This window comes from Brachyhypopomus gauderio, chromosome 15 (genome assembly GCF_052324685.1).
Source record: "Brachyhypopomus gauderio isolate BG-103 chromosome 15, BGAUD_0.2, whole genome shotgun sequence".
NCBI classification, from domain to species: domain Eukaryota; kingdom Metazoa; phylum Chordata; class Actinopteri; order Gymnotiformes; family Hypopomidae; genus Brachyhypopomus; species Brachyhypopomus gauderio.
In genome coordinates, this window is record NC_135225.1 from 6,077,787 (window position 1) to 6,186,061 (window position 108,275).

General features: G+C 40.4%; 8 protein-coding genes across 20 annotated transcripts; 6 read left to right on the top strand and 2 right to left on the bottom strand.

Moving 5' to 3' along the window:
- Window positions 1-10,586: 10,586 nt before the first annotated feature.
- cdhr1a (cadherin-related family member 1a) lies at window positions 10,587-51,979 on the top strand. 4 transcript variants are annotated; one of them, XM_076975053.1, is made up of 21 exons: window positions 10,587-10,780; window positions 26,554-26,673; window positions 29,681-29,786; window positions 35,292-35,354; window positions 37,290-37,437; window positions 38,685-38,780; window positions 39,115-39,260; window positions 39,336-39,386; window positions 39,479-39,568; window positions 39,977-40,063; window positions 40,535-40,654; window positions 41,323-41,466; window positions 41,789-41,867; window positions 42,070-42,170; window positions 42,469-42,672; window positions 44,299-44,451; window positions 44,948-45,112; window positions 46,022-46,089; window positions 46,600-46,828; window positions 46,914-47,168; window positions 48,595-51,979. In XM_076975053.1, exons 5-21 carry the CDS (start codon window positions 37,359-37,361, stop codon window positions 49,129-49,131), a joined length of 2,604 nt encoding a protein of 867 aa, XP_076831168.1. In that variant the 5' UTR covers window positions 10,587-10,780; window positions 26,554-26,673; window positions 29,681-29,786; window positions 35,292-35,354; window positions 37,290-37,358; the 3' UTR covers window positions 49,132-51,979. The 4 variants fall into 4 exon arrangements, with proteins under 4 accessions (XP_076831168.1, XP_076831171.1, XP_076831169.1 ...); XM_076975056.1 differs by having other exon boundaries at window positions 47,431-48,732; XM_076975054.1 differs by lacking the exon at window positions 37,290-37,437 and having other exon boundaries at window positions 38,685-38,784.
- chst3a (carbohydrate (chondroitin 6) sulfotransferase 3a) lies at window positions 23,133-34,402 on the bottom strand. 3 transcript variants are annotated; one of them, XM_076975057.1, is made up of 3 exons: window positions 34,320-34,402; window positions 25,344-25,546; window positions 23,133-25,148 (listed from the first exon to the last, which is right to left on the bottom strand). In XM_076975057.1, the coding sequence occupies exons 2-3, from the start codon at window positions 25,421-25,423 to the stop codon at window positions 23,957-23,959; spliced, it is 1,272 nt and encodes a 423-aa protein (XP_076831172.1). In that variant the 5' UTR covers window positions 25,424-25,546; window positions 34,320-34,402; the 3' UTR covers window positions 23,133-23,956. The 3 variants fall into 3 exon arrangements, with proteins under 3 accessions (XP_076831172.1, XP_076831173.1, XP_076831174.1); XM_076975058.1 differs by lacking the exon at window positions 34,320-34,402 and adding an exon at window positions 28,405-28,749; XM_076975059.1 differs by lacking the exon at window positions 34,320-34,402 and adding an exon at window positions 28,339-28,749.
- Window positions 51,980-54,915: 2,936 nt separating the features above from the next.
- LOC143477092 (uncharacterized) lies at window positions 54,916-60,591 on the bottom strand. Of its 3 annotated transcripts, none has more exons than XM_076975592.1 (8): window positions 60,502-60,591; window positions 58,541-58,659; window positions 58,404-58,440; window positions 57,810-58,075; window positions 57,399-57,612; window positions 55,501-57,258; window positions 55,283-55,346; window positions 54,916-55,088 (listed from the first exon to the last, which is right to left on the bottom strand). In XM_076975592.1, exons 1-8 carry the CDS (start codon window positions 60,544-60,546, stop codon window positions 54,955-54,957), a joined length of 2,637 nt encoding a protein of 878 aa, XP_076831707.1. In that variant the 5' UTR covers window positions 60,547-60,591; the 3' UTR covers window positions 54,916-54,954. The 3 variants fall into 3 exon arrangements, with proteins under 3 accessions (XP_076831707.1, XP_076831708.1, XP_076831709.1); XM_076975593.1 differs by lacking the exon at window positions 60,502-60,591 and adding an exon at window positions 60,149-60,485; XM_076975594.1 differs by lacking the exon at window positions 60,502-60,591 and adding an exon at window positions 58,974-59,272 and having other exon boundaries at window positions 54,917-55,088.
- A 6,069-nt stretch (window positions 60,592-66,660) lies between these two features.
- Window positions 66,661-75,623, top strand: rgra (retinal G protein coupled receptor a). 2 transcript variants are annotated; one of them, XM_076975323.1, is made up of 8 exons: window positions 66,661-67,208; window positions 67,384-67,540; window positions 70,508-70,629; window positions 70,949-71,102; window positions 71,470-71,587; window positions 72,933-73,046; window positions 73,152-73,308; window positions 74,665-75,623. In XM_076975323.1, the coding sequence occupies exons 1-7, from the start codon at window positions 67,133-67,135 to the stop codon at window positions 73,293-73,295; spliced, it is 885 nt and encodes a 294-aa protein (XP_076831438.1). In that variant the 5' UTR covers window positions 66,661-67,132; the 3' UTR covers window positions 73,296-73,308; window positions 74,665-75,623. The 2 variants fall into 2 exon arrangements, with proteins under 2 accessions (XP_076831438.1, XP_076831439.1); XM_076975324.1 differs by having other exon boundaries at window positions 70,577-70,629.
- Window positions 75,624-78,878: 3,255 nt separating this feature from the next.
- slc18a3a (solute carrier family 18 member 3a) lies at window positions 78,879-81,606 on the top strand. Its single transcript, XM_076974881.1, has one exon. The coding sequence runs from the start codon at window positions 79,355-79,357 to the stop codon at window positions 80,894-80,896; it is 1,542 nt and encodes a 513-aa protein (XP_076830996.1). The 5' UTR covers window positions 78,879-79,354; the 3' UTR covers window positions 80,897-81,606.
- A 414-nt stretch (window positions 81,607-82,020) lies between these two features.
- Window positions 82,021-92,580, top strand: chata (choline O-acetyltransferase a). Of its 3 annotated transcripts, XM_076975469.1 has the most exons (15): window positions 82,021-82,467; window positions 82,832-82,938; window positions 83,412-83,603; window positions 84,160-84,278; window positions 86,057-86,110; window positions 86,252-86,432; window positions 86,881-87,058; window positions 87,281-87,450; window positions 87,531-87,631; window positions 88,247-88,375; window positions 88,485-88,607; window positions 88,692-88,833; window positions 88,978-89,040; window positions 89,157-89,294; window positions 91,326-92,577. In XM_076975469.1, the coding sequence occupies exons 1-15, from the start codon at window positions 82,224-82,226 to the stop codon at window positions 91,605-91,607; spliced, it is 2,223 nt and encodes a 740-aa protein (XP_076831584.1). In that variant the 5' UTR covers window positions 82,021-82,223; the 3' UTR covers window positions 91,608-92,577. The 3 variants fall into 3 exon arrangements, with proteins under 3 accessions (XP_076831584.1, XP_076831582.1, XP_076831583.1); XM_076975467.1 differs by having other exon boundaries at window positions 88,485-88,833; window positions 91,326-92,580; XM_076975468.1 differs by having other exon boundaries at window positions 82,835-82,938; window positions 88,485-88,833; window positions 91,326-92,579.
- Window positions 92,581-93,418: 838 nt separating this feature from the next.
- Window positions 93,419-95,446, top strand: c15h10orf53 (chromosome 15 C10orf53 homolog). Of its 2 annotated transcripts, none has more exons than XM_076975332.1 (3): window positions 93,419-93,718; window positions 93,898-94,017; window positions 94,972-95,446. In XM_076975332.1, exons 1-3 carry the CDS (start codon window positions 93,625-93,627, stop codon window positions 95,049-95,051), a joined length of 294 nt encoding a protein of 97 aa, XP_076831447.1. In that variant the 5' UTR covers window positions 93,419-93,624; the 3' UTR covers window positions 95,052-95,446. The 2 variants fall into 2 exon arrangements, with proteins under 2 accessions (XP_076831447.1, XP_076831446.1); XM_076975331.1 differs by lacking the exon at window positions 94,972-95,446 and adding an exon at window positions 94,150-94,950.
- Window positions 95,447-96,436: 990 nt separating this feature from the next.
- On the top strand, window positions 96,437-107,342 carry LOC143476920 (UPF0728 protein C10orf53 homolog). Of its 2 annotated transcripts, none has more exons than XM_076975333.1 (3): window positions 96,437-97,657; window positions 97,837-97,956; window positions 98,089-98,889. In XM_076975333.1, exons 1-3 carry the CDS (start codon window positions 97,564-97,566, stop codon window positions 98,175-98,177), a joined length of 303 nt encoding a protein of 100 aa, XP_076831448.1. In that variant the 5' UTR covers window positions 96,437-97,563; the 3' UTR covers window positions 98,178-98,889. The 2 variants fall into 2 exon arrangements, with proteins under 2 accessions (XP_076831448.1, XP_076831449.1); XM_076975334.1 differs by lacking the exon at window positions 98,089-98,889 and adding an exon at window positions 103,696-107,342 and having other exon boundaries at window positions 97,403-97,657.
- The last annotated feature ends 933 nt before the right edge of the window (window positions 107,343-108,275 follow it).

Here is a 108,275-nt window from a genome sequence, read left to right on the forward strand (position 1 = left end):
CACGCTCCAGAGTCCATGCTGTCCTTAAAGACTTAAAAGCATTTCACACTAGGATTACAATTTTACCATTATTCAGAGTGACCTATCACTAAGTTGCAGTTCCATGCTAACTCTAGCCAAACCATTCGATTCTTTCTTTTAAATGAACTCATTCTGTATCAACATTGTTCCTGCTCTCCTTGATGGAAATAAAATTGTAGTAATTGTTCTCAAAGTTTCCAAAAACTTACCGCATGCAAATAGTTACTATATCTAAATAGCATAAAATAATATTTTTTTGAAAATAAAAGTACAAAATATAAATGCACCTCTTTGTTGACTGTTCTTAGAAACAATGGATTATTTTAAAACCTGTAAAAGAATTTCGTTTTTAGATTGATTGCAGTATTAAATCTGCAGAATATTTGCTTTTAACATTATGATCTGCTTATTCTGTTTTGGTGTTCACATTAATCTTATGTGAAAAAGAAGCTGACCCAAAGCAGCTTACAGGACACACACATGGAGCTAACCAGATGGCTTGCAATGCATCTGACATCAGGGAGAAAAAAAATTAATATACAAAAAACTCTACCCAAACATATTTTGTGTTCACCAGCCTTCCATGGAAAAGATTTAGGCTGCTGGCGCTGCAGGGTGTAAGTGCGTTTGACTGACCATGCCCACTGCCAGGAGCCCTGTGCCATGTAAAACAGCGCACTCAGGTGGTCTGGGCAGGTAGACGGGCTCGTCTGCCAAGCTGTGACCATTTAGCTGCCGATAACGCAGGTAATTGCATTTCTGGAAGAGCAGGAGCAGATGAAACATGGCGCACACAGATACCACTAGCACATCGGCCCCTTCTGTCGGAAAATTTCATTTCTTTCCATGAGGAAGCCATGAATCCAAATCCGTTCCCCCTGCGCGTTTATCAAGCCTGGCCCACCAAGTGGGGAGATGGAGGCCATTCACTCAGCTGAGACTCACCACTTTAATCCAATTTGCAGCCTCCCCCAGCAAGAGATAATTACAAGTCTTAAACCAGTTAGGAAAAGAGTTGAGGGAGAGGAAAAGAGAGCCCTGCTCTCCCAAACTGCTCTCGGCTCTGCAAAAGATCGACAGAGGGAGGATTTCTGCTAGGAGGACTCGTGAAAAGGCATTGTTAAAAACTAAGAAAGTGTGCATCTAATGAGGCAAAGTGAATTCCACTGCAAATGGAAGCCTGTAAGGAGTGATGGAATACATCCTTGGCTATGTCAACCCGCCAATGTTCACTGTAGGCAAGGAAGAGTGTGAGCTCAGCGTTTTGGTCAGCTACAAGAACGAGCTCAGTGCATCTGGCTTAAGAAGTTAAGGAGAAAACTGAATAAGGAAGTCATGATTCCTAGTTATTATTCTAGCTCCATACCACACCTACAATTCCCCATGCCCCCTGCCACCTGCATTCAAACTTGAACTTTAAGTATAAAGAGTACAACAGGCAGGTTTCAATATTTTTGTACTGTAGTAAAACATGTAGAGATAGTCAAAATAGTGAAGTTCACAAGGTTTCCAGAGAAACACACACACACACACACACACACACACACACACACACACACACACACACATATATATATATATATATATATATATATATATATATATATATATATATATATATATATATATATAATACAAACATTTCCATAATTTAATGGTGAATTAGAACAATATCAAAACATCCCCACTCCTACTCTCCCACTCAAATGTCATGCACCTAGTATTTTAAATATAAATGTATAACATTAGATCTAGAAAAATATATATTGTGGTGAGACTAAATTCACAGGTTCCTCTTGTGTGAAAGAATGTACCATGATGAAAAGGCTATTAAACCTTCAGGAAATGTTTCGCTCCCAATCCAGTTTCTATGAGTGATATTAAGCGTGTTGTGTCAGCTTTCCTCTGGCATATCCCACACCTACTTTGTCAGATTCTTCCAGTTTATGTGTTCATGCCATTAGCTCTCTCTGATAAAACGTATCTCTCTATATATATTCAATTTTCAATGAGCTGTATCACACTAGCATCTCGAAAATGTCTTTGTACTGTGCGTCATCGATTTTCAAAAAGATGTTATAACAAAGAAAGGGCAGATATTGATTTTCTTCCCGTTGGATGTAATGTAACATTTAGCCTTTGTAAACAGTATTAACCTGGCATCACTGGGCTTTGCAGGGGAAGTGACACTTGGACCATCACATTAATAACTATTCCGACAAAGTGTCATTGTGTGATCCTGAGGTCATGAATTGTCATTATTCTTCGCAGTCAACAATCAGGATTGGGACTGTGTGTTGGTTTATGTATCTCTGTGTGCATGTGTGTGCGTGTGTATGCAACAGAAATTGATAGAGTGGGTTCAGTATATCTAGGTCATTTCCATTATGTCATATATTGCAGTCCGATCAGCTCATAATCAAAAATTGTCCCTTGAATGCTTTCATTGATTTTTCAGACTCATCCTTGCATAAAGCCACATTCAACACTGTGGAAAAGGGCTAGCTTTGTGATACTACAGTGGTTTAGCTCAAAACTGGTTTCTGATTGGTCAGCACATTTTCACATAATGAGTGTGTTACATCTCAAGATTCTGCTTTACTGCCATATTACCGAACTCACTGATGAGACTTCCCATTCACTTCCTATTGCGGTCAGAATAAACATACAAATCAGATTTTGATTTATATGACAGCCTGAACTTTTGGGTCCTGACCGCGGTTGAATGTCTACAGCACTGCAGCTTTTGCAGAGTAAAAAGTTCGTTTTCCACTTCTTGAAGAGGCAGAGCATCCTGTACTTTGGCTCATACCACACGAACGCACCGAACTGTTTGAAGACGGACCTGTCTGCTGCACTTTGCATCTCGTGCGCTCGACTTTGAAGTCGGAGCTGAGGAAAGGGCTTAAGTTGTGCTGAAGAATGTGAGGAAATCGTAATGAGGCGCTCCCTCGGGGAGCGGAAGCGACCGCGAGGCCTAATTAATGGAAGGAGAGACACTCCTAAAGTCTCCCATTCAGTGGCACACAATGGCCGTCTCTCTGAAGCAGAACCTGCAGCCCGAATATTCAAGAAATGAATGAAAAACAGGCGCAAAACGGCACAGCCCCGGCCGTCCCCGGCCCCCGGGCCCCCGCGCCCGCAGCACCCCGCATCTCATTGTGTGGCGGTCTAGAGTGTCTCCTCCAATACTCCGAGGGAGTCCCATTCAGGGTGACCTGCTTCACAAGACCATGCTGCGGCGTTTTGTAAATATGACCTTGGACAATGTGTACAAAGGGAAGGCTCGAAGCCAACAAGTATCCAATTTAGCCCGTCAAGAACGTGAACTTCTCGAGTCTCCTTCTGCGACAGAGAGGAGGCGCTGGGTGAAGGCCCGGCGGAGTGGTGGTTTGGGGCGGGGCTCTGCGCTCACGCAGAGCACAAGTCAAGTCGTGGAGGGTTTCAGATGGAAGTGTGGACACACCTGCCACTGATTAGCCCTGTTAAGGGGTTTAGTGCTGACCTCTCCTCTTCAGAGTTCCCCTCACCCCTAATCTGTTCATTAACCACCAGCAAAGAAAGGCTGAGAGCTTTGAAGCAGTTGGACCAATGTGAGAGTGGGCAAGGGCTAGTGTTACACAGTATGTCTGTGCACACGTGTGTGTGTGTGTGTGTGCGTGTGTGTGAGTGAGTGTGTGTATGAGTGAGTGTGTGTGCGAGAGAGAGAGAGAGAGAGAGAGAGAGAGAGAGAGAGAGAGAGAGAGAGAGAGAGAGAGAGAGAAGATGGGAGGGGGGGATTGCAAGGCTAATTTTAGGTGGGGATTCATTGCTATGATTCCTGGTGGAGTTAAGCCCTGTCAATATTTCTCTTTTGTTGACATGTGCTCTTGTAGAGAGCAAAGTCTTGGGCACATTACTTTTACATTGCATTACCATTGATGCTGTGTGGTTGATGCATTGTACTTTGGCAACCCAACAGATGGGGGAAGGTTTTCATTCCCTCTCACAAAACAGGGGCAAAGCGGTGCTGCTGTATTTCACAGACAAGAACAAAATCTAGCTGCAACATCCTTAAATACAATGTTCTGTTGCAGAGTGTGTAGAAGGATGTGTTAATCCAAAAGTGTCCTATATTTATCATGTCCTATATTTATCATGTCATGATTATTTATGTTGTATTTATAGCATATGCATTTATGTATGATATTGTCCTCAAACAATTCCTATATGTGAGTGACAGGGCACAATATTGGTTTTATTACATTAGTACATTGCGCAGAGCTTTTGTGAGTTTTTTCTTTTATGATTCTTGAAACTCGAGTGGCAGATAGTTAAGAATTAGATTCTCAATAAGCACATAAGCAGTCTTTTGATCAGCCCAGGCAAGATGATGGGAAGTGGGGTGGTAGTGGTTGTTGAGGGGAGGGGGTGTGGCATGTAAAGTCAATTAGTTGTGTGTTTATTAGTTTGTGACAGGCATGAGGGCATGTAGATTAATTCATGACCCCAAGAAGGATTGGACAAGAATCACTGCCAAACATGTCTGTCAGAGCAGAAAAGTAAAGGTATTATTATTATGGCAACAATTTTTGCTCAATTAATTATGTATATTAATGAAGTTATGCTTAATTGCATGTAAATGACATTAAACACCTTTTTTTCTTCACTCAGTTAAATGGACACTCATATGTAAATAATTGAAACATCCATGATTAAGTGTACTAACATTCTGAGTGTAGGATTTATTAATGTTCTCCTGCAGAGGTGCAATTACTGAGCACAGTGTGTGCACCTGTGTTAATGAAATTGGAACCTACTGTGTATCAAGACTTCATCCTCCAAAGGTTTCACTCTGGTGGGCCAAGCCACCTGAATGGACCCTATTCATGTCACAAAATAGTTGACTATTTATTTGTTTATGTATTTATTTATGTATTTGTAGGTTAAATGAAGGCACTCTAGGGAGTGAAATTATAGTTCATAACATGACTGTTGTGGACTGTGATCTAAATCAGACTGAATAAATAATCCAATTAACAAAACTACAATAACTACTTACTGTTTTCTAATCATTGTTATGCATTTATGCATTGTTATGCATTCATATAATTCACATATGAAAAATAGTGGATTGTATTAACAAAATCATTTTGTGGTGTTATCTTTCATTATGATGTATTACAGTTAGATTGAAACTGTATGGCAAATATCATTTCTTGAAGGTAAAATGTTTTGAATCCTATAGTCGATATTCCTGCCCAACACTCCTCAGATCCATAGATCTTTTTCATTTAGATCCTCCTCATTCTGACACTCCAGTAAACATCTGCTATTCCATTTGCCCACCTTCCTCAGTAACCTCTGTCTAGTATAGTTAAGTGAATGCACAACGGAGGGTAATGATCTTCTACTAATGTGTGCTATTACCACCATACTCACAGTGATAGATTAGAACAGATTCAGATACCTTGTATATTTTCTCAAGGCCCTTGTTTTCAGGTGCAGTTTCATTGTTGTTTCTGCAGAAATCTTAGCTTCTTTCTTTGTTTTACGTATTTATTTTTGAACAGTTCTGGACAGAGAGCACTTTGGTGTCGTGTTTATAATGCACCCTTTCAGGAACACATTATGATTTTTTTTTAAAGAAACATGCACCTAGCCAGTGCTGTTGCCCCACTGGTGTTAAATAGTTGATCGAGATAATTGCCCTCTACCCTTGGCTGCCAGTGGGTTATCTGTGTGTGACTCTTGCAGGTTATAGATCAGCTTCTTACATGCAGATCAGACCCAAATCAATACTGCTTATCATCCTGACCCGAGTTCAATACTCCCTGAATCAATAGCTTAGAATTAACCATCATTAACTTCTGTTGGCCCAGTTAATGGAGACACCACATCCACATTTATAAACTGCTTGGCATTGGCTTCTTGTCTTGCAGCATGAGAGTGCTGTGTTCTGTCCTGTCTGCACTAGGTTCATTTAGCTCGGTCTTGAAAAGCGTATGCACCTAGGGTTCTAAGCAGTTCTAAGCACAAAATTTAGGTTTAGGTATCTATCACCGTGCCTTCCACTGTCATCTTGGGAATTTGCTTGAGTGAATAAGTGGCCAATATTCTGGGCTGTGTGAGCGTGTTTTCATGGTTAATGTTCAAACCACAAGCATTTAATTTACACTGGCAAGAAGGAGCTGTCTTGAAAATATTGTTTTTGTTAGGAGATCATTGACTAAAGGGAACACACTGCATTCCATTTGCTGGATGTAAATCATTTTCTGAGGTTATGACCTGCTTATAAGCCTGTAAATGGTTTGACCTTAGTATGTGCTTTGCTTTTTTGTAGCTAAATATCATATATACCATAAGGTTTTCATTGCTAAAATGATTTCAGTAAAATGTTGTTTCTATAAAGTACACAAAAATGCTTCGTCACAGATTTTTACATTTCAGACTAGGAAACAGAAGACATCTGAAGCCATGGATGACACTGCTCACTGCTCTTGCATCTAGTCAAGACACTTGTTGAACAGGTGCATGATTGCTCTTCTTTAGCCATTAGGCTTGCCTTCAGGTGCACAGGTCTCAGATCAGTCTAAAGTGAGGTCTGAACTGACTTCCAGGGTAGGCAAGCAGCCCACTGTAGAGGGTTCTGTGCAGGCTTCAACTGAGCAGCACAAACTGTTTTCTCAACAAAGGGATTGACTTGAACAAATGTCATAAGCCTTTAATGAGAGAGCTGATCTCACTAAAACCTACTTCTATTCACTGGCCCTCTGGCCATTGGAGTCACTGAATCTAAAGGGGGGCTCTCTCTCTTAGAAACCCACTGCACCCAGACAACATGACAATGCAGGTCAATTAATTGGTTAAAAAAGTGGGAATCCAATTAATGTGTATCAAGCTGGCATTTTTGCATGATGATGGCTCATTAGTGGGGGAGTTTTGCTGGATTATCCCCTCCTCATTAAAATGCTGTCTCACTCAGTAGGGTTTTAGGCAGTAGGGAGGGGATCCTTTATGCAACAGGTCTGAAACAAAAACTCTGTGTTATCCTCAATTAATGGATTTAATGGTGTTGAATTTTTAAATGGCTTGGGCAGATGCTTTTTGAGTCCCCGGGTTCGCCTCACCACAGTAGGCCAGCCAAGGCCTGGCTATTCACATCTTCAAGCAGCGCTGAGTGGATCTTCTCCATCGGTTTGAGTCAAGAGGAGAAGTTGATTTTATGAGCATCTCTAAGCAGGTGTTGCGTCTACAATATGTCTTTCTAATAAATACATGGGGAGAGTTACACAGCGAGATGAGTCAGGTCTTGGGTACTTATTTCTTAGACTATATGTCTTATATTAAAAATATATACTGTATATATATCAAAATTTGTATTTGCAATTCTGTCCTTATTGAATAGTTTCTTACGATAAACAACAAACCTTTGTAGATCATGATGTCTTTCATTTTTTTAACCCTATTTTTAATTTCTGATCATTTAATTTGAAGATGATTTGAAGAGACTGAATAATTTCTAATGTTATGTGAAGATGTCGCAGTACAAATACAGACACACGCTGGGGAAAACTGCAGTCAGTTTTTGTTGTTCACTGGCGTTTACCCTGCTTCTGTTTCTGAGCCCAAGATTGATATCCCTGTCATACTCGTGTAGAATAACTTCACTTTAATCTTGTTTGGGGCAAAATTCCAAGTGGAGTGTGTCTAGTTGCTTCCGAGATTACTTCATCTTTCTCTGTGCACCCACTTCCTCCTGTGTCCTCTGGCATTCGATGTCCCATTACCCTTCACAAGCAACAACTTTCTGCTGTTTGTTCAGTGCTTTCCACGGGGGCCAAGACAGAGCCATCATGGCTGCATGTAGTGATGGCTCCTTTTCCCACAACACCACAGTCTTTTATACACTCTGCTGGCCAGTGGCTTACACAGTGCAGAAGTAGAGTGATTCATTAATGTTTCTTGCTTGTATGAGTTTTTTTTTTTTCCCTTTTCCACATTCTCCTTTTCTCCTGCCCTGCGCAAAGCCAAAATATACGTTTATATTTGTTATCAAGGTTTTGCAGACACACAACTGAAAATGCTCAGGTATAAACATAAATATGTTTATTATGGTTAAAGTAATGTGGGAGGCTAAAGATTGAAATTATGTCACACTGGGAAATAAGGGTCCGTGTGCACATGACTTCTGGTCAGCCAGGAGTTTGTTTTGCAAAAATTACCTTCTTACACTTGTAGAAATGTAGTAGAAATTAGAATTAGCTTTTCAAGATTTTAGCCAGTAAACTTTAATATAGTATGTTGATTACTCACTCATGCATCAAGACTTTGCTTTCTAACATAATTTCCTATGCTTGTATTTCAGTTTTGTTTAATTAGTCTGAATTTTTAATATTTTTTTTCCTATCAAGCTTCAGAAACAATCAGGGCTTGAATTAAATTGCTATCAATGTTTTATAATTGAAGTTAGTAATTATAGCCTTAAAACATTAAAAAGTGGCTTTGTGTGTTTGATAGCTGCCCCGAACTCAACACAAAGTACAAAACAGTGTCTGTATTTTACAGAGGTGTCAAAGTTTAGATTAATTCAGCCCCGAGTCATGGTGAATGTTAATTGTTGCTGAATAATGATGAAGTGAAAAAATAATTAGGAATATGTTAATTACAATGTGCATTTCAAAGTTTTTCCTATAATCCAACATTTTAGGTTAAATGTTTAAACTCATTATTCCATTACTTTGTCCTCACTAGATTTGGAATTACTTGAAGCTTTTATTTGTCTTGATATATGTTATGTGGTGACTGGAATGTTATACCACAATAGAGGACATTAGCAATATTAGGCCATGAAAAAAAGGAAAAAGTGTAAGGAATTTTGTCATGCGATTCTATGGAGGTATACAGTTATAGTTTTGTCATGTGGTCCTATGGAGATGTATAGTTATAGTTTTGTCATGTGGTCCTATGGAGATGTATAGTTATAGTTTTGTCATGCAGCTCTATGGAGGCATATAGTTATATGCATTCTTCTAGCTTCTAGCTTTTAGCTTATTTGCGCTTTTTCTTAGTTTTTTTAGGCACTACATTTTCAGTTAGGTGGACAGCCCACATCTATTAGTCATCGATCCTGTCTCATTATTTAAATAAATCCCACTTCAACGATTTTTATTATAATTGACAAATTGATATATTAGATATTACATTCAGTCTGGAGGGGAGCTTACTTTTATGAACAGTTGAAATTTTTTTTATTTAAACCATTACATTTTTATCCTCCTAGAAATGTGTGTGTGTGTGTGTGTGTGTGTGTGTGTGTGTGTGTGTGTGTGTGTGTGTGTGTGTGTGTGTGTGTGTGTGTGTGTGTGTGCGAATGCATGCACACAACAGGTATGTGCTTGTGTGCATGTGCGCATATATGTGTGTATGTGCTTGTAAACACTTCCTATCCTAGCTTGCACTGTGTTACATTGTGCTATTTGCAAATGTGGTGTGTTTTTCATTCAGGTTCTAATAATCTATTCTGTTCAGTCAGGCGCATACGTTGACAAATGCTTCCAGCACTAGGTATTTACCTAGTGGATGGTAATGGATGGTAAAAAGTTTAGAAATCCCTACTGCATTAGTATCGAGTATACTGGCAAAGCTATCAAGGGTGACTTTTTCTCACTGACAAACACACTGCTTTCCTGACTATGAATCGCTAAGGAAGACGAAGAAGACTCAGTGATCCAACAGTGCTACCTGGGCTCGGTAATGTGTCCCAGTCGAAGTTGATTCTTTTCTTATTGCTCCTCTAGGCTTCTGAATTCTTGCAGACCACTAAAAAAAAACAACCGCACAATTCTGGTTTTAATTCACAATTCTGGTGTGAGTCCATAGTTCACAATTCATGAATTCACAATTCATAGTCTTTGAAACTGGTGTAACTTTCACTCTCGTCTCTTTTGACAGTGAAATGTGTATTGTAAGCTTCTGGCTATTCTTTATGTTTTGGCCAGGAAACCACTTGCTTTTGTGACCCTCCAGTTTGCTTGGCATAATGATAGACTTGTAGTTTTAATAGGCTTTATCCCTGAAGCCGAGAGGTTTAACCCAGCCCCTGAGGACTGCATCCGGGATCAATTAGAGTTCAGGGCAGAAATAATGTCTCCAGGGCATGTGAATATGGAGTGGCTCTTTCAGTCACCAACACTATCATTTAAACAGCTCCTGCTAGAATAGGAGCCTTTCCATAAAGTTAATATATAAACATTGGCATAATTTACTCACATGGTTTCGCAGTATTACAACACATTCAAACGCCTCAACTTCCATTTTGATCTATTGCTAAATGTAACATTGACTGGGTGAACTCCCTTTCTTTCGTATGTGGAAACACAACGTGGAGCATGCAGGGTGCTGGGGAGTTTGATTTGCAGCAGATTCTGACCCTAACAATGAACAGATTTAATCTGACGCAGAGGCTGCAGTCCCAGTAAAGCAGGGTGCTTGTGCAGGACCAGTCAGTGAGTTTACCCACTCATGCCATCTGTTAAGAGGCTGCTCCAAAGTTCAGCTTGGATTCACAAGCCCCAGGAGTTCTACCAGCCTGCCGACTGCTCTTGACCGCTGGATCGTGATGTGTGTGCGTGCGTGCACACTTTGAGTGTGTGTGTGTGGGTGTGGGTGTGTGTGTGTTGTATGTGAGTGTGGGTGCATTTCTGATCCAAATAGCCTACCGACTCCTGACTCCCACAAACATACAGGCAGGTAGGACACTTACAGTCTACGAAGTAGGGTAAGCATACTAAAACCCCCTATCCTAATCTAGAATATCCTAATCTAGAGCATATCCTAATCTAGAATATCTCTGAAATTCGCATACTAACTTACTGCAAAAAGAAGCTTAGAGAGGATCCAGTTGTGCTGGTCCCTTTGAATTAAGAAGGGTGTAGGAAAAGTGGTTTTTCCAGTAAATATTTACAAGTTAGTGTTGTATTGCTTTTTTCTTGCACAAATGAGCCACTTTTTAAGCTCTGTCCTTGAAGCATTTGTGTTTGCCATTGTATATTTGGCATTTTGTGCTCTTTCTCTCTCTCTCTGTCTCCCTCTCTCTCTCTTTCTCTCTTCCCCCCTCATTCACTGATTTATAGCGCCGCCACCTTGGTCAGACTGGCTAATGAAATCTGTGACAGTGCATTAACGAGGCCGTTTGTTTCTGCTCAAGTTCAGTTCTTCTCCTCTTCTCACTCTCGTGCCTCAGCCACCACTGTTTGCATATTATTTTTCTCCCTCTCACTTCACTGTTCCCCTGTAAGACTCTTATTTATGCAGCATTTAATATTCAACAGTCTTCCTAAAGATGTAGGCTTCTATAAGTTTTACAGTCTTGGAGAATTGCAATTGAACAAGATATAATCTATGACATTTTATGTTTTATGTTTTGGAACACCTTCAAAAACAGTGATACACTGAACAAAATATATTGCAGCTCACATCTTGGCCAAAAGATTTTAGTGGTATGGAGGCTCATAGTTGTCTATAAAGCCTTATTTTTACATTTGTGTGTGTGTGTGTGTGTGTGTGTGTGTGTGTATACGCAAATAAGTGAAATACGTTTTTTTTTCTCCTTTTAAACTATTGCCTTTGAGGTTTGTGGTCTGATAGTGTTTGAGTTATGGACCTATCCTGGAAAGATGAATAAATTATGATGACATTAAACCTTAAGTCTTAAGCTTAAATTAAGATTTTTGACACTTGAATTCAGGAGTGCATTTTGACGAATCCTTCATAAAACACAGAAACTGAGGCTAACATTTTATATCAGATTCTTTTCTCTTACTTCAAGAGGTATTTGGGTTAATCAATAACAAAAAGGAACGTTCTGAAGAAGTGATAGTGTACAATCCAGCAAATTATTATAAAGTCAGAAACTAGTGTTGCCTGTACATACTTTATTAGTGAAATCCTTTAGGGCAGTGTGATTGAATTTCTGACCTTTATGTGAAATGAGCATTGTGTGTCTTTCAATTTTTGTTCTGACATTTTTTTATATTGCTGTGTAGACAAAGGTCGCAGCCTAAGTCCAGTGGTATACGGTGTATAAGTGAAGGTTGGAGTACAGCGTAAAACCACTGGGAGGGCTGTACTAATTACTCCAGTGAACGCCATGTACCCAGAAATCAGTTACAACAGTGTAGAAGGAGTGAGATATTCTTCATTATGGTGTGGCTTCTGATTTTTCATGTGGAATTTGACAATTCTGACACTCCATGCTAATTTTAATCATTCGTATCATTACAACCTTGCAAATTTTCTGTTTTTTCCTACCATTTATACCATTGACAATTGTAAATATTTGCTGTATGTAAATTGGTCTAAATTAGCACCATAACTCTTTGTCTTTGTGGTGATTAGAATGTCAGTGAAAGCCTCTTGTGGAAAAGGGAGTAGCAGTATGGTGAGAGTGTTAGGCGGGAGTGTCCCACGTGCAGGCTGGGAAAGTTCGGGGAAAAACCTGGCCAGGCCCGCCAATCAATTGCAAAGTTCACATTAAAAAGTGCTGACAGCAGTGGGAGAGAGAGTTCCCACTTTCATCTAGCGAGAGACCTCCAGCTAACCTTCACGTCACACTTTTTCCTCTCAAGACCTCCTCACTTTATTAAATTGTGTTGCATCCTGCATTGGAATTTGAGGCACTGCCCGCTTTGTCACTTATCGCAAAACTTCTGACTCATTCCATTTTTCATATGAAAACAATTCACATGATAGCCTTGAACTGCAGCGCTTCTCTGGGCCTTTGTACTGGGCCCACACAACGCCATATCTGCCCCCCTCACTTAATCCAGTTTGCTGAAAGAATGGGAAAGTCTCGGTTTTGTGTTTAGAATACTTCTGGTGTGTGTGTGTGTGTGTGTGTGTGTGTGTGTGTGTGTGTGTGTGTGAGAGAGAGAGAGAGAGATAGAGAGAGAGAGAGAGAGAGAGAGAGAGAGAGAGAGTGCACGCAAATATGGGCATCACATAAGTGAATGCAATGTTTTTGATGGTATTGTGTTTAAATTGTTTTAAATATAGACCTGCTGATATACGTTTCTTGCTTATTTTTACATACACATCAGTAAAAATCAATAGTAGTCAATAGTAGTAGCAACAGTAGTAATCAATACAGTGTTTCTCTCTTTTGAAGTTTAAAGATTTTGAAATAATTACAACTCCTGAAGGTTGGTGATCTAAAATCATAAAACATTAACAAAACATTAAACAACTCGTAGGCTGAAGCAAATGCTTAAAAAAAACGAAACAAAAAAAGTCATAGTCCATTGTGCATAGTTATATTGATGATTTGATGCTTTTAATGACATACACCTGCTAGAGAATTCTCTAGCACACCCAGAGAAGACCCTTTCACACCAAGAGAATATCCTATCACACCCAGAGAAGGTCCTATCACACCCAGAGAAGGTCCTATCACACCCAGAAAAGACCCTATCACACCCAGTGAATATCCTATCACACTCAGTGAATATCCTATCACACCCAGAGAAGGTCCTATCACACCCAGAGAATACCCTATCACATCCAGAGAATACCCTATCACACCCAGAGAAGACCCTATCACACCCAGAGAATATCCTATCACACTCAGAAAAGACCCTATCACACCCAGAGAAGACCCTATCACACCCCGAGAATACCCTATTACACCCAAAGAATACCCTAGCACACCCAGAGAATACCCTATCACACCCAGAGAAGACCCTATCACACCCAGGTTTCTCCATAGACTGTAATAATGCCTTCAGCACAGAGCTATCCTCAGCGTTCTAAACGATGTGGCATTAACCATGCCCAAAACATGCACTGAACTTCAGCCTTGGGTACTAATCGCTAGTGTTACTATGATCTACTGTATAGAGGGGCCTTGTGAATCATCAGCAGGTTATGTGTGGAATGTGAATGGGGGCTGAGTGTGGCACAGGGAGGCTGAGAGACAGACATCGTTGTGCGGTGTTCTGCTGCCCCTTAGGGGTGTGTAGAGGATAGAGGAGTGGAGCTCGCACAACAGTCTCAGTCCAGCCCAGAGTCTTGCCACGCAGTAGAGAGGCTACCCTTCCATGCTAACATCAAACAGTGTTCCTGAATTTGGAACTGGATACCTCATAAAATGTGTTCAGTACTTTTACACAAAATGATTTTATATTGTTTCTCAGTACTTTGCCCTACACATGCGTGCTGATCTGTATTCCTGTATATGGCACGTTTGTGCACTCATCAGGAATTATGGAGGAGAGGAGACAAGGGCCACACAGTGAGGACAAGTGAGAGGCACTTATAGGCGCAATAATTTTCTACTAGTGATGGTCTGTTAGTCTATTATATTCTCACTCTTTGTCTCTGACATTAATTTATGTCATAGGAAAGATTTAGTCATTGTAGTGAATGATTTATCGCAAGAAATGTTCTAGAACTGCCATCAGGTCTAAATCTGAAGGGCTAAACCTCCTAAATCATATTTCATAGGAGTGGAACTCTTTCAAACTATAGTAAATTAAAATAATTATTCTCTAATAACCATAGGTTCTGTGGAGTAAGTGTTTTATTATCGGTTTTATATATATTTTTTCCTACATCTGATATTATTAAAGATTAGAAACATGACAAGAACAGCTGATTAGAAATATTGGATATTTGTGTGTGTGTGTGTGTGTGTGTGTGTGTGTGTGTGTGTGTGTGTGTGTGTGTGTGTGTGTTATTTTAATTTGGAAATCTTTTCCAGATATACTGAATTTGTAGAGATCAACATATCAATGGGCCTTGTAGTCTTTGAGGATTCTGCTGAGAAAGGCTCAAGTTAACTATCAATCTCAATGCAGATTTCCACATTAGTCCTATGTTTCCCTTCGACGGGGCAGAGGTCCAGAGCACTTAACCTGTCGTCCGTCCCCGCTGAGCGGCCACTTCCGTCTCCTTGGCCGTAAAATATACTCTCTTTTATTTCATTTTTAGCCAAGCCCGACTAATGCCTGTCAGCGATGCACAAAGGAAGGAAGTGGGATATTGAGTTGCCTGATTTTTAACTGCGTGCTCTGTTTATTTGCTGTGTCACAGACTGAGAGATTACACTGTTTATAAGCAGCAAAGCTGGAATCTGGTTAGGTGTCTCCTCGGGGCTAAAGCACCAGGTAGGGAAGCCATGATGCACTGTTGACACTGGCATTAAGAATGAAAGTTCAAACTGGCAACTATTCACTGGGAGCACTGCCATCAATCACAGAGTGAAACGTAGACACCTACAGTCAAGGTGCAGGGCTGTTTGTGGTATAGCTGACATAGAAACCTATCCTCTTCCCAGGAGAACTAGAATGCAGTGTACAATATTTGTTTCCATAACAATCCACCCTCAGTGTTTTTATTGACCATGAGAGGATCTGGTTTCTGGAATGCTTTTATGAATCAGTTTAGGAATAGATATTCAAGATTATAGCAATAATATAGCAATAATATATAGTTATCATGAGAGAGTGATTAAAGTAAAGAATTAAGCTTTTTATCTTTCTTTTTGTTATAGAAATTGGCAAACCATTCAAGCGTTCATTTTCATGTCACGTTATAAAAATGCACAATGATAACAGTATGTAGATATATTTAACATCACTCCCTTCTTTATCTGCGATTGCCGCATCATCATGAGAGGAAAGGAGAACAGAAGCTCCGCTCTGCTGTCAGTGACCTGGGATTGATCACCATGCAATACATGCTGCTGACTACATAGAAACCGAAGCTGAACAAATTCGCTTGAGAGACTAAGAAACACCTCTGGTTTCGTCTTTCTGAACGAAAACGCAGATATTTCAGAGGCAGAACTGGGCTCCATTTTTTATAGAGACAGAGTCAGGAGGGGTCTTCATCTGGGCCGCTCCCCTGAATAACCCGAGGCAATGTAAACAGTAGAAGTGCTGAGATATGTGGCCTTTCTCTCAGGCTAGGTCGTGCCGAGGTCCCACTGTCTTACTGATGGGAATAGATGGGCGTTTCTGCTTATGCTGGTTACTGAGTATCTGGGAAAAATGTGTGTGCATGTGTGGTGTGTAAAAGGTAAAACTAAAGCCCCAAGGTCATAGAAACTGCCTATTTTGGGAAAGAAATTTGTACAGGGCAACTATTGCCCTACTCATAATGTCTGTTCTATCTTTGTAAGTGCATGGAAATCAAACCTTTTTATGAACATGACATGTATTGCTTTAAGAAAAGAAAACTAATTAGAAGCTTTTATTTTGTATAAAGAGATTTCGTTTGAAATCATGCCAGTGCATTTCCCCCTTAATTAAAACAGTCACGAGTTTCCCTGAGCTGGATGCTAAAGCCTATGACACTGGTAAATGGACTTGGCAGGGTGTCCAGACACTTTCTAATGTGTCATAGAACTTTCTGACTTGCACACTGACATTGACTGTGCCAGGGATAAAAGGGAATTAAGCTTCTAATATTCCCATTATCAATCTCCCATGAGTGCTAATCACTATATGTCAATGTACAACATAATTAGGGAGGAATTTGAGCTTGAAAATAAGTCTGTTCATGAGCTGCCGTGTTGAAGAGGATCACGCAATGCAGTCTGTCAACTCTCCCAATACTGCAGTAATATTCTACTGCCAAGAACACGGAGGGGTGACCTGGTGTATGATTTGCCTAAAAAACCCCTGAATTGTAGATTTTCTGAACTGAAAATTATATATTGCGAACATTCAGCCAACCACCCAGTAGTGGATGGAGCCTTTTTTCTGTAAAAGTCCTCAGACTCACACCTTGGAGAGTTGGTACACATTATAATGCACAGGACGAGAGCTGACGTGTCTAAGAAGGGTTAATAACCTTCGACTTTCCAGACCATTTCGTTTACTCGCCTGTTCAAGGAAAGAACTCCACCTCTTACTCCAGATTCTGCTGAATTATATATGAGCCAATGGTTGAATGATTAAAAATGCAATGGTTTTCTTCCTAAGCTAATAGACGTGCTCTCAGAGTGACCATGGTGGGATTCCCTCTAACATTCACACAAGAGAAAAAAACATTGTTATGATATCTGTTACAGACACCATGAATATTGCAGGAGCAGAACAACTAGTTGAGAACTGACCAATCATAGTTCAGGAACCTGAGATGGCACTCCCAATCAAATGACTGACAGGTCAGCATATACAGGCCATTTACGGATAGTATGACACTTTGGCCATTTACAAATAAAATGTGTATTATTTATAGGCGCAATGTGGTGATCTGACTGGCCTATGCAACTGAGTAATTCCAGTGATATATTCTGATGCTGTTCAAATATAGCATAAACTAATATCTAGTCCATGTGTCTCTCCACTTTATTCTACTCGAAAAAATCAGTATTGCCATTGCTTTAGATCCTCATATTGTATCTACGCACACAATTTTGAAATCAAACCAGGACAGCCTTCATCGGAATCAGCGGATCATATTTCACTGCCTTATAAATGTTGAATGACTTACTGGGTCATGTAAGCCCTGGCTGTGTAAAAGGTGTTGACACCTTTTACACACCCAAAAGTGATACAAACTGTTTGATGATGTGTGTCTGACCTAATCCAGTTAACTGGCACTCTTCCCTCGAGACTCATCTTCCTCACAGCTCACACCTATCAAACTTTCATTACAGCAGTCTTCATCACTAATCCTGATCATCTGCCTTGAATGGGCTCAACAAGACACGTATTGCAGTATTAATTCCAAAGAGTAGTAATGAATAGTTTTGCTTGTCAGTCGTGTATTACTTTCTATAGGGCGTTTGGTTATCAGAGTAAGTTAGATAAGGTAAGGGAAGACATTTTTCTCCTGGTTCACAGACAGCCATTAGCTTTCATTTCTCATTACCACGTTGCTTTCAATCTCCTTAGGATTTAATTACATTTGAATATTTTGCTTTCTCGTTTATACTGTGCTCACTTTGATCACACTTAGTTTACGACAGTATACGTTAATAAGTTCTCTGGACGTTGTTTCATTTTTGTAATCTTTACGTGACTTCAAAGGTCACATGATATATGAATGTGGAGCTATTTGTGTTCTGGTACAGCACGTCATGGCCTGTGTTTACAATACTCACAAAAAGTTAGGGATATTTAGCTTTCAGGTGAAATTTCAGGATGAACCTAAAATGCACTCTAACCATTACAGGTGAACTTAATGTGACCTTCTCTAAACCTTTGAATGCACATGTTCAACTGCTCAATGTTTCAGTACCTTTTACACAACTTGCTGTTCTCTAACAAGAAGCTTAACAGCAACATTCACAACAGGTGTTTGATACATGAATCGACTGATACATTTTTTATGTCACGTTGTAAAAATACAAAATAATAACAGTAAGCTTTAAGTATGTTGATATATTTAACATGACTCCTTTCTTTATCTGCGATTGCATGAGAGGAAAGACGAACAGAAGCTCCGCTCTGCAGTCAGTGACCTGGGATTGATCACCGTGAAATACATGCTGCTGACTACATAGAAACTGATGCTGAGAGAGAGAGGTCTCACTCAAAAGCGTTTACATCACAGTGGTCAGCGTGCTAGTCGACCTGCAAGGAGAACTGACCACACCACCAGACACAGGCGTCATCGTCTTACAGGGGCCAGGGAGCATTAGCGCTGGACAAGGGTCCAGTGGACCTCACTGCTGTTCAGCAGAATTATGATTGCCAATGATGCTGGAGACATCCAGATGAGTCTTTGGTGTTGGTGTTTTAGTGTGGGCAGGTGTGTCTAGTCAATACAGAACTGCCCTACACTTTGTGAATGGTACACACTACTAGAATAACATCATGAATCTAGTGCGTCTGCATGAACAACACAGGCCTAATTTCATCTTCATGGATGACAGTGCACCAGCTCAACGAGGTTGCATCATTAGGGAACAGCTTCTGGAGACTGGGGTACCTCAAATGGAGCGGCCTGCACCTTCTCCACACCTGGATCCCATAGAATAACTGGGGAACGTCCTTCAAGAGTGGGACGCCAGGACTCAGCAGACAAGTCAACTTGTGAACAACGTGAGACGTCATTGTCAAGCTGTAATTGAAGGTCATGACAAGGGCACACAACAAGTTATTGAAACATTAACATTTTTTGCTGGAGTATACCCACCACTGCTGGCTTTTGTTTCAATAGATTGTTTGAGATGAGGAAATCACCACTGCATGATTCTACTTAAACGCCCTACTTTCATGATATCAGTAGGGTGAACTTTTGACATTTTCCATTAATGTCACCCGAAAGCTAAACATCCCTACCTTTTTGTGAGTAGTGTGTGTGTCTTTGTGCCCCCGTGGTAGGGGCGATCTCCCAGTCCCAACAACAGCTGCTGGGCTTCAGTACAATGGAGGGCGCAGGCCCGTGTAAGCGATAGGGTCCGTGCGGAGCACCTCCTCGTTCCGCCGCGACCAGATGTACGGCCTCTCACGTTACAGCGCGGTCCGGGCGGGGAGGTGCCGTGGCGTACGGAGCAGGTAGATGACGGTCGCTCCGCTGTTCCCATGCAGGACCACAATGGAGCGGACCTGCCGTATTCCTGCCCGGCCTCCTCCGTTACTTCACTCATTTTAATTAAAAATCCACTGCTATGGATTCGGCTGTCAATCAGAGTCTGCGCAAGAACATTGTGAAAGAGCTGAACGCACATAGCTCGCCCGCTACGACCGCACCGTCGTATAGCGTCGTCAAATGATCTATTTAAACTCTTCCTTTTATTCCGAGGATGATTTCTGCTAAAAAAATCTTTAAATAAATATCCAAATGCCCATTATTTAATAATCACTCCTTCAGTTTTATTTGTTTTGTTTCATTTGGATTTTGTTGTTTTTGTTTAACAGGTTGCAAATATATATCTTGGGGGCAATATGATTCTGAATGTGTATGCTGCAATATTTAATACTAAAGGCTCTCTGAACACAGACCTTAAAAAAAATACAGACTTCTGTACTTCTAATTCTGTCCCAACCTTTGCGCGGGACTGATTTGAAGCCTGGTTGACCTCTCAGTGCTTGGTTGGTTATCTGTGTTTGAAATATTCATGATGGTCTCCCCTGTGTGTGTCCTGTAGTAGGAGTGTTCGGAGGTGGAGCAAAGCAGCTTGGGGAAAGTGCTGAGCTGTGATGTGACTGGACGGCCAGTGCCTCCCATCAACACCCACACGGCCAAGTTACTTCCACTCATCACCTAACTGACCGCTTAGCCGTACAAGTTTTCATCCCACCCCAGCCAACCTTGTACCGCCATCCGTCTTTTAACACAGTCAGCCATATAAAAGAAATGCCTTAAAAATCACCAAAGCCAGGAATTATCTCCAAGGCCTTAAAACATCTGTGTTTGTGCTAGTTCCTTATTCCATGATGGCAATGCTAGCTGATTTGTATCAATGGATTTTGATTGTTTGTGGTAATGATAATAAGGACAGGATCACCGAGAGACACTCTGTGAGACTTTTGTCACCCCTTGTACACAATTCAAAGCAGCAGTGCAAGTAATTTATGTATCAGTGAGCTGAAATGTAAGGGGCAGTGTTTGAGCAGGGCTACATGTTGGCTGACATACAGGAACACTCCCATGCAGCCGGGGTGCTCTTCCCCACATGAGCTGCAGATAGAAGCACTGGAGCCTTTCCTTTGATACAAAGTCACTCTTCAGAGATCACACACAAGTACTTGTTTGCAGACAGCTTTGGCCATAGCCATCTGGGTCATTACTGGGAAGAAATAACACATTCAAGAAAAGGAGATATGAAAACAAGGCCAAAACAGTTGCAGTTTTGTGATTTTTTTTCATTATTGATTTGTCAGATTTGGCTCCAATTCTTGCAAATAACTATGGTCAACAGTTTAAACAGCTTTTCACTGGGTGCAGTTCTTATACTGTAGTGCATAGAGGTTAAGAATTAGAGTGGAGCAAGCATCAGAACCAGAGAAGGACATGAGCCCTGCCTGTCTGCCATTCTGTCTCCCATCAGTAGGCTACAAGGGAAGTGACCGTGTTAGTACAAACACAAACACGAGGATTTCAGACCAAATGTACGCCATTACCCTTATTTGTAAAAACACTGATATGCATCTTAAACAGTAAGATTTTGAGATATTTCTATGGATCATATGCTGATATATTCTAAACTTTAAATTAATGGAACGAATGGAATGAAAGCAATGAGTTTTAATGAGTTTGTTCAGAGGATACAGGCAGAACAACACTGCCCTCTACTGGTAGAGGGAATATATTTGTCAATCATTTTCTTGAGCATTCATACACACAAACACACATTCACTCCCTCATATATATATATATATATACATACACATACATACACACACATACATACACACACATATACATACATACATACATACATACATATACACACACACACACCTCCCGAGTGTCTGTTTTACACTGCTTGCAGTTTTCTCTAGAAAGAGAGAGGTAAGAAGGGTTAATAAATTGTGCTAAGGCTGAGAGAGAACGCTCTGCTCAGCCCTCTTGATGAATGCAATTCTCCCTCCCTGTGGACAGCTCTGTCACAGTACTGCAGTTAAGCATCAGAGTGCTGCCAGCTCATACCAAAATATTAGTATTACTAATAAACTCTTGTATTACACGTTCGCTCACAGACACAAACTGTTCTCTCAACATTTCACTTCTCCCCCCCTTTTTTAACCTAAAGATGGTCATTGAATTACTTATGAAAAATACATTTACATGAGATCCTTTCAGTATGTCTGAGTTCTAAATGTTTGGAGTGTGCAGGGATCTCTTCTTCCTAGTCGGGGGGGGGGGGGGGGGGGGGGTGTTGCAGCTGGCTGGCTGCACTGCCGAGCTGTGAACAGGCAGGTCTGTGTGCAGTGAGGAAGAGGAAGAGGTCTGTATGAAAGGGCTGTTGAGCAGCCGTGTGTGCCTCAGTGTGGTCAGCTTGGAGTGGGTGCAGCTTGTCCTGCAAGCACAGGTTGCACACATGTACACACACACACACACACGGAGTCCTGTTTCCTGCCCACCGGCACAGCACAGCCTTATGAGACTGTGCATTTACAAACAGCAGAAAGTGTAAAATAACAGGTCATAGATTTCTGATTTTCATATGAAAATCTCCAGTGAAAATATAAAAAGCAACTTTTGTTAAATATTTCCAGCAAAGCTGCATCACACTTAAACCGTGTTAGAAGGTGTGGTTGGTTTTGTGGAAACTTCCATGGAGGGATTCATTGTTGATAAAAAAAAAAAAAAAAAAAACACCTGTGTTACACATTATGGGTGTACTCGGGGTAAAACATTATTACTGTTATTCCAGAGGACACATTTTGCATGTGACTTGCATGCAAACAATGTAATCTAATGTAATATAAACTACTTTAAAGCTTCATCTCAAAAGCAGAGGTATTTGAGTATTGGGTAATTTGTTATTTGTGAATTAGGTAGAACAACCCCAGGATACAGATTTGGTATATCTGAACCAACGTGAACAGATCTGCCAGAGCAACCAGCACTTGTGTGTTCGAAAGAGAACCAAACAGATGATCTAAACTGTGGATAACACAAAAATAAAACATTTAAATATTTAGATTTAGCCACAATCAGGAATTAGCGGCATCAATTTAGCTGAAAGGACCAAAATGTTTGCCTTTTAAAGTTCACATGTAGAAATATTTCACCCAGTTCTGAGCTTGACAAACATGCTAAATAAACAACACTGGGAGCCTGTTTTTGTGGTCCTACATCATTTACCATTAGTAACTGTGGTGAGAGTTCAAATGGGATAACCTGCCTCCTCCTTCCACACTTACCTAGGGTTTAGGTGGTATAGGTATCAAAACATTTGTATTGTTAAAAACATGGCATTTCACAAATTAAAACATTTAGTTTCTCATTACCTGAACCACTGGGATTGGGCTCTTAAATTAAAGGAAGGAGGGTTTAATGTATTTGTATTGTCCACTGTCATTTGACCTAGCATCTTAAACTTAAAGCTATGAAACCATAATTTCTCTTTGTCCTTACCTTTACTGTGCCAGAACAGATGAGGAGCTCAGTTTTGGTAAGCAGTATTTCCTCAGCTTTTGTGCCCAAGTAATTTTCCTGTCACCATGTAGCAGTCAACACCAGACATTTAATGCTTTTATTACTGTAATGGCATTATTATTTTTAAATGATATTTTCAATTATCTTTTTAAATATCACACACATTTCTTGTCAGTTCCACTTATGAAACTTTTGTATACAGAATCTGATGACATGAAAAACATTACATTCCATTATTGTGCCTGGTTCAGTCTTGGCATTTTGGAAAATAATGCCTCCATTGTATTTATAGAGTGCTACATACTTTCAGATTTCTTCATGCTAGCTGTTTCTACAAACTACTTCCTTTTCCAAGGAAAGGCATGATAATCAACATGAACAATATAAAAAAAGTGCTTAACAGCCATTTTATAATAAGCATAGGGGAGGGGAAAGAGGAAAAAAACTTCATAAACATTTGTAAAAATACATGAGGACATGAAGCACCAACCCTTCAGTGACTGGCTAAGTGTCTAAACACAGCTTAGACAAAAAATGGCTCTGTGTATGTAAAGACTAAATGCAGCAACCCCATTAATACCTCACAAAAACACACACACACACAAACCTACCTACATCCAGCACACACACACTGGAATAAATATAATCCCTTTTCAAATACAAGCAGCAAATACAATGAATCATTCGTTATTTTAATCCATGATTAATGAGTCCAACCCAACGGAGAGCACTTTGTTAAAGCCAAGCAAACCGAGAACTGAAGACATCAGTAACTTCTGTTTCAGTGTCATGTCGATTCAAAATATACTTACTGCTCTTTTTAAATTATGTTATTACATAGAATTTTTCAGTTTCAGTAAACAAGCAACATACAAGGGTTTCAAACTAGGATCTATGATAAATTAAATTGTTTTTCTTCAAGCAAAGCAACAGACTTGTTAACTAGTGTCTGTTCACTGTCAACAAATCTATACCCAAAGAGTTCCATAGTTGGTCCACAGACTTCTTGTACAACTTGGGCTAATTTGAAGGGCATTTTAAACCGCCACATCTGCACTTGCTCTGACGAGTTTTTCTGTGTGGAGTACACTCCACTGGCAACCTGTGATGCATGTGTGTTTTTAAGGATCCACTCCCTTGCATGTGACGTGAAGGGGATTCCAGTAAACCTGTACATCTCTGCTGCTTTCTGCATAGGGTACCTGGCAATGTCCTCATAGCGCACTAGCATATATTTGTTTTCCAGCCAGTCTGGCCTGCTCAAACCCAGCTCGGCAGACTCGCGGATTTGATTGCAGTTCCCTTGGAGCCGTTTCACCTCTTCGTCCTCTACGGGCACCTCTCCGTTTGCCGCCCAGCTTTTCCAAGTTTGGTACTGACTGGAGAAGGCCTCCATCCGTGAAGCCAGTATGGCACGGGGGTCTCTCACCAGCTGTATGACCCTGATATCCAGCCTGGCGTCCTCAACTAGCGAGCGAAGTGTCTCCAGCTGGGTAACCCTGACCGTTTTAATGGCCCTGTACTCCTTGGCCCGACAGGAATCCGAGGCCAAGGTCAGGTTGAGGGGTCCACACTGGCGTGCCTTGCAGTGGTGCTTCTCGTACACGTTGCTCACCACAGGCGAGCACACCTGCTCCTCACACAGGGCCGCGCTGGAATCTCTGCGGAACAGAGCCTGGGTGACGTGAGCGTCGGGTGGCGGGTTGATGAAGCGCTCCAGCAGAGAGAAGTCACACAGGAAGAGGCTTAGTAGCACATCCCTGTAGGCCCAGGATGAGATGGTGGCATTGGGGGTGGCCATATCCTCAGAGAGCATCCTCTCCACGTGCCACAGCGGCTCAAAGAGGTAGAACATGTCTGATCCCAGCTGGTTGAAGAACTCTCCAACGAAGGAGGAGCCGGTGCGCGTGGCAGCCAGCAGTAGGACGTGCCTACGACCTCCCTGCTCAGCCTCAAAGAACTGTGTGGTGTTCTCCATGTCCATCTCACTGCCATCCTCCATGACAAGAGCACTGGACCCATTGTACAGTGATAGAGCATCTGGATGCTGTAACGTCTGTCTGAGCAAGAGCTTGTCAGACACCCTGAAAGTGCCGAACAAAAGTCAAGATTACAAGGTTGCAGGAAACCGAATTCGTAGAACTTTACAATATGCCGAGTACAACACTAATATTTCAGTAAGGTAAATGTATGCTCAATATTCGTAACTGCAAAAATGATTGCATTCACAAAACCTCAATCTAAAATTCAAATTTGTGTGAATGGGTCAAAGAGCTCACCTTGATATAATTTTGTTTTCCTTTTCAATGATGACTAGCGCCACAAGGCAGATAATGAGAGCAGCATATTTATTCTTCATTCTTGAATTGGATTCTGTCTGGAAATCCCTCCACAGCCAGTAAGTATAGCTACTCACCGTCCCCAAACCTATGATTCGGACTCAAACTGCACCTCTTACGTCTGGACATGAGACAAAGTTCACCTACAGAAAGGAGATGGCAAAGTATTTTTTTTTTATTAAACCTAGGTTATGTAATTATGGAACATTTCGGAATATAAAAAGGACATTAAATGCACCAAATCATCTAACTGGCCAATGATCTGAGGTAAATTGGACAGCTCACAGTACAGAGAGCCAGTAGACGGAAACAACCTCAGCTTTGTTCATTTATGCTCAATAAAGAGCGACCACCATCACCTGCCCTCTCACAGCAGACAGGAGTGGAAATTCACTCCCAGACAAAGTCTCACTCTTGTTTAAAGACTGAGGATATTCAGCAGATACCAGAAACCTACCCATGACCTCAAAATGAAGCATTCCCATACAAGTTCTTGCGATGGACAATGCTTACTGCCTTTAGTTGGTGTACAAGAATGTGTTGCAAGTCTTGATGGAAACTTTCGATAAATGCGACAACACTGAATCCTGCTTATAGTTTAGCCATTCGCACTTTTTTGAAAGAGTAAAACCTGGTTCTATGTCTACTCCTTATATTAAGCCCTCTCCCTCAACGCACTGAAGCACATACTGAATCTGTTTATTTTATATTGTTTGCCCAAGCCAAGACTCTGGCATAGTTTCGGAAACACTGAAGCACCTTTCAGCAAAGTCTCAAGACTTCCAAATGCTTATTTGCTCTTTCAAGGCCCATGTGTTCAGCCTTCATGTCCCATAAATAGTTCCATAGATGGTCCACAAACATCTTGGGGTATCCAAAGTTGTGCAAGACATTAATGCAGCACAATTTCATTTGGACATTCATCCACCATTAGAGGGTAATATTTTAAGAGATGTATTTAATTGGTGCAATAAATCAGTGGTTTTATTTATAAGACAACCCATCGAGCATTGCTAACATTCTTTAGAGAAGTGTTTGTAAACAGGCATCCTTGTGTTCAACAAATGTGACTATTATAAACTGCACAAGAAAGTCATATATTGAACTAAATGTTTTGGATTTCTATCTATATTTGTATTTATTTTTACAGGTGCAAATAAAATACAGCGAAACAAAAATGCTCTGGACTGTGAGTGCAGAAGCAGCTCGTGTATAGCAAACGGAGCTGGATTAAATGGGTCTGGACGTCATTACAAACCTGGAACTCAAGGTATGTTTATGAAAAAGTTAAATTATAGCTTAAGGAGAAGTATACAGTATATGATCCTTGTATATGTATATTTTCTAAACTCAAACCTACAAATCTGTATGATAAAATGTAAGGAGAATCTTTCCACTATTTGGGTCCATCAAGTAAATTATCTGCACAAAGCATATCTTTTAGGGAAAGACAATTTCAGCCCGTCAGTGAATGATAGTTTGCACTGTAAGTAAATATAAACCAATTATGTGAGCTTATTATGCCATAGCCATCAAGCTGTCAACAGCAGCGGCTGAGCTGAGGTCTTTACATATTCAAAAGCCACCGGAGCGTTTGACAAATCGGATGATCTGCTGAGGCAGAAACGGGCATCCCTCCGTTTATCATCCCCATACAAATTACATTAATGGCTGCTCTCAGTCTGAAGGTGGCATCACGTGTAGAACGGGAAACATGGCAATTCAGATATTTACATAACCATGCTTCATTATTACTGGATAAAAATAAATAGTCATCTGACAACTATGCATCATCTGAAAGTGTAACACAAACCACCCAACATGAGATTTTTTAAAATCGATTGATTGATTGTGAACTGGTCAAAGGGTAACAGTCTTCATTCAAAAATTAGGATACCAGTCAACATGGTGCACCCACATGGACATATCTTGGCAGGGCTGTTTTGTTTGCTTCACTGAAATAAATTGTGCCATTTTATGTCGAGGAACACGATGCATGAGGAGGCTAAAGCCGGGGTGGCCGAGGTGCGAGCTGTGCGAGTCTAGCCAGCGTGTTGAGGCCCTGTGTTTTTGTCTTGTTTCATTACTGAGCGCTTTGCGGTTCAGCAGTGCGTGATGGTGCCTCTTGGGAGACAGGCGCTGTTTAGTGGGAGTTCTCCAGTGAGATAAATCCACTATCACCAGTGACAGGCTCACTGGTGCCGCCTGGCCTCACTTGGTGCAGCTGTGGCAGAGGAGGGCTGGGGTGGGTGTGGGATAGTGAGGGACAAACACTAGCGTTATGGTTTATATTATATACACAAATATAGGATCAGGGACCACCACATATTGGCTGCCTTAATATTTTGCCCAGCGTTTGATGTAATGAGCTGGTAATGTTTGAGCTTCATCAGCCATTAGTTTTGTGAATATCAATTCAGTCATTTGTAAACGTACACAAGCCACCAAATGTGGAGAAATTAAAATGTTCTTAAGTGACAGTCTCTAGAATCAACATTTTCGGAAATAAATGGTAGTGGTCTAAAATAGTTTATGTCTATTCTACCTATGGAATAACTCGTTATACCTGGCTAGAATACAAAATAGCAAGTTTAAGAAACCTAAATAGGATCATTCCCAGTACTGAAGCAACAATTGCTCAGAGTAATTTTCCTCTACGGGGACATGAGCGTTTGGGACGTGGACGGACCAGATGCAGCAAACCAGACCGTGTCAAAATGCTTTTTGGTTCCTTGACAATTTTAGTGCAATCACTACTCCACAAGTAAAGATCCTTTGACAGTCACTAGTAGCTTAGTGACTACCAGTCATCTATAAACACACCTAAACGTTTCCTCTACAGAGACACGATCACAAACGTTGAAAGACGCGTGATAATTACATGAGCATGAAAGTGCAGCTAACTTGAACAAGACTTTTGTACATAGTGACTCACTGAAACATTCGAAGAGGCCAATTGTGGTGTGGTCCATTTTGCCACAGTATTGAAGACGTAGACTACCTTTCTCCTCAAAGACGGTGCGTAGTCAACGTCCCACATGGTCCCGGGAAACCCAAACGGGCCGTGAAGGACGAGCGAGTGGACATGGATGTCCTCACACAAACCAACAACCTACTAGGACGTTTATCCAAATTAACTGAAAACGAAACTTTGTCAAGAGTTTTAAAATACGATATGGTATCCAAACAACGTTTAAAAAAGACGAAACAATGGATACGTACGAAAACTAACTTATACGGAAAAGTAGTCCGTCTTTGAACGGTTCAGGGATTAGATTTTTCTTCTGCTCCGTCGAACAGCCTGTTTCTTGGACTCAAAGTTAGTGGTACCCCGAGAACGGTCACGTGGGGAAAAGCCCCTTGTGGTTAAGCTCACAAGTACGGTTTTGTTTTCAGGGGTCAGTGACTGCGTTCACACTGCCTGCGTCCCTACAGCAGGTCCAGGTCCGATTTTCGGACCAACTAAATGTCTTTAGGCGGTTAACAATATCTTTAGGTGTGACCTATAGCGGACAACTTATCCGCATGCGCAAAACAACGCTTCACCTGGCACGCCAAGCCCTAGTTATACAATCAAAATAGAGTTAACAGCAAATGTAATTCTTAATGTTAATGCTTTATTAATCTGAAGTAGAAGGAGGTGGAGAGGGCTAAGATTTTTAAAGGTTGGGTCTGTGAATGGAGGAGAGGAATATCTGGAAATTGTCACCAATATTCAGTCTTGGCATGTGCTTTTGCATACTTTGAATACTACAGACAGTCCAAATGACTCCAAATTATCCATCTCCATTGACTGACTGTCTTTCCACAAAGAACATGGTTACACATGGAAAAAAAAAAAATGTTTCGGGCCACTTTTACCTGCTGTGTGAACATAATCATAGATTAGTGCAGTTTGAGAAATGGGTTGTATGAAGAGCACGTGTGAAAAGTCACCATAGCAGTGTAGGCTGGCGGGGAGCACAAGCAGTGGGGACAGACTGTTGTACGAGAGAGGGAGACAGTTGTATTGAGAAATTGACCTGGAGTTCAGTCTCATTACTTTTTAACATGAGAAAATTGCACTTCGTTTCTGGATTTCTGATGGGCAGGTTTCTAGCTGTTCAAGAAGTGGGTTTCTAATGGATTTGTACTAATAGATCTGGGTGTCAGTCATAGCAGTGACAGCCAAGATTAAAGTGATGCAAGATATGTCCCAACTGAAGCATATATACAAAGAATAGGAACCAATCCTTGGGAAATCCCTTGAATGACATCATTGATCTTTGTCATTTCAGATCTTTGGAAGGGACAGGACCCACACTGGAAAGGCGTGAAGAGATCCAGAGTTCTCAGGAAGGGCAGGACTACAATCTTTAGTTAAAGCAACAGGCAGATGATCAAGTGAGTAGGCTGTAGATGAAGACTCCATTAGGACAACAATGATGAAAATGAGGAAGATGAAGAGCAAATGACCACCTGGACAGTGAAAAGTTGGAAAGAGTAAAGGCGCAAAAGCAACACTGGGTTCTAGTGAGCTGTTGGCATTTGCCATTTTACATTCCAACAACCACACAGATGCCCACTATGGTGCCATCGGGGGTTTAAAAAGCTTGGTGACTAGAATAAAAAAGGTGGAGGAAAGCTGTATTAGCACAGCCAGCGAGTCTGGACAAATAGGTTAATTTAGCAGTGTGAAAGACATCTGTATGTGATGCTTATATGCTCAAAGTCTGCCCAGCTCTTTTGTATACCAGGGGAGAGGGAATTAAAAGACCAACTGCTTGGATTTCAAAAACATCAAGAGACTCGAAGTAACACTGAGCTGATTAGCTTGCTCATTAGGACAGGAGGGAGCGGAATCGACTGGAAAGACAGTAGAAATCGAATGATTAAGAATAAGGAGGGATCGAATGAGTTACAGAAAATATTGTGTGTTTGATTGGAAAGGCAAACAATAGCCAGGGGAACTGAACAAGATAAGCCTGTGATGGGAGAGTGGAAAGAGCAGAGGACCGGGATTAGAGGGGGAAGAGCAGAGGACCGGGATTAGAGGGGGAAGAGCAGAGGACCGGGATTAGAGGGGGAAGAGCAGAGGACCGGGATTAGAGGGGGAAGAGCAGAGGACCGGGATTAGAGGGGGAAGAGCAGAGGACCGGGATTAGAGGGGAAGAGCAGGCGAGTCAGGGGGATAAAAATCAATATGTCGTATGAAGGGGAGTCAAAAAGTGAAAGTAGTCACTTGTGAGATTACAGTTGAGAATTTATATGAATACTGGTCACCAAGTAGCAACAAGCAGGGAGAAATTGAACAAGCATGAAGTTCATATAATTCAGAGAGAAACTGCACTAGGTTTTGGTGAGCTGTTGCGTCTAGTGGTGTACAGGGGCGATTTTAGGATCTGGTCTTTAGGGGTGCCCAGCCCCCAGTGCTCACAGAGGCACAATACCAAAGTATTGCGCAGGTGCAGAGCAAGGTTTTTGCATAATATATTTAAAAAATGTGTTGAGCCAGGGGGTGCTGAGCAACTTCACGGTGGTGCTCTAGCACCACTAAAAATACCCTAGCCTCGCCCCTGGTGGTGTAGTTACAGACCTAGGTATTGTTGCGCTTTGATCCTCTCCCACCTTAGCGCAGCATGTTCGTTGATGCAAAAGAAAACAATCACCAGTCTTGTCTTTAACCTTTTATTAAAAGCAAATTAAAAAATAGAGCGCTCGAGAGAATACACACAAGCCTCACTACCCTACTCTGCTTTGTGTGCAGGTCTCTGAAACAGACACTTTTCCACCTGTCCTATATAGTATGATCTGGGTATAAGCCCCCACCTTTGCTACTCTGCGATGGAATCTCCCTATGTCTGAAAACTTCTGCCCGTTTCTCTAAATCGGGGATGGGCAACTTCCATGATAAAAAGGGCCAAAATTTTTTCAGCACCATTATTGGAGGGCCACATGACCACGCACTTCAAATAATTGGATATGAAAGACACTACAAATTATTCTCAATAGGAACACATTTTAAATGAATTCAGATCTGTATGTTTATTGCACCAACATGCATCTATTGTCTGCATATAAATGCATTAACATGTCCTTAATAAGCAACAAAGACAAAACATTTGCTTAATAAAAAGGAATTTGAACTTCTTCATATCAAAGAACTGTAACGCGTAGCGCGCTGCGGAGCGAGGAAGCGGACACAAACGTTGAGAAGAGCGAGATTTAATAAGGGGAATTCCATAGGCGAAGTCGTTTGTACAGGTCAAAACGGGAGAGCCGTCCAAGTGGTTAACAGGACAGGCAGGAGTCGTAACAGGAGAGCCATTCACAACGGAGAAACACAACGGAGACGGAAAATACCAGAACAGCGATGACAATCCACAAAACCGAACAAACCACAAATAACCGACAACGGGCGAAACACACAGATACAAGTACACAGGACTAAACTAGACACAACTGAACACAATGACGACACGGGCTTGACAGACAGAGGGAAGGTGGCGAGTGTAAAATGAAGACAAATTTAGGGCGTACTCACACTAGGCTCTGTGATCCGGGCCCGGGCACGGTTGCCTGCCGAAGCACGGTTCGTTTGGCTAGTGTGAGCGCTCCAACCGTGCCCGGGCCCGGATCAGTTAACCGTGCTCGGGCCCGCTTTGAAGAGGTGGGCCAGGGCACGATTCATGTGGACTCGGGCACGGTTCGCTTCTAGTGTGAGCGCTATCCGTGCCCGGGCCCGCTTGGTGCCTCGTGTGATTGGTTCATTTCGCTGGAACTCAAACATGACATCAGTGATGCGACGCTCACGTTAAACAGTCAGAGCGGCAAAGCGATTAGCAGACAATCGTTGTGTTAAATTATCGATAAATCTGTGCTTGCACCGTGTTTCTGCACTCCCAAAACGACTCCAAAAATACAATAAAAAGAGAATCGTGAACTCTATAGTGTTGTGCGAGCGCGCTTTTTTCCAAATAAAGCGGCGTTGTGATGACGTAAGCGTGCTCGGGCCGGGTTGCTGAAGCGAGTGTGAGTGCAGGCCAGCGGGGGAGTGGGGAGGGGGGATAACCGGGCCCCGGCACGGAACGAGCAAACCGTGCCTAGTGTGAGTACGCCCTTAAGTATTATATCGCGATCGATTCTTAGTGTTGACTTGTAACTCCCGCGGTAGCCCAAAAAACCGCACCCCGCGACCCCCGAATTTTTACCCGCGGCTGGACTTTCAAAACAAGCCCAATTTGGCGTGAAAACCGCGAACCTGGCAACTATGCAGCTAGGAGAGGGGGGCGTAGCCCTACGTGACAAGAACGTATTAAATTATTATTGATCTATTTGCGGGCCGCACTGAGTGAGGACGAGGGCCGTATGCGGGCCGCCAGTTGCCCATCCCTGCTCTAAATAGATTGCATGTCATTACATGCCACTCTGCCCCCAGTCACGGACGTAATTTTGGGGGGGGGGGGACGGGGGGGGACGGGGGGGACATGTCCCCCCCACTTTTTCAAAAGCCGGCTTTGGTCCCCCCCAGTTTTTACGGTTAAAACCAAATATTTAAATAGCGACGAATCTATGTCCCCCCCCCACTTTTGAAATCAAAATTACGTCCATGCCCCCAGTGCACTTGATCTGACCTTTTACTGTTTTGCACTTGCTTTCTGCCTCCATCTCGCAGATGCTGACAACCTGTTTTCAACTTAAAACATAACTACTGTAACCAAACACAAATTCCTTGTATGTGTGAGCATACTTGGCCAATAAAGCTCGATTCTGATATTCTTTGAACTTGCACAGATATTAACATTCTGCGGAACATCCTGTTTGTCTTTTGCAGAGTGCACACAAATATGATGCTTAACTCTTGTAATGCCCCCCAAAATGAATATGCATATACTTTTGTAGCTTAATGCACCCAAGTTTACTGGTAAGGAAAATATATTGTTGCTAATATTACTGCTAAGCAAAAACTCATTATCTCAACAGTATTCAGAAGATGTGACGTGTGAGTTTTGCAACATTATCTTATTATCTAACAATGCAATACTAGTAGTAGCCTACTAAATGCTGAATTCAAGATACAGTAAGGGCGTACTCACACTAGGCTCTGTGATCCGGGCCCGGGCACGGTTGCCTGCCGAAGCACGGTTCGTTTGGCTAGTGTGAGCGCTCCAACCGTGCTCGGGCCCGCTTTGAAGAGGTGGGCCAGGGCACGATTCATGTGGACTCAGGCACGGTTCGCTTCTAGTGTGAGCGCTATCCGTGCCCAGGCCCGCTTGGTGCCTCGTCTGATTGGTTCATTTTGCTGGAACTCAAACATGACGTCAGTGATGCGACGCTCACATTAAACAGTCATAGCGGCAAAGCGATTAACAGACAATCGTTGTGTTAAATTATCGATAATTCTGTGCTTGCACCGTGTTTCTGCACTCCCAAAACGACTCCAAAAATACAATAAAAAAAGAATCGTGAACTCCATAGTGTTGTGCGAGTGCGCTTTTTTCCAAATAAAGTCACGTTGTGGTGACGTAAGCGTGCTCGGGCCGGGTTGATGAAGCCAGTGTGAGTGCAGGCCAGAGGGGGAGTGGGGAGGGGGGATAACCGGGCCCCAGCACGGAACGAGCAAACCGTGCCTAGTGTGAGTACGCCCTAACATTTAAACTTCTATATGGATATGTAATGTAAGACGTGAGCCAATTTATTAAAATGCCAATGACAAACAATATGTAAAACTCTTAGAAACGCATAATACCGTTTTTCCCCCTTAATCTCTACACCTATACATGCCTTTTCCCCTTGAGAACTTGCAATACTGTAAAGAAGTTGCGTTTTATTTATGATTACAATGAACCTTTTCGAGAACGCACAATGGAAATTAAAGAAGTACTAATAGATAGGAAATGGCCTGAGATCTCCGAGGACGTGTGAGATAATTCTTACCAGGCGAGTTGAGGAAGGATGTCCAGGCGAGTTTCGTTTAAATTGAACAGCGTTTATTTAACCATTGAACGCATAACACAAACACAGCTTGAAATCAACGTTTAACAGCATACACGTGTGACATATAACACACACGAGACAAGGAACAGGTGAAACGAGTAATGTTTACACACAGATGCAGAGAGAGAGAGAGAGAGAGAGAGAGAGAGAGAGAAGCGCTCAAGCACCAAACCCAAACCACGCCCCCCAGAGCTAACATACTCACCAGCCAATCAGAAGCGCTTAATGTCTATGCTAAACGATTAGGGATAGAAATGTGCATCTTTTCTATTACGTTAAATACAGTTATCTCAATGCAAGTTGTAGTTGGCTTATCTAGTTAGCTGTCCTAGCACGAACGACTTGCTTCACAGTGCATTAGAAATGTTGGAGTATTTGTAAATTGTTTCATATATCTGTGTTGCAAGAAATTTGGGCATTTGTTTGAGCTCATTGTGCTCATGGTTTACGTTAAGACATGTTGTTCTAATGTAGACAGTGCTAAGATAAGCAGACAGGCTATGAAAAAGCATATTTTCATCAAAGGTATATTGCCTATAGGTATATTGCCTATAGTGTGGTGTGCTATCTTTAGTCCACAATCATCACCTATCTCCATAAGTGTGTCGTCCTGAGCTTATCTTTGTGTGTCAATTCTTCTTCAGGACCAATCTTGTCTTAAGAAAATATCTTAAAACTTACTAACAAATCAAACTTTGTAGACAAGCATGTTTAATGTAATTTAAACATTTTCAAATTTGCAAAATAACCAAATCAAAGTAACTAATACATCAGAAGGAAGTTTGTTAAAGGTTCCATATAGTTGTTCCCGAGCTCTGTAAATGCTTTGTACCAATAGTAACCACTTTTACTGTATTACATTAAATATATACCATTTTAGTATGCTTAATTATCTTTTCTTAATATTTTTAGGAATATCTGTTCATCACGATGTCCCACAGACTTCTCTCCAATTGTAACAAACTGGAACATAAGGTGGTTCTTATTACGCCGTGCTTATGATGTTTACTCTTAAGGCATAGGTGCAAATGCAAAGTACAACTGTTTCTTGCTGCAGCAGACCTTGACGGGTCACCAACCAAGACCTTCATGGGCTGGGCTGGATTAGGAGTTAGGCCAGGCATAAAATGGACAGATTCTTCATGAGCAGACTGAAGCATTCTTCTTCTTCTTCTTCTTCTTCTTCTTCTTGGAACCAAGGCACTGAATGTGTGCATTAATTGTATTGATGGTTGTTTTATTACAAAGTACTGTTGCTCATCTTGTGTGTTATGGGAAATTTTGATGTAGACAAAAGTCCACACATTTGCCAAAAGGTTTTACAAACTTTTTTTTTTTTTTTTTTTACAAAAAAAAGGGCTTTTTAGTTTTCTGTGTGGTAAACTGCAACCCTTGGACAGTTAATTTTCTTAGAGTATATATATATATATATATATATATATATATATATATATCAATGTGGTACTTCATATCAATGTGGTACTTGTACATACAGATGATATCAATATGGTACTCGTACATACAGGAGTTATCAATGTGGTATTCATACATACAGGAGTTGTCAATATGCTTGCGGTTGTGTAGCCCTCACTCTAGAGTTCTGTCATGTCTGAGTATTTTGTGCCACACCACTGCACTGACCCTTATAAAAATCCTACATACTAACTGAGCTTCAATCCTCCCCCTTCTAAACGATCTGTCTGACCGTGGACTGATGGAGGACCAATCTTTGGAAAAGCCTTTGTAACTCCTGCCAGTCGTACAAGCTTTAAAACTTTTCATCTGATGTCCTCTAAAATCACCTGAACACAATTCATTTTGTGAATATCATGTAAGAAACATACATCACAATGCAGGAACTCACAACGCAGATTTGATGTAACTGAAACACCTAGTTCTTATTATGCGCTTTATAAGATTTTAGAATTTCGTGTACTTTTCCTTTAACAAATACCACAGAGTACCACATGAGGGCACTGCTGCACAGATTTGAAGAAGAAAGATGTTGACGATAACCTTCAACATTTATTTAAGTCTGAACTGTCTAACTTTCCTGGAACTGTCAGGAAAAATCCCGAGTACATCTCCGAAACTAATGTAAAATAGATGACATAAAAGGGTTATGTGTAAATTAAACCAGTGACCCAGATTTTTTTCTAACACAGAATCCCACTGCATCTGAGTTTTATGTCCAAACAGAATGGATATAACTTTACATATGACTCAACTCTGAGATTTTAACTGAAATAATGCATATTATAGAATTATGTATTTATTCATTTATTTATAAAGTATTTTATACCATTACTGGAAAGTTAAAATATAAATGTGGTTCTTCCCCATGTTAAAGGAAAATTGCACAGTTCAAAACAAATCGTTTGTTATATGGTTTTATGACTCATTTGAAATATTGTAAATACACATTATTATTCTATACATGTGCTGGTGTAATGCAAAAACAAACGAACACCTTGTAGGAACACCTTCCTCTCTTATTAAGACCTCATGCTCCCTCAAGCCATATACAGACATAACTTAAAACGTGAGTATATGTAGGATAATCTTCATATTCAGTTTATTCATTCATACATTCATAGTAAAATATTCTCAATAATCAACTATTTCAAAAAGACTCACAGACATAATTACAGTTTCTTTGCAATGTCCCATAATAGGTCATGATCAATTCAGTAATTTCTTCCAAAAATTTCTGAATTTGACTTATCCTTATTTAGTCAGTGCTTACATAGACTGTGGAGAAAGTGTGAAAACTGAATTTGATTGCTCGTAGGAAGGTCGGTGGAAAATCACCACAGTATTATTAACACAGTGAGCTCTGAATTGTATCTGATGGCCTCTGTTGTCCTGGATATAAGTGGTGAGTTTTCCCTGGTTTATTTGTCCTTGTAGATTCGCCCTGAGCACTGAGATGATGAAGGATTACACCGTTAATCTGCTTGTCTGCCATCTGCCTGCTCCATGCAAATTAAACGTGAAAGCAAGGCCACAAATAAGACACAAATAAGAGCCACAAATGTTGAATGCGGTACATTGGCAGGTGTGCTTGTTCTCATATGCATTCTTACTCTTACTACATTGCATTCAGATTCCATTGAAAACTAAATGAGTACTGCTCTGAGCACATGGCGCATATATGGATGAATTGTGTATTATGTATAAAAGGTTGATTCCCGAGAGATGAGAACTTCAGAAAAGTACACCGATATCAGAAGAAACAACATGACTTTATATTAATTTTAAAAATGTACATTTCTAGGATACACAGGCCAATAATAATGTTTAAGCAATCAAAGAAAAATATAGGACACAGATATTATACAGGTATATAAAAAAGGGATTTGATCAGATCTGTAAGAAACTTTGGAGTATATGAGTCCTAATATGTCCATGAACAAGGGAGTGTGATGATGAAGGGGGGATGACTGGAGAAGGTTAAAAATGGTGCAGAGGAACCTCTGAAGGAACCTCAGAAAAAAAAACTGTGTAAATAATCAGATTTCACAATACCCCCTCAGTAGCTCCTGTGGTGGATACTAGAGAACTTGTTGATAGAGGAGGTAGAGAAAGAGAGTATATGGGTTCCCAAGCTAAGACGTTTCATTGGATTTAGGCTCTTACCATCTGCTAAGTCCCTTCAGAGGTTAACCAGCACCTTCAGGGGAGCAGCATTTTCCACCTAAACCTTCTCATGCACCTTTTGTAGGATGAATGTTGACAAACAGATGCTTCTTTCACCTATTTTTTTGTTAGTGAATTTCAGCTTTGGTAAGTTTTTAAGATAATCTCAATTTGAAATAGCCTATTCATTGCACACCTAAGCTGTTACTTGTGTGTTTTAAAAAAGTGTTTTTTTTTTTAAGAAAAGAAAATGTTTGTCAACTACTGTGGTCTGTTTTTATTATTTATACTTTTAGCAATTGTTCTTTTCCTAAATTTGCATTGTCTGTGTACCTACTCAGAAACCCAAAACTCAAAGTGAACACACATGAATTCTGGTACATATCAAAAGGCAAAAGCATCCAAATGTCTTAGCAGAAATATTAAACCAGTGGTTATTTCTGTTTCCATGATGTAATGGTAGAAGTAATCCCAGACAAGTGAACAGATAGTCCAGAGACCTAAACATTGTAGACTACCAAGATTCAGTTATTCTTATAAACAACAAGTAAACTTTGTTGTTATAAATTGTACCAAATATAATGGACACACATTTTATAAAGATATATTATAATTTGGAATTTATAGAGAACATAATAAGGGGATAACATTATCTCTAATTCACAGCACTGAGTGATTACGCACCATATTTCTATGACAATGGGCCCCACAGTAACAGTGGAAATCTGGCATTGTTCAGTCTTTCAGAAGATACTCCAAAGGGTAGGTGAGCTACTTTATTACAATGCTAACATTTTTAGATATGTTTTCCATTAGCTACTTTTCTCCCTCAATAAAGCATTTCATCAGTTGAACAAAAATCTGTGTGTAAAAAGACATTTGGTTATTAAATGATTAAAACTTAGTCTTTATAAATTGGTCAATGGCTGACATTAAACAGTATTAGCATAACTGCTTTATAGTAAAATGGTCTCTGATCTTTATTGCTGTTTTGTTACAATACTGAACACCTTCATTGTCAGACTAATATATTGCTTGAACATTGTGTTGCCAATAAGATTTCACGATTCAATGAAAATTGTTTCTCCTACTACAGGAACACAGATATACGTTCTCAATGGAACAGATCCAGAGGGCCAACCAGTAAGATATGGTCTAGCCTTTGATCCAGGATCTAAAGCATATTTTCATGTTGATCCCAAATCCGGGGTAGTGACTCTGATGGAGGAACTTGACAGAGAGGTAAACTTCCAAACCACACGAATGATTTCTCCACAAAGACACAGATCATTCTGATAATTCCATTGTCCGTTGCAGGGGCAGGATGTGATTGAGGTCCTGGTCAGTATTTCAGATGGCCTTAATCAAGTGAGCGGGCTAACAGCTATGCTAAAACATTTGCAGCTGTTAAGTGAATGGTGTATTTTTTAAAATAAATATTGCTGTTTAATTTGTTTAAGGTAGTTGAAAAGGTGAGGGTGTTTGTGATGGACGCCAATGACGAGCACCCTCAGTTCAAGAACATGCCTGCCATAGTGGATGTGCCCGAGGTGAGTGCCATCACAGTACAGTACTAGTACTATTAGTACCAGTAATAATGTGAAATTCAGTACTTGAGTGAAAGTAGAGATACCCAACTGCTACTAATTTTAATTGAAAAGACTTGTCAGGAGTCTGCAGTTGCAGTAGATTGTCCACTGGGGAAAATGAAACAATATAATATGCTTTGAAAGTGTTATCAAAGGAAAGGAGGAAACATTCTTTACAGAAATATTCTCATTTTATGTATGTATGTAATGTATCGGGGTAACCTGTAGCTAGGATTTATGATTATAGAGACAATGCCTGCTGTTGTTAACTAGCTAGCCATTGTTCTCTCTCTCTCTCTCTCTCTCTCTCTGTGTGTGTGTGTGTGTGTGTGTGTGTGTGTGTGTGTGTGTGTGTGTGTGTAATAACAGAACACACCTTCTGGGAGCAGTATCTACAAAGTACACGCTGTGGATAGAGACACAGGCTCAGGGGGATCTGTCAGCTACTTCCTGAAAGTAAGAGCTCATCTCTCCAAACCAACAACCCCTACATCCTCCCATCAACGTGTGGTCGATCTAAGTGCATGAGGGACTCAGACACTTTTTGACACTTTTTTTTGCATACATCTTTAGAATGGAATAGAATAGCCTTGTGCAAATTGAGGATAATAAGGTTAATCTGGCAGCAGCGAATGTTCTAGAAGTATATTTCATGTGATTCAGTATGTTTTGGAGTTACGCTGCTTGGGATTAAATTCCAGTGACGTGTGTGAAGTACTTGGAGATCTAGCAGAGACGCTCTGGCCAGCAGTGATGCTACGAGGATGCGAGTGGCAGGGCAACTGACCTGGACACATGAACTTTGACCTGACCTTTTGTATGAAACAGTCCCAGAAACAGTTCCAGAAATCCCAGTTATAGGAAAATTACGTACAATATGATTTACATTAGTGTATGTTTCAGGATGGCCTTTTCTCTTATATCTAGAGCAGCGACCCACACAACAAGTTTGCTGTTGACCGCCACAGTGGAGTTCTGCGGATCAAAGCAGGTGAAGCTCTCGACTATGAGAGATCCAGGACCCATTTTATCACTGTGGTGGCTAAGGTGAAGGACACATTCCACTGTCACATAATAGCACAATTAAGGGTCAACATTTCAAATGTTTCCCCATTAGTCCAGTCAGCTCTTGTGCTCATGTTGAGATTTTTCTTCACTGAAGTTATTTTCTCTACACACCAGTGACCGTAATGCAGGGTTGCCAACTCTCACGCATTGAGCATAAGACACACACATTTGACGCTCTCACGCTCTCACGCCACACTTCCGATATCTCACGCTGAAAAAACAAATCTAGTTTATTTACCTCTGATCCACATCTGATTCAATGAGTTACTAGTTCGCTCTGGCGCCAACCACCGGCGATCGATAGATCGCGATATAATACTTAATTTATCGCCACCTCCTTCAGGTTCAAATCTCACTCCAAGCGATATTCAAAAGTTGGCAACCCTGGTAATGGTGCCTACACAGAATAAGCAAATAGGGTTTTTAATAAGGGGTTTTTTAAATGATGAATAGACTTGTTGTTTGTCTTTATGATATTAATTAGCTCATTGGAGATGATGATTGTGCTTTTTTTCAGTTCCTTGGTTCGTCATGTGTAATTAAAGCTGAATTATTTTACTTTTTTAATATATTTGTCTGTCTGCATGTGACTGCATAACAAACTTGGAAGGGTTGTAATGGCTAGTGACTCTTTGTATTTTTTTAAGGATGGAGGTGGAAATTATAATGGAAGGGAAAAGGTGATGTCATCTTCTGCTACCTTGACAATCAATGTGCTTGACAACCAGGACTCCCCTCCTTCCTTTGTTGGTACACCTTACTTTGGCTACGTCTACGAAGTTTCATCCCCTGTGAGTCTTTCAAAGTTCCTGTGTGGTTTCTTGAGGAAAACGGAGATTATATCTCTGATATCAGTCAAAAATGAATGATGCATGTGAAAAGGCATCCTAACTAAAAGTTTAGGTCCCTTAACCTTTGTTTTATGAGAACTAGCTTTGGTTTTGTTTTTAATATAACATTTAATTCAGGTTATGACTATGAAGCCCTTCATGAGATGTGTCAAATCTGTCAGATGTGTCATATGTTAAAAACAAGTGTAAAACTTGCTTACTTCATTAAATATGTCTACTTCATTTCTTCATTGTACATACTACTTATATTTCCCTGTTTCAGGGATCAGAAATATTCTCTGTTTTGGCCAAAGATGGAGATGAAGAAAATCCTAATCAAATAGTTTATTCTTTTGAAAGTGGTATGTATGTTTCCATAAACATCGACTTAGTGGGAGCTAGTATTATGATATTCTTATGATATTATGATTTTGTTTGCATTTGCAATATTTCCAATCATGTAATATTTTCACAGCATGTTTTCATTGACATGGAGATGGTTCTGTTCAGATGTACTTCTTTACTATTGCGTAAGACATTTGTGTCTGTGTTGGGCCTGCGTAGGAGCCGATGGTGTATTTGACATCAACAGAACAAGCGGCAGCATTACCCTGATTACCTCTCCAGCCCATCTGAGACGGGAAATATTTAACATCAAAATCAAGGTCAGATTTTATGCATAAGAAGGCTTGTCCCACCTTCAAATGAACTCTGTATTAATGATATAATAGATTATTTGTAATTAAGGGAATTCATTAGGTGATTTGCATGATCGAAGGTGGCAAGTTCTAAGCCATCTAAAATGCACAATAAGCATATTATTGAACAATTACCATGCTATGAATTTAACCTTTTTATATATTGAATCATTTATATTTATTACTGTCATTGTTTACATGTTTATCTGGTATTGCCTAATCTTGTAGTTGACTGCACTGCACTAAGTTCTTAAACTATTATCAGGCTTCAGAGGTGAATTCAGGAGGAAACCTCACAGAATGTGCCATCACCACCGTCACCATTCGAGTAATGGATGTGAACAACCACCCCCCTGCCTTTTATGGACAGGGTGGCCCACAGAACACGTTTGAGCTAACAATATATGAGCATCCTCCAGAGGGTGAGATTTTGAGGGGTCTGAAGATCACCGTCAACGACTCCGACCAGGTGAGCTCCACATCCGGTATCCTCCAGAAAAGGTCTGATGACTGAGATTTATTCTAAAAGCAAATTTGAATAAGTTTATATAGGTGCTAAAATGTACTGAATATACCAAGTCAGTGTTTGATGGATTTCCATAACAGTAAACTGACCTGTAGAAGTCAGTGTTCATAAGCTGAATAGGTTAAAAAAGAATAGCATACCACTGAGGGCACGAGGCGATTAGAGGGCGTACACAAACGCTGAGGGTATGGGGTGATTAGAGGGTGGACACAAACGCTGAGGGTATGGGGTCATTAGAGGGTGGACGCAAACGCTGAGGGCACGGGGCGATTAGAGGGTGGACACAAACACTGAGGGTATGGGGTGATTAGAGGGCAGACACAAACACTGAGGGCACGGAGCAATTAGAGGGCGGACACAAACACTGAGGGCACGGGGCGATTAGAGGGCGGACACAAACGCTGAGGGCACGGGGCGATTAGAGGGCAGACACAAACACTGAGGGCGCGGAGCGATTAGAGGGCGGACACAAACACTGAGGGCATGGGGTGATTAGAGGGCGGACACAAACACTGAGGGCATGGGGCGATTAGAGGGCGGACACAAACACTGAGGGCATGGGGTGATTAGAGGGCAGACACAAACACTGAGGGCACGGGGCGATTAGAGGGCGGACACAAACGCTGAGGGCACGGGGCGATTAGAGGGCGGACACAAACACTGAGGGCATGGGGTGATTAGAGGGCGGACACAAACGTTGAGGGCACGGGGCGATTAGAGGGCGGACACAAACACTGAGGGTATGGGGCGATTAGAGGGCGGACACAAACACTGAGGGTATGGGGCGTTTAGAGGGCAGACACAAACGCTGAGAAGAGCGTGATTTATTAGACACAAATCCAGAATCATACTGGGCCATACAGTCCAAGGCCATAAAGCCAGATTATCCAGAGAGACACATGATAATAACAAACAAGGATACACACAAGGAGAAAAGTAACTCGAGAAATTAGGACAAACACTTACTACATTGACACAAACACTTACTACATTGACTACAAGGCTGTGGCAACAAACAGAGACTAGCAAAGACTAACTAAAATCACAGGGTATGCACATATTAACAAGGGAATTAATCATGCGCATATGAAACCAATAATGAAGGGCGAGGTTACAAATAATGAGGCCTGACAACTGTTAGGACAACAACATCACATGGAACACCAAAACAAGAACATGACTGACAGGCGAGGGGCGGGACCAGACGTGACCTATAACTCTTAACTTCATGCATCATTTGTATTATTATATTATTACTTTTTTGTAACAATTCTTGTTTTTTTTGTAGAATATGTTAGCCCAGACAAGCCCAATGTGGTGGTGTTCTAACATTTACATTTATTATATAATACAGTGTGTTTCTTGAACACTTGCTCCTGTGAAATTGGACAATTCATTATACTATACAAGTGAACACTGTGAATGGAGTATTAATTAAGAACTCAAGACCATCTACGTAAACATAGTACTTCATGCTCATGTTACTGATATGTTCCTGTGTAGAACAGAGATAGCTTTGAGGTATATAGGCTACATTACAAGAGTGTCAACACATTTTTTTTTTCGCAGGGTACAAATGCAAAGTTCAGTCTGAAGCTGGTGGGTCCGGGCCACATGTTGCATGTGGTCCCCGAGACCGTGCTTAATGAAGCCCAAGTCACCATACTAGTAGAGGATTCTGCTGCACTTGACTATGAGAGAGCTCCGTTTTTGACATTTAAGGTGATCTCACAGAGCTTTTTTTTTTTTTTTATAGTTTTTGTAAGTAAAGGATCCAATAGAAAGTAAAGTATAGCACAAACATAAATGAATAAAGGGTTTTCACTTTACAATTACTGTCTGCTGCTGTTTTAGTCCAGTACTGTAAAATGTTACAGACATTTATGTACAGAGACTATGCACTTTGTATGGGCCTGATACATGCTTTTTATGCCTGGGAAAGGTGTTATGAAAGTTGTTTTAGAAACAACAGAAGTTATAGTGAAAATGTTAGTTTCTTTAATTTGATGTTTATTGCTTTTTACAATCTAAACCCAGAAATGTATTGTTATGTGTTATTTACATGAATATATATTACAAAATTTACCTTTTAAGTCCTTATACTAATTTATAGATACCGGTATTTCTGTTCATATTTGTGCAGCAGCTTTGTGTGAATTAGTGCCTGATGAAGAGTCTAATGTGTAAAGGGATTATAGGAATCATCTTGCCTTTCCAGCTTCTTGCAGAAGAGATTGACACTCCGGAGAAATTTAGTGCCACTGCAGACATAGTGATACATTTGCTTGACACCAACGATAACGCTCCAAAGTTCACCTCTGACTTTTACATCGCACGAGTCCCAGAGAATTCACCTGGTGGCTCCAATGTTGTGTCGGTGACAGTGAGTACAACCTCCACTCCTCTTTATAGACAATAACAATAGTACGGACTCTAGTATGGTAATGTAAAACAATTATGTTCATATGCTGTATTTTAAAAGGGCTGCAGCATTAATTCGATCGAATTTTGGAGGATAAAGTAGTGCTGTTAGTGAAGTGGTGTTAGCTGTGTAGTTTATCACTTTCATCCTGTTGTGTAATAGCAAAACCCCTCATTTAGTTTTTGCTTAACACGTCAGCTCTTTCTGCCAGTCTCATCAATGTTATCAACCACTTTAAAGTGGTGATGTAAAACTGTTCCAATAAACCTCTCTCTCAAAGTAATAGGCACATGAAACTCAAACCCCTAAAAGACAGCTGCATTGTAAGACACAGCTTAACCTTACTTATATTCTACTGCATTCTAAATACATTCTACAAAATTCATTCTCAAATTTGAAAAACTGTGGCAAAATGTTATACAGTTATTGCAGCACTCTTACACCAACTTGTATTGATCAACACTATTGATCAAGTGTTGGTAGTCTTGTCTGTGCTGCATGGTAACACCTGTCTCTGTATTTATCAGTAGAGAAAGAGAGAGACAGGCAGACAGACAGACACTAGACTGTGTGGGTTGTCTATTCCTTATCCACTCCAATCATCTGAACTGCCAGCACCAGACGTTGATCGCAGACTCACTGTAGAACCATGACAAGAGTGCAGAAATTAAGTGCAGTTTGATAAGCTAACGTTCCATGGCATTCTGCTGTCCTTTCTAGCCGTCACACGTAATAGTGCTTATTGAGGTCATGTAGAATGCTGTTCGTACAGCTTTTGCAATATTGCAATATTACCTAATTAATATCGTTATAATTTATTGTTGTTATTACCTAACAAGTCGCATGACATTTTTCTGGTTGTCTCTGCAGGCTATGGATCCAGACTCCGGTCTGTGGGGTGTAGTCAAATACTCCATCTTTGGCTCAGGATCAGACATGTGAGTACAATTATTTTTATTGCCCATGTTGTCCACTCCAGTTGTCTCATTACAATCCCATTTTGAAGCACACTTTTTTGAAACACATTTTTAGTCCTAACATAAGGGCTTTAGATAACAGCTCTAACTATATAGAATCATATTAGGTATCCTTTGCTTTATTATTTTATTACATTTTAGGATAAAATTAATTGAAATTAATAATTGAAACATGCTTGAGGCATTTCAGATCCTGACAATCGTCTTTCAGTGTTTAACTGAAAACTGTAGTAAAGATATGCTAAGCCTCCTGTAGGAATCTCTTCATAACCCATCTGATTTTTAGCATGAAATCAGGAAGCAGAATGAAAGTTTAGGGAAATTGACAAGTAGTCTACTTGTATTGTGATATCTTACTTTAAAATATTTTTGCCTTTGTGTTTATTGTTTTCAGAAAATGTCTGGCACACAAAGCTTTGTTCTGAACGCTTTGTGATTTACACTGTCCCTCTTTCCTGTGCACTTTTGCAGGTTTGTCATCCATTTGGACTCCGGTTTCATCTACACTCAGTCTTGGGCTCGGTTAGATGCTGAGGTGAAAGCCAAGTACAACTTCTATGTAAAAGCTGAAGACACAGAAGGAAAATACAGCCTGGCTGAAGTTTTTGTCACTGTTTTGGACCTCAACGACCATCCACCAGAATTCGATGAGAATTATTTAGAGAAGACAATGATCCTTGGTGCAACTGTAAAAATAGAGGTCAGAGAGGTTTTGTTTGCTGTCTTAAGATTTTTAGACTTGCGAATTGTCTTAATATTTTGTTCAATCATTTCCTGTTGTTCAGGCCATAGATGAAGATGCAGAGGAACCCAACAATGTTATTGAGTACTCCATCACGAAAGCAGAACCAGACAATATCTTTGACATAAATGCAAACACGGGAGAGATCAAACTTAAGTCTTACGTCACATCTATGGACATAGTGCAGAACATCACCAATCAGAAAGACTGCACATGGTCTTTGGTGGTGCAGGCCAGAGACAGGGGCTACCCACCTTTCTCTACCACTACCATTGTGAAGATTGGCATCACAGAAACGGTAGGTTTAAGTAATAAACCTTGTTAATAGGTGTGTACAATATTTACTGCTCTTTAACAGGAAAAAGGATGTATTTGATGTATTTGAAGTTTTCTGTCATCATTTGCTTGTGGTTGGCAAACCATTAACCCAAATCATGTTCATGCATGTTCACTGCATTTTGACCTGTAACGCCCTACTAGTGAATAATGCATTATTCACATAATTTTATGACACTTTCTTAAGATTTTAAATTTAATTTGTTAATGTATTGTCCTTGCAGATCAAAGTCAGAATGATCTCATACTTCCTGAGCCTAAGAGCTCAACCCTGGACTGTTTTCTTTATATGCGTTAGCACGGTCATCCTCCCCATCTCATTCACTGTTTTCATATCCACCATTATTTACTGGAGCTCTGTTCAAAGGGCACGGGTCCACCCACGGGGCAAGATCAGAAAGATTATTAGGAAGCCTTGACCATCACAAACCCCTCCATCTCTGTGCAGTTTCAACTGACCCTGACATCATCTCCAGTGCTGAACTTTTATTTGTTCATTTGTTTAATTTATTTCACACAAGTATTAGTCTGTAAAAGAGTACAGGAAAAAGAGCACAGTGGCATTGCTTATATTTGAAGTTGTGGAAAAAAATATGCTAACTATATGTATATTTATTTCTATGTTCCTAAGTGTTGGCTAAGAGTCGGCTAAGTATCTATTACATAGACATGAAGTTTTATGTTTTGTAGGCTACATGGTCTCAAATTTGGGAATCTTTTCAACCCTTCTGATCTTGTCCTATGATGAATCACACTCGGCTAATCAAAATTTAAATAATATAATCTGTTATAATGAAATTATTTAAATTCAATAACTAAAATCATATTTTTTCATATATATAGCTATTGCTTAATATGTATGGGCAGTATTAAAAAAATAATATGTATGGGCAGTCATGGCTTGGTGGTAGGGAACTGGTCTTGTGACCGGAGGGTCGTGGGTTCGATTCCCAGACCTGAGGCCATGACTGAGGTGCCCTTGAGCAAGGCACCTAACCCCAACTGCTCCCCGGGCGCTGGGCTAGGGCTGCCCACCGCTCTGGGCATGTGTGATCCACAGCACCCTAGTAATCACTGGTGTGTGTGTGTGTGTTAACTGCACAGATGGGTTAAACGCGGAGGACAAATTTTGATTACGGTGTAAAAAATCACAATTGGCAAAAATATGGCACATTTACTAAATTGCCAGTCTGCATATAGTTATTTCATTAGGTTAATTTCCATTTGTGAGAAACTCCTTTCCAATGAATGGTATTTTAGTTTACTGCTGCATGTGTGTAATAATATTGATCACACACATTATTCCTTAACAGCACAAACTTTGAGTTGCCCTACTGTATAGACCCACACAGTCCCATGGACTGATTGATCTCTGTGCTCTTTTACAGACTCAGCATGTGGGACCTTTGGCATTCTTTTTTATGCAAAGTAGAGAAAACCCTTTCCAAATGTTAGGCTTCATTGTTAGTGTCATTGTACTCATGGTTGTCGTGACGGCCTTGATCTCCATGGCCATTTTCATACGAACCAAGAAATCCAACAAGGTTTCGCCTTCACGACGCATCATAAGAAAGAGACGTCGGCAGCGGAACTTTCAGAATCCCTTTAAACAGGAGAACAGTGGAGAAAAAAATCGTGTTGCAAAAGAACCCGAAGTCTCAACGGCACAGAATGTCAACTGTAACAATAACAGTGTTGGATCTCTTTGGTCCTGCATAGCAGCACCCAGAGCTCCAGTTCCCCCTCCACCACCTGTCTTCTCCAAGCCAGCGGGGGCACCGAGGCTGGCACCTACTGTTCCAACAACCATGCTCTCTAAACCAAAGAGGAAAGGCTGCAGAAGCCAAGAGACTCGCCTCAACACAGCACTGGTTTCAGAGCTCAAACTAAGGCTGGAACAGAAGAAGCTGACAAACAGATATTAGTGCTTTGAATATACAGTATGTGTACCATTTGGAAGAGCTCACCTGTATACTGACATTAATGTAATACAGATGTAAATATAAATAGTGTTCATTCTGGTCTTAATCTAATCATGTTCCACCTGAGTAATTGTGTATGAGTATTAGGCCAAGACCCCAGTCAGCAGGACTGGACTTCTGTTTCAATGGCAGCATGCAAGCTGTCCACTCCATGATTTGTAATGCCTTTAAAGTACAGAACCATTAGGTATATTAATAATATTAATATTCCCATATTTCTCATTTTGCTTAAATGTACAGAATGAACATACAAAATTACAGGGTAGAAATATCAATCTTGTAAAAATGATGGACGATTCTTCACAATGCCAAATTATTTATGGTGACTTGCTTTAATATAGTTAATAGGATTAATTCTTAATTGTAATTGATTTTAATGTTTTGTTTGTTTATATATTGACAATATATATTTGCAAATATTCTACATGAACAGTCTGACATGATCAGAATTGATGTATTGATTTTGCCACGAAGATTAGTTTTGTTTATAAATATAGTTTTTGTGACGGGTAGGGTGAGCAACTAAAAAGGAAGCGATCACGCCAAGTCTCAGGGAAAGAGGATGGTTTAATAGAAAGTGCGCAAATCAAAAACCCGTGACATAGTTCCAATTGAAGGAAATAATAATCAGCAGTCAACTGGTACAAAGACAAGACATATATAGACGAACAAACGACCCTCAGGTGAGACGGATCACGGGTCCGGCCCACCTGAGGGACGAACATCACGTGACCAAAACAGGACCGCTGCCGCTGTAAACGGGGGCGACCGGCAGGCCCCAACAACGTGACAGTTTTCAGGAATGTGTTTGTAGATCTCAGTGTTATTGGGTCAATATCCATTTATACATAATAATAATAATAATAACATTTTATTTGTAAAGCACCTTTCTGGACACCCAAGGACACTGTACACTCAGGAAAAATAAAATACAATATAAATACAAATAAATATGCATAAAAATAGAATAACGCTACAATTTTCAAATCTCACCCATAAGCCACTTTAAAAAGATGAGTTTTAAGACCAAAACTTTTTAAGTTAATAAAATTAAATACTGATTTTATTAACTTTCTTTATATAAAAAAGTTGCCTGCTTTTTCATATGTTCTTCAAAATACATTTGTCTTCAAAATAAAACATGCATTGAAGGTAGGAGAGGTTGTTGAAGAATTTATCATATTTGGCCCCTTCACTGTTGTGTGTAGCTAACATCTGCAACAGTATTAGCATAGTATTATAGCGGTTAGAATGCTGGGTTAGAGTCTCAGGCACAGCCCTTTCATGGTTTTACTCTTATTTAACAAATTGCTATCAGTTTGTAGAGTTCAATAATATTCCATCCAAACGTACAATAGTTAAATATGGGGTCCCGCAAGGCTCCATTTTAGGATCACTATTATTTACATTATATATGCTACCATTGGGCACAGTTATAAACAAACATGGTGTCAATTTTCACTGCAGATGACACTCAACTACATATCAGCCAAACCTGATGACAAACTCAGTTTAGGAAAAATTGAGGCCTGTGTAAGAGATATTAAATGCTGGATGTCTCTAAACTTCCTCCAACTTAATGAGGACAAAACAGAAGTTCTCCTCCTAGGCCCTAAGGCCTCAAGACAGAAAATTCAAGATCTAATGCTTAATCTTGCAGACTACCCCATTACACCTGGCACTAGAGGTCTGCACTCCCGCGGTAATCCCGCAGGTCCCGCGGGACCCGACAGAATATCTTGCGGCGCGGGACAGAATTTAATTGTTATTGGCGGGAGCGGGAGTTGAATTAGTCCAGGCGATGCGGGAGCGGGACCACATATACATGTAGAAAAATCCCGCAAATTAATAGTCTAGAAAATTATAATAATAACAACGCAATGATTTCTATGCATAAGGAACAGGACGAAAACAACTAATCATTCAGTAAGTAAGCAATAAACTAATTCAAAATATTGGCTAAGCAACTGATCACGTGAACATGAAGTGTACGTCATTTTGTCATTTTGATACAGAAATGGCAGAGACTGTAGACCAGGGGTCGGCAACCTTTGAGACATGGAGTGCCAAGTTTAACATGTCCAGTCAATGAGTGTGCCACTATGGCGGCGAGTTTAAATTGTTGACCGAGGAGGGGGGGAGGTGTAAATCGACACAAAAAGTATTATATCCAAATTTAAACGCCTCCGCCGTTCGCGCGAGGTGTGCGTGCGGAGTCGCGCGCTACGGTCACTCGCGAAAGTATAATCCATTAATATAATAATTTATATTAAAATATATATTTTTGCTGATGCTGGTCCAGCGTGTCGCGTGACGGTGACGCCTCGGTGTGCCAATGGTGGCACGCGTGCCATAGGTTGCCAACCCCTGCTGTAGACGGTCAACCAGTTTCAGCTGTGGAAAATTCTATTAAAACAGGCGAATACACCACAATTAAGTCAACTACAGGAAAGTCTGATGTATGGAAGTCATATTCCATTGTAATTAATGGAGATGGAAATCGGCTTGTTGTGATACATGTCAGAAAGTGTTGGTGTACGTCACCTAACGGGATGTGTTTGGACTGTGATAAGAAATGGGACAGCGCGATCCATCGCTATATTGCTGTTTTAATAAATACATAAGAAAATTTCAAGTACTAAATCTAATTAATTCAATTCATATTAGGATTGCGGGCGGGGGCGACAGAAATGTGTATGTGGTGGGCGGGTGCGGGATTAAAACAAGCGATTTTTTGGCCGGTGCGGGCGGGAGCGGGATTAAAACAAGCAGGTGCGGGCGGGAGCGGGATTAAAACAAGCGATTTTTTGGCGGGAGCGGGCGGGAGCAGGTCTAAAACAAGCGGGAGCGGGATTAAAAAAGCATTCCCGCGCAGACCTCTACCTGGCACAGTAGCCAAAAACCTAGGCGTCATACTCGACTCCGAGTCGATAAATACATAGATAATACTACTAGGATAGCTTTTCTACATCTCCGCAACATTGCCAAGTTAAGAAATGCATTATCACAGGATGATGCAGAAAAATTGATGCACGCCTTTGTTAGCTCCAGATTAGATTACTGTAACTCAGTACTGTCAGGATGTTCAAATAGGAATCTAAATAAAATTCAAATAGTTCAAAATGCCGCAGCCAGAGTTCTGACCAGAACTAGAACATTTCAGCATATCAGACCAGTCCTATCAGCCCTGCATTGGCTCCCAGTTAAATTCCGTATTGACTTTAAAATTCTATTATTAACATATAAAGCACTGCACGGGCTTGTTCCTGAATACCTCCAGGAACTTATTTCCTATTATGAACCCCCACATCCACTAAGATCACAGGGTGCTGGTCTTTTATAAGTTCCACAAATTAATAAGGTAACAGCAGGGGGAAGAGCCTTTTCTTATAAGGCCCCCCAGCTTTGGAACAACCTTCCAAAATGTGTACGGGACTCTGACACAGTCACAATCTTTAAGTCTAGGTTGAAAACCCACCTATTTGGTTTAGCGTTTGATAATTAACATCCCCCCTTAGATAAAGGTACAGATCCAGGGGTTCATAGACAAAGGGTTTTATGGTAGAACGGGGGCGCTTGTGCTGTCGTCCTGTCACTGCTCGTGGTCACTCAAGTTTGTTGACAGTGCAGTGGATGGATGCCATTGTCTCAGAATGCCCCCAAGCCTATGTTACCTTCTGGTTCTGCCTTTTTTAGCTAGGCTGTAATAGTTTAACTTAATGCCGGAGTTGCTGCCACACTCCAGAAATGTGTTTAATTTCACCTGTCCTGTATATGTCCTCATACAGAGCTAATTTTCCCTGTTTTATTTTCTCCACATGGCTGCCCGCCTGCTCGAGAAAAATGAGATGAGGAGAGACAAGCGATCCATCCAGTGCCAGCCACCTACTGCCTGACCGGATAAGCCTACACCATGATGGACATTATTACATCTTTTCCTTTTCTTTATTTCTTTCTGTCTAAATTGTTGTTGTTGTCATGGTGACCGGTGTCGGCCAGAGGAGGATGGGTTCCCCCCCTGAGTCTTGGTTCCTCTCAAGGTTTCTTCCTCATGCAAAAAACTAGGGAGTTTTTCCTTGCCACTGTCGCCCTTGGCTTGCTCACTGGGGGCTAGGACTCAGCACTTGTAAAGCTGCTTTGTGACAACAACTGTTGTAAAAAGCGCTATATAAATAAAATTTGATTGATTGATTAACACTTGTAAAGCTGCTTTGTAACAACAACTGTTGTAAGAAGCGCTATATAAATCAAATTTAATTGATTGATATTATCTCTAACTCCTATTATCTCTAACTACACAGAAGACTTCAGTCTTACAGAAAAACATCTTCAATATGGTCATAGTTAATTACTAAGCAGTGCAAGCAGTACTTTTGACACTTTTGACTGTGCTATAATGTCTGCAAGGACATGTGTAACGGAGCTCTCGTCCGTTCCATGTTTCACAGTTGGAGAATGAACCACGAGACAACCTCAGTTTTAAAGACTTTTTTTATTGAAACCCACAGGACTGCAGTTGGACTCAGAACTCTGAAACACAATAAACTGCTGGGATTATCTTGCACTATTCAGGGTGGCCAACTGATGGTGTAGATTATTACAATCATTCCATGCATTTTTGACTGTGTATAGTGTGTTTTGAAAAATGGTTCGGCTTACCTGTTTGTCCTAGTATGCTGGCAACCTCTGGTAGGTCAAAGGACCTGAGCCCAGGGGTTTGTGGGTTTTTGTAGTTGGGTAGGAGGTTGTGTTGCAAGTGGACCATGCCATTTTGGATGTTTGAGCCGGGGGGGAGAGAGGACCTGCTTTGAGGGTTCTAGTTCTAAAAGGTCATTCCAACATGAATGTTTTATTATAAAATGATTTATATTCATATTCAGCTATTGCGTATATAATAAAATGTTTGATTTAACATAAAATAAAAGAAGGTAATTATAACCTGTGCATTTTAAACCTCCCCTGCGGGCGTGCCGGTCAGTGGTGGAACCCAAGACTAAATGTTTGTTAAGGGCAGAACTCTGAGGAGAGAGAGGGGAGAGCTGACTGGAAAGGCAGACGAGTGAGAGCCTGGTTGCTATGTCTTGATGGAGTTGATTAGTGTATGTTAACTTGTTTTTTTTGTTTTGTCTTTGATTTTGTTTGGTGCATTCTTTATGACTGTTTGTGGAATCCAAGGCACTCTACACGGTGGACTAAATAAATCTGGTATGGTGGAACTTCCGGTTCTGTTTTTCAGTTTTTTTTCAAACGCCGTTCGGCTATCCTACAACATGATTAACATGAATCACACATGAATATAATCAATATTTCCTTCACACTTCCGTTTTCTCAGGACAAATTAGCACTGCAAAGCCCACCAAACATTCTTTGACAAACTCCCCATCAGAGCATGTCTGTTTCTTGCAGTGTTGTGGGATCACATAGCTGCTTCTGACTGCTGCAGCTCTGTAAAAAAATCTTGATGCCTTTGCAATTTCGCTGGCAAATCTTCAGATGCCCGTGCCACTCTGCATCTGCCAAGTTCTTGTATTTGTCTCTGTGTTTACTCTCGTAATGGACATTCAAATTGTAATAATTAAACACCACAGCTAACTACTTCCTTTGTCTGTTATACAGCCTGTTGCTGGGGTTTATGACCATATTCTGGTTTATTCTGTTTATTCTTGGTTTCGTAATGTCTTGTGATGCCCTTGGCGTCACAAAAAAGCAGTCTGTTCATTATTATAATTAATTTTTTTATTGAGGAACACATTTTCTACAAAGCACCTAAGTAGATGTTTTCCCTAATTTTCTGCACATCTTGGAGAAAGCTGCTAGTCTGGTAGAGAATGACTTCCTCCTGAGCTTAGGGATGGACGTATCACAGGACAGTGGTGCTACAGCACTGGGAGACGGGAGACCTGCAAAAGAGGAACATTGTGCAGAAGAACAATGATGTTGTGTGTAATGAAATAAAGGTTTAATCTTTCATGCTGCACAACTGAAATAAAGAACAATGATGACTAAACCATGGAAGACTACTAAACCATGTACCCCTCATTTATTTATGCACAATACTGTAAAACGTTCACCATAGAAATACTAAAACACGTACCATCTGGCATATGTTTGTCCGCCATCTGTTCCTCGGAGTGCACACACGCTTTGTTTTTCTGTTTCTTTACAAAGAGGAGACAATTTGATTAGTCATTCAAAATATGATTCTGACAGCAACATAAATGTACAGTTGAAAATCAATCAGAAGAGCAGAGTCTAAAACTAATGGTGTGACTGGGAAGAAATGGAAGACATTAAAAAAAATAAAACAGATACCTTGAATATGAGCTTGAGGAACCTTGGAAACCTGAACCGGCGACGAGGTTTCTTCTCCAGCCCCACGTCCACTTGCAGATCAGAGCTTGTGTGGTCCTGCTCTGTCTGAGAAGTGGTGACGCCAGTGAGATCACCCATCACAATGTGGCCAATCATTGCTGACAGCTCAGAGAAGCATCGCTGTACTGACTGCAGCTCTTCCAAGTCAGCCTCCATCACAGAGGCGCTCCCAGAAGAACGAGGCTCAAATTCGAGAAGTTTCTCTGTAGCTGTATTGACAAAGCTTCTCACGATGGCCTCTTTGGAAAGGTGAGGAATCGACGTCACTGAGCTCCCTGTGCAGCTTATTTGTGCCTTCAAATATTCCAGAGCAGCAATATTGTCCTTCATCTGGTTCCCCACTATGGGGATGAGCTGCTGGGAGGACTGCCTGAGGGCTTCTATGGAGAGGAACCTGTCCAGCGCTTTCCAGGAACACTCCACATTTTGCTCATGGGCTGCACCACGGATCACGTCTTGAGCAATTATTTCAAAACTGTCTGTACTTATTAGGTCACTGAGGGCTTCTAAATGCATGGCAGATGGTGTTAAGATCTGCTTTATGTAAAGAAGCTCCACCTCTTTGGACAGAGTTGTTAGAAATTGCATTGCCATCAGCCCTCTGTAACGGCATGATATCAATTTCGTTACACATTCAATAATGCACTTTATGAGGTTTTTTGAGCTGAGCTGTAGTTTGTAGGTCTGATTCGCACTGTATTGGGCTGCAATATCTGCATCAGACCTCATGAGGAGGTTTGTAAGAAGACCTTCCTTAAGTTTGCCCTGGGTGGACCTCAGGACCTTTTCTGACACCAGGCGCACTTGAGATGCGTACAGTGCTGGGTCAGTGGAAGGATGACGTATCTTTAAAAACAAATCCTCCTCAAAAGCGCATCTGAAAGTGAAGGTTAGTGTATTTACGATTGATAATGCTGATGCAAATGCATTACTCTTGAGGGAAGCATCAGACACTTGAGATGAGCTCAACGCTGTACATTTGAAGCTCGAGTCCGGGGTTTTGATGCCCTGTGATGCTTTGGTGAGCTCTGAGGTCTCACTCATAATGACATTCATGACCCTCATGGCAGCCTCAAACCGGAAAGTCTCACAGGACATTTCGAAGAGCCCGTGTGTTTTCACCTTATCAGTGTCTGTGCCCCTGTGGTGAGCCTCATTTGTGCTGCTAAAAAGGATGCTCTCCAAGACCCTTTCACAGCGAGGTCTTGGCTTGCTGTTCTTTAGCAGCTTCTGTTCAAGCAGGGATGATGTTTTGCCTCCAATTTTTGTAGCAAAGGACTGGTACCCTGGCCGTCTCACTGGTTTTGGTGAGGTGACTCTCACAGGCACTGGAGCTGCAGAGGTGATGTGCTGAGACACAGCCTGTAGGAAGTGCCACAGGGGTCTGCCTGAGACGTCTCCAGCAACATCACCTGATGTTTCCTCACTGGAGATCCTCAACATGTCCTCAACAGTTGCTCCTACTGTTGCCGTTGTGACAGAAGGCAGCAACTCATCCAGCTCATCATGGATGTCAGTAAGAAAACCTCGCCTGTCACTTAACCAGCTAGTGAACTTGCAGAAGTCCAGAAGATCCTCCATGCTGGTCATAACGGTGAGCATCAGATATTGGGCAAGGTCCTGAATGGATCTTCCAGGCAGTCTAAACCTTTCGGAGGTGTCAGCAGCATAATAAGGATCCGGAAGAGACAAGTTGATCTAGAGTAACAACATGTGTGAGTAGTAAACAAGATTGTAGTCACTGATCACTGGATTTATAAACGCAACAAATATGGAGGAAAATATGAACAATAACAGTAAAAATAGAATCAATTAAATAAAATGTTTTGGTCCTTCACCTGCTTTAGGACGTCCCGCACAATAGCAGACATGAACCTGACGGTTGCTTTCACGCTGAGGTACTGTTTTATCTCAGGTGGCAACATATTTAGAATGACCCTCGTGACCTCTTCATAGATCAGGCTGAAGATCTTGTCCTCCAAGATGCCAAACATGGTCCTGAGAGGCTCTGGCAGAGGTGTTGTGCTGCTTCCTGCGGCTACATCAAACCTGCTGAAATGAACGTTTCCCCATAAACTACACAATACATACAGACATCACCAGCTGGATTATAAATCAAGCTAAAACTGTTCAACTAACTGCTTATGGATTTGAGTCAATGCCTCTACATTTAACGGAATTAATAACTCAGCATGTTAATACTGCAGATGAATACCCATCACCAACCTTCAGACTGAGTACTGACTTACCTGCTCGAGGAAGCTGAGATTAACAGAAGAGAGAGACGACTACGTCTGCTCTCCTCAACATGTCCCTGGCTGCAGGTTACCTGAGAGGGAGAATCATCCATCTCTCCACGCTCCACCTCACGGGAGCTGCTGGAGATGGAGACTCCATCTGTGTACCTCTCCACTAACGGGCCTGTCTCAAGAGCTGGAAGAACCACCTCCTTCACGGCTACTTTGATCCATGCTGATATTTTTTCCAGCACTTCATTGTAATCTTCCATCCTCATCTAGTTTAGGTTAAAGTGTAAAAAGGTCATCAGGATCCTTAATTATTAAAAGTTTAATTATTTAAAATTATTACTTAATGACTGAAACATGATTTTTTAAAACTTAAGCTGATTATTTGTTTAACAAGTAAGACGCCAATGCAAAAAAACATGTTATACTGTTATAAAGCTCTGAACACATGGCCAAAGGCTTGTGGTGCCATGGTAACTCAGGGTAGAAACCCTGATTTTGCTGTCAAGAACCAAAAGTCTAGAGGTCCCTGTAGTTAAAACGGTACACAGCTCTCTAAACTACACTGAATGAACGGACAAACAGACTCGTACTCACATTGCTTGGCAGTATGTTCCTCAGCACTTGCCACTGTCTGAAAAAGATTTTTAAAGTGTTAAATTGTCACCCAGTTGAATATTCCAGCACATGTGTGTAAAGGTTGAGTAGGTGATGTGTGGAGAGTGAGAACTTACTCTTCAGTTACAACTGCAGCATCAGTCTCAGGGGTGGATGAGACTCCACTTCTCCCACATGGAGGCGTGTTGAGATCCTCCATCACTGCTTTATTAGTCTGAGGCCCAGCTTTATTAATCTGAGGAGAATATGAAGAACTTTCAATCACTCATTAGCAGTTTTACAATTCTCAGAATCCCGCATAAGGGGCGCTAAAACAAACTGTAAAACATTTTGGGGAGTCACATATTTAGGCATATTTTGAAAGCAGTCCCGGTTATAGACGGCATTAACAGGGGTGTGTCCATCGTATTTGGACTGCGCTGAATAAGTAAAAATCAGATAATTAGCAATATGTTAATTGTCGTGTTGTGGGTCAATTACTTTCGAGACAGCTTGGGTAGCTTTTCGAACGAGCCCAACTTTATCACAACTCGAGTTTAACCCACCCACCATTGTTGCCAACTCCTCAGTAAGGAAAGTCGCTATTGGTTGTCATAAAAGTCGCTAGAAGTCGCTAAATGACGTCATCACATAATTTGCATAATACATGTTTTTGAAGCTGTAAATGAATAACGTTGGGAGAGAAAAAAGCGAGTAAAAAACACCCTAAATATGTTAGAACTACAAATTAACAACATCTGTTGCCTTTGAAATAGGCAGTCACTTCTCAAAAGAACTACATGACTTTAATGCTTTGTATTAATTATTTTTACGTAAATTATGTTTTTTTTTTTTGCTGTGTTGTTAAATGTTAGTACAACAGTAGCAATTAGCAGGAATGAATGAGACTGTGTGAGTTAAATGCAGTGATTTCTTTTCGTGAGACATTTATATTTATTTAAAGCATTTATATTTACATCCCGCTCTGTAAATACGGGGCGGGGCGTCAGCGGCAGCTTTGGGCATGCGCAGTTCATTTGCAGTGTGGACGTGGAGCGGTGAGGGTGTGCTCGGAGTATGAGACTGCACGGAGTGTTGTGGGGCGGTGCTCACGGCAGCACCCGCCCCAGAGGACCGCAACTAAAGAGCGTGTGTGTTCAGAGAGTCGCTAGATTTGTCGCTAGTCGCTTTTTTACCACAAAAGGTCTCTAGTCTAGAGGGTCTGAAAAGTCGCTAAGTTGGCAACACTGCGCCCCACACACCTTGCGCCAGGTCATCCTCTCTGGTGGGAAGGGTGTGTAATACACTTAATACCACATTAATGAGATATAGGCCTACATTTGTAAAACCACGCGTGTTATACAGGCCTTTCTCAGCTATGTTAAAGTTACGTTACGCTCCAGACGCACGCTGTGTAATGAAGGAAGGACCCTCGTGTCCCCCCCGCGTCAGAAGAAGTTGAAGCGAAACTACAAGCGGAACTTGGCGAAGCCCCGCGACGCCCCCCGCTTGCACGTACAAACATACAGACTCCCTTGTGGCACACCTGTCAAGTTTTTTATTTAAAAATATGGGGACATTTCCGCTGGTTGCTGCGAGCATTCCCACCAGACCAACCAAGGTCCAGGACCCCTTATATTTTACACGAAGTCTTCACTTTTTTGGTAGGAGCGCCTTCTCTCTCGTTACATTCATCCGTCTCTGATTTGATTTTCGGGTTTGTTGTTCCCGCTGTCAGCACTAACCTCGCGAGAACTGACACTCGGGCCACTGCAGGTTGACATTCCCGCGAGGCTAGCGACTTAATTCATTTTGGAGAGGCACTTGAATACTAAAAATTATTATAATACGGGAAATTTACGGGAAAATATTAATACGGGAGGACGACTGGGGAGAGGGATAAAATACGGTAGTTTCACGGCCAAAACGCGAGACTTGACAGGATCGGTCGATCGCGAAGGAATGTGGGTAGATCGCATGACATTAAAAAGTAGTTGATGAATGACAGGCTATCGTCCATCTGCACTGACGGTTGTATATATACACCGCCCCGGTAACAATTTACGTATGGAACCAGCTCAAAGAAACATGAACTTACCCTCATCATTAGTTTCTTCATGGTCACTTGGAATAGTCGCTCCATAATGTGTAACGCAGAAACGCAATAACCCTAACCGGTAGTTATGACGCTGTCTGTAGTTATGGTGACGCCGGCTGCGGCGGCTTCCTTTTATACGTTTGCCTGCGTCATAGATCGTGACGTCATCGTGACGTAGTTATATAAAAAGCCAGCGACTACTTTCAATAATGTCATTCTGAAAACTGCTAATTGGCTTCAAGATCAAATCCCATTGGGCTGGCAAATGTCAATCATTCTACTTTTATTTACACCAATTCCTTCTCCATGAAAAAATGTGCCAGGTTTGGGCATGAAACTCCCAGGGTGAGAAAGATATGCACTCCAGCCCTGGACATTTATCAGACACACTCAAGTGCTGGAAATGTATCAGATCCCCTCTGGCCATGGATATGTATCAGACCCCCTCTGACCCAGGAACTATATCAGACCGACTCTAGCCCTGGACATGTATCAGACCCACTCCGGCCCTGGACATGTATCAGACCCACTCCGGCCCTGGACATGTATCAGACCCACTCCGGCTCTGGAAATGTATCAGACCCACTCTGGCCCTGGAAATGTATCAGACCCACTCCGGCCCTGGAAATGTATCAGACCCACTCCGGCCCTGGACATGTATCAGACCCACTCCGGCCCTGGACATGTATCAGACCCACTCTGGCCCTGGAAATGTATCAGACCCACTCTGGCCCACACAACAAGGTCGTAAATGTCTCCCACCTCCTTGTTCCCACATACCTCACTTCCTCAGGAAGAGCACAGCAACAGCAATTCATTCAAACTAAAAGTATTTTTGCATTTTCTGTGCTCAATTGAATGTATTTAGCAGGAACATACCTACCTGTAAACATAGATGCACCCTGTTTACATTACATGAGCGTACTCAGTTAAAAACCTCCACAAACCTCATGTATCCAGGTACATGTAGTCCCACACGCACTGCACAAGTGTGTATGAGTCAGCCTGGCATATACTAATAACAGACCATTACCTGCTCTTAACTTGGTGATATAAAGTACCAAAGACTAATAGGAGAGGTCATTACCTGTTCATGATTTGGTTATTTCTGTCTCAAGTACTCTAATTTGCTATTTTTCCTTCATCTGCTGGATCAGTTGTCGTTCCTTCTCTCTGAATCTCTCCTCTGTGGTTGTGAGCATTTCTATATCCTGATTATTTTTTGTCATGTAATTTTCTCACTCAGTTGATGATTTATTTCATGATTTCCAAAGTTCTTCCTGTGTGCCTCTTCCATGAATTGGTATCTATTGTCTTTAACCATTTTTTTTTTTTTTTTTTTTTTTTTTTTTTGGCCCACCTCCACCCCCCCATCTTTGGAGGACAACTTTGTTTTTATGTACAGATTTAAATGGCAATTATAACAATTCTGTATAATATATAGTGTAGTGATAACAATATATAGTGATAACAGTATGCAAAGTGATAATTATTGGGGTTAGGTGGACCAAGAAAAGAGGGGGAGAGAAATAATAAAAAGGGAAAAGACAGAGGTAGGAGAAAAAAGGAGAAGAAAAAGAAAAGAAGAAAAAAAAAAAATAATAATAATAATAATAATAATAATAATAAAAAAATTAATAATAATAAAATAATAATAATAATAATATTAATAAAATAAAACACGCAACCAGCTCAAATGACCACTGCAAAGAAGTACAGAAAGTAAACCAAATACATATAGTGCAGATGAGTGCGATGTATGGGTGTGTGTGAGTGTGTGTTTATGTGCAACCTAGAAGTGCAACATAGGATAGATGTATGGAATGTACTTACCAGCAAGGGTGGGTAGCTGCGACAGCATTCCCCCAGAGGCCAGAGGCGGGCGGAGAGAGACCCGGGAACCCCACCCGCCCACGGCCCCCCACAGAGCGGTGGAGTACCAGAGTGACCAGTCTCCAGTGACCAGTCTTTAACCATTATGTCAATCTTATCAAAGAGATTCAAGATATTTGCAAACATTTTCTGTCCTATAGACTTGTCATATCATAGCTCTTTCACTGAAGTAGTCTCAGTAGTAGTAGTCTGTTTATATGCTCCTGTGTAAAGTTCTTAGCTAGTAGCACCAATAAAAACACTTGAGGTCCAGGATCAGACAGACACACTCTCTGAGTCAGTTCCTCTTGAGCCGGGATGGGCAGGTAATTTTCCCAAGGTGCGATATGAGAAACCGGAACGATTTTAGAGGGCCATACTAATATATGTAATTCGGTTTGGCACAATACATATATAACGCAGTATTCAATCTCATAAAAAAGATACACTAAAGGAAACATTACATGATACGACAAAATGTGGAGGACAGAATTATATCATTATTTAATGAACGGACAAATGATTGTTTAATTTAGAAAGTACTTTTTTTCATTTAACAATGAAAAACTTTTTGAGTGCATAGCTTCCAGTTTTTCGTTACCCTACATGTAAAGATCCGTAACTGGGCTGTATCATCACAGCTCCACATATGTAGATCAGTAACTGGGCTGTATCACCAAAACTCCACATATATAGATCAGTAACTACACTGTATCATCACAGCTCCTCATATATAGGTCAGTAACTGGGCTGTATCATCACAGCTCCACATATGTAGATCAGTAACTGGGCTGTATCATCACAGCTCCACATATGTAGATCAGTAACTGGGCTGTATCATCACAGCTCCACATATATAGATCAGTAACTGGGCTGTATCATCACAGTTCCACATATGTAGATCAGTAACTGGGCTGTATCATCACAGCTCCACATATGTAGATCAGTAACTGGGCTGTATCATCACAGCTCCACATATATAGATCAGTAACTGGGCTGTATCATCACAGCTCCACATATATAGATCAGTAACTGTGCTGTATCACCACAGCTCCACATATATAGATCAGTAACTGGGCTGTACCATCACAGCTCCACATATGTAGATCAGTAACTGGGCTGTATCATCACAGCTCCACATATGTAGATCAGTAACTGGGCTGTATCACCACAGCTCTCATCTGGGGTCAAGACAAAATGACCCGCTTTGTTTTGCAGCTGATGTCCAAATTCCCCTCAATCCGTCTCAAATCTGTTCACCTGGAGAGAGACACATTTGTAAACGCTTCCTTTTTCTCAGGACAAATTAGTCCTGCAAAGCCCAACGAACATTCTTTGACAAACATTCTGGAGATCCTGGCGATCCAAGGTAGGACTATTGGAAAGCAACAACAAGATATAATGGAGATGAGAAATTTGATGCAAGTGATGTCCAGTTGTCTGCAGAGCCTTTCTACACAGACGAGGCCTCTTCCCCATCAGTGGCGGAGGAGAAAGTTCACATCGCCCCACCAGAAGCCTACGGAGGAGATCCGGACACATGTGAGGGCTTCCTGGTACAGTGCGGACTGTACTTTAAGTTACCACTCACAGTTGAGTGAACAAGCGAGGGTTGCATACGTGATTTCACGTTTAACCAGCAAGGCACTAGAATGGGGAGCACCGCTGCTTAGAAGTGAGTCACCACACCTGTCGACCTACGACTCACTCCTGGTCAAGCCGCACAACATTAACCACAGACTCTGATTCTGGTATGTTTTGAGTTTCATTAATGAACTAAAGGACGTATTCCACCATCCGAGGCAAGGAAAGGCATTCGGACAGAGCTTACTGAGGATGCATTGGGGCACCCGCCCTGTAGCTGAGTATGTTCTGGACTTCAGGACTCTGGCGGCCAGCACCGGATGGAATGATGAAGCGCTGGTAGACGTCTTCTTGGCCGGCCTTAAACCGAGCTGGCCTGCCAGCAGGAAGGACACTTTTAATCATGTGGTTCGGTTGGCGGTCACGTATGACCGTTTGCTACAAGAGAGAGGGAACCGCGCGCTGCCCTGCCCCGTTTCCAACGCTCCTGTGTCACCGACCCCCAAGGAGAACACCGGAACCGACGCTGATTGGGAAGACGACCACAGCCAGGGGGACCGGGCGGTGGCAGAGCTCGGGTTAGTAACTCCTTGACTGGGAATTTGCTCACCATTCATGCATCGGTGTCTTACAAGGGCTGCTCTGTGGGGGGTTTTGCTCTAGTTGACTCAGGGGCATCGGGCAACATGATGGAGCTGAGCAGGGCTGGACTGGTAATCTGGCATAACGGTCATTTGCCCAGTGGGCCGACAGTCCTCAGGGGCCGATGGTTTTTTTTTCTAAGAGACCGGCCCACAATTTAGAGGGGGCGGCACATTGCCCCATCTTCAATATAGACAGTGGACTGAACCAATCAGGATAGGACGAAAGTGGCCCCACCCTTTCTCTGCATGGTCTGCTGTAACTCCCGCTACATTCAGTGTTGAGCGCGTTGTTAAACGAGAGGCAGGAGAGACAGAAGCGGCAGAAAGGGGGAACGGAGAAGTTACGTGTTTAGATATTTAGGCTAAAGGTGTGTTGAAAGGCTGCATAAAAGTTTGACTTTGTAGCAACTATGCTGTGGTTAAACATGTTTTAAAAAGCAATCAAACAAGTAAAATTATAGATTTTAAAACTTATAAATGATAAATAAAAGCTTTGTAATTTAAGCATGACTACAGTAAGTGTAAAAATATATAAAAGTAATATTAGCAAAAGATATGCCCACAATGAATAAGAGTAAAACGGTGTCAAATGCTTTTAAGACATGTTTGCATTGCATGAATTCATAAAGCAGCTTTGCTTGTAGCCAGATACAAATATATGTTATAGCTGTTTAAAGGAGGGAGCACCTTTAACCTGAAGAAATAGAATTGAGCTGTTTTATCAGAGATATTCAGAAAATACACATTAGAGATGATTTCAATAAAATCATAAAAGTGATTGTGATATAATAATGCTAAGTTTGAGTCCAATGACTTTAACCCGTAATTTTTATATAATTACTGTGTATGTATTTATGTATGTAATTTATGTATGTTAACCCCACATACATAAATTACAAGTCGCGTGTGCTCCACTAATTATGAGGGGCCGGTCTAAACCAAAAATGCCAGGGACAATTTTTTGTCCCAGTCCAGCCCTGTTGGCGGCCAATAATCCTCTTGTTAGTTCACTGGTTGTTTCTTGGACCACTGCATACTGGGAACATCCAATATGGCCTGCCATTTTGGAGATACTCTGATCCAGTCACAATTTGGTCTTAGTCAAAACTGTTCAGATTCTTGTGCTTGTGCTTCTTGTGCCAATTTGTACTCATCCAACATATTAACTTCAAGAACTGACTGTTCCTTTGTTGCCTAATATGTCCCACCCCTTAACAGGTGTCATTGTAACGAAAAAATTAATTAGTTGTTTAAAATAAGTTATTCACGCCATCTGTCCTTGATGTAAATGATTATTCTCTGCATTTTGACCTCCTATTTCTAGCGACAGTTGTGTAGACCCTTCAAGGAGATATTCTCTCATTTTCTAGAGTAGCACCCCATAATGGCCAATTGTTTTGAAACTTTACAGATTCGCAGAGAATTTTTAAGAATCCATACCGTTTATAAATCATCATGATTGGTCAATTAAATCTGTCAAATGGTTAGGTTTTGCGGTTAATCTTTCATTTTATGGTATATTTATGGTGGCTCAATGATGCAAAGTTTCAAATTTGAGGATACTAAGATATATTTTTCTAGTGTATACAGGGCCTGCTATTGACTAAATTCGCCAAACTCAATACACAATCTACAATACACTATAGTAATCATATATTTAAAAGAGCTGTGAAATTGAATTAAAATTTAATGAAGCATTACTGAAGTATGCGAAATGAACTTCACAAAGGGTTAATCTGCATATGTCGGTCAAAATTTTGATCATTATTAAGGTTCAGACTTTTGTGAATATTTTGATACCAAGATTGTGGCGACAGGGTGAAAAACTAGGACTAGTTGGCAAAAGTAGTTTTCGCATATTATGCAAATTGGCGAGAAATCGAAGAGCTTAATGTAACATCTGACCTCTGTTTGATTTGAGCTAAATAATGCATTGGAAATGCAATCCTGTTTCTAAGGTTTATGGTGTGGGAAAAAAATCACAAAAAGGTTAAATGCTGAGTTATAGCGCCACCATTAGGTCAATGAAAGACCCTTTACTTGGCTGAGTCATTTCACATCTGCTGCAACTTGTTGCGGTCTTTGCAGCACGTTTCGGTTTAGCTGAGAAAAATAATGAGAAGAGGACAAAAATCCGAGCGATTACAAAAGGATTTCAAGTTTGAAGCCTAAGAAAGCAAGCCAATTGGATACAAAGGGATGTTTGTGTAACTGAATGAGCCCTTTACTGACGAATTATGCAATGCCTATTAGTGGGGTAATGGTTTTATGTTCATTAAGAAATTCTTTCGCGGATTGGGTCATGAAAAGGGATTTACATAATGACATCTGGTGAGACTGCCCTTTAAAACAGGGTCTTCTGATCACATCCAGGGTCTGGTAAAACTGCCCTTTAAAACAGGGTCTTCTGATCACATCCAGGGTCTGGTGAGACTGCCCTTTAAAACAGGGTCTTCTGATCACATCCAGGGTCTGGTGAGACCGTAGTGTCACTGTGAGGTCTGCGATTCTGTGTAAAACTAAATCAAATCATGAGTTCTTATCCGCTACCAGAAGGATTCTCTGAGTTCGAGGTGTTTGCACTCGGATCTTGTCTGCTCGTGGAGGGTAAGAAACAATGTTAATGAATAATTAATTTGGTTTAAATGACGGCTATGACGATACATCTTAACTGAATGAGGACTGTATGTATTCAGTCAAATGTGTAACTGTTCGGATTTACACACAGTAAAATCCTCAGACTGCGCTATAAATATCTAAATATATATGTTGTCTTCCAAAGGTCTCCTTGGATTCCTCCTGAATGCTGTCACCGCTGTTGCGTTCCTTAAAATACGGGAATCGCGGACTCCGAGTAACTTCCTTGTGTTCTGTTTGGCATTAGCAGATATGGGGATTTCTACGAATTCCACTGTGGCCGCATTCTCGAGCTTTCTGAGGTGGGATTTTATTGACAAACGTCTAAAGGCGTAGAGACATTTAAAGGAAATAACGTGTATCTGTTCTCACGCGTTCAAGAGAGCGCGGTTGGTATGACATCCCCTTGGGTCCATATAAATATTTATATGGCCCCACTCCTTCGTCTACATAAACGTCTGCTTTAGCGTTTGAATGAATGAGGAGTCGCTGTCAAACTAGCCTAAATAATAGGCCTTATATAAAACAATGTCGCCTCCACTCCTCGGTTTACTTAAGCGTCACGTTAGCGTGAGCCAAACGTCATGGTAAAGCGTGAATAAGGACAAGACATAAACAATACACGTCATGTTAAAGCGTGAATAAGGACAAGACATAAACAATACACGTCATGTTAAAGCGTGAATAAGGACAAGACATAAACAATACACGCCATGGTAAAGCGTGAATAAGGACAAGACATAAACAATACACGTCATGGTAAAGCGTGAATAAGGACAAGACATAAACAATACACGTCAGTACTCAGGCGTGGCCTCCGTGACGTCCGCCCCTAGTGCACTTGTAAGAATGCACTTTGGAGCAAGTAATTTTGTTTAAAGTGCATGTATCTGTTTTCTTAGTTTTCGTTTGATTTTGTACACTGAATTTATTAAAATTTATAGAGTCCTTAGTTAATCAATACATTTTTCCATGTCCATTAAACTGAATCTTACTCGCGCGCTAATCTGGAACATAAGTTTCCACATAGTTAGTTGTGATTTGCATCCCAATCAAACTTAGTCCTCCGCATGTACCCATCTATGCAGTGAGCACACACACACACACACACACACACACACACACACACTAGTGATCACACTAGTGAGCGGTCGTACTACTGTCATATTAATAACTTTTTTCACAAATCAAACTTCTGTCAACATTAAGGATTCCATGCAGTGCAGACATCCTCCAAGTTTGCAGACAGAGCGAACACGTCTGTAGATGTACCAGACGGCAGGTCCATTTGGCTCTGCACTACACAGTGCTGCATATGGACTGTTCTCACACTTATCCCAATATCCTGTTGGTAGGCCACAGTTTAGCTTTTAATAATAGCATCCCCATAGAATAAATCAAAAAGAGGATAAAACACACAGCACTTGCACATTTGCATGGTGCCAAAAGATTTATTTTGTTTGTCCTTGTATCTGATAGTGACTAAAGTACTTGTCTATCTTCTGGCTTACATATAAATCTGATTAGTCGGCAAAGTAATATACAGTTGTGATCAAATTTATTCAACCCCCACTGAAATAAAGTGTTTTGGCCAGTTTGACATTGATTTTGATCATTTCAGTCATCTTATTTACAATTATATCAAAGAGGCACTTATAAATTAGACAAACATAACATAATATTTATGATGGAATAACCACAAATGTCTTTACTGTGCTCACATCATTATCAGTTTTATTCAACCCCCTATTGGGTTTATTTTTTAGTACTTAGTACAACATCCTTTTCCAGTTATGACAGCTTTCAAGCGTGAAGCATAGCTTGAAACAAGTGTCTTGCAGCGACCTATGGGTATCTTAGCCCATTCTTCATGGGCAAAAGCCTCCAGTTCAGTCACATTCTTAGGCTTGCGCACTGCAACTGCCTTCTTTAGGTCCCACCAGAGGTTCTCAATTGGATTTAAGTCTGGTGATTGCGATGGCCACTCTAGAATGTTCCAGCCTTTCCATGTTCAACCATGCTCTAGTGGACTTGGATGTGTGCTTCGGATCATTGTCCTGTTGGAAGGTCCAACGTCTCCCAAGCCGCAGGTTTGTGACTGACTCCATCACATTTTCCTCCAAGATCTCCTGGTACTGAAGGGAATTCATGGTACCCTGCACACGTTGAAGCTTTCCTGTACCATTAGAAGCAAAACAGCCCCAAAGCATAATTGACCCCCCGCCATGCTTCACAGTAGGCAAGGTGTTCTTTTGTTCATAAGCCTGGTTCTTCCTTCTCCAAACATAGCGCTGGTCCATTGTCCCAAACAGTTCTAATTTAGTTTCATCTGACCACAGTACACTGTTCCAAAACCTTTGTGGCTTGTCCACATGACTTTTGGCATACTGCAGTCGACTTTTCTTGTTCTTTGGAGTCAGCAAGGGGGTGCGTCTGGGCGTTCTGGCATGGAGGTCTTCGTTATGCAGTGCGCGCCTTATTGTCTGAGCTGAAACTTCAGTGCCCACATCTGACAGGTCTTTTTTCAGTTCCTTAGCAGTCACGCGGGGATTTTTCTCCACATTACGCTTCAGGTAGCGCACAGCAGTCGCGGTCAGGATCTTCTTTCTGCCACGACCAGGTAACGTTTCCACTGTGCCCTTTAACTTGAACTTGCGAATGATACTTCCGATAGTGTCTCTTGGAATATTTAACAACTTCGCAATCTTTTTATATCCATTGCCATTCTTGTGAAGAGCAATAACCTCTTCTCTTGTCTTCTGGGACCATTCTCTTGCCTTCACCATGCTTGGAAACACACCAGTAGATGTCTAGAAGGAGCTGAGTATCACAGTCCTTTTAAATCTGCCTAATTGGTGCTTATCATGCTTGATTGCTGCTCGTTGACATCCACAGATGTTTTCAATACCTGATGGAAAACACTGGAATGAACCTCTGTTCTTAGGAGTGGTAGTCGTAAAGGGGTTGAATAATTGTGTCAATGAAGAAATCACAAAAAGGCCATTTAATACTTTATGACAAAAAAAATTGATGCTATCTTAGTTGCATTTAGTTCTTTAACAAGTCCTTGTAAGATTTCATTATGAACACAATTACAAATGTGCACTGAATTCCATAAAACCCTTCGCAGCATTGGGGGTTGAATAAATTTGATCACAACTGTATGTTATTGCTGTGTTTGTGTTTTATACTTTATAACAAACCTATAAATTTTTTTTTTAATGTGTGACTCGAACTAACCATCATATGTGGAACAACTAACCTCACAGATACTGGCCCTATGGTTCAGAAGGGTGCCAAACTCACGGCTTTCATGGATTCCTATCTGCCCTTTCCAGCATCCACTTCATTGCAGCCATTGCTTGGGACAGATACCACCAATACTGCACCAGTAAGGCCAAAAGATAGTAATTATGTGCCAAAGATAGTAATTATGTGCATTGTCACAACACTCAATTTCAGTTTAATTGACTTAAATGGCTGTTATTTAACAGGCTTTTATCCATCCACTAAACAGATGCTTTTAAACCATGGCCCGTTATTCCACATACGTTTTTCACAAGTTTCAAGGCAATGTACAATCACCTACCACAGACCTTCAGATATTGTATTGTAATTTTAACCAATGTTTCTACTTGCTAAAAACCTAGAAGTGCTAATGCTGCATAAATAATAAAAAAGACACATTTTTGTTGTTTTTCCTTATTAAGGGACAAAATTGCAGTGGACTCGTGTCATCACACTGGCTGTCTTTATCTGGTTCTTTGCTGCCTTCTGGGCAGCTATGCCTCTGATTGGCTGGGGAGAGTATGACTATGAGCCACTAAGAACCTGCTGTACTCTGGACATAAGCAAAGGAGACAGGTACATTACAGGTCACAGACTGGTTGCTAAAATGTATAATTTTTTTTCCTTTTATCCTAGAGATTTCTTCTATTGCTGGCATAAAACGACACAGTGTACAATTTTTGTGTTGAACATGTAATCTTATATGCATATAAGTGCATTATTATTATTATTATTATTATTATTATTATTAGTAGTAGTAGTAGTAGTAGTAGTAGTAGTAGTAGTAGTAGTGCCATTAGTAATTGAGTAATTTTATTTTAATCTTAAAATACATTTAAATTTATTTTGATTTTCCATCATATCATAAATTAAGATCCTAAAAAAATCACAAAATAAAGATGAATGCTAAATCCAATAAGATGATCTTATCCCTTTCAATTAGGAACTATGTTTCCTATGTGATCCCAATGGCCATCTGTAACATGGGCATTCAAGTGCTTGTTGTATTCTCTTCCTACCAATCCATTGGTAAGAAATTCAAGAAGACGGGCCAGGAAAGAGTAAGCTATTTTCTCTTTTGTGTAGTATAAGCATTTGTTATATGAACGTGGCATCATGATGGCCTAGTGTTGTGTAATCAAATTACTCATGGTTCTTGTGGAGATCTGAAAGACCTTTATGCCTGGAAGCACAAAGGCATCTTACTAGAGTAAATCTATTATATAACTCTTAACACAATCACATGCACACAGTTTTTGCTGGCTAACAAATAATCTGTCTCACCCTTCCAGTGGAGGTAATATTTGTTTTCCTCACACTTGTGACTTCTACCAGAAGCTTTGGTGTTATTGCTGTTCCTAGGAACACACAATTTTCACTACCTCTACACATTTTGCTACAGTTTATATATGAATGACAAGAAGTCTGATCACCAATGACATTTCTGGTTTTCACTGCTAGTGAAAATCAGGAGGCTGGTGTGCAGCTATCTGGCCCTTCTGAGCATTCTGTTGCATCATTATTAGTAAAACATCACTGTGCGTGTATACGTAGCCAGCAGACATCACCGGGCAACTACAAGTGACAAAGAGACGGTTGCCAGGTGATGTAACTAACTGAAAGGGCTTTTTCAAGGCTAGTTTTCAAGTCTCACAATAATGCAGGATGTTGGCCTTCAAGTCTCACAATAATGTAGGATGTTGGTCTTCAAGTCTCACAATAATGCAGCAATGTTGGCCAATATCCTTTACAAATCTCAGCATCAAATGTTATGTATGTAGATTCTGTAAGATGAACTATGAGATGTGTGCCTGGCAACCTCTAGACTGCAGCTTGAATTCTTCTTGTGTTTTAAGTACTGAATTTAGAGGACAACTGTTTGAAACCCAAACAATAATTAATGTCACATGTATTAAAGCATTTTTTATATATAAATGTTTCGTACAAAATGTTAGGCTATTTAGTACCTTTTACATTTGACATGTTTTGTTTATTATTTTGAGCATGGTCGGTTCGTAAAGAAATAACCCTCCACTACAGCATAGTTTTTGAGGATGAATCTTTAGATATATTTCCCGTCTCCATAGTTCTTCCTATTTTTCTTCATCCCTGCTCTTATGCCCCGTGTCCTAGACAGGGATGTAACAGTGACCATTTCACATATCAGCATCATATCAAATGGACATCAAATGACATCATATGACAAGGACATCACATGATATCATATGACTAGGACATCAAATTATATCATATCACTAGGACATCACATGACATCATATCACTAGGACATCAAGTGATATCTTATGACTAGGACATCACATGACATCATATGAATAGGACATAATATGACATGACATGCAGATGAACCCCATGACTAAACGGATGATGCATGTTTTCTATACACAGTTCAACTGTACCACTCCCTTGAAGACTCTGCTGCTCTGCTGGGGCCCTTATGGGATCTTAGCCTTGTATGCCACTGTGAAAAATGCCAGCCTTTTATCTCCTAAACTTAGAATGGTAAGAATAATACCAAGCTTCAGTTCATTTATTATAATTTATTTTGTTTGTATTTCCAAAGAGCATGTCGTTTTTTATTATGCGTTTTTTTTTTTGTCTTTGCAGATTGCTCCCATTATGGCTAAGACTTCTCCCATCTTCAATGTCTTTGTTTATGCTCTTGGAAATGAGAATTACAGAGGAGGAATCTGGCAACTTCTTACTGGCCAAAAGACTGATGCTCAAGCCATTGAGGACAAGTCCAAATAAGCCAAATATACAGGTAACCGTATTTAATATTATGCTCATTTCTGTGCAGCGTGACACATGCACAAAGAATATTATATTGTAGATCCATGTCTGGCATAATTTAAAAACAAGTCATTTCGGTGGGCATGGGGGGAAAGTAAACATAAACAAACGTATACAATTACAACACATATACAATTCAACATTTAAAATACATGTGTAGAATGAATTTGGACTCATGACCTTAACATCATCGTTCCTGGAAGAGAAGCTTCTAGAGATTCCCCACTCACACCACATCAGTGCTCATTAATTAACCATCAGAACAGGAGCTTTACTTAAGTATGACTGAACAATTAACCTGCTACATATGACAGAACTGCTTATGAAAGCATCACATCATAATGCAGGGAATATTAAGGTACAAGTGAAAATAATGATTCTAACTTGATTAAACATGCAATATTTATAAATATTGCTAGCATACTCTCAAAATGAAGTAGACGAGTGACATTTAGAAGCCCCGAAACAACAATTCTTCATGATCCATTTCCTCAAGACACAGTAGAATGAAAAATGGCTTCCCACATGCTTGTCTTCCTCTAGCCACATCTCCCACAGGCCGTGTCCTGAACCACTGAAACATGGAAATATTTATCCAAGAAAATTCACTACATGCTTAGTTCCTTCACATGAAAATCAAAATCTAAGTAGTAAATTATTATATCTTTTGAATCCAAAATGCTTACATATGGCAACATTTTAGTGGCAATGAAAATATGCATGTAAAATATCATATACTTGGAACTAAATGGAACTAAAGGTAAATTATTAGAATGTAGTCAGAAAACCGGCATTGCACACATTCCTTTTATAAAAATAATGATCCTGTTCATCAGGGGTGGGACACATTTTCAGCCCGGGAGTTTCATGTCCAAATCCGGCCCAAAATTATTTTTCCCTCCCAATCGGCCCAAACTAGAGACTGACATGAGCCGGCCCATCGGGAATCCTCCCGAATCTCCCGATTAGCCACTCCGGCTCTGCTGTTCATATAAGAAAGTAATTCACACTGAATCAATTTATTCTAAACCACATGCTCATCCATTTAGTCTTATCATATGAGATCTTTATAATGCAAAAAGGTTAGAAAAATTATGTAGCATTTGTCTAGGAAAGGATTTGTTCCGGTGATGCTAGGGCCATGTGGTTTTGTTTATGTTCCTGTTTGAGATTAGTCTCCACTCCTGCTTATATGGGCTTTTTATTTATGGTCTTGTCTACCCCTAATTAATTGTTTGTATACACCCTTCATTTTCCTGTCTGTATATGTGACACTACTAGAGTATCTAACCATGTCTTGTTTCCTTCCTTGTATCCCCTATGTTAGTTTTATGCCCTGTCCCCATGTCCTCTGGTTATATGTGTCTCCCAGCTTTATGACCCTGGACTGGAAGAACAACAACAACAATGAAAACTGAATTGCCCTAAATATTCGCTGCTCTAATGTTTGTGTTCTGTCTCAGCACATTCCTTTATACACATCCTCAAGGGATATAAATCTAAGCACTAGCAAATAGATGGAGTTTTGTGGTAAAAGGCCATTTGTGGCAGAATTTATATCTATTCATTTTTTCTGTGAATAAAAAAAAAACTCATGTCACAACATCTGGGATTGTTATCAATAGTATAAATACCAAACACTGTACATGAGAACTGTATTGTATTGATGAAATATTTCAATAAGCCTATATGGACACAAATTATGCCATTTATGTAATCCTAAACTAAAACTGTATTGTTATTTACAAAACAATATGTGCACGTGACATCTGTGTGACACCATTGTGTGTGATATAATGTCTGTATTATGTGTGATATGTTCGATTGTGGGTGTGATATAATCTGTATTATGTGTGAAATGTTTTGATTGTGTGTGTGAGATATAATGTCTGTAGTAATGTGTGTAGCTGCATTGCTTTCTAAATCAAGTTTTTCTATGATTTTAACTTTTTTTTTACATTTTTATTAATAACGGTAATAGGCATCTCTGTCACTACTCAGTTGCTGTTTACCAGGCCTTCTCAGAGAACATGTTTTTCCAAATATTGCCTGAACTTTGGCAGGGAAGCAGTTTATTCTAACCAAAATAAGCTCAATCATTGCTCCTCTAAAATTGGTTATCAAGCTGATTAACAGAAACCTTTTATTTGAAGAGTTTAGTAATGTTTCATAACTGTACATACAGTATAAGTGCATTTACAGTATATTGATTAGAGCACAATGGTTATATGGATATTCAAGTATTTCATGAGGGTTAATGCACAGTAAACTTTGTTATAATCTGAATGTGAGGTAACACTCTTCAGTCAAAATGGGTGGTATAAAGAAATAACAGACTGTTATTAAAATCTTTTGTGTGATTTTAATGACTAGAACGTATAAATTGACTATAACTATATATCACCTACTAATGAAATGAAATGTGCCATATTTGTCAATTGTGATTTTTCAACGCAATCGAAATTTGTCCTCCACATTTACTCATCTGTGCAATTAGAACACACACACAAACACACACACTAGTGATTACTAGGGGGCTGTGGTGCACACATGCCCAGAGCTTTGAGCAGCCCTAGCCTGGCGCCCAGGGAGCAGTTGGGGTTAGGTGCCTTGCTCAAGGGCACCTCAGTCATGGCCTCAGGCCTGGGAATCGAACCCACGACCCTCCGGTCACAAGACCAGTTCCCTACCACAGGACCATGACTGCCCCATATACAGCTTTAAATCACCTGTTAAGAGTCCTCCAATTCATGTTTATGATGTAACCACTCTTTTTCTAAGATGAGTTCAAAGCAGGGGGAGGGGTATCAGATCTTTATATGGCAAATCTTCATTGACCCAGATGTTCATGCAAAATATAATGATCTGTCTTTTGAAAGAACATGATCAAGAGATTTTCTTGTAAAAGCTCCCAGATTATAGAATATTTACAAATGACAAATTTGACATTTTCCCAATTTCCTTTATCACCTTTTTTCATCACTAAAGCTTATAAACTTTACAATAATTTAGTGCCAGAAATGTACTGTTCTCTCTAGATAACAGTGTCCAATAAGGTTAGGTTAAATGGGGACAGCGAATGGTGCTGTAGTCCTTCACACACACTTCAGTGGCATTGACATCACAGAAAATAGTCTGTAACATCACAGAGCATTAAATTAATCTTGCTCAAACTGACTTCCAATAGATCACCGTGAACACCAAGAATCCTTGTAAAGTATAACCCTGCGATCTACTAGGTCATCGTGTGGTTTTAAGATCAAAACAGACAAATGCTTTGGGGGCTTTTTGGTAGGAATGATGAACAGATAAGAAAGAACAAGGTCAGAAATGCCAGCTAGTTACACATATCATTCTCTCACAGAAGCCCTGGTATCTCCTATAGCCTGTCGCTTTTGGACATTTGTCTGAATATATCACACAGTCTAGCTGGTCCTGACCAGACAGTGACTGCAGCAGCAACGTTTGACTGAGGAGTCAGCAGACACTGCACTAAAGCCTCTGCTCCCCTCAGATCCCAGATCAGGGGGAACAGCCACACTATCATTCCTTTTGGGATTTGAACATAGAGCTCCCCAGAAATGCAAAACTTGTTTTGATAGCAGGATCATTTAGACATTGGTATTTAAACATTTGAACTTTAAAAAGCATTTCCACTTTGTCAAGAGTCATGTGACTTTTGGTCAAAATTAACAAAATAAGGTTTATGCAAATGGCCTCAATGCATGGACACTCTGTGTTCTTTGCCTTATGCTTCACCAAATTCCTCTTGGATATATATATATGTAATATTAATGTATTAATATGTTATTCTGATTGGTACACTTGTGTTAAACTATAATAAACTTACAAGTGTTTATGAATGTTAGGTATTTGTGAGTTATAATTTCAAACAGGGGAACTTTTTTACAATATATAAAAAAGGGATGTTTACAATATATATCTGAGTTTCTCTAAGAACCAGCTTTAATTGTAATGGCAAGAGTACATTTAACCTAATGCTTTTGAAATTAGCTTACTTACTTTTTTTAATGGTGTCCTTATTTTATCTTTGAGTTAAAATAACTTTAAGGGATTACTTCTGTTGAGTTTACACTTTGTCACCAAATATATGTAACTGTACCTTTTAAATCCGTGAAGCTAAATGATGCAGTACTTGGAATAAACCTCTAGATGCCACTATTGCTCTTCTAAAAAGGAAAAAAAAAATTCTGTTGGAAGCGAACCATTTTTGCAGGACATGGCGCCAGTGATCGGTACACCGAGATGCGCTTTCAAACATCATGTTCAGCATTCGGGTTTATATCATTTACATTTTTAATCACGATTAAAAGATTAAAATAGTTTTGAATTAAACCCAGATCTGCTATGTCCTTGTCGTTGAAGTCTTCTAAAATTAAATAGGTGTTAAAGATCAGGCTCAAAACGTAAAGGTGCCGTTGTGATATTATATTGCACCCTTGATATCGCTAAGTAATTCAAATGGCTCGCTAGACTAGCTAAGATATTCTGTGGGTATAAAATCCAATGGGGGGAAGTTTTGCTTTTTGATCTTTTAGACGGTGTCTGGGCACTACGAAAATGTGCGGTAAACTATATGGAAGCAGGGAGCTGTCCGCTTCTTTGTGGTACTGAAGTTCAGCTGTAGTGGTTGATTACTGGTTACTTACGTTTAACATTTGCGAACCTCAGAAACACTGTCACAATCGCTCTCTGTAGTCCTACGCTAAGCATAATAATAAAAAATGTTTAAATACGTTTATTTGTGTAATCGTATATAATTGAAACTCGTTTTACATGTATTGTGTTTTAAGGGGTTTACTTAAGTGAAACATTGGCTCCACAGTTGCATGCAAAATATTTTTTCTTTGAATTTTAAATAACACCTCAGCCTTTCAAAATAGTTTTACTTCTCCATATACAAATAAACGCATGGTCTAATAATCGCAGTTATATGAACAGTTAAAGATCACAGAAACCTCCATTACCTAAATCTCAAAAAGACCCGTAGGCACTCTGGTTAAAGTAAGGTTCATGTTGCCTGTCCGAAGATGTTTTGCTGTAGCAACGTCAAATCGTCTTTATACGTCAAGGAAAAACATCACAGTAGCTCTTAAAATAACAAAGATGTGTTCAAAACAAGAGAAACATTAGAGTATTTTTGTATAATCAGTAATGATTATTATTTCGCAAAAGCTGTGCGTGTTTCATTTGCTCATATTCTTTAATTTTAGAACAGAGTACTCATCACTTATGACTCCAGAAACCCCAGAGGATGTTATAAAAGTTAAACATACGAATATGTAGGCTATGTCATATCTTTAATAGATTTGCTTACAATGTCAAATCATCAAACTTTGGCTCTTGATGTAAATAAGAATGTTCCTGAAGTATCGTGAAGGAACTGTGCCTAAGCGTTTATAAGAAAATGTATCAAAGAAGATTGCTTTTGGTGCTATAGCGTTAAATTATCTTAATAAATCCGGTATGTAGGGGAACCACTTGGGGGCAAGCAAGCATTGCGTCACATTCCTGGAAAAAAGGAAGAGCGTTTTCAGTGGAATCAACATGCGAGTGTTTCCCCCCCATAACCGTGGAAACAGTGCCGAGTTTGCTCAACTGAGATGCTGGTATGCTTTGCATCCTTTCAGGTAAATTAATTTATCAAAGTGAGAGTTCTTACTCTCTAAAAGACAACTTTTGGAGAATGAGTATATGAGTTTCTACCCTGAGCGATTTTCTGTTTGTTTGTTTGTTTTTTCACGTAAATTACGGTGTATGTTGCAATGAAACTATTTTAGCTGACGACAAAAAACGGACAACTCAGGAGAGTGAAAAAGCAAGTGTGATGAAGGACGGCAGCACGCGCAGCAAGAAAAAGTTGTTCATCTGAGGCTTGATTGTCCAGTGCGTCAATAGGAGAAGAGCCAATGTACCACGGAGCTCCACTTTCTGGAATAGCACATCATAGAAAACAATCTTACCGCTTTGCGTGAAACAAGAAAAGTTTGTGAAGCATGGCTACGGAGGAATCAACGGGCATGGCGCGGTCTGCCGCGGTGAAACTATCCGAGATGGGCGAAAGAACTAAACAATTAGGCAATGTTATCCAGGACCCTGAACGACAAAGAAGGATCGTTCTAGTGATTGTATGTGTGGCACTTTTTTTAGATAATATGCTTTACATGGTGATCGTACCAATTGTACCAGATTATTTAGCCCGTCTAGAGAGAGAATCAGAGCACTCCCGCGAGGTGATGCATGCAAATTCCTCAATGAACTGTACGCAAAACCAGTTTGAAACGGAAAACTTTGATTTGCAGATCGGTGTTCTTTTTGCCTCCAAAGCCATTTTGCAACTTATTGTAAATCCTCTGACTGGAACCTTTATAGACCGTGTCGGTTACGACATCCCTCTTTTAATCGGACTTTCTATTATGTTCGTTTCCACTTCTATTTTTGCCTTTGCTGAAAACTACGCAACTCTGTTTGCGGCACGCAGTCTGCAGGGTCTTGGGTCAGCCTTCGCAGACACTGCTGGGATCGCTATGATAGCAGACAGGTTCTCGGAGGAGACGGAGCGAAGTCGAGCCTTGGGCATCGCCTTGGCTTTCATCTCCTTCGGGAGCTTGGCGGCGCCCCCCTTCGGCGGGGTGCTATACGAGTTTGCGGGGAAGCGCGTCCCCTTCATCGCCCTCGCCTGTGTGTGTTTAGCTGATGGAATTCTATGTTTGACTATTCTCAAACCATTTTCCAGCAAGACTAGAGAAAATATGCCAGTTGGTACCCCAATCTACAAACTAATGATTGATCCCTACATAGCAGTGGTGGCAGGGGCTTTGACAACGTGCAATATACCCCTCGCTTTTCTGGAACCCACTATTGCAAACTGGATGGAGGAGACCATGGACGCGTCCCAGTGGCAGATCGGACTAACCTGGCTGCCAGCTTTTTTCCCTCATGTTTTAGGCGTCTACATGACGGTGAAACTGGCAGCACAGTACCCACATTTACAGTGGTTCTATGGGGCTCTTGGCATGGTTATAATCGGTGCCAGCTCCTGCACTGTGCCAGCATGTAAAAACTTCGAGCAGTTAATTATCCCTCTATGTGGCATTTGTTTCGGTATTGCACTAGTGGACACGGCTTTGTTACCCACGCTTGCGTTTCTAGTCGACGTGCGCCATGTGTCTGTGTATGGTAGCGTATACGCGATTGCGGACATATCCTACTGTGTGGCTTACGCACTGGGTCCCATTGTGGCCGGTAAAATAGTGCATGACCTCGGTTTTGTGCAACTCAACCTGGGAATGGGCCTCGCCAACGTGATCTACGCACCGGCGTTACTTCTACTGCGGAACGTGTGCCTGATGAAGCCGTCTCATTCCGAGAGGAACATGCTGCTGGAGGATGGAGCTACAGGTCTCTACGACACCATCAGGATGGAGGAGCGCCAAGGCAAGGGCGAACCACGCAGCGCCGCTGCAAACCGTGTGCCTGTTGACGAGCACGGCAAATCATACTCTGAATATGAAACATTTCAATCTGAATGCATATAAAAAATGACCCGCGTTGTTTAACGTTGGGCCGGTTTCCCGGACGCATATTAAGTATTAAGGGTGAATAAGATCTCGCATCAGTGGAACCCCGGTGATGACACGAGATTATCTATCCCAGAAGAGCCTTAACCTGTGTGTGGAAAACCATCCTGTAATGTTGTAGCTCAATCACATGATCGCAATCCTTTCAAAGCGGTGCAAACTGAACAACCGACAAAACGTACTAAATACACTGGATAACTCCATAACTATATACACTACTTCTCACAGTATTATGACTAAATTACTCAACGTTTTTAAGAGGTTTGCCGGTAAACAATGCTTGCTGTAAGAAATCATTTCAAGAGCCTAAGTGTATGGATTTTCCCTTAATTTACCCTTTATGAAAAACGTCTGTAATGTATAATAATTAAAATGCATTCAGGGATATAAATAGCCTACAGTGTAAGTGCACATGTGAAAATGTGCGTCCGTGTATAAATATGCTTAAGCTACTGTTTTGCCAGGTTTGTGCTGCTATAAGTAATATGCAATATCACTCGACACTTTCATTGATTAAATGATGGATCTGATGTGTGCGCTACCCTATACGTCTCCACTGTCCGTGCCATGTAGTTTATTCAATTGTTAGTGTATTCTGGAATGCGTCATAGTATATAATAGTATATCAACATAACTTGTATATAATGTGTATATTAAGTGTACATAATTAAAATAATATATTGGGACAACCTTTCCCCACGGCCATGGACCTTGTGTTTTTCCTTTCATTTAGCTGCATTTGCTACTACAAAACATGGAACAGAAAACGTCTTGCCCTCTTTCGACATACTGGTTTAAATATAGTTTCGTGCGATAATGACGTTTTGTTAACCAACTATGCAGTCCCTCAGGATAACAGATGGCACCTCTAATGGATTTTAAAGGAAATTCACCTAGCACGTTCACAGGTGGAAATTAATTTATAGTATATACTACATCAGTTTCAATGAAATGTGTTTTGGACAGGCCTTAGCTTAAACATTTAACTGGAAGTGGAGAAATCAGATTTAAACAGACTGTCTTGAGGATTGCCATTGCCCACACATTAGGAAAAATGTTCGTAAATGGTCAAATCGATTAAATTCGCGCAAATCGTTCACTCTCGGGACGTCTCAAGCGTTGATCCGAAGTAAAGACGAAGAAAGCTACGCTAATAAGAATTCACTGCATAATAGAACAAATATCACTAACAAAATAATGAACAGAAAAGTTGCTTTATCATTGTTTAAATCACGTAAAACCTCGTGCAAGCTGGTCCAGAAGGAAACCCCGCTCTTTATGAGGTATGCTGGAGAAGCACAGACGACAAACGAGGCACTCCACGCGTGGACCTCGATGGGAGGAGCTTTGCATGGCGGGAGAGGTACCAAGGTACCAGCATCTCTACGGAACCAACTCCTGTCCTTCAATGGATGCGAGTAAGGTGCAAGTTACGCTCTGCAAGTTTTTTTTCAGTAACAGCCGTTTAAGAACATTCGAGAGAAAATTAATACGCATAATCTCGGGCTCTCCAAGATCTGATCAATCTGGTGAGTACAGACTATTGATAAAGTTTTCATTTTAAGTTTTTCTATTTAGGCTATCCATAAATTGTTTTACCTTAATGACAACTATGCATTAATGCCCAAGAGAAAAGCCAGTTTTAATCGTATTCTTTGTTCAGGCAATTCGTATCAGTAGCCTATATCTTGCTGTTTGTCTTAGATTCCTACATAACAGTTCAAACTGAATAGTAATTAATTAGACATTAAATTAACATCGATTATTTAAATGGATACATTTTAATGTTAGTATTTTAGGGCGCACACGTAGTGTAGAAAATTGACTGGCTCTGGAAAAACTTTTCTTTGAGAAATCTCAAGGCTTCATTTGCTCGACGATCATCTGTTCCAGAAGGCGTTGGACACAATATCTCATTTTCTCTTCTCTTGACTGCGTCCGGAAGTTTGACAATGCCAGTTTTGGAAAGGCAACCATCAAGGGACCAAGTGGATCAGAGTGTAGTGTATATTTATCATTATCTATTATTCAAATAGCGCTTGTAAGCTTCAATGCATACTGTAAAATGTATGTAATTTAAATTATTGTGAACTTTTAACGTTTCAGACATTACTGAAATCTCACAGTACAAAATTAAAGATGCTATGACAGGGCTAAGCTGTTTGATGAAGTTCTGTTTAAATATGTGAGGACTATCTAATAAAAATGAGTACAATTGCAGTTGTTTCATATTTTGTCCAAAATAACACCTTGCCAGTCTTTGACAGAAATAGCAGGAATAAACATTTATGACATGAAAGATTTACCACATGGTATGATACACCATAAAATGTGAATTATAAGACATTTGTTGATTTATGAGCAAAATGTGAACACAGACAAGACCTACTTAATTAATGAATTAACAGCTTTCTCTGTTCTGTAATATGACTGCTTCAGTGCTGTCAGTAATGTTCTGCTGTTCTCTCATTAGGGTCTTCCCAAGTTGCCAGTTCCAGCCTTGCAGCAAACACTCGACATGTATCTTAGGTGTATGAAACACCTGGTCTCAGAGGAGCAGTTCAAGAGGACCAGGGACATCGTACAGAAGTTTGGAGCACCTGGAGGACTAGGAGAACTACTTCAGGAAAAGCTACTGGAAAGGAAAGAGACTAAACCCAACTGGGTAAGGCATTTGGAGCTATTCACATCTTGTGCTAAACATTTTCTGTTAAATGTTCTTCTCCATGAACTCAACGAGATTGAGACATTTTCTCTTTGCTTATGTTTGTTCTGACCTTAAGATACTGATATTTGTGAACTTTTTCAGAATTTATTTTCCAAGGTAAAGTGCAACCAATATTAGACACATACGTTTCTTCTTTCTCTGATGTAATAGCTGTCAGTCACAGGCAAATTTGAATTTGGAGGTTCCACAGGAGTATTTCCTTTATTTTATTTTTGTTAAATATGCACAATTTGCTGTAAGAACTACCGTAAAACAATAAAAAAAACAGTTCATTCTGAAAATGTGCATTTGTCCTAATGATCGCCCAGGATGCTTTCATGTTTTTCATGACTCAACATCCTTATCCATTATAAAAATGTTTTACATGTTTACACTTTCCTTATGCAACACCTGTATAAACATGCTGCAGTATAAAAAAGGCCCTTCTGTAAACGTAACCAATGCAACTTTTTTGATAGCACATAAAAGTGTTCAAATATTTTCATTTCCTCAGGTATACGACTACTGGCTTGAAGATATGTATTTGAATAACAGACTAGCACTACCTGTCAACTCTAGCCCTGCTATGGTCTTCCCTAATCAGAACTTCAGGGCTGAGAGTGACACACTCAGGTATTGGTCCCTGAGGCTGGAGCTGGGAGCATTTCCATTTTGACTTCAGAACTTAAAATATTCCAATAGAAAATAGTTGTGATTTTCAACCCCAAATGAATGTCGAAGTTCTAAATCTAGATGGAAGTGAAATGGAAATTATCCCACCTTTAGTAATTTGTATATCGTCATTTATTACACTGACTGCATCCATAGAAATAAATGATGGATGTTTAGCATGTGTAGAAAATGTTACATAAAGTATGTGTATTGCATGTTTTCATCACATCAGCTGGTCAGTTTCATATGTGTGGTTTATGGAGGGAATCTTCATGCTAGTGACAATTTGCTAATAAGTAAATGCATAAGTAATACTGCACGTCTTAACACATAGACGGCTTACAGCCTTAACACCCTAAATCAGGGGTCGGCAACCTATGGCACGCTGAGGCATTAACACTGGCACGCGACACGCAGGACGAGCAGTGACGGACTTAGCAATTTGGGGGCTCAAAGCGAATTTAGCTAGGGGGCCCATCAACATTAATATGCGAGAAATAAGTCAGCTAATCAGGGGGCCCCTACTGTGGCCTGCAGTGGGAGGAGCCCATGGCAGTTGCCTAGCCACACCTCTATGCAAAGAACGCCTCTGTGGACGAGTGACCGCGCGACTCCGCACACCTCGCGCGAACCTGCGCGAGCGGCGGAGGCGTTTATACTTGGCGTTCGATCACGATATAATACTTAATTTGTGTCCATTTACACCCCCCCCACCCCGCCCCCCCGGTCAATAATTTAAACTCAACCCCCCCCCCCCCCCCCCCCGTTCCAATATTATTTGTTGATAGTGGCACACTCATTCATTGACTAGCCATGTTCAAGTTGGCACTCCATGTCTCAAAGGTTGCCGACCCCTGCCCTAAATGGTACCATCATTAGTAAAAAATGAACTCTGAACACATTACCAATAGACAAAATCTAAGCTATTTTAAAATCTAAAATTACTGTTTTTCAGACAGTAAGCCTTGACTTCACTAATCTTGAAATGTATGATTTTAGCCCTTTATCAACTTTCAGAGTGTATACTGAGAGTGTACACTCTCTGAATACATCAAATGGGTAGATTGAAACACTGTGTAGCTTCATTAACATTTATGGCATTTGGCAGAGGCTCCTATCCAGGATGACTCACATATGTATCAGTATGAAAATACAATATTCCCTGAAAAATAAAACCCAACACTTTGGTGTTACTAGCACTCACACTTGACCTACCAGGTGAGCTACAGAAGAATCCCAGTGTCAGATATTCCTGTTTCATGACATTAAATCAGCAAATTGTAACCCAGGATTATTCTAGAACTGAACATTCTAATCTTATGCCACTACAGGAAAATAATTGTAAGTCTTCCTTTAATAATTCCACGATTAAGCTCTTCTCTAGATTAAGCTAAGCAACATCCAGAACCAATCAAGAAACCAACCAACCAATCAAGAAACAACCAGAAACAATGTTCTACACAATAGGGGTTTCTTTATTGACATACATTTAAATCTTGTGATTACACCACTGACCAGGCAATGTGATAGCTGCTTAAATAAGGCACTTAGGAGAGGCAGTGGAGGTGTACTGTAGAGTGATCTGAGGGGCAGTGCAGTTTCTGGACCGAAAAAGCTTGAATGGCATTAACTTCACACACATTTCTTCTCTAACTGCACGGAGATGGTCAGTTATTTTATTTTGAAGGTTTAGTGTGAATCACAGTTGAAAGCCGTGTTCTTTCTTTATTCTCCAAAAGATTTGCAGCTCATCTAATTTCAGGGGTGTTAGAATACAAGTGTCTACTTGATGGGTAAGTTCCATCTTGTTAATTTTCTTTTAAACAGTAATAGCTGTTTGATTTTATTCTGGGTATAAACATTGCAAGCTGTTCCATTCATTAGGAACAGCCTGGTCTTCTGTGTGAGAGTCTGCTCAAGCTGTGTTTTTGCAGGCATGCCCTACCAGTGGACTACGCCCGGGGTCAGCTGGCCGGGACTCCCCTGTGCATGGATCAGTACTACAGGCTCTTCACCTCCTACCGTTTACCTGGACCTAAAACAGACACCCTGGTGGCTCAGGAGAGTAGCGTAATGCCAGAACCTGAACATGTCATAGTGGCTTGTAAAAATCAGGTATGGCCATAGTGCTAAGACACATGGGAGTCTTTGTTGGGTCCATTTGTTGATTTTGTTGTTTCATTTAATTAGATCTAATCTAACAAACAGCCTAATGAGTCCAAAGCACCTTTGATGTGGAACTCTCCTGGGTATTTTATTTCCTGTTCTACACTGTAATTAATAAGCAAGGTCCTCTAACAGGTGTTTACTGTTGACTTAATGAGGATGGTTGCAAATAATTTTTATGCTTGAGCTGTTTTTAATTATGCAAAAGATGATGCCTTAAAATGTCATAATGAAAAGTTACAGGCATTCATTAGGAAACTACACTTTCACTCTAAATGGCTATCAGTGTGCTTTATGTGATGTACCTTGCATCACTGTTATGCATCAAGTTATTAAAGTAATTCATTAGTTAATTCATAATTAAAGAATTACATAAACATGATATTATTTTTGTCAGTTCTTTGTTCTTGATGTGGTCATCAACTTCCGGCGACTCAGCGAGAAAGACCTATACACCCAACTACAGAAGATCAAGAGGATGGCAGACAGTGTGGAGGAGTGCCTGCCTCCTATTGGATTACTCACCTCCGATGGCAGGACAGAGTGGGCGGAGTCTCGTAGCATCCTTGTTAAAGGTCAGAGGCTGAATTGTAACCACACTTCTCTCCTGATTACTGAAACCCAGTGTTCTTGGATCAATAAAATATGAAGAGACTTAAAATTTACATCCATTTATAACTTTAAAGTACAAAATTTATAATTTGTTTGTCATAGATGTACAAGGACTTGCTGACAATTCATCAACCAACAACCAACTGTACAAGCTATTAAAGCATGCTGAATATGATCTGGTGTAGATTCTACTAACAGGGACTCTCTGGATATGATTGAGCGCTGTGTGTGTGTGGTGTGCCTGGATGAATCCAGCGGCATAGAGCCGAGTGGCACCAACCGAGCCATGATGATCCTGCATGGAGGAGGACTGAACAGGAATGGGGGAAACCGCTGGTATGACAAACCTTTGCAGGTAAAGCATCTATTTGGTGCATGAAATAAAGAAATCTGCATTTGATGGCATGCAGTTGCTCTAAAACGTGTGACTCTCAGTTCCTGGTAGGTGCGGATGGGTGCTGTGGTGTTGTTTGTGAACACTCGCCTTTTGAGGGGATCGTGCTGGTCCAGTGCACTGAATATTTACTGAAGTACATGTAAGCCAAGGAGCATATAAAGTTTTGTGATCATCTGCACCTCCATTATGTGTTTTGTTTTGATCGGTGCATGACTATAGCAAGAATTAAAAGGTCTAAGATGTACTGTGTCTTACTGATTTAGTTAATACACATAATGTCTTTTATATGATCATGAAATATGTTTTCAAACGATCTATAATTAGTGTCTGCAAAATGAAATTGTAATGACTTGTAAAGAAAAACTCTATTGGACGCACCACTCTCATGCAGAGGTTTCCAGTACAGTCTTTAAGGAGTCCAACCAGCAATGTCCGGTTTGAGAACACTTGAGCAAGGGAATGAGAGTTTGCCTGGCAGAATGAATATTGTAAAACTGGATTGCTAGAGGGTCCTTGCACATCCAGAGGACCAGGAGATTTCTAGGTTTCCTCAAGCAACAGACAATTAGTTATTCCATCATCTAGAGAGGGTGAAATATTGCAATAGCTTGAGGGCCAGGTACTCCTTTCCTTAATAGCTATAGGTAATTGCTTACAAAAATTGTTCAGTGAGCTACTTTAAGATACTTTATTTACTTTAAAATAAATGGCAAACAGTAAGGGAATATGCTCCATGTGTATGTGCCACTCTTAGGATGGGCAGCCCGTCCAAGCTGGTGAGGGCAGACAGTGTGAGTGAGTTGCCAGCCCCAAGACGTCTTCGCTGGAAATGCTCACCAAAAATCCAAGAACTCCTTACTGCTTCAGCAGATAAACTGCACAGGCAAATCAACAAAAACTATTTGCTTTGATGTTCATAGTCAACATCTCTGCATTGTGGTTCTTTTACAATAATACAAATGTATTTGTTCTAAATTTGTCTATTTTTTTAGGCTTGTTAGAAATCTTGACATGAATGTCCACAAGTTCAACAGTTATGGCAAAGACTTCATCAAGAAGCAGAAAATGAGTCCTGACGCTTATATACAAGTAGCTCTGCAGTTTGCATTTTACAGGCTAGTTTGCCGTTTCCACCTCAAAACAGTTACCCAACACAGAGAGACACACCACACTAAATCAGACATCTACCCCATTCCTAGATGTCACAGAAGACCCGTGCCAACATATGAGAGCGCATCGATCCGACGCTTCCAGCAGGGCAGAGTGGACAACATTCGTTCTTCTACTTCTGAGGCTTTGGCATTTGTGAAAGCAATGACAGATAAAAATACCAGTCTGACGGTATGTTATTATAATGGAGCAGATTTCATTTTGTTGTTTTCAGTAACTGTTAAGCCTCATTCAGAAGCTACAAACATATATTTTTTAATGATCTATTTGCTTTAAGGCTGACAGCTTTACATCATGTTACTATGATTTATTTAGGATGCTGAGAAGATGGAGAAGTTATGGAATGCTATTAGGGCACAAACCCATTATACAATCTTGGTAAATAAAATGGAGGCTGCTAAGCAGAATTACCTTTTCTACTAAATGTGTATATTCATCAATATATGACGCTGTTACATCATTGTGAATCTGTGAATTCTGGTGCTTTTTAACAGGCTATCACAGGGATGGCAATCGACAATCACTTACTTGGACTGCGGGAGATAGCTAAGGAGCTCAACTTGGAGGAACCAGAGATTTTCACAGATGAGACTTATATCATTAGCAACCAGTTCATCCTCTCCACAAGTCAGGTACATAAGATAAAAAAAACTAGGAAAGCCTTCATTACACAGAATATTTCCACACAAATGTCACAGGCATGACATTTGAATTCATTCAGACTGGCAAAAAACGCCAACCTAAACGAAGCTAATGGAATTTACAAGAACATACATGATTATATTTAGCACAAAAACAGTTTTTCACTGTTTAAGACTTATAGGTTGCATTATAGTCAATATGTTAGCTATATCAAATACATTTATATTTTAAACATATTGAATTTACAACATAAATATTGTATAACAAAAGTGTTTTATCATGATTTCTTCTCTAATGGTTAAGTACAGAAACATGGACCTGTGACTTTATTCAAAAACTGTTCATTAAGTAAACCCCACTCATACTGCCCTATCTGATCTTCATCTATCTTGCACATAAATTTGAAGAGTGCTTCTGCTTATCCAGATCTTGACGTGTTAGACCCCCAGAATTATCCCCCTGGGTAAGCACAGGCCAGCTACTCATCAGCAGAAGAGTATAGCAAGAGCCTATTTTATGCCCTGTTTCTGCTATCTAGTGTAGGTCAAATGAAGATCCATCATGGATTGTTCAAGTTTCACACAATTCACAGTAGTTAGAAGAAACATTTACATTATGATAAAACATAAAAGAAAACCTTTATATTAATGAATGCCCCTCTGAGCCTAATGTTAGCCTTGAGAAAATAAGTTACTTTTTAATGGTGCGTTCTTACTTGAGGCACTTAACTCCAGTATCTGTAAGTTGTTTATGTTAAAATGTTATTGATCTTGTGCTGCATTCACTATATGGCCAGTTTACTATATATATATATATATATATATATATATATATATATATATATATATATATATATATATATATATATATACGATTTCGCCCCTCCATTTTTACCAAAACATTTTGCAGGGTGACTATAGGAATATGTGCCAATTTTGTGAGGTCATACTGTGATGTTGGACAGGAAGGGCTGGAACACAACTGACAGTCAAGATGATCCTGAAGGTTTGAGGTCAGGACTCTGTGCAGGACTCTGAAGCACCCCCACACCAAGAGTTAAACCAGGACCCCATTCTATGCACAAGGCCACAGTCATGCTGCAATATGAAAGGGATATGTGCTATTAAAAAAATTACTACGACACTGGAAGCATAGCTCTATAATATGTCTATGAATGCTACGTGATTAATATTATCCTTCACAGTCCAAAAAAGAGGGGGCCTAGCACAAACCCTGAAAACCCCCAGAGCACTATGCTTCCTCCATTAAGGTTTACTGTAGGCATTCTGGTAGGCAGAGTTCTCCTAGCATATGCCATACCCAGATTAGTGTATTCCCCTGCAGAAAAACAATTCTTCATGCCTGAGAACACATCTCTACAGCTCCAGAGTTCAGTGGCAGCATGCTTTACACAACCCCAGGTGACGTCTGGCATTGACCATATGAACTTAGACCTGTGTGTAGCTGCTCTTTACACACCTGAACTCTATATTTAAGAAGATATCCATATACTTTTAGTCATATAGAGTTGCTAGCTAGCTAATAAATATGAATTTTGTCTTTCGAAAAGCACCTCCTGTTTGCAAATCATAAACAAAATAAATAAATGAATATGACAATGGGCATATAATAGGCTAGATTAATATTTAAAGTGATCACAAACATCATGGATGTCATGTACATTGCACATTACAAGCCAGCAAGTTAGATGTAAAACTCCAATCAATCAACACACCCCCTGGCTAACATTATTGAAAAAAATAATTGCTGAATGTAATTCACCCAGAGTTACTACTTGTAACTACCAAATTACATGACTAATGGGGGAACAACAATCACTCTTCAGTCAATAATGTGTTTATTGTGGTTTAAACCACTAACTAGCCTACTTGAACTAGTAGGTTATACTACTAATTTAGCTGTATCGTCCATTCTGGAATCTTTAATTCTATGAGGCATATGTGGACCACCAGGCACACTCCAATAGCTTATCATCTAATAGCATGATCTTTTCCATACAGGTCCCCACAACTGTGGAGATGTTCTGCTGCTATGGCCCTGTGGATCCTAATGGATATGGAGTCTGCTACAATCCTCAGTCAGACTACATCATTTTCTCTGTTTCCAGTTTCCATGACAGCCCTGGGACCTCTTCAGATATGTTTGTGAAAGCTCTTGTGGCGTGCCTGGGGGAGATGCAAGATCTATGTCGCATATGTAACACTCATGCCAAACCACGCAAGTCCACAGAGAGTATGGAGCACGCTTCCCACAGAGTGAAGAACGGGGGGCGAGAGGCATAGCACACCTGAGAAACTAAGTCACCTGTAATTTGGCAAAGTATTTTTTTTATAATTTAGACATTGTATTTAAATTAATATCAATCTAAATGTGATGGTTCAATAATGTGTAGGAATAGGCCTAATACTACCACCACTAGAAATCTGCATCAAGAAAAACTATAAACACCAAGCTATATATTTTGAGTTGTCCACTGTGCACTGATAAGTGTCTAAGAGAAATGTGTACGTCTCTGTGTGTCTGAAATGAAAAGTGGATCAACATGTGTTACATAAGCTCCTGAATTGTTTGACTATTGTAAATGTCTGTATGTGAGTATTGAGTGTCTAATTTTAAATATGCTCAACTAATTAGCTGTTTGAAAAAAAATAAACTAATATTTATTACCACAAACATTTGCCTACTCATCATAGGCTACAATATGTCTTTCATGGACATTTGTAAAAATTGTCTTATATGAGCTCATCAAGTTAAGTGACCTAGCTCTTACCTGAAGTCGAAATCGATCTTCAGTGCTCCAACATGTCTGTTTGATGAGACACTTTGGCGTTACACTAACTGTGTAGACCAACACTGTACTAGAAAACAGAGGGCCTATCCTGATATAACACACAGTCCCCACATTACACCCTGCAGTGTGTCCTGATAAAACACACAGTCCCCACATTACACCCTGCAGTGTGTCCTGGGTACTTGGTAGTGAAAAACGTTCAAGGTGTTACAATTCCGAATACCACTGCTTACCATAGCCATCATTTCTAACTTCTTTGCTTTACTAGCTAAGTATTTATGTAAAGCTGCAGGGGGAATCACTGTAATAAAGTTTTTCATTGTTTCTAAACACATTTTGTCGAGTTTGTCGACCTTTACCTGTTGCTAGGGGACAGGAGGCACGTGACCAATGGCTGCCGCGCGCTCGAGTCAGTTGGATGTTTTGTTTGTTTGCGTTTTTGCTGTTGGTAATGTGTAATGATGGGCAAATGAAGCCTCTTGAAGCAATGAAGCTTTCCAACCATTTGCTTTGCAAAAAGGTTCATTACTCGAGGCTTCATTCATCACTCACTAGTGACATCTGCTGGTGAAACTGTAACAGCCTCGTCATTCAGTTGGATCATACTTTCAACAATGTGTAAATGCAATATTGTCACAAAGTTTCCATCAAACTCATGTTTAGTAACAGGAGAATCAATTAAATCATACTTAATTGTCATGTTTTAATTATTAAAATGATTTGTAGCCTATCTAATCCTTGACCATTAGTGGTTGTGTTGGGTTTTCTTGTATGTCATGAACGTATTTGACAATGAAGATATGTTGTACTTTACTATATTGGGAATTGAGTGGTTGTTGAGGCAGACTGAATATTTTGAGTTAGAAACTGATTTAAAAAAAAAAACAAAATGTGTTTTAAATAATTGCTTCTTGGGGGTTCTAGATCTGGTTTGGTAGTCATGGCCTGGTGGTTAGGGAAGGGAAGTGGTTAGGGAACTGGTCTTGTAACCGGAGGGTCGTGGGTTCGATCCCCAGACCTGAGGCCATGACTGAGGCGCCCCTTAACCCTCAATTGTTCACTTATATAAAAATGAGATAAAATGTAAGTCGCTCTGGATAAGGGCGTCTGCCAAATGTAAAATGTTTTTAACATTACAAATAAGGTTTGCCTCTTCCAATGGTTTTTAGTCTGTTTTTGATGTGTGAATCCGATGTACATCCTGATCAAACAAAAAGAATTTAGAACGTTCCAGATTTTAAATTTAACCACCTACTACAACCCACGAAGCAACAGGGTTCATCGCGCTTTTATTTAGAAAAACGATACGCAAAATGAAGCAATGACGTGGCCGATGTAATGCGAGGCCTCGTTTGTTGCTGATCACGTGATTTTGCTCAATCTAACACAAGCTCCGAAGCGGGGCTTCATCGGACACGCCCCTTTTTACTCGGTACACGCTTCGAAGCGTAGCTTCAGATGTCCCATCACTAGTAATGTGAGCTTTTCCTGTTCACTCTTTGTCTAATATGCCTCAAACCTCACCGATCATCATCCGATACGGCCCTTACGAATCGTGTGGTATTGTTGAACACAGGACATTCCGCCTAGAAGGTATCCAAGGTAGGTACCTATAGCTCACCTACTCTGTTTAAGTCGTGATGATGGCCAGTGCGTCATCACCCCCTCTGTGCTGATGCGGGAAACCGCGGACACGTGAACACGCTTGATCAGGTCTGTTGACCGCAGTGTTGCGTGAATCATGAAATTATTCTCAATGCACTCTGCTTTCTCTCCATAAGCGGCTCTGAAAGACAGCGGCTACGTTTGGGTACTTGAAAAAACGTCCGACCGGAACCAAGTGGAGCTGGTTATCAACGGAGAGCGCGTGCACGCGTGCAACATTACCGATCTGGATTTCGGTAATAATTCACATTGCAGCATCCATAATGAACAGCACTTTATAGGCACTACGCAAATCTTATTTAAAAAACCCACCGTTGGTTAATGTAGTGGGCTGCCAGTTCATGTTTGATATTGCATTTGTTGTTCAGGTATTCCTGCCAGTGCCTGCCAGCAGGCCTGCACTTTATTGGTCTCTAAACCGTGTAGGCTACTGCAGAAGACACAGAGCTGTTATTGAGACACAAATGGCCTTCTGCAACTATCATTTCACTTTATGATTTTTAAATATTCACTGACAAACCTACTCTAAAACTACTTTTATTGAGTAGGATGAATGTACACACTTTGCAAATACAAATTCCTCATGATTTCATTCTTTATTGCCTATTGTTAAATTTTTTAGTTGTTGCCTTTCAGGCCTAATATTACACTGAACTATCAGCCATCAAAACGCCTTTGTTCCTCAATAGTAATTCTTAATTCAGAGAACAGGATTTGAATTTATGATTTTTTAATCAGAAAAAAACTAGGAAATTCCATCTAGATGCCTACACTGTTGGTGTACACATAGTTTCATGGTTTTATTGCCATTCCCTTTTAAGCCATAGTTATAGCACATTTAATTATTTCAACTTTCAGTCACAAAGTAACTATATGAATGGCTCCATAAAGATAACTGACATTAAAATACTTTTCATTTCTATGTAGATCTCTGTGTTAAATTCTGAGGTAACTCTCCTAGAGTGCATATGATGAAGTTTCATGATTAATGAGGACTAAGGGAACAGGAGTAAAACAGTAAACTATTTTCAAACAAATAAATAAATAAAGTGAAAACTTTATTTCTGTACAGTATGAGGAATTTGGATCCCAGAAAACAAATGTATCTACCACTGCTAATCTATCACTGCAGTGACTATGGAAAACTATCAGTAATTTTGAATATATCTAACAAGTAATGTTTTCACTAGGGGGTGATGGAAGACTTGATCCACTATGTCAAGAAGCCATAAAAGCAGTACGGAATGTATACCAACAGCACCAAATATAATACATTTTTGTGCAGTTTTGTAAAAATGCAAGCAAATATTTTTGCTAAATTTATCATCAGAAGTAGTCACACCTCCATTTTGTGGTAAAAATGCTACTGTTTTTGTTTTAACCTCTTTATTGTTTGGTATGGTTACTTTGCTAAATAGAAAAACAACAGACTAGATATTCTATGTCCTAAACTTAGACATTTGCATTTATACATTATCACATGTGAAAATTAAATTACTTACTAAGTATTGCTTCCGTGCATGCATGGGATACTAGAAGAAATGTAACTGTACATCATCAACAGTATTTAACTTTTAATCCAAATCTGTAAATGGAACTGTTTCGTGAGAAGTCCATTAGGCCATAGATGTTGCCAATTAAATGCTATGCAGTTTTACAAAACTGGATTAAGAATGACCATCAATTATTGTATTGCTCACTGTGTGTATATAATATATGCAGTAAAATATAGTCTAGTCTACTATAGGATGACAGGTGTGTACTGTGTACTTAATGCTTAGATTGAAACACTGTGTAGCTTCAATAACATTTATGGCATTTGGCAGAGGCTCCTATCCAGGATGACTCACATATGTATCAGTATGAAAATACATATATTCCCTGAAAAATAAAACCCAACACTTTGGTGTTACTAGCACTCACACTTGACCTACCAGGTGAGCTACAGAAGAATCCCAGTGTCAGATATTCCTGTTTCATGACATTAAATCAGCAAATTGTAACCCAGGATTATTCTAGAACTGAACATTCTAATCTTATGCCACTACAGGAAAATAATTGTAAGTCTTCCTTTAATAATTCCACGATTAAGCTCTTCTCTAGATTAAGCTAAGCAACATCCAGAACCAATCAAGAAACCAACCAACCAATCAAGAAACAACCAGAAACAATGTTCTACACAATAGGGGTTTCTTTATTGACATACATTTAAATCTTGTGATTACACCACTGACCAGGCAATGTGATAGCTGCTTAAATAAGGCACTTAGGAGAGGCAGTGGAGGTGTACTGTAGAGTGATCTGAGGGGCAGTGCAGTTTCTGGACCGAAAAAGCTTGAATGGCATTAACTTCACACACATTTCTTCTCTAACTGCACGGAGATGGTCAGTTATTTTATTTTGAAGGTTTAGTGTGAATCACAGTTGAAAGCCGTGTTCTTTCTTTATTCTCCAAAAGATTTGCAGCTCATCTAATTTCAGGGGTGTTAGAATACAAGTGTCTACTTGATGGGTAAGTTCCATCTTGTTAATTTTCTTTTAAACAGTAATAGCTGTTTGATTTTATTCTGGGTATAAACATTGCAAGCTGTTCCATTCATTAGGAACAGCCTGGTCTTCTGTGTGAGAGTCTGCTCAAGCTGTGTTTTTGCAGGCATGCCCTACCAGTGGACTACGCCCGGGGTCAGCTGGCCGGGACTCCCCTGTGCATGGATCAGTACTACAGGCTCTTCACTACAGTACTACAGCACGCTTCCCACAGAGTGAAGAACGGGGGGCGAGAGGCATAGCACACCTGAGAAACTAAGTCACCTGTAATTTGGCAAAGTATTTTTTTTATAATTTAGACATTGTATTTAAATTAATATCAATCTAAATGTGATGGTTCAATAATGTGTAGGAATAGGCCTAATACTACCACCACTAGAAATCTGCATCAAGAAAAACTATAAACACCAAGCTATATATTTTGAGTTGTCCACTGTGCACTGATAAGTGTCTAAGAGAAATGTGTACGTCTCTGTGTGTCTGAAATGAAAAGTGGATCAACATGTGTTACATAAGCTCCTGAATTGTTTGACTATTGTAAATGTCTGTATGTGAGTATTGAGTGTCTAATTTTAAATATGCTCAACTAATTAGCTGTTTGAAAAAAAATAAACTAATATTTATTACCACAAACATTTGCCTACTCATCATAGGCTACAATATGTCTTTCATGGACATTTGTAAAAATTGTCTTATATGAGCTCATCAAGTTAAGTGACCTAGCTCTTACCTGAAGTCGAAATCGATCTTCAGTGCTCCAACATGTCTGTTTGATGAGACACTTTGGCGTTACACTAACTGTGTAGACCAACACTGTACTAGAAAACAGAGGGCCTATCCTGATATAACACACAGTCCCCACATTACACCCTGCAGTGTGTCCTGATAAAACACACAGTCCCCACATTACACCCTGCAGTGTGTCCTGGGTACTTGGTAGTGAAAAACGTTCAAGGTGTTACAATTCCGAATACCACTGCTTACCATAGCCATCATTTCTAACTTCTTTGCTTTACTAGCTAAGTATTTATGTAAAGCTGCAGGGGGAATCACTGTAATAAAGTTTTTCATTGTTTCTAAACACATTTTGTCGAGTTTGTCGACCTTTACCTGTTGCTAGGGGACAGGAGGCACGTGACCAATGGCTGCCGCGCGCTCGAGTCAGTTGGATGTTTTGTTTGTTTGCGTTTTTGCTGTTGGTAATGTGAGCTTTTCCTGTTCACTCTTTGTCTAATATGCCTCAAACCTCACCGATCATCATCCGATACGGCCCTTACGAATCGTGTGGTATTGTTGAACACAGGACATTCCGCCTAGAAGGTATCCAAGGTAGGTACCTATAGCTCACCTACTCTGTTTAAGTCGTGATGATGGCCAGTGCGTCATCACCCCCTCTGTGCTGATGCGGGAAACCGCGGACACGTGAACACGCTTGATCAGGTCTGTTGACCGCAGTGTTGCGTGAATCATGAAATTATTCTCAATGCACTCTGCTTTCTCTCCATAAGCGGCTCTGAAAGACAGCGGCTACGTTTGGGTACTTGAAAAAACGTCCGACCGGAACCAAGTGGAGCTGGTTATCAACGGAGAGCGCGTGCACGCGTGCAACATTACCGATCTGGATTTCGGTAATAATTCACATTGCAGCATCCATAATGAACAGCACTTTATAGGCACTACGCAAATCTTATTTAAAAAACCCACCGTTGGTTAATGTAGTGGGCTGCCAGTTCATGTTTGATATTGCATTTGTTGTTCAGGTATTCCTGCCAGTGCCTGCCAGCAGGCCTGCACTTTATTGGTCTCTAAACCGTGTAGGCTACTGCAGAAGACACAGAGCTGTTATTGAGACACAAATGGCCTTCTGCAACTATCATTTCACTTTATGATTTTTAAATATTCACTGACAAACCTACTCTAAAACTACTTTTATTGAGTAGGATGAATGTACACACTTTGCAAATACAAATTCCTCATGATTTCATTCTTTATTGCCTATTGTTAAATTTTTTAGTTGTTGCCTTTCAGGCCTAATATTACACTGAACTATCAGCCATCAAAACGCCTTTGTTCCTCAATAGTAATTCTTAATTCAGAGAACAGGATTTGAATTTATGATTTTTTAATCAGAAAAAAACTAGGAAATTCCATCTAGATGCCTACACTGTTGGTGTACACATAGTTTCATGGTTTTATTGCCATTCCCTTTTAAGCCATAGTTATAGCACATTTAATTATTTCAACTTTCAGTCACAAAGTAACTATATGAATGGCTCCATAAAGATAACTGACATTAAAATACTTTTCATTTCTATGTAGATCTCTGTGTTAAATTCTGAGGTAACTCTCCTAGAGTGCATATGATGAAGTTTCATGATTAATGAGGACTAAGGGAACAGGAGTAAAACAGTAAACTATTTTCAAACAAATAAATAAATAAAGTGAAAACTTTATTTCTGTACAGTATGAGGAATTTGGATCCCAGAAAACAAATGTATCTACCACTGCTAATCTATCACTGCAGTGACTATGGAAAACTATCAGTAATTTTGAATATATCTAACAAGTAATGTTTTCACTAGGGGGTGATGGAAGACTTGATCCACTATGTCAAGAAGCCATAAAAGCAGTACGGAATGTATACCAACAGCACCAAATATAATACATTTTTGTGCAGTTTTGTAAAAATGCAAGCAAATATTTTTGCTAAATTTATCATCAGAAGTAGTCACACCTCCATTTTGTGGTAAAAATGCTACTGTTTTTGTTTTAACCTCTTTATTGTTTGGTATGGTTACTTTGCTAAATAGAAAAACAACAGACTAGATATTCTATGTCCTAAACTTAGACATTTGCATTTATACATTATCACATGTGAAAATTAAATTACTTACTAAGTATTGCTTCCGTGCATGCATGGGATACTAGAAGAAATGTAACTGTACATCATCAACAGTATTTAACTTTTAATCCAAATCTGTAAATGGAACTGTTTCGTGAGAAGTCCATTAGGCCATAGATGTTGCCAATTAAATGCTATGCAGTTTTACAAAACTGGATTAAGAATGACCATCAATTATTGTATTGCTCACTGTGTGTATATAATATATGCAGTAAAATATAGTCTAGTCTACTATAGGATGACAGGTGTGTACTGTGTACTTAATGCTTCGTGTTTTATAAGCACATTGATATCATCAAAACTAAGTACACTAAGGACATTGCCACTGCTGAACCTTCAAGTGTATCATAGTCCTGACAGGTAGCGCGTGTTTTGGTGGCCACAAAGAACACTGTGGCAGCCATAGAGAATATTTCTACTTGTCACTGTGCCATCTGTTTAAATGTCTCAGGATGTAGTCAGGTGTGACAGTACATGAAGAAAGATAGGGGAATATGCTTATGTCAAGAAGAAACCATGTTCATCTTTCCAAATGTACTAGAGGAAATCAACCTGATTTCGTGTTGACCCAGTCATGCATTTAAATTGGCTGCATTGACTAAGTAAGTCTAGACCGGCATCAGTGCCTACTCTACTGATGAATATGACTCAGCAGGCTATTCTTAGTAGCAGATGGAGATAATACTGAAGATCTCAATACATGCACCATCACTGTCATTCGATGTCCAAAGATGTATAGAGCATTGAGAACAAGCTTCAAGTAAAGCACGAGAAGACTGTTTAGATCAGCTGAGCTGGATAAAGAAACTGCTGCTCTCAAAGGCAGCAGATCAGGTATGGTGTCCAGGACCCTCTCGAGCTCTGCCAGGTGAGCAAGCGTGCTTCCAGTGGCAGGCGCTGCAGCACAGTCTGGGCCAATGTACCTGAGGTCAGGTTAAAGGAGACCTGCAGTCCGGTTCTGTTTGCAGGACAGCTGTTTTTGTGAATGGTTAAAGGTGGAAGAAAAAAGTAATCAAGTAATGTGAGCATGAGAACACACACATACCCACATATACATATATATATATATATATATATATATATATATATATATATATATATATATATATACACACACACACACACATTTTGTATATTTCACTTGTTCTCTGCACCCCAATTTAAATTTGTGAACTTTCATGTAACAACAGTACCACCAGACTCTCAGGAGGACAAAGTCCATACATGTTTTCTCCAAAATGTGTGAGCACAGCCAGTATTTGAAGCTTCAGTTGCACAAGTCTGCTGAATCTCATCACATCTGGAGAAAAGGCTTAACCACTTGTTGGAAACTATATCTGGGTACCATAGGTGATCTGCATGGATAACCCATAACCCATGTCCCTCTACAAAAGAGAGGCAGTGACCCAGATCGTCTCACTTCACTATGTATAGGACTGCAATCTTGTGTAGGTTTACAAAAAAAATGCAGCTGTTTTTTACTGTACATGTTAATACTTTACAAAAATAAATACAATAAAATAAACACATGAAGGACTAGTACATGAAGTTGCAGTTCGCTGATTACAGCATTCGTTAATGGACTTGGGCAGTTTTGGTGGTCACCTGCTCCTGGCAGAAAATTGCAACAATATCTTCCAGCTTGAGATGTTTCTTCCTTGCCTTTTTATAGTAGACTTTGACAGTGCAGAAGATTACTCTTCATATAACTCTAGAACCCTAATCTTTTTTATTCTTCTGAACTTTGTTCCTTTAGAATAAAATATTTTATCTTTATATTGTTCCCCTAAAATGTCTGATCAATCTGAGATGTGTAAAATTATCTTAAGAAAATTCTTACACACCTGTGCTCAACTCATCAAAACAAGTGGGCCTCAGGGAGCTTCATTAAGGACTTGAGCGTGGAAATGAAAGACAGCTAAAACAAACAACACCACCGGTGTTACATCGGTCACAGTGAGACAGAACAACAGTTTTCTTTTACCACTTTAACTTTGAAGGAATCGTACAGTAAATAAAGTTCTGACAGCTGAGAGTCCAACCAAAACAACAAATTAAGAGGGCTTTTGTACAAAGCAAACACCGTTGTCCCCAGACGGCCCGTTTAATTTGCTCTGGATGAGATTTTCTCATGCTCCACAAAGCACTGCATTTATCTGCAACTGGGGAAGGCAATTACTGTAGCAGAAAATAAGTGTGTGGGGAGAACCCTGAAACTTTCAGTTCATACAGTTCTCTGCCCATCAGAAGAGTCATCATTGCTTATTACAGTAAGAAAAACTACAACGGTTGATTATAAGCCTCATGAATAAATAGAGTTGGAATAGCACTTGGTTTGAAAAAGCAATATACTATTTACAGCAAACCAATACTTGGGGAATGTCGAGACAGAATATCTATTACACAGATAACAGATGTAAGAAAATATTTGCCTGAGTATAAAGGACTGGAGAGATGTTTTCTTACCGGCTTTCTGAATGGTAATAAGATAATGGAAGTAAATGGCAGGTGTTGAGCAGCTCACCATGATCCGGGTACAGTCGTATAGCTCCAGTGAATCCCTTAGTCAGAAATAAATGATGCTTGTTTAGAACTGATCATTAATAGTGCAACAAAACTGCAATTACAGACTAATTTCATAATGATGGTGTTAGTAATGTTACACAGAAGTTATATAACTGTTTTATAACTGCATCTTTCAGTGACTACGCAGCCCCCTTTTGTAAGTTCAGTTCCACATTTCTCATATATATAGGTTCTGTACGCAGAACAAAATAGTGCATCCACATTATTTGGACAGAGCATGGAAGAATGTGATTTATGATTTTTGCATAACAAAACACCAGAAAAGGGATATTTACATTTTTTTCTTTCATCCATTCATTCATAAAATTATCTCCTCATGGATATCCAGGCACAGATGGCAGTGACATTGTAAAAAATCAAAATCTGTCATTAGCTTGATAAGCAGGGACATACATGAACAGGTAAAGCTCTCCTGGACTATTGATGGATAATATAATGAATATAACTTAGTGTTACACCTGTAAAAGCCCCAGATGTAGTAATAGCTAGTCACAGTCTTGTAAGTTCTTGCCTTGTCTGGGGGACTCCCTGCTAAGCACTAAAAGAAACATTAATGATGGTGTCTTTCGACATTAACTAAATGGTTGTTCTTCAAGAAGTTCCAGTAAAGTGCTTAAGGGACAGAGTTCCTATGGGTATCAGTTTGAACCATTTATAGGAAGCTCACTTACCAGACAGCAATAAAGGTCATCCTTACTCATGTGCAAGAAATACTCAGGGTGTGCAGACGAGTGCTCTGGACCCTAGTAATCACCCACACACAGCAGGCTAAGCTGAAGAGTTATAGCCTCATTTGGAAGACCCTGACAAACCTTGAGTCATCACTATTGATCCCTATACAATTACTTTGCCCTAATGTTGAGTTTTAACAACAAGGACACACTTTTTTTTTTTACTCAAGTACAGATTTGGTCCAGTGGTAAAACTGGATATGGTCCACATGATTGAGAGATCCTACAATTGTAGTTGTAGAGGCTGTAGACTACAATATTACTGTAAGTTGTAAATTTAGCTATTTCAGAAATAATTCAATGACATTCTTGAATATATTTTATTATATGATCTTTATTCCATCTACAGAAGTGATGGAATTAAAAGTTCATAACTAGTTTAACTGTCAACTGCAATACCTGAGGCTGTTTGAGGCCACGATGGTTTTGCGTGGATCTGCCATAGAGGCAGAAAATTGACCCTCTCCCTTCAACTTCAGGAGGATTCCTGCTGTGTCAAACTATAGCAGAGAAACTCAATGTCTCTCTCTCTCTCTCTCTCTCTCTCTCTCTCTCTCTCTGTCCATCTCTCGCTCTTTTTTCTCTCCTTGTCTTTCTCTCCAATCAGAGATAGGGGAAGAGAGGCAGAAAAGTAAGCCCAGAGATGTGATGTGTTTTGCCAGGTTGCTCAGATGCATTTTTAGACCAGCCATCAAATCCAGCGCAATGTGAAAGCATTAAAAATTTCTTAAACATCACAGTAATGATGCAGCAGTAATGTCTCAGAGAATGACGGGTTTTTTGTATTGTAGTCAGATAGATGAGGGTCAGGTGACTACACAGAGAGGCTAGATAGAATTGACATCTCATAGAATCACATGTGCCCCGGTGCCTTGTAGCGCTACACTAACCATTCTAAGGTTTTGCAATAAGTAATATATGGCCCTGATGGTCCTTTACTTTCTTGTAAGAGTCCATTAGGCACACATGTTGCTCTCAAAGAATGAATCACAGAGGCAATGGGTAATTCACATTGTTAGATAACAATTGGAAATGGCGAGTGTAGCAAAGCAAAACAAATGGAGCAGGAATTAGTCCTAATTTGGAGCCTGTTTTGCTGTGCTCATTTAATCACAGCTGTGATTCGAAAATGGCTCTTTGTATTACAGTGCCATGGCCCTGCGGAGTCACCGTGGAAACGCAGAGCAGCTAGAGGTTAACCACTGTCTCCACCTGTTATCTGCATCAGTCAAGAAACAGAAGAGAAGGGGCACGCACATTCACAAACACAGATGACTGAAGCAGCTACTCATAGCCATTAAGTCCCTAGGTAATGACTGAGAACAGCAGACTGAGGCACAGAGGCGTGCTCACTCCCCTGACCACTGCAGGAGTCTCGCTGAGAGCAGGGTGGTGGTGCACGTGTTGGGGCACGCTGTGAGCAGAGTGGTACTGCACGCATGTGCCAGCTCTCAGAGACCACATCAATAGACAGGCTTACGAGACGAGCTGCTTCTCCAGCTGCATCTAACTAACATATTCTCTCAGAAATGTTCTAGATCAAAGCCTACATCACCTACAGCCAGCACAGAGGAAAACCACAAGTCATAAATATGAAGTTGAGAAGCAAATAATGTTGGTTGTAGAGTTGGTTTGTACTGAGAGAATTTTGCTCAGCATTTCTCTGGGATTAGGAGTTTCCACTTCAAGGCTCAACAAAACACAAACCTGGCCAGTTTCCTCTCACAGGGCTGAAATTAGCCAAAGTGGGAGAGCGAGCACCTGTGTGTCGCACCTGCTGTGGTGTGTCGTCAAACGGGTTTCCTTCAGTGTCAACAAAAGCGGTACCGTGACAGGACCATGTGGGCATCTATCTCTCTCCCACGAGACTCCGTCTGAGACAGACTGACGTCATCTGTCACTGTACAGACGATAACTCTAGCCGAACGGCTGGGCTTCTCTGTGCCGCTCTGAATGATGAGGCAGCTGGCACTATGTATTTTTTTAGGTTAATGGTACTGATGAATTCAGTCATAGATTGACACACTGAAGGTACATCCCAGTAAAGCTGCCACAAACACCCAAAGTGTGAGTCACAACTGTGTCTTTGGGGAACGTTTAAGTCTGTCTTGATGCTCAGGGAGCATGCAGGCTGCTTTAGAAGAGTCTCCACATACAGGTGTGCTTTCCTGAAGAGACCTCCTGTCCACAAAGTGTGACATGAATCCTGTCTCTGAGCAGGGAGCCAAAGGCTATATTCTCCTCCAGTGCCCAGTCCACTGTCTGTTTGCTAATCACGTTCTCAACGATCCTCAACAATCCTGGGATTTAACAAAGAAATCCACACAAAAAAGATAAAAATCCTATCAAATTCTGGGTCTTAATATTCATACTTAGGAAAAAACTGAATTTCGAATAGTCAAATGCGTAGATAGTGGCAAGTCATCGTCTTTCCATTTCCACAACCTTCCCTACCAAGACCTGTTCATGAAGGTGGGACATCTTCAGTTCTGGAGAGTCAGAGTTCAGGACAGTGTAGTGAGCTTCCGCTCAAACATACTTGATTCAACTCCTTAGTTAATTATCAATTTTAGTGCAGAGCATATTCACCAATCTGTGCAGTAATTAAGTTGGGTACCCTTGCACTCAAGAAATCCCAGGTAACACTGTTTCCCGTACTGGTTGCTGGTAGGTAAGAACCATTAAGTAATGAGATACTTGTACAAGCATGTTGGGCCAATATGTGATTAAAACAATTCAGAGGATGAAACTCTCAGTGTACTAATCATTTCATCATAAAGAAAGTCAGTGGAGGGAATTATCTTAAGTGGTGCGGAGGCCTTATGTACTGATTGGCAACTGCTGAGTGAGTGATTTCTACTTGGAGCCAAGATATAAAGAAGGATTGGTCGAAACGATTCGGTGTTAAGGATGATTTAGGAGTGTTTGGGGTCGGCAGGCTGATGCTGGTGGCTTTAGTTTAATGGTCCCTGGGTGCAGCTGAATCACGCCCATGGACCTCCTCTGTATTCCATCTCGATGAGGGAGTACTGAGGCTCCCCTGCATCTCTGCAGCTCTAGCGTCCCAGGGAGCGCTGCTAATCACACACAGCAGTGCCATCGCCCTCCGGCACTGCCTTTGTGTGGAAAGTGCAGAATCAGTCAAGCACAGCAGACAGATATCTGTGATATTCGACAGACTGAGTGACATCTAAGGCTCAGTGCTGTGAAGGAGAAGTATTGCGGAAGGCCGGAGCTGGCGGCCTGAAGAACGTGCTTCAGGACGCCCTCGGGCCGCCACGTGGGGTGGACCATACGCTTTGGATCACCCATATTTGAGATGCAATCTAAACAAAGAAGCAGATCATTATGAATTCCTGATTAAAGCTCAAATTTTGCCAAGCAGAAAAATCATGGTTATGATTGGAAATTCAACAGCAGTACTTCACTAAGGCGAGTCAAGCCAGTGATGAATGTGTCGTATTTTGCTTCTTCGCAGATCTTGTCGTGTGTAGCCACTTCTTCCTGCGAACAGTTACCTGCATTTGACATCATGTAGACATTGCCCACAGTTTAAGCATTATGTGAAATCGTTAGCAAGAAACAGAAGGACATAACACATTTGTGACAAATGATTCATTAGGCATGGCATCTATGATGCCTAATGAATGGGGTACTATTGTGTACAGAAAACAGTGAGCTTAAGTCAAAATTAATACCCAGTGAATTCCCCTGAGCTGTGACAGTGCGCAGAGAGTGACAGTGATGCAATTGTAAATAAAACGAGCTGCCATCTGGCCAGACAGGATGTCAGTCATACCCACTGCAAAAATGGCAGCGCCCAAGCTTTGGTTTCTATGGCAACTCTGATGCTGAGGGGTTTCTGGGCAATAGCAGGTATATATGGGTGGAGCACAGGACAAATGTGGCAGGAATTATCCTAGCAACCGAAAACCACATTCAACTGGTGTCAACAATAAACTACAATAAACAAACTACAGATGTACTGAAGGATTCCACTAATTTACGGTGTAGGAAGAACACACACACACACACACACACACACACACACACACACACACCACACCGTATGCATATAGGTTATATACAGATGGGTACAAAATCAGTTATAATAAATTACATTATGGAGTGAATCAGATCTGTAGATGCAATGTCAGTTTAACATCAATATATAATACTACAACTCCATCTCATTATGACCAAAATCCAGAGGTAACTACTCTCTCTGTGCTCACGGGATTTATGTGTATCCTTGTTTAATGTGTTCCTCCATTCACTAGTCACTCTGCAGACATAGCTTCAGGATCACCTGCATTAGTTCCTGGAAAATGGTATCATTGAATATAGTAAAAGGAGGTTCAGGAATTGATATGGAAATGCAGGGGCACAGTAGCCCAAGGCAGGTTATGAATGTGCATTGGGCTAAATATCATGAGCTTTGTTAACTGCCCAGACCCATTCATCTTTGGTGAATCTGAAATGCCTGTTTTATCAGATTCATTCGGTTCTGAAAATAAATGGAAGACTGAAGGTGCACATTGTGCCTTTAATTAGTGTAGCTTTTTGAGAACATTTCTATGCTTATGAAAGGAGGAGGTCTAAACATGGTTTTGTTTGAAGTCCAAACCCTGCATTATCCTACGCCTTTTGATATACAAATGTCATACGAGATGATTGACAGCTGTATTTGTGGTTCCATATTGTTTTCTCTGGTGAGCATGTGATTTGTCAGTTTGACACTGATGTTGATATCACCATTACACACAAAGTGAGCATGTGTAGCAGGATTGTTATAACCTTTAAAATAAATGCTGATACTAACATCTTGTGTTATTGAATTTCTTTTGGACATTAATTACATTATAGTAATTTAGTGAAACTATCATGCAATTGAGATTTAAAAATGAAATTATATAAACAAATACAAAAAGGCAACTAAATGCAATAAATATTGTGCAATTAAATATGATTACCCATTAAAATGTCAAATTTTAATAGGTTTGAGTTTAATGAATTCAAATTTAATTGTCACACTGTTGATTGCAACAAAACATTTGACACTGAACATAGAGTAAATTAGCAAACAAATTTTTTATGACACCAAATGAAATTACCATTCAAGTTTAATTTAATTCCAAGTTAACATTAAAAATTTACTACATCACGTATCTTTTCTCCGAGGTTCACCTGGAGAGTAACATTGCAGTCGGAGCCTACAATACCAGCATCACTGCTCCGACACGGAATGAAAGCCTGGCGTTCATCAACAGACATTTACAGTGACAATATCAAAACCCAGAACTTAGTCTGATTGTGTGATTTGTGTGTGACTTGTGTATTTGTCTGTATTTTGTGTAATTTGTGTGTTAACGGGCCGCCCAATGGAGGATGTGTTCCCTTTTGAGTCTTGGTTCTCCCGAGGTTTCTTCCTATTCCCCACCCTATAGGGAGTTTTTCCTCGCCACTATCGCCTTTGGCTTGCTCATTAGGGTTCTGGACCCATAGTATTGTTAACCTTTTAAATCCTGTAAAGCGCTTTGTGACAACATTTGTTGTGAAAAGCGCTATAGGTGGGGGTTGGTGGAGGGTATCATGAGAGGCAGGTGATGTTCCTACTCATCTTCCAGGTGGGGGGGTATCCTGAGAGGCAGGTGATGATCCTACCTATTTTCCAGGTGGGTGGTGGTGGTGGTATCATGAGAGGCAGTTGATGTTCCTACCCAGGTGG

What these genes read in the sequence shown, in the direction of transcription:
- chst3a (XM_076975057.1), bottom strand. Translation starts at nt 25,423, where the DNA reads ATGAAGAATAAATATGCTGCTCTCATTATCTGCCTTGTGGCGCTAGTC. An exon ending in GAAAACAAAATTATATCAAG is followed by an intron (nt 25,149 to 25,343) that starts GTGAGCTCTTTG and finishes CGGCACTTTCAG; the next exon opens with GGTGTCTGACAAGCTCTTGC.
- cdhr1a (XM_076975053.1), top strand. Translation starts at nt 37,359, where the DNA reads ATGCAAATTAAACGTGAAAGCAAGGCCACAAATAAGACACAAATAAGA. An exon ending in CCGTCAACGACTCCGACCAG is followed by an intron (nt 42,673 to 44,298) that starts GTGAGCTCCACA and finishes TTTTTTTCGCAG; the next exon opens with GGTACAAATGCAAAGTTCAG. An exon ending in CTCCGTTTTTGACATTTAAG is followed by an intron (nt 44,452 to 44,947) that starts GTGATCTCACAG and finishes TTGCCTTTCCAG; the next exon opens with CTTCTTGCAGAAGAGATTGA.
- LOC143477092 (XM_076975592.1), bottom strand. Translation starts at nt 60,546, where the DNA reads ATGGAGCGACTATTCCAAGTGACCATGAAGAAACTAATGATGAGG. An exon ending in TGAAGAAACTAATGATGAGG is followed by an intron (nt 58,660 to 60,501) that starts GTAAGTTCATGT and finishes TATTCTCCTCAG; the next exon opens with ATTAATAAAGCTGGGCCTCA. An exon ending in GCTGCAGTTGTAACTGAAGA is followed by an intron (nt 58,441 to 58,540) that starts GTAAGTTCTCAC and finishes AATCTTTTTCAG; the next exon opens with ACAGTGGCAAGTGCTGAGGA.
- rgra (XM_076975323.1), top strand. Translation starts at nt 67,133, where the DNA reads ATGAGTTCTTATCCGCTACCAGAAGGATTCTCTGAGTTCGAGGTGTTT. An exon ending in ATACCACCAATACTGCACCA is followed by an intron (nt 70,630 to 70,948) that starts GTAAGGCCAAAA and finishes TTCCTTATTAAG; the next exon opens with GGACAAAATTGCAGTGGACT. An exon ending in GACATAAGCAAAGGAGACAG is followed by an intron (nt 71,103 to 71,469) that starts GTACATTACAGG and finishes CCTTTCAATTAG; the next exon opens with GAACTATGTTTCCTATGTGA.
- slc18a3a (XM_076974881.1), top strand. Translation starts at nt 79,355, where the DNA reads ATGGCTACGGAGGAATCAACGGGCATGGCGCGGTCTGCCGCGGTGAAA.
- chata (XM_076975467.1), top strand. Translation starts at nt 82,224, where the DNA reads ATGCTGGAGAAGCACAGACGACAAACGAGGCACTCCACGCGTGGACCT. An exon ending in GGGACCAAGTGGATCAGAGT is followed by an intron (nt 82,939 to 83,411) that starts GTAGTGTATATT and finishes TTCTCTCATTAG; the next exon opens with GGTCTTCCCAAGTTGCCAGT. An exon ending in TCATCCTCTCCACAAGTCAG is followed by an intron (nt 89,295 to 91,325) that starts GTACATAAGATA and finishes TTTTCCATACAG; the next exon opens with GTCCCCACAACTGTGGAGAT.
- c15h10orf53 (XM_076975331.1), top strand. Translation starts at nt 93,625, where the DNA reads ATGCCTCAAACCTCACCGATCATCATCCGATACGGCCCTTACGAATCG. An exon ending in CCGCCTAGAAGGTATCCAAG is followed by an intron (nt 93,719 to 93,897) that starts GTAGGTACCTAT and finishes TCTCTCCATAAG; the next exon opens with CGGCTCTGAAAGACAGCGGC. An exon ending in CATTACCGATCTGGATTTCG is followed by an intron (nt 94,018 to 94,149) that starts GTAATAATTCAC and finishes TTTGTTGTTCAG; the next exon opens with GTATTCCTGCCAGTGCCTGC.
- LOC143476920 (XM_076975333.1), top strand. Translation starts at nt 97,564, where the DNA reads ATGCCTCAAACCTCACCGATCATCATCCGATACGGCCCTTACGAATCG. An exon ending in CCGCCTAGAAGGTATCCAAG is followed by an intron (nt 97,658 to 97,836) that starts GTAGGTACCTAT and finishes TCTCTCCATAAG; the next exon opens with CGGCTCTGAAAGACAGCGGC. An exon ending in CATTACCGATCTGGATTTCG is followed by an intron (nt 97,957 to 98,088) that starts GTAATAATTCAC and finishes TTTGTTGTTCAG; the next exon opens with GTATTCCTGCCAGTGCCTGC.